Raw genomic sequence first — 139997 nt, 5'->3', positions numbered from 1 at the left:
GATTCAACCGCACAGGTTATCTATCATCCAATAATAACTTCCCATCCTTCAGATAACTTCTCTGACCACGCTTACTGGTGTGGAAGAGACAGAAATGAAATGACTGCTCCTATTGTCCTGTTTGTTTGTGTTGTCCTAATGTTGCATGGAGCAGCTGGGACTGACGAGAGAGAAATTACAAGCGTTCCTCTTCCTCTCCTTCAGCTCTTTCCTCACAGCTCCTGTCAGAGCTCCCAGATCGGCAGCTCCTGCAGCCGTTGCTTTTGAACACAATGCCAGCGTCTCTCCTCTGACAGGAGCCTTCTTAACCATGTGAGTGTGAAAGGGTAGAAATAGGGTTTCTTTAGAGAACATGGAGACAATAAGCATCAATGCAAGCAGAGGAACTGCCTTCCATGAATGCAAATAAAAGAAAGCAGCTGTAAAATAGTGTTTAGTCTAAATCTGACACATGTGCACTGTCGTGGAATAAGATCCTAGCAATTGGTATTTCAGTATACACACATGTATTTAGATGTACAAAAACCAATTAAGTTGTAGCTACTGTGTTAATTAATAGTTACATTACTTGAAACAAACAATTGACTCGCAAATGCAACAAAAACGTTTTTTTTTAAAAGCAAATGCCTTCTGCACATGACACCTCGCATCGACATATAATTTAACCTAATGACAAAAAACAAAGGATTCTAATAAAGTACGTTACTTCCTTTGCAAATTTGGAAGTAAAAGCATCCATACATTTAACTAGACCATTTTAAACAGTTCATGAATTGCACATGATAAATACATAAAACATAAAACTTCCACTAAACACATTTCCGTACTGTATGTTTAACACTGAAATGAATGAGTCATCAAATAAATAAATATGGCATCAAAACTTGGTTCACCATTTGATTTTTAAGTGGTCCAGTAAAATAGACTTGACTTGCTTATAATTAGAGTGCATGATCATTGGTAGACATCTCCCTACAGAAAGCTCAACAGGGCCATGACATTTGAGACAAGACATTTCAAGAAATTGAAAAGTAAAATATTCATCAGTTGTGTTAAAGTTCCTGGGAGTCTATCCATATGAAATTGCAAAGACTTGCCTTGCAGTCAAACCGGCAGCCTCTCACATTCTCTCAACCTCTTTTACTCCACATACTTGATATTGCTTTTTCCAGCACAAGCCTTTTGACTTCCTTGTAATTGCATTCACCATCTATTTCATCATATTTTTCAGCCAGAAGCCAGGAAAACCCATGCAGGCACGCTGAGCGATTAGGATGCCTCGAGGTGCTTTACAGCACGGAAGTTTGATTTCGTCAGAGGGAGTTTTAGAGGAGTGTTAGTGGCTGGACGAAGATCAGCATTCGCCACATGCACCATAGTTTAGAGTAATACATAATGGAGATGTACCAGACGCTGTTTCCTGCAACTTCATGTCTGGTTCCTTTTAAAGGCTCTCCAGCATATCACAGAGACGAAATAGCAATGTTTGAGTCGTTCTGTAAAACCAATGTTGAATTTGAATTCATAAGATTGTTGCTGTGAACCCATGGAAAAAAAGTTTGCCACCTTCAACGTTTCCAATGAATGTCAATGAGAAACTGTTATGAAGTGGTAATTCAAGGCTGCGGGATGGCAGACGGTGTTTACCCGATGCACAAAAAAACCCTAAACACTACAGAATCACCGAAACAGCATAATCATTCTGTGAACACTTCTCCCTGAGTTGCAGCCCCTGACTGTGGTGAACAATACTGTAAATGCCTCTCAACATGAACATGACTAGAATATGGATTTAGCATGAATCAGGCAGAAAGATTGACAGGTTTTCATCAGATTGTTTTGTTACAGAGTTTATAATTAATACTTCTGAGATCTCTGCTGACTATCCTCTTGATCGACGGAGTAATAAAGTATACAGACTGAATGCAGATACAATAATCATAATGCTGTTGCAGAGCATGGCCTGGCACAGAGGATTGCTGTTGACGTTGTACTCAGGCCCGATTCTAGACTGCTTTGATTGGAGGGGGCAGTAAGAGATGTTGGTTGGTCACGAAGGACTGGTTTTAATATGAATGTTCTTTAAGACTGTTCATCAGCATTTTTGCATGAAGGGCCCGTGGGGCTCTGCCTCACCAGAGGGTGCTGCTGTACATAGGACGTTATAAGCTTTTCTCTATTTCAGATACAATAATGGCAAACTTCGTCTACTTCATGACATTTTTGCAATCTTTCATCATCACTACATATTGCTTTGTAATGTGTGTAACTTTGTCTTTGTGCCTGAAGCTGCTTGCCCGTTTCTGCTTCGTGGGGCACGGCAGAACTGACCTTACCGCACTTTTGGCTCTGGACCGACAAACCATATGTGTATGTGTGCAGGCGTTTAACCTGAACTTTCCGGTCGTGAGGTGGGCCTGATGGCTAGGGCCCCTATAAGCATCCCATTGGTTGATTTTAATGGTGCAAGGGTGTACACTTCGTGCTAGCTAGCTAAGATGTTGAAAAGTATTATTCCTTTTAGTTCTTGTAAAGTTTTTAACTCTCACAGCACTTGAAATTTAAAAAAACTAAAACAAGGTGGGTGGCCAGTAATAAACACAGACAACTGACTCTTGTTAATGGATATTAAAACAGTAAACCTCCAAAGCGTCATGAATTGCCTTCTGTTAAAAAGTAGGTTCAGGACAAAGTTATTACAACATTCAGTGGAAAGATTGTGGAGGGTTTCTATTTCTTCTATCTTCATTTTTTTCAAAAACTGTTGAATGACAGGAGTTCTGAGGAGCTGCGTTAAGTGCAGCACTCAAAACGACTGGCCCATTCAGGTGTAGGACAGGTGTGACACTTCCTATTAGAGTGTCCAGGATTCAGGACATGAATGAAATAAGACCCTCAGATCAAATGAATTCATCCAGAAAAGGGCTGTTCAGCAGGAACCTGCCCCCATCTCCCCTCCAGTTGGAGGATCGTCTGTCTCAGGTCTACATATCCAACCGCAGCCATGAATTCTGTTTAAGGGCTTAAGTAGTGTCTTTGTAGCCTTTGTCTCATTCCCTCTTTCTTATCTTTCTGACACAAAACCAAACAGGATGCAGGGTAAAAATGCTGTTGTGACAGAATAAGTGCTGATACTGTAGATGTGAAAGGTCAGCAGTAAGGAGATGCAAAGGAGGGTCGCTCGGAGGATTTCAACGCTGTCTGCCTGTCAAAGTGATTTCCTTTGACATGGGATCTTATTCTTTTGGGAGACAAAGACAGACTTATGGGCAGACATGCAAACAGAGCAGAAGACAGGCAGGAAACCATCAAGACAGTATGCAGAATGACGGAAAGACAGACCAACAAAATAGAGACATACATGTAAAAGCAAAGACAGACAGCAGCAAGAGAGAAACTGATACGCAAGCAGACCATCAAATTGGCTCATTCATCAAAAAGACAGTGAAACTCTGGACAGCTTTTTGGATGACGTTGACAATATTTCGCTCTATCTGTGCCTTTGTGCAGGAGGTAACAGATTATGACGAATGGACCATCACTTTGAGGAAAGAGAAGACTCTAATATAAGAAAATCCAGAAAAATAGGTCCGTACTTTTTATCGCTTTAATGCAGTGTCTAATCAATTTGAACATGTTTAATGATTGTCCTCTCTAAGGAAACAGCAGCATTGGATGTGTGTTTGAATTAGCATGTTGTTTTACTGCCATGCAAGTCCTATCTGGGTGTGACATGATGTAGCATGACTCCGGCACTGTTCCAAAGCCCACTAAAAGTGTTTTAGTTGTATTTTGCGTTTAACAAGTAAAACAAGTTTTGAAAAAAAAACATTTGGCTTTACGTTACTTGTTTTAATTAGTGTACACATCCTGTCTTATCTTTCCTAAATATCAGCAGGAGGAAAACCAAATCATTCCTTATCCTGGATCAATGACTTCAGAGAAGATAAATAAAATCAAACAAGAAAACTAGTTTTTATGTAACTACATATAGATAAAGTCAATAATTACTCATTAAATAGCAAATTCATATTCAAGTGAGTGTAATGCTTTAGAGATGCAAGCTGCTCCAGCAAAAATCAGACCACAATGTTCATGTGAGCCCTGATTGAGACCCTTGCTTCACCAGCTGTGGTGGCAGTGGATCATCTTCAGCAGGTGCGAAGGAGACAAAAGTTCACACTCCATGTCCTTCCAACACTCATAGTTGTTTTCCTCAGGTTGTTCTCACACGGCGTTCGCAGCTAAACCTACGTAAATAAAGATGCTGTAATTTGTAGACATCTAACGAAACCAATTCATATGTAATATACACCGCAAAACCCCCTCAGGGCGGGTGGGACGCGAGGCAGATAGGTCAAACAAAAACCAGCCTCTCGTTCGTGCCCTGTGGGAAACAAGAAGTCAATGTTGACTTTTCCTAAACCCAACTAAGTACTTTTGTTGACTAAACCTTACTCATTAGTTTCCTATGAAGAGTGAAGTTTCTTTTAAAAAGACTGTATGAATGTTACAAATGGAAATTGCCTCGTGTTGCTGGACTTTCGTAAGAAAATGCATGAAAAACAAGGAGTTGTTTTTAATTCTGTCATATGGGTAGTTTTGGATGTATAGCACGTTAAAGGCGTTTAATTTACTACACAGTCACGGCAAAAGATCCCACTGTTGCTATGTCAGCCCTGCTTGCAGAGGCCCACGATGACTGTCAGGATGGCAAGGATCACATTTTGCTGCCTTAAGGTTTGCTCCCCTCCTCACCCCAGAGCCCCAGCTCTTTGTGCCTCCAACTGATGAGACTAGACTAATACCTGCTAAACCCACTGCCTGCGTGGGAGATAATAAACTCCCTTTATTCTTACCTCTGCTTGGTGCAATGGAAAATGGAATCTAGCCACGAGTCCATTGTTATTCTGAAAAGAAAACCCATTGAAGGTAAGGCTGTGTAATAGCAGAGCAATACTGTAGCTGTGTGATCTATAGGTACCTGGCATGGAGGGGAAGCTGAAGAATAAAAGAGCAAAATAATACGCAGAACCTTGGAAGGAAAATCACTTCTGTCTGATGCATCGTTCGGCCATTCCTCATACTGTAATTACACAGATCTTTGGATTCCCAGCCTATCTGGAATCAGACCGCAGCTTGCAGGAACATGAATAATGGAAGTCCTAAAGGAGTCTCAATTATGTTTTTATATTGGGGGGAAATGAATGATTCACATCTTAATATCTTCAGTGCTAAAGAGGCTTTTGTAGATCTCTGACAGATATTATGTTGTATTAGTATTCAGTTATTTCCACCCATTCAGCTGCAGCAGCTCAGCCCTCAACCAATGAGGATTCACTGTAGGAGACAAAGTCAGAGAGGCATGCTATTGTAATCCCACCACATCCATTTATGTTTCATTAGACAGCTTCATAATATACAGTGCAGGCCAACGATGGATGGGGGGATATGAAGAGCATCAATAATAAAGGAGCAGACATTGATAGTCAGATGAATGTGTGTGTGTGTGTGTGTGTGTGGTCTCTAGCCACCCCAGGAAAACCTGATTCTTGCGATCAGCTTTGCATGATGATTACATCCTCTACAGTGATTTACGTGCCACTCACCATCACACCTCACTGCTCTTAACCCAGTGGGAAATGCCAATATCCAGATGTGTTGAATGTGTTGACATGCAGGTAAGTCCACCAGGTGGGTTCATTATGGAGACAAGCACGGAACAGACGGGCGTTAAGTTATTGCCAGCTATGGCTTACCTTCAAACATCACAGCGCTTCCTCCTCATGTCAACAGGGCTGCTTTTAGATGTACAGTGCAGCATAGATGTTGGAACTTTGCTTAAATCTTGCCATACATTTCCTGTCTGAAGAGAAAACTATAAATCTGGTTTGTCTAATCTCTCAGACCGATTATGGGAACTGGGTCTCTTACAGTACATGACATCACATTACGTCTAGACACCACACATTGATTTTCAGTAGGCTCAGAATAATACAAGGTAACATTTAGAACTATTTATTCTTCGGATTACTCTGAATACCTGTATGTTTTGTGTTTTATTATATTAAGTATTCAGAATGTTGCTATTTGCTTTGCATTAAAAGTTGAATCACATAATTGAGAGTTTATTCAAGCACAAACGGAGATCTCTATTAAGATACTGCAGTTTAGAGTCACTGCAGCTCATAATGCTGAGCTACCGCTCTCTGATGATTATGGGAACCATTTAAAACAGCCTGAAACAACGATGAGCACAGCATATTAATAAACCTCCAAAGAAAATTAAAAAAATGTTCAGACTGCTGTTTTGTGATCTAAAGAACTTATATACTGCCCATTAGAGTCAGACAACTGGATTAAACACGAGTTTGACTTGTTCATGTACTCTGCTTCCAACTGTGATTTTCATTACCCTGAATGCAGCTCTAAATACCTGTTGATTATTGCTGTGCTGCATCTGATATATGCTACTGCACAGGGCGTTTAACTCTAAATCCAAACATGAATGTTGTAAACATGTTAAAATCAGCTGCACCATTATGTAAAAACTGCATTTTACATAATATGTGACAGGATCTGTTTGTTTTAGCCATCGGTCGATTGACTCAATTTGCAGATGTGAATCAAATCAGACTGAATAAACTGTAAAAGGATCAGACTCTGAGGTAGTCTGGGTTTTAAAACATAAACTCTGCTCACTGTTTACAGTATTCAGCAAGATCGATACAAATTGTCACTGCGGAGTGGCCACAAACATCTGTAGGTTTTCAACTTGCTGGGCTACTGTTCTGTGGTAAAAACAGTTTGCCTTAATGTAACCAATGCTTAAGCAAACTGCTTTATAGAATCAAGATGGATGAAGTGGAGAAACTTGAAGCTTTCTAACTTTTCTGCTTTATGTTCCTCTCATTTTTAAACCCTTTTTTTGGATATAAAGAATGTGTTGAAGTAGCTAATGTTTTTCATGCACTTTGAAACTGCCTCATACATGAAGTGTGAATAATGTGGGTATAATACACATAAAATAAAATACAATTCATATTTGTTTAAAAGACTGTGGGCATATTTAATTTTTCAGACACACTAGCATTATCACCACTGGTGTGAGACAGAGGTGTGATGTGATCTGATGTGATGTGGTGTGAGACTGGTGTGAGACTATCTTCACCACGTTTTTTTATAGTAATTATGCCTGGATATCACCATCAATTTGACAGGGATCTTTTGATACTGAAAATGCTAGAACTACCTCTAATTAAAGAACATGATCTGCTTAAAAAACAATCACCACTTATGCTGTGTTTCTTAAAGTAAGAAAGTGTTCAGCCTCGGGGATTGAGCATGCACGTCGAGGCGAACAAGGAGTGAATGTTAAACTCCTGCTCCACCTTTGTGTCTGGTCTATAAATGTTTGATCACACCATTTAAATTCCCTCTGCATCGGGAGGGGGCAAAGGTGCCAATTTTCTCTGATATTCCGGCGTGGTGAGTGACAGCGAATGGGTGTCTCACTGAGTTAATGAGAGCGATCCAGAAAGTCCATTTTACTGATCCACAATGAAACCACTGACATGTTTTCACATTCAGCTCGAACATTGACAGCTAAAAACAGTGAGACACTGGCATTAACGTTAGAACTTGATAGACATGTAACCACAATTTCTTCACGAGCTATGCTTCGTGTGTGCATGTGTGTGTGCAACCAATTCACACTCCCAACTCGTCAAATAGCAGTTGGTCAGTGCCCATTGGCGTCTGAAACAGACACACCGTGCTTTCAACTAACTCCAATGTAAACCCACCCCCATCATGATTAGATGATCAGAGGAACTCACTTAGTATAAAGAGCAAGATAGTCCACAAACACAGGACTTTCATCTAGGAGACCCATGTTTGTGTCCTGTATGAAACTAAAAGTAAACATTGACATTTTGTCACTTTGTCGTTAGTCACACAACTAATTTGTCACGTGACTCACGAGAGTCATTAGTCAAGTTAACATCAACCTTGCTGTAAGATCGCTGTAACGTTCACACTGCACAACTTGTTGTCTTTTAATCGGGAGTGTTGAAGTCGTGGTTTTCAGACTACATGGCTGACCGTCGACAGGGGGTCAAACACTTGAAGAAGATGTTTCACCAGGAGGAGTCCCAGAGAGGTCTCCAAACTATGTTTTGTCACAAAAACACAAGCATGAAGTGACACTGGCGTAGTCATGCTTGTTGTTGTTGATGTTGTCATTGGCATGTTCACATAGTAGTCTGTTTCTACACTACGTTTTAGTATTTTCCTTATCAGTCATTGTGTTATGTGTTATGTTTATTCATGCAAACATCCAACAACCTATGGGGAACCACAACACACGACAACTGTAAATGCAACATAAAGTTGCGAGTGGAAAAGCAGGGGTAGAAACGTGTAGAACTAAGTAGTAAAACTGCTTTTATAGGAAACAGTATCAATCCGATGAACTACACTGACATACAAAGAACCTGACATATGTTGAGACATCATCCCCTACCAATCAGAGCTGTATTCACCAAAGTCATAAAACAGTAAACAATACTGCAATAAGTTAGCTTTAATGTGAGTCAAGAAATGCATCAGAAAATATTTTTACATTGTGTTTGCTTTAGTGTTGTGTTTTAGAATAAAACTAAATCAAAAGTCATTTTGGCAGGTCCCATTTTTGTTCTCTAAGACAAAAAAGACGAAAAGCAAATACAGAGATTTGTAGATTAAATGAACTTCTCTATTATTCACTACAATCCTCTAGTATAGATTTTCTTGAGTCAAGGACAACCCTAAAAAACGACAATAGCTTTTTAATCAAAGAAGAGCCTTGAGGGATGAACCAAGGACACAAGGAGAAGGCTGTGATTTCCAAAGGAGGAGTGTTTTCTTTCAGGCTTTTAAACCACAAATCATTGCGGAAAGTTACAGAGTTTCAGGTTGTTTTTGTTTTAGGGAAATACAAGCCTGTTGTCATTATGTAATGTTTACAGGGTTCAACACTGTAGTTCAAAAGTGACGAGCGATGGTTTCAGCATAAATGGTTTGTGTCTTCATTGGAGTTTGGTTAGGCCTATTTAATCCTAAATAAAAGTAGGTCAATTCAATCACATTTCCATTCTACACTAAAGATTTAGTTGGTTTATGCTTCTGATAAACCTTTAAATTTACCTTTAGAAGGCTTGAAAGCTTCAGCAGAGTGAAGCAACATAGTACGGTAAGTATTTCTCTGTACTGTATCTCACCACCACCTCAGCTGCAAAAGAATTGAAATGTTTAATTAATTAATTAATAAAAAAGACAAGGTGATAAATGAAAACGACCATTTAGTATCAAATATCTCTGCTTGGCTGCTCTATTTGGGCTAAAAAACTATTTTAAAACAGATTCACCAACCCGATGTAAAGACAAAATATCTTCTTAAAACCCACAAAGACTCTGACATTCACCAACGTTTCTTATTTGGGATTTGATCTTAGGTGACAACAGAATCAACGCACACTCAAAAGCACACTTGCGTACATTTGAGTGCTGACACGTTTGTGCAAAATGTTGCGCTTTCTATAATTCTGCACTTAAATAAGATATAAATTACAATAATATTTTCATCAGTTATAATATTTGTAGACTTTATTTCCATCTTTGGTGGTGGAGTACAGTCAACATGTGGTTAATGGAAACTTTAGGAGTATCTAGCTCATGGTGGTGATGGGGAGGTCCAATAGTAACAGAATCTAAATGATATTCAAAGAGGGCCATGTGTGGGAAAGTTGGATTTCCAAAGAAATGTGAAAGTAAATGGACTGTACTTGTACAGCGCTTTTCTAGTCTTCCGACTACTCAAAGCGCTTTAACACTACATGTCACCATTCACCCATTTATACACTGATGACAGGGGATACCCTGCAAGATGCCATCTGCCCATCAGAAGTACCTAACATTAATACCCACACAGCAATTTGGGGATAAGTGTCTTGCCCAAGGACACATGGACTAGCGGAGCCGGGGATCGAACCACCGATCCTCTGATTGAAGGACGTCCCTGCTCTGCCACTGAGCCACAGTATGTTTTAGCTTGAAACCTAACGCTGCAGGGACTCTCTGACAAATTGAGGCTGATATAATGTCTTTAGCTACTTACAATTAGGTGGTTGAGGATGTTGATGGACATGCAATCTATGGGGGAAATCAGTTATGAGGCAGTTTTTCTATCCGACGTGCCGCTCTGACACCCACACAGTCTGTACCTCCAGTCTGACCAAATCAGCTCTATAGACATTTCCTCAGTTCATTGTTCTTTCAATCCTTTTTAATCACTGGATTTAAAGACAGAAATCCTCTGCACTAAATAGTTTCCATTCAGTTTGATCAGGCCTAGTGCGGAGGACAGAAATGATTTATGACTTTGTGACTTTAAGCTGATCACAACAATGAGTTCATAATTACTTTTAAGGTGGGCTGAAAGGTTATCTGAAACAAAGGGACCATTCCTTGAGAAACTGTCTGATTCTGATGGGGAGTAGAGTGGATATAAGGTGGTGCTTATGCCAAGCAGAGCCTATAATAAAAACGGCCAATTAAACATGCACTTAGTCAAAATTGATAGCTGCTAATGAAGCCGGTGCATTTCAAAATGGCTGAACAATATACAACATGTGTAGCCTTTTAGAGGAAAGACAGACGGAACATCTGACAGCAGTAGATGTTGATGTCCTCCGGGGAGTTTAATCTGCTGTTGCTAAATGTTGCTGAAAAACTTGAGTCTTAAGAATCAAAGTCCCCAGATTCCCCAGTATATTGTTTCAGAGTTTGACAGCAACAAACAAACCCAAGGTCACTCAATCACACAGGTGTTTTTCTCAGTTTTTCTGTTACCAGGAGAGTTGACTACAGACAATAGAAGCTTCAGAGCTTATAGATGTCCTTGGCTAAACTCCACTCGAACGGTCTTATTTTAGACAAGATGACCAGCTGACACTTAAAAAAAGAAGAAAGGGAAAAGACAAGCTTTTGAATTCCAGCTGGATTTCAAATTCCCCCGACTGTCACTTTTCCTTTCCTTTTTTGTTGAGTGTTTTGGGTAACAAGATTGAATTCTAACAGGGAGACCGCTTCAATCAATATTTGGAGCACTTTTAAGATGTCGTCTCATGGTAATGACATGGCACCAACTACTGTAAAAGTAAAACTCATCTCTCCACTGTATGTGCAGATGTTTGTTGCTATTAGTTTTGCTCTTGTCTTTATCTAAAAGGAAATCTTTTAATTACACTGGTTTGAATACATCTGCAACAATCTGCTTCACAGTCATGGTGTGTGGCTAACAGAGAGAGGAATTACTCTCATAGATGACCTGTAATCATCTTTCAGTTATCAAAGCACTCTGAACAGAAATGTAGAAAGTATGTGGAGATTTGAGCAAGGTAAATACCAAACATTACATCGATAGGTGATTAGGATCCTAAAAATAATAACTGAACAACTAATTTGAACCAGGAAATACATCTTGAAAGAAACATAATGCCTATTTTATTAGATTTTGGCAACTAAAGCATGATTCATGTTTTAATGAAGCTTAGCAGGAGTTCAGTCAGGGAGACTCTTAGTCATTCACAAATCTCTCCAACCAGATGTTCCTGAAGCCACTCATATCATTGCCGTAAAACTTTAAATAAAAGACTGTTCTCTTCTCTGCTGTCAGTTGTCATTGAAGTGCGAACGGACGCAACCCTCCTCCACCTCATTCACCAACAGTCTTCATCACGTCAGTAGCCAAAGTTCCTTCCACTGAGCTCATCACAAGTCCTGCTCCACATCCCATCATCCAGATCTTCCACCACCACCACCATCGGTGTCTGATTTCCAAATGGAAATGGGTATTTAACAAACTCAAAGTTGCTTATAGTTAGGCAAGGATTTTATTCCTTGATGAATACTTTAGAAAGTCAACACTTGTTTTTTTATATTGAACTAAAACCATCTGTTTCCAAGGTCAAGAATAAACCCTCAAGCTATTTTAAACAAAACCATGATAATGAAGGACGCTAACCCCAGTCCCATGTGCTCTGTGCTTTTTTTAATCTCAACAAATACCTCCCACAACAACTGTGCAGAGCTCATCATCCTCCTGCTGCTGCTTCTGCTGCTGCTGCTGCTGTGGTGTATGGATTTACTCGTGGACTTCCCAAACTTATACCTGGGCTTACTCTGAGAGGATACTATTTATTTTGCTGACAGGTGGCTGTTTGGTGTTTTTCAACAAAGCAAGGCAGTAATGTGGTGTGTTTCACAGGGTTTATATATTCAGCGTGAGAGCCTCGGGGATCACACATGCTGTCCCCTGACACCCGACCTGCTCTGTTTCCATAGAAACAAGTGCATGAATATGTTTTCTTCCAGCCTGGCCGGAGGAAACAGCATCTTTTATTCCTCTGTGGTGCAAAATGGCAACAACGATTTTGTTTTTTGGGTGGGTTTTGTTTGAAGCAGGAAGGCTATTCAGAAGTGAATCATCATCATGATGGTTTTCTCACTTGGTCTCTGACACTGAAACTGTAAAATTTGGGGGTGTTTTGTTTGAAGTTTTGAAGTTTAGTAGTGCACCTATACTGCGCATACTGTAATATGTTGGTGATTTATCTTCTGATTTTAATCTTGTTTATGTTTTTAACTTTATTTTAACTTCAAAGATTCTTAAAATGTAAGAGGTATACAATTTTATATATTTCTCTATAACATCACATATTCATCACTATATCAGCAAAAGTTAAGTTAATTTAAATTATTCATAATTTTAACACTCAAACTATGTTGTTTGATTGATAAGACCTCTAATCAGCTGATGGATCAGCTGATTTTCGTCAATGCATTCAATGGGCAAATCTCCAACAGGGCGTCTTATTTAAGATGGTTTAGCCTTACTGCTTCCTCTGCAAGCCGCTTGCAACCAGCCTCTACCCCAGCTCCTCCTATCATACTATGTCTGACTTAATCAATGTAATTTATGTCATTGATGCCGGATCTGTTCAGTACCCATGGGGGGGGGGGGGTCTTTGCTGCTGCTCTCACTCGCTCATATGCACTTGGACGGGACGGGTGCTCCCAGAACAGCAGAACAGAGCCATACTGCCAGATGTACTGAACATGGAAATAAAGTGATCCTGACTGAACTCTGATTGGTGCACAGAAATACCTGACATCACATTTTTCCCAATGAGCTCTTCCCACTTCAAATCAGTGAGAAAAATACAAAATACAAAAAGAATGTCTCGACTAACAAAGTCCAAACTACTGAAATCATCCAAATCGACTTGCACATCTAACACATGAGTGACTACATCTAAATTTCAGAACAACCGGCGGCTCCCTGCAGTGCGAAAGCTCAAAGGGAGCACAGCTTTCAGAAAACATCTGCTTTGTTTAGTTCTTAGATCTGCAACTTATTTCATGCACTCAGCATGCTGGAGAGCTCACACTGGGCCGATTTGAGTAAGTGTGAGGGATAGAGAGAGCATGTGGCAAAGCATGTGGTAAGAAATCCCTCCACATCGCACAAGCCATTTTAGCTCTTACATTTGGAATTCACGCTGGTCTCCATGCTCCTTTTAACGCCTCTGCAGTTATCAAATCATTAATTAAGCTTATGTCGAATCTGCCCAGAGAGCCTGGTGTGGGAGAGAGATACGACTGCAGGCATCACCAGCCATCTGCTTCCAACACGCTGATGTCACAGGGTATCAGTCCTAATAGGCCCTCTGTCCAGGCAGAGTCAGAACAAGTAGTTGTTTCAGCAGCACACTAACAGGGCTTTTTCAGGTCCTTATACTGGCAGGCTGCATCAGAAATCATCCCACTATAAAATACCTTATAGAGACACCTCCATGAAATGTAACTACACACACAAAAACAGAAGCACAGATGACATGCACTTGCACAGATGTACCATAGCATGCACATAATGAGCCCTCATGGGAGCTGATTGCATCACGCATTCTGTTCCTTCAGAATCTTCTTGCCCAGATTCCGAGTGACAGGCAAATCTGGCGGTCAACCAGAATTCATGGAACTATAGTTACATTCAGAACTCTTGTTCTATTTAATTCTTCCTAAAAAAAAATGCACTGGATGACTTATACCACTAGTGTGATGGGAGAACAATTTAGGGTTTAACCAGCACTTCTGGAGCTCTTCAATACAGGGCTTAGAAGGAGGGACTGAAAAGGCATAAGGCTGTGGCGTCTGCCTGAAAGAAGCACTTAAAGGAGCCGCTCCTACAGGAGCTTTATCCCCAGCCATGCTAAAGTCATCCTAATAGCTGGCTTCCTTGTGGCATGGCCAGCCTCTGATCCATATAAAGACCCACCATCAGACCCCTGAGAAAAAGCATCAGATGCCCTGTATCTCAATTATCGCTCTGCCCCTCATCACACAAACTGCAGGAGGCTGCAGTTGACAGTACATCATCCTCTAAACAAGGTGAGTCCCTTGTGGCGGAGTCACCACGAGGAGCTGGCCCCCCTATTATCAGGCTGGAGATTGAGCAGGAGCTCTTTAATCTGAGCAAACTCTGATGAAAGATTGCCAACATTGAGAGCCAAAGCTTCCACTTTTCTTACTTTTTTTGGTGGACCATGTGAGACACAGGCAGCAGCCCAAAATCCCCACCTATCTCTGCAAGTCTTGCCATTTTTACTGACAGTGGCATGCAACTACAGTTCATACAAGGGTCGTCGGATACGCCCGGCCTGAGGTGTTCGATTCCCAGACAGGCCGGGCACTGATCGTGGCCATCCTCCGTGTGGAAGGGGGCCAAACATGAGTTACAGACATGCAAGTTCAACATGTCCTGAAGTGGGTCAGTCCCAAAAAATAAACACTGACTAGATGAGTAACACAAATACATTACACAGCCAATACTAAGCAGTTACTTTTAAGAAACTACGTTCAAAACACAAATTCACAAATGTCTACAATGCAAGACAGCCATTGCGAAAGCACAGTGCCGCTGTCCTATACTCAAATTAGGCTAATCTACCGCGGCCGCCCCGGAAAGTTCATCTGTGATATCTTGTTTACTTTGCTTTCTAAATGTTTTTTGACATTTCAAGGTCCACTTCCTTTCATGAACACTTGCACATGAACTCCCTGTCCTCTCTACCAGCAGTGTTGACAATCTTGACATGGGATTAGAGGGGTGAAGGAAGCCATGGATTTTTCTTATTTTGTGTTTTGTTATTTATTTTTCCTGTGAGCCCGAGCAAGACCAACTCTGGCTTGAATATGGTGTTCTTGATTCATCGTACAGCTAAATGAAAATCTGATCTTTATGTAACTTGACTGCTTAAATTGTTTGCCTTTTCTCACCCGCCTAAAGTTAGTTTGCATCAGGTATTTAAAGCTGCCTTTAGATTCATGCACCTGTTTTGCCTGTAGGACAGTGCAGTCTGTATGTTTGTGAACATATGTTACCATTGCTACCGTAAAGATGTTAAACCTGTTTTATTTGGGTAACATTTGTCTGAAAGTCACAGCCTTGCATGTTGCTAGCATTACTTTCATACTTATTATTTTGTTCTTTTCAAATCTGAATTGCAGCTTTAAATTGTCTCCATCAATCAGACAGCTGTGTCTCCTTCAGCAGGCTTAAACAGCAACATATTATGGCTCGGGTAAAGTCACCATAGCTGAGTGAGAGCGAGTATCGGGCAAAGTTTTACCAGTTGAATATGACAGAACTGTTTGCACATCATTGAGATGCAGTACAGGTTTAGATCAGAGCTGGCATTATTGGCCACATTTCATGGTCTGAATCTTTTCAATTCCATTTCCTAGTCAGCTAATGGAGCACTGCAGGTGGCTGCTAAGACACTGATCTGCACTCAGTTCAGTGAGTGTGTGAGCTTCTACGTTTTTTTTGGTATGTGTGCGTTTGGTGATGATAGCTAATCCTCACAATATCAGATCCCTTTGAACAATGAAAAAGGGGCGAAGTCAGAATAAAGTGGCTCCTCACAAGCCTGTCAAACTGCATATTTATTTGAATATATTTGAGGCTTTTATCTGAGTCTGGGACATGCTAAAATGATTCATAGCATCTTCTATTTTGGGATTAACTTCCAGGATTCTAGACTGCCTTGTCGAGCACTTTCATTGTGACACTAGACTCCAGGAATCATAGACACTGCTCACAGGATTTGTAGGACACGTGGCACACAGATGTGTATGAGCGATTGGAGCCATTCAATTTCTCATCAGTACTTGCGGACCAAGTGCTCCTAATGGATCCCCTCTCAAAGGTTCCTCTGTGGGACACTGACAAGCTCAAAGGCTTATAGTTGCATCATCTTGAAAAGTCAGAGGTGGATCCAAACTTCCTAGTTCGCAGTGACATCAGCTGGATGAAAAGAGGAACTGTCAGTTCCTTTTCTAAATTGCTTCCTTAGTTTCATCTAAAACATATTGGTCAAGTCAAGCCGAACATGTGTTACTCCTGCATCCCTCCAGTGCACTTAAAGTGTTATTGTGTATAATGTTTGTAGAAAGTCAGATGATCACACTGCATCAAAAAGACATAGCCCAGCAGTTACAGACAGACACATGTGTCAGCGACATCTGAGCTGCTTCACACTGGTCTGTAGCTGTAGAGATGCAGCCTTGCAGGTCGTAGACTGCTAATGTTGCTAAATATGCATTAAAGTGATATTACTGCAATCCACTGGTGGCTCAGACTGAACCCTTGCTTGTGTCAAAGTATGAACAACTTGATATCCTGATTGCAGGTTTCCGGTGACTTTCATGTACATGCTTGTGAAACCTAACTGTGACTGTTGTCGTTAGGCTAACATTTGTTTCAGTCCTAAGTTTTCTCTTTTAACCCTCCAAGCATGAAACCTCTAGAGAACATGTACTGCATGCGTTTTCAGTAAATGTTGTTCAGCCCACTAGGGTTTTTGAGTTATAATGTTGGAATGAAAGAAAATCTAAATTTTTACAAATACTATTTTGATGCTATTATTACAAAAAATCCCACAACAACATAACTAGCCTATTAAATAGTATTTGCTGGGTTGCCAATTACCCTAATAGCTAATGAATAGTGTCAGTTACTCCCATCTTAAATTCATTAGGGAAAGTTGGAAAGACTATTCAGGTATTTAGGGAATAACCTACAACATCATTTTAAAACATAAAAATGTTCTTTTAAGTGTAGCTCTGAAAGACATAAAGCTGAGCAGTTTCTGTGTGAGTGTATGAACACAATGATTGGATGCAATGGGCACCAGCTAAAATCATGCCCAAGGCATCAAATTGTTGAGGGAACACTACATCCCTACCTCACAGTAATCACTCAAAAGGTTCTTCCAAAGGATACATGTTTCCCCTGCTGATGTGTTATGTGAGTTACATCGCTGAAGACAACAATGTTCACTTGTGTTACAAATGATTTTAGTTTCCGCACACAGTGCAACTCTAAGGCTACAGTGCTCCCTGCTGCCCGACTGCTGTCATTACATGCCACACATAACAGTTATATAGAACTGTTCATTCATTTTACATTTTTCTTTATTTTTTTTCAGTATTCTTAGTCTTCAGTGTCATTTGGGAAAATATCAAAGCATAGATCATTTTAAAAATGCACATTTTATTATTTATGAATTGTGATGTCTATTCTGAGATGTAATTATCTGCACAAGTAACCGTTCACATTAAGATGATTTTATGAAGAGCGTTTAATGAATTGGGTCCTGAAATAAAATGTAAGCTCATCTCGGCTGTCTTCTATCCTTTTTTCTCAACTGTTCAGCCAAAGATTCCCTTCTTCTTTGCTGTTGACGAGAAACAAACATGTCACTCTTTGCACAGCATACTCATTATCTCGCATTTGTATTTCTCCGAGCCTGAATGCATGTCCCTGCCCAATTAGTGTTCTTACCTTTCTCAGTGACAGTATACATCGCCTCCATGCCACCTTTAATGTGGTCAGTGACGTGACAGTGGAGCAGCCAGGAACCAGGATACTGAGGATGCATCTTTACAGTCTGAACAGGGAAAGGATGGAAACGGTAGGATTGGCAAAGGAACACTTATATCACAAATGCAGCAGCACAATTATAACAATACTTTTACCTGATTTCCTTTTTTAAAAGTGAGCAAAAAATATTTTAAGTTAATCTGTATTCCTTATTTGGTGTGTCGATATGAATTTTGTAACCTGTTTTAAGAAAATATATTTCAATATATTTTACAATCCAGTGGATGATGAATAATAACTTTTTACGACACTGATCCCTTGAAGTTTCACTAAAGTGTGAATATAATAAGACAAATAAAATCAGTTGATGCCACGTCAGGATGTTTTGAGGTTTTACCTGAAAGGTTGCTGGAAACAGCTCATAGACATCCGTACGATGAGGACCTCCACCCAGCTGGAGAGAGAGAGCAAAAAATAGTTGGAATTTGTGTGTATTAGTTTGCGTGATGTGTGATTGCGTAGGCATGTCTTGCAGGTTTGTTTGTCTTGTATACCTTATATTCCACACTGTGTCCATGCCAGTGTGCGGTGTGTATGTCCACGTCATTGCCCATTCCCATCAGGTACCAGTACACCTTATCACCCACCTCCATGTTTAGACCATTCAGATTTCCATACATATTACCATTAATGGCTGCATACACAGAAAAACACACAAACAAACATATTGGAAAGACATGAAGGACATTTCGTTAGACATCTAAAGTAAAAAGAAATACCATTGGTCAAAATGATGCCGTTTATTTTGATAAAGATTATCTTTATCTCACCGTGCATCTTGTTGCTCTCTATAAAGGTTTCATCATCCTTCAAGTTTGTGCGAGGATTCCTGATGTGGGTCCTGATATTTTCATCCAGATACCTGGAATAATAATAATAATAACAATAATAATAAAAGGATATGAGGTGGTACCCAGTAAAATTGCCTATAAACTTTACTGTTGAACCATCTACTGATGAAATTCTCAAAAACGGAAAATGTTGACATTAAAGTGTGTGGATTATCCTGATTATCTGTGAGAGGGTTTACAGAAAGTAAGTATTTCAAATTGACAGTGTTATTTACCACAATTAAAATTCCAATCAACTCCATTGTATGGCGGTGGCGGCATACATTTCAGACAATTTCAAAACCTCAGAATATAAAAACAAAACAACATTTTTTTAGATACCATGAAGTAAAGGGACAAAATCTGTTTTGCATTTAAATTAGACACCTTAACTACTAAAGGTCTAAACAGTTCATATTTAGTTTTAAGGTTAGACTCCACTTACCAACTTTCATTCTCATCAAAAACCAGGAAAAGCAGCGCAAACTCTTCTACTTCCCTTTTCACACCAAGACTCCTGAAAGAAACACAGTTTATGAAGCTGTAAATTAGCACTCTATAAAATACTTTATAATATTGTTTTGTGATGCAGAACAGAAATTCATTCCTGCCTCGTCATACCTTGAAAACACACAAGCACACAGTACATGCTGCATGAAATGATGCAGAGACACTCACCTGCCCCAGCTACGGCGACAGATCACCAACGGACCAATCAGACCGCTGTACAGGTCCTGTTAAGCAGGGAGACGAGGTAAGTGTGTGAATGCTTGTGCGTTTGTTTGTGTGTGTGTGTGTGTGTGTGTGTGTGTGTGTGTGTGTGTGTGTGTGTGTAGCGTACCTTGGTAACATCAGCAGTGGAGTAGTATGCTGACACAGAGCACTCCTCCTGCTCTGTGGTTGGTCCTGTATTCTTTGTAACGTACCACTGGTAGGAGTAAGTCTCATCTAGGAAAGACATTTTTCTAGGTATTGAATCCCATACTATGTGAAAAAAGTTACACAGTCTATTAGAGCTAAGTGAAGGACCTTTGCAGAGTCCTTCTGGTATTCTCAGAAAATTAAAGCCATAGGCGCTTTAAACTTTGTTACACAATAATAATGAAATAAATCTACAATAAAAATGATGCATTCTGGGATTAATTCCAATATTTCTTGATGGTCTGCAAGCAGGTAGAGACACTACCTGGTTGGGTGAGATGAACTGCCGGGATTTCTGTCTTGACTCCATGGGCGTGGATGGAATAAGGCCTGGACGCCATGTTTTTAAAAACCACCGTCACCTTGTCTCCCACATCAGCGTGAATCATTGGACCTGGAAGACGGGAAAGTGTTAAGACCAACCAAGCTGGAACATAAATCCATAATGTTTCATACATAGCATTTGTGGCTTTTATATTACAATCACAGTTTGTGCATTTCTGCTGCCCTGGCTGAGAGCCTACCCATAATGCCGAGGTGTTCTGTATCAGCTGTTCTTTCCACTTGCTTGGTGAATTTGTTATTGGTGAACTGGCGGTAGACCACCTTCTTGTAACGGGAGCCTATAAACCCACCCTGCTGGTCCAGGAAGACAGAAGCAGGGCTGCGGAGGGAGAGAGACGGGCTTATTTTGCAGAGGATTAAATGTTGTGTGTGTTTATGGTACAATCACCTCATGTGGATGTGTTTAAGCATTCACTGCCATTTGCATGTAAATGTGTTTGTGCATGAATCTGTGTTTTACTGTTTGGTTATCAAAAGATACAAAACACTGAAGACAACAAAAATCATTAGGTGCAATATTATTTCATCTTGACATAAATAACTGAGCAGAGTTAAATGAAATAGTAAGGAGAGAAGTTTTAAAAAAGTGCAAAGTTAGATTTAAAGGATAAGACTGGTGGTATTCTACTGTACATTTTTCTTATTGTCAAAAAAGCCCATGAAAACACCAAAACCAACAATGTGTTAGTCCATCTCTCAGCCCCTTTGGTTCCTTGGCAAGACCTTTAATAAACATGTCTCCAATAAATAATCTCATTTTCAAAAGGCTCCATTTTCTAAAACAGCTGGGAATTTTAAGAAAACTTTACTCAAACAGGAGTAGACAGAACTTGTTGGGCACTATTTTTATACGGATTACTCCATGTCTGGTGCTCAGCTGCATGCCGGTGTGTGGGATTGACTCAAAAATAATGTGTGTGTTTGTACTGAAGTAACATCTCACCAACAGCAACAATTTGGCTCATTGATGGGTTTTTTAATAGTTTTGGGGCAAAAATTTAGGTCTAAGATGCATCAAGCTTAACAGGCAATACCTCTTAGTCAGATCAATTGTATTGCTGGTTTTGGTCTTTTCCTGACATTTGTGGACAATAAGAAATAGTCAGAGAATCAACATTTATCTTATCCTTCAAGTTGTATACAATGTTTGTATAATAAAATAAACTGCATGCATGTTAATATAGGTAGTGCATGGTTTCCGCTGTCATCAATCTTTGGAGGCTAATTTTGCCGCCAACTGTCCGCAGAAGTCCAGATATTTTTTAAGCACCTGTTTTCATGCTGTACATGTGCAGGGGGCGATATTTTTTTCCTATGATGGCGAAGGCATGACCCGCCCTACTCTGCCTCTGATTGGCTTACCCTGATATTATTACCCTAACCCCAACCAAGCTATCTCCTCATACACAGGCAGAGTAGGTCGGGTCATGACTTTGACATCTTAGGGGGAAAAAAATTGGTGTGCAGGTGGAACTGTACCTCTCCTGACCGCGGAACATCTCAGCCTCCCAGGTACGGTTTGGAGAGTAGTCCCAGTCCATCTCCATGGCAGCGATGTAGTAGGTTTTTGAGTGCAACATAGTCTCACCCTGACGCTGAAATATGCTGCACTTCGCTACCGTGTAGTTGGCTCTCATCCCACCACGGTAATGGTTCACTGTGGCTGACACCACTTCAAACTGACCTGAAACAAACACAATCATCATATGTACAGAAATACACAATGTACACGTTAGGCTCAATAATTATCCCAGACACCTAATGTTTGAAATCATTGGGTCTCTCACACACACACACGTTATATTCTCATTCTGTTTGAATTGTGTGATCAAAACAAAACTTTTCCCAGTTGTAACAATGTCACTGAAGGTTCTCACAAGTAAGAAGTACAATCATGTGTACGTGAGAGAGAGAGAGAGAGAGAGAGAGAGAGAGAGAGAGAGAGAGAGACAGAGAGAGACAGAGAGATGTATACCCATGCTGTCTGGCTCCATAGTGACAGTGTGTGAGATGTGAGGGAAGACGCTGATGGTGTCTCGTCTGTTCTGGCGGTAGATGAAGCGGTTTCCCTGGAAGTAAAGGCTGATGATGTCCGTCTCTGAACCCAGTCCTGACACGTGCCATGTTACCGTATCCCCCTTACACATGGTCAGGCCTGGGAGGTTCCTATACACAAAGCCATTGATTGCTAAAAGAGAAAGACACGGAAACAAAAACTACAGTGATTAGCTCAAAAATGATAAAATCATTAAGGGAAAAAGCTAAGATGAGCTGCCAGTGATCAGTGTGTGAGTGTGCGTCTCCTCACCGTGCATCTTGTTGCTTTCAATAAAGCCCTCGTCCTCCTTGTTAAAAGCAGGCTTTATGGGAGCAGTGGTTAGGGACCTAATGTTCTCATCCAGATACCAGCTCAGGTTCTCATCAAACATAGTGGCCATGAGGTGGAACTCTTTTTTATAGTTTTTCTACATGAGGAGAAGAGAGAAGGAAGAGGAGGAAAGGTGTCTAATTGTGATTTCATTGATACATTTCAGTCATTTCAGTGTTCTGTGTCCCTCTATGGCAGACCTCTATTGAAGCTGTTCTCCAGCCTTCTTGCCACAAGCCAGATATGTATCAGATTTAGGTCCACACATACTGCAAATATCCCCCAAATCAGAACTGGAAACACCAGATTTAATGGGATGTGACCTGATCAAACGTAAGTTTAGTGATGCTCTCTTCTTACTTGTATTCCTTTTTTCAGTGATCCAGGACGACAGATAAGGAGCGGTCCAACCAGTCCAGAGTGGGTGTCTTTAACAGGGTCCACTCCAGAGTAGTACAGATAGGTCAGACAGTCAGCCTCCCCTTGGACTGGACCAGCACCCAATGGCACCGTCCATTCATAGCTGTGCAACGTTCCAGGTCTGACCAGAGCAGCTGGGGGAGGGGTCACCACTCCTAAATTTATTAAAAGAAAGAGGAATATTATAATGATGATATTGTTAACTAACTTAGACTGGCACTGTAATAATCCAGGTTTTAGCTCACTTGGTTCCCTCTTCAACTCCCGCAGTGTCTTTGCTGTATGGGACTCTGAGGAGGAGAAGAAGTGTAGGGCAGGAAAGACGGAGACATAAAACAAGATAAGAAGGTGTCTAATGTATAATCCAGTACATCGATAACAGTGTGAGTGTATGTGCTTGTATTAACCTTCCAGTTCATTGTGATAGAGCGTCCCATCCTGTTCTATACTGTACTGAACACCATGAGGCTGTATACTGTAAGGCCGGCTGGCTTTGTTCTTAAACACCACCTTGATAGTGTCCTTCTCTTCAGCTCGCAGCACAGGACCTGGAGACATGGATGGACACAAATGGACACACAAGCACAAATGTAGGACAAAGGACCATTAGATGACACTATGTTGGGAGATGTCTCATCATGTTAACAAAATCCTGCCGACATATTTCAAACATTAGTGTTGAAACTGGCAAACTGTTGTTGAAGTGATCTGATGAAGTCTGTCCAAAATATGAACAAAGACCTTTAATGCCTTCACCAATAACAAGGCTAGAAGGTCAGAAGATTTGTTTTTTTAAAAGCTGTTTTCAGTTGTTAGCCAAATATCTTTGTTTGTTTGGGACAGTTGGTTGGACTAAACGAGCAATTTGAAAATGTTTAGGAAGTTGTGATGAATAAAAAATGAAAAAGTAATCTGCAGGTTAGTCAATGATGAAAATAACTGTTAGTTACAGTCCAGTGGCAAGTTTTAACCGGAAAGGGGAGCAAGACATATAATAATATATTTAGTTACATACCATACTATCAATATATAGCATTTTTCATTTAGTAACAAGCGTGTTTGGCTGTACTTGTTTGAGTCTATTTGTGCCTCCAGAGCATCTCTGACTCTGGAAAACAAAGTGCAACCAACCCCTGCCCAGCCTGGATTACCCAGAATTCCAAGGTGTAGCCCCCCTGGGCTGCGTAGCATCTTTGTTGTGAAGGTAATGTCCGTGTATTCCACATAGCGAACCTTCTTATAGCGGCTTCCAATACGGTTTTGACTTCTAGTTACAAACATATCTGCTTCACTACACACACACACACACACACACAAACACAAACACAGACACACAGTACAAATTATTAACAGGTCTCTTACAGAATCATGAAGATTAGCCTGGACAATTTCTGTGAGAGTGTGTGTGTGTGTGTGTGTGTGTCTGTGTGTGCGTGCGTGCGTGTGTGTGTGTGTGTGTGTGTGTGTGTGTGTGTGTGTGTGTGTGTACAGTAACCAACCCATCAGTAGGCGGCGTAGGAGCGTAGTCCCAGACTTCCTCTTCAGCAGCAATGAAGAACGGTCTGAGCTCACCGTGTGGCCGGGGCTTGTGGACGTTGGGGAAACACTTCTTGATCTCAAACAGAGCCTGCATTCCAGCTGGACAAAACCACAAAACAAAAACTCACAAAGAAATACTAAACAAATTCATTAATTATCCAACTGGGTGACAAAATGACTTGCTTGAATCAAATTAAGAATTAAGGAAGTCGGCTCACCCATCAAATGGTCATTGACAGTGCACGTCAGCAGCCAGTGTCCAGGGTTGTCAGCTACCATTTCAGCTGTAGAGCTGGAGCCGGGGAAAAGACTGATTGTGTCTGTGTGGTGGGTCTGAGTGGTCAGGATCTGGCCATGGAAATGAACTGAATGCATGTCCACCTGTTGCAGATAAAATACATTTAAACTGGGTTAAGACCAGGTGCTTGCTGCTAACACCAAGACATGATGTGGGCTATTGTGAGTCCAGTTTAGCAGCCCTGCAAAAAAGTAACACATGTTCACAAATTTAGTTTTTTCAACAAACTGTCAACAGAGGCCAGATGCAATTGTAAATGTGACAGTTACTGTTCAGACTTTCAGCAACAAAATGAGAACTAGAACTGCATGGACTCAATTTGGCAATAAATGTGAGTCCTATTACAGGTACTTGGTATTGTTAGTATACGTTAACATATTGTCAATATAGGCCCACTCACACTGAGAAAGCTTTCCAAATACACTTAGCTTCTTCTAAATGTACTCAAAAAGACAAAACAGACAAGAACTACAAAAGGTTCACTCAGTAGAAAGCAGATCTCTGCAAGGTGGGTCTGCTACGACCACTGCTGTATTGTGTGATTGAATGAAAACACCCAAAAATGGTTGAGAGCAGTGAGTGACGAGCCAGCAGGCAGTCAATGGCAGTATGAAATAGTTGTGAAAGTTGTTTGGAGACAGCGTGAGTCATCGCAACCACGAGAGGCTCTTGAGCATGCAGCCATGGGCACCCAAAAATATTACTATGTTTGCTGCAGCAGAATGCGAGATTAGCCGAGGGGAGACACAGAGGTGCACACTCACTCACTCACTCACTCACTCACTCACTCACTCAAGGGTGTACACACATGCGCGCACACACGCGACCGATCGCATGATCTTCGTGGCAAATATGATAATGAAAAATTAAAGGATTAAAGGGCTAGTTGCATATTTTGAACTTTGGTTGGTTATGTGCCTCAATTACGACTCTTTTTTGTAAATATGACACATGCAACTAGAACAATATTCTGATTCGTGGTAGTAATAATAATAATAACAATACCATTAATAATAGTAATAATAATCCAACTATTAACAACAGTAATAATAATGATGATGATGATGATATTAAAAATACAATATTTACCTCATTGCCTAAGCCAATCATATGCCAGTGGATCTTGTTGCCTTGGCACATGCTCAGTCCAGGCAGGTTACCATACAGAAAACCATTTATACCTGCAATTAAATCAGAGTTAACGGTATTTGTATGTGTATGTATATGGGTATGTGTACCTGGATACTACCACTCACCGTGCATTTTGTTGCTCTCAATGAAATCTTCATCCTCCTTCAGGCCACTGGCAGGATTTGTAATGTGCGTCCTGATGTTGTCGTCCAGGTACCAGCTGAAGTTCTCATCTGACACCATGAAGAGCAGAGCATACAGATAGTCTCCTGAGCTGTCTCCATGTAGGTCCAGAGTTCCTACAGAGGAGTGGAGAGAGGACATTTTAGGATAACATGCATTAATGTACTGAAAGGGAAACCTACAGTATGTAGTGCCCCTACAAAACTATTTTCTCAATTAACTTCTTACTATTTTGGATGCTGTTTTTTGGTATTGCCACAGCTGATCTCACAGATTTGACAAGAATCCAGCAATATTTTTGATAGTTTAATTTGTGGTGAAACGATTAGCTCAAAAGTTGATAGTAAGAAGTTAAATGAGGAAAAAGTTGTTTGGGCCTTAAAGTAGGTTTCCCCTTCAGAATATACAACAGAAAGTACAGAAAGTACAACATTTCCCTCTGAAATGTAATGAGTGGAATTAGCCGATATAGTAGCAGAAAATGAAAACTAAAGCAGAAGTACCTGAAAATATTACAGCACTTAAATAAATGTACTTAAGTTCCATCACCAGATACTATAAGTTTAAAAAGGTTCCAGTACCTCTCTTACAGATAATGAGGGGTCCCATCAGTCCTGAGTTGATGTCTTTTGGTGTGTTAATGTGGGAGTGGTAGAATCTGGTCAGGCAGTTGCTGTCCTCTAATGTTGGGCTGTGGCTCTCTGGGAGGGTCCACTCAAATGTTACTGTTGTACCAGGAGCCACTGAGTCGTCACGCTTCAGCTCTGGACCGGTACCGTCTGGGTAAAGGGCTCCTGAAGAGACAGATACAAGCACACAGAGTCACACATATATCAGCCTGTTAAGCCTGCCCATCAATTCATTAATGCCTCACCCTCATTGCCCTTGCTGTAGTTCAGTCCATGTGAGTGGATGCTGTAAGGTCTGTTTGCCGTGTTCTTCAGGTGGACGATCACTGTGTCTCCCTCCTCTGCCATCAACAGGGGTCCCAGGTAGCCCAGCCACTCCGCCTTCACCACCTCTGTCCTGTAGGTGGCGTCGCTGTACTGCTTATACGTAGCCTTCTTGTAGATGGGGCCAATGCGCTGGGGGCCTTTCTTTAAAAAGACGGAGGCTTCTCTACAGAGAGAGAGAGAACGAGGATTATTATGGGTTGCAGTTAAAATATTACAAAAACCTGTGATTGGCTAAAGCTACTGAAAAAACTTTCAGTAGCTAAAAATAGTAGGGCCTTTTCACATCAGACATTTTGATTTGTGATTTTAGGGAGAGCAGAGGTGTAACTCATAACATTAACGATGGCTCTGATCTAATCAAGTTTCCCAGTAAGTCGTGACAGTATGACAGTGAGTCAGCATGTACAATAGACCTTTTTTACCCACAAACACTGCTTATGATCGGACATGATTTTAACCACAAACGGTCTTCCTAGATTATTTAGATAAATGTATTACTTGTGGTACACAATTTATTACTGCAATTAATTATAATTATGATTTTGTATTTGTCAAAAACGCAATATTGTGTTGTGTTTTGCTTTGTAACCAATATTTGGCCAGTTCTTGTACCTGCTGAATTCTGCATGTATATAAAATAAAGGAATATATCAATTTATACAGTACAGTTGTTTTTTTTTTTCTTGGTACGAATGAGGAGTCTTGCTGCTGTATTTTGGACCATCTTTCGAAAGGCTGACTGGACTGACTCCAACATAATCAAAACAATGTACTAAGTATGTACTCACTCATCCTCTTGCAGTGTGCGGTTTTGAATGATGTTCATCCCACTTGGGGCGTAGTTCCAAGACACTTCCTCTATCCTGAGGAAGTACTCTCTCCTCATCCCAGACACACATACTGCTGCACAACACAGCAGCAACACTCCCCTTAACCCCAGTCGCTGCATTTTGAAGATATAGCGCTGGAACTACCACTGATAACCTGCCCAAGGAGGACGATGAGTCTTTAATTCTGTTGAGCGATCCAGAGGATGATAATGATGAAGACAAGCAGTGCAGACAACTGACAGCTGTACGTCAGTCTGTCTGAGAGACTTTAGACCCTCTGTGTGTCTTTATACTAAGCTGACTGGTGGGAACAGCCAAGCAGGGCAGAGGGGTCACTGACCAACAGACAGGGTTTGAGCCAACCTATCACAGAGGTAAGGGAGGGAGTTCCCTGACAGACTTTTTGATCAAAAGGCCACAGTTGCATAAGAACAGAACATGTTCTTCTTTGCAATGTCCACATTTGATGGTCCAACCACGAAGAGATCAGATTTAACTTACATTTACATCAGACATTATGCAGAATATCTCATATTTGTCAGAATATAGAAAGCCAGATCTGTACCACAGTCAGTTATATTTTCCGGTATTTGTGGAAATGCAGCCAAAAATCGTGCTTAGTCATGTGTAGCCAGTGATGAAAACACAGACTTTTGATCCAGTCAATACTGCTGTCCAATATTAACTGCAAGGTTGAAAATGACACAGAAAAATCTGATTCCTTTGCTTAGATTTGCTTTTGTCCTAATCCACAAAATCAGTCTAACCAAGCTAAGTAATTTAATTAAAACTCATTTTAAGTACTTTCATCTACCCCTAAAGACAAATAAGGTCAATGAATTCTGCTACCAAAACTGGTTTTAAGGTTTAAAACGCAGTCGTTTTTTCCCAATGTAACATGGACATTAAAAAAAATACTCTCCCCACAGCCACCTTGTGATAAAGAATTGAAAAATGACTTGTGATGGACTTCACTGCAGGGTCTGAGATCAAATTTACTCAGACTGTGTCCTGACATCGATCAATAACGGGCAACTCTGGAAACTCCAGGACACTTTAAACACACACACACACACACACACACACACACACACACAAACACACACAAACACACACAAACACAAACCTACATGTTGACCTAGTAAGCTAATATTGCATTTGTGTCAAAGGCCCCTTCTCCAGATAAGTTAATGGAAACATTTTGTTTACAGTGTTTGGTGGAGGTGCAGCAGGGGAGTCAAGCATGCGTACACATATAAACACACAGGAGTATGTGCTAATTATGGAAAGAGAACCTGTTTTTGTGGACAAAGATCAGCCTCAACTTAATGACTCACTGGATACTGACAATGGAAATAGACATTTTTTATTAAAGGCGGCACAAACAAACGAACATTATAAAAATATGTCATTAAAATATATATAAAATGTCTGTTTACACTGATCTAGCTTCTGAAAGACGTAAAGAAAACAATTTACAACAAAATGCTCTGAAAATTAAAACAAATGTACAAACACAAAAATCTGCTCGTAATCCTTAAGTGATCCAACAGTGTATAAATGTTGGAACAACAACAACAACCAGATAATCATGTCAGCCAAGATGCGGATAAACAACCAAATAATGTAAATGTGCATCTCTCCTTGCAACACCAAGCTTCTGTCTTTTCCAACATTATCAAACAATATGTGGCTGCCATCTTAAGTACACTAGTTTAATATCATTGGTTTGAAGTGTAATATCATCTGTTTTAGTAATAAAAACGGTAATGTAGTTGTTGGGTTTCTGAAGGTACAGAAAGTATACCGCCAATAATGATAACAAAGAAAGTGAGCAACCTTGAAATTAAGAATGTAAATGTCATGAAGTGAACAGTTGTCACTCAAGTTTGAGAACAGTTGTTTTTTTATCTTCTTCTTTGAAAAAGCAAATGAAAGTTTCACACACTGCTACTTACTTCAGTGAAACCTATCCCATATAGGATAGGACAATATACTAAATAATATTATTAATATTATTGTCATTATCATTATCTACTTTGTCTTTATTATTTTAGTTTACTATATTTTCTATGGAGTATTCAGGACACACGCTCACACACATATCTACATTATTATGTTCTAATAACCTGTTGCCTTTGAAATGTTGAGACTACTGCACCAGAAAAGCTCATCATCATAATCATAATCATCATCAATGACTGCCTGGTGATTTTTGCCACTCTAAATGGGCAAATCAAAAGCTTGAAAATATAGTGATTACACTGACGTGGCTGTCAGAAGTCCATGATACTGTAGGTGTGTCTAAGTAAGGTTGAATTGTACTCGCACACATGGTGCTGTGTGTGCAGACTTCCGCTTCCACGTGTGTCCATTAATGTCCTGTATCTGTGCATACATATTGAGTGTGTGATTTGTTTATGTGTGCACAGGCACTTGTGTCTCAGCAGGTGAGTCTACATACATGTGTGTGTTGATCTACGCGTTCAGACTATACTCCTGCTTGTAGCAACAGGGCCGGCAGACGGCGTTGACTAAACCGTTGCCCAGCTGTAACAGACAGATGATGAACTCAAGCACAGCCAGGCCCAGTAACACACACAGCAGAGCCACGTTCCACTCCACGATGTGAACCGGCTGAAGACACCGTGACCACGTCTCTGGTTGTAAGAGATACCTGGGACACAGAGAGAGAAAGATCAATCACAGACCAGCAGTTACATTTATATTATATATATTTTTTGCATTGGTTACAACTCATTGTGAGTGCTGCACCACATTCTTAAAATACTGAAGTACTAATGGGGAGAGTTGTCTCTCTAAGTACACATTGATGACATAAGTCGACACATGACAAGGTGTCCTGATTTACAAAATTAACAAAAAAAGTGGAGGCAAAGTCCATTGTTTTCCAGATAAGGGCACCTAGTCACATTTACCACAGGCAACGGGTAAAACTGTCCATTTTTACAGTTGTTTGTAGTCAGTTCGTTCTGTTTACCAGTGAAATATAAAGTTGAGGACATGTATGCACACATTCTTCTCTGTTTATAAACCCCCATGCCCCAACACACACACACACACACACAGCATCTCTCTACCTGCCCCCCTTGTCTACAAATGGGTACGTCCATCCATAAGAAGTGAAGCACTGGGGACCCTGCACCAAGGCAAATCCTGACACGACGAAACAGTAACCAGACCCCACCAGGCCGACCACAGCTGCCAACACTGACCCGCACATCTGGAGAGCAACACAGACACACAAAGTGATTATATAGAAGAACATGAACGTGTTGGTATGCCTTTGTGACTGTATGTGTGAATGCCTGTCTGTATAAATGTTAACGGTTTCATTTATGTGTTTAATAGATCAGATACAGAGACTGCTATAGACACACACACACACACACACACACACACACACACACACACACACACACATAAACACACACACACACATAACAGCAGCTGTGCATGTGGCTTGAATGGTGTGAGCCAAGCTTACTTTGTTGAGATTTGAGTAACAATGGGACCCTTGTTGAATTATTATAGCTGATTAGCATTAACATTCCACCTCATAAGGACACAGTGTTGTCTGGCTTAATGACAACTGTTCAGTATTATTCTTGGTGAGAAAGAAACAACAAAATGGCAGTAAAATGGGGACACTAAGAGTTACAATTCGTGAAAGACCAAACAACCAAATATTTTGATTTTGATCTGTGTGCAGCAAACAAAAATGTATTTTTACATGTTTAGAGAGCAGCATGGGAAATGAGGATGATGCTAAGCATCAGCTTAGCATCAGTGTCATTACTCCTGGAGTTTTTGATGCAGACTTAGCTTAGCATAGAGTACCTCCTGTAGATTTTGAGTGTGATGGTTTAATAAGTCCCTTACCATTAAGCTCTCATTCCAACAACAGTTACATTTCCCCAGAGTGATGAAGACCACCGCTGGAACCAGCATCTGGAGACACAGAGTTCAATTTCTGAACAGCAGCATTTTTTTTTGTCATTTGAAATGGCAGGAAGTGATACACATTCAATCGTTATAGTAGTAGGCCTATATATATATATATACATAGATGCTAAAGCTATGTAAGCTAGGCTAATAATCATATTCTACTACAAGAAAAGATTATTAATCCTGCTTCTCTTAGCTAGCAGTTACTGGAAGCATATTATTATCACCACCCATACTGTATTATTACAGCCCTACAAGTCATGTACATTTCTTTATACCGTACATACATACAGTAAACATACAGCACCTTAGCCTCGACACATGTTTTGTCCCACCTGTCAATCACCATCCTTGTTAAAAGCAGTATTGTTTGGACACCTAAAAGACAAATCGCCTAGGACGTAAACAAATGTGCAACATGAGGCTGTGTTGCTCATTTCACACTAATCGAATGTTTGCAGGCCATTTAAGACTCAGTCGGGTTCAACTTGTCAGATCTGGCTCAACTCTCAACGGTCTAAGAGGCACTTTGTCAACATCGGTCTTCTTAGGCCTTTCCGTGCTTTAAACTGAATGCTAGCACATGCTAGCATAGCATTATGTAGCATGTCAAATAACATGGCAGAGGGAAAATATGGTGCAGTATACAGTGACCAGGGAGTCATTTTGTCTAAAGTGTTGCATTAAGGGACCTGTTGTTGGTGCTACATAAAAATCATTAGGATTTATCCTCTTAGGACCATACACATCTATACAAATTGAATGACAATGCATTTGATTGTTGTGACAATACAATTGTTCAAACAAGAGCATTGGGCACTCATATAGTTGTGTGGGGGGCCTTACTGCAAGGTAACTACAGGATAGAGAAAGACATATAATTTCAATCCTACATCTGTTTGTTTCAGGGTACACTTTTACTATCCCTCCCTCCCTTTTTCCTCTCCTCCTCTTTCCTGTGCTGTCTCTCTCCCAGGGGTCAAGGACTTTAAATCACATCCTAACAGAGGGAGGGAAGTTCCCAAGGTTCTACACACACAGACACACACACACGCACACAAAGTTCATAGGCATCGTTACATACACATCCTGAATGTCCCCCTAAAGCACTGTCCTTGGGTTGAGGCAGAGTGGTACTAACAATACAGAGGGAAGTGCACAGCGAGAAAGGAAGAGGGAGAGAGAGAGAAGGAAAATGAGTGAAGAAGAGGGAGGGAGAGGAAAGGAGGGAGCTAAAGATAGATTTCTCTCAGAGGAGATCAATCTGCTCTTTGACTCTTTAGCTTTCTGTCATTTCTACAAAAAAAAGGAAAAGCTCAAAGGGGAAAAAAACAAAGGACAGTACGGCAAAAGTAATCTCAGACTAACAAAGAAAACATAAATGAAGATAAAGTTGTATCTTCTAAAAACAGATGCAACGATACTAGCTATTCCTAAAATAGTGAGTAAGGCTTCTTAGAGGGCCTATATTTCTAAATTCCCCTGATTTAAATGTATCCTCTTGTTTTAGTCAGAACCCTGTTTTGTGGTCCATTCCCATTTTCTGCTGTTTGATGTTAATACAAACTTCCTTCATAGTTCACATTAAGAACCAATCAGCAGTTCAGGGGGCCTAATCCCCTCACTTTTATTGTGAAACGCTTGCATAAAGTGGCATTAACAGCATGTTAAAAGAACATTTTAAGGTTAAGACCTTTCGCTATCATAACTTGACAGGACTTCATTCATTGATCATTGTTCTGCATCGTCTTCCGGTTCTTAAACGATTGGTCTCCAATGTGCTGATTCAGCACAGTAATTCTGCAATAAATTCTATAAAGAAAGTTTTCTAATAATGAGGCACTGCAGTACCAAAAGTGCTTTGCACTAAACGTCTGCATACATGTGCAGTTAAATCACAATCCTTCTGCATTAGAAAGTCAGATATGAGCAGCTGAGAAATGCCTTCTTTTAAATGGCAGAAACACACTTTAACACCTTCTGTTAAAGTGGAAATGTGTACCCTTGTCTTTGCAGTCTGTTGTTCAGTAGATTACGGTTTGTTACAGTTACATGTTGAGATGTTTTGAGTAATTTTTTTTTATACTAAAAGAATAACCAAAAATCGAAATGATTTAAAGAGTAAAGCTTTGTGTACCCAACACAAGGGCTCTGTTGGTCAACAAGGTTAATCTTGTTTGAGTAATTACAATCTCTCCTCTGTTCCTCCTTAAAACCAAACTAAAAGAACAGCTCCTTTCAGCTCAGTTGGAGCATGAACCCATTAGATCAGCAGCATGTAGCAGACAGATTAACTGTGAATTCAAACAAAACTCCATTGTTCTCAATGAGCAACTGCAAACACACTCAGACTGAATGGTACTGAAGGGGAAACATTGACATTTAATCATATTTTGGTAAAAAAATGTCATGTTTTCTTCTTTTTTTTCCTCAATGTGAAACTAAGAGGGATGAGTTACACCACGTGGTACCAGTGACCTCAGTTAAACTTACATCCATATTGTTTAGCCACCTTTGCCAGGCAAAATAATCCAATCTGACACATTATATACTTCATGACCTGTTCAGAAAATACATACAGAAGTCATAGTCGGATTAAACGGTCACGTGACCTCTGAAGTTTCACAGCTTTCAGTAACAGCTCAATTTTCAACAGTCATACCATGTAAAAATGAATGACATAAACTTGCCAAAAATACAGATTCTAGTAGAAATAATATATACATCTCTGTCAAAGGCCCGGTCTGTACGCCAAGCTCACACGGCTGCAACTGCAATCCAATCCTATTTGAGCGGCAGAGAATGAAAGGACATGCACACCGTGGAGAACAGGTATCATGTTTAAAATCTTTTATGATAAATCAGTGATTGGTCTAAAGTCTGGTTACACAGAAAGAAGAGAAAACATTTTTAGATTTTCTTGATTATTGATTGGCATAAAAAAGTAAACAATTCAACAGTCAACTGCATTTTTGTAAGCTGGTATAACACATTTTTAACTAAATATAAAGCAAAACTATAAAAGTAACTTTGGACTGCATTACGTTTAAGGAAAGTTATCCAATGACACTAAAGTTGAGCTTTTAAAAAAAACAATACATATATATATAAAAATATTGAGACCGTAATGTGTGGTTGTCCTTTCTTCAAAATATGTCACTGCCTCATGACCAGCACCTGAAGTTTGGTGTATGTTCACCAGACCACTAAAGGTGACCTCCAGTAATCTGATGATCTGACCAAAGATGACAAAGTTGGGATCAGAATATTCTGACTTTATCAAAACCTTCAGTGTAATCCTAGAAATATAACTAGAGACTAACCAGAAGGTTTCATAATCTAATATAAATGCATGTCTTTAACTCACCAGTGCTCCCCCTCCTCCAAGTCCACCAAAGTACAAGACGTAGTTGGCCAGATGTTTCTGCTGGATGTAGGTGATCTCTCCCATGGGAAACAGCAGCAGCAGGTTGGCCAGGATGCAGCAGAGGGCCAGAGGCAGCAGGGCCAGACCCAGAGACCTGGCGAAACCCACCGAACAACACATCGCTCACCCGAAAAGTACACTCACAACCGCAGGGAGGAGAGAACTGGAATGGACCGAGGAGAGCAAGAGAAAGAGAGAAAGACGGGAGGGAAGGGTCGGACCAGCTGGGGAGCAAGGAAACAAAAACAAGTAACGAGAGCCTGCTGTGTGTGTTTGTGTGTGTGTTTGTGTGTTCAACAGATTCTCCTTCCTTACAGAGGGAGTTCTGCCATGAAACAACGTGCTCCAGGAAACACACTCACAGGAAGGGGGCTGACCAATGGTTCCACAGAGCTCAGCCAAAGATATGAGAAATCCCTCAAGTATGTGTGTTGTTTGTGTGCGTGTGTTTCCCACAGCCTCTTAGTCAGCCAGACCTCACAAAATACATTTCCTTCAGAATGACTGAGTCCATACAGCAGTGAGTTTTTTTTTACTAAACCCCTATTTTCACATGGTTTACAGATTTGTACAGTATATATACCCTATTAAGTATGAATACTATATATTTACAAGGGCTCACATTATAGATTATTGATCATTTTGTCAATAAGATTTTTCACCACTTCTCAGAGCCACGGGTGAATGTGCTTGTTTCATCCGACAGTCCCAAGACCAAATGTTAAGTCGTGATATGAAAGAAGACAAAAGAATCTTGTTTTATGTTAATCTTGATAGATGACTTCAATGACTGATCAATTATAAAGGGTACATTTTCTGGTGATAAACTAATGGACTGATTGTTAAACTTGATTGCGATACTCTATTACAATTGAAAGTCCTGAATTCAAAATGTTACTGAAAGTACAGAAGTATTAGCAACAAAATGAACGTCAAAGTATCAAAAGTATTTGTTATACAGCAAAATGGAATGTTATATTACTGGATCATTATTAATGATGTCGAGTTGGAGCTCATTTTAATAGTTCAATCTGTCACAATGCATCATATTGTATAAACGGATTATATGTTTTGCATTTTTACAATAAACCAAAATAGCTGTCAGATAAATGTAGTGGAGCAAAAAGGACAATATGTCTCTCTGACCTGTAGTGGAGTATAAAAGGTAGCAGAACATTTAAAAACGAATGTAAAGAAAAGTAAAGGCACTTTCCAACACTTGCGAAAACTTTGTTGACAGATAAATAAGACGGTGATAAACCTAAACATATTGTCAAGTGTATTGAATCTAGATAAAAGGATATTGACAAAAAGATTCAAGATATTTTTCTCAATCCCCAACATTTCATTTTAAAACACTATAGAAGATGAAACATGAAAAAATGGTAAAGTAGAGGTTTTTACATGTCCAATCCAAAATGTCTCACGGGTGTTCCCATATTCTTGATAGTGCCCACAGGCAAAGGCTGCCTTTTTCTAGGTCCGAATGATAAAACAGCTCAGCAGGTCTATGTGGGGCAATAGGGCACAGCACGACTCTTAATAGTGCTGTGTCAGAAAGCCACAACGACTGTGTATGTGTATTAGGAGTGTTTCAGGAGCCCAGCATGTTGTGTACTTTGAATGTTTTAGGGGCCCAACATGTTGTGTACTTTGAATGTTTTAGGGGCCCAACATGTTGTGTACTTTGAATGTTTTAGGGGCCCAACATGTTGTGTACTTTGAATGTTTTAGGGGCCCAACATGTTGTGTACTTTGAATGTTTTAGGGGCCCAACATGTTGTGTACTTTGAGTGTTTTAGGGGCCCAACATGTTGTGTACTTTGAGTGTTTTAGGGGCCCAACATGCTGTGAGCTACTTTATAATCCAGCTGGAATGCAAAACATCCAGATAAACTGTGCTGAAAGCTGTAACTGGCCACTAACGACCTGCTTTAACAAGCTGTTTCAACCAGTGTTAATTAAGAGAGATTATGTAAAGCGGAGGGTGTTTGGGTGACACAACACATGGGTTGTTATAAGAGTGAACATTTGGTACCAGGTGCTGTTGGTAGCTGTAAGGAGATCAACAATGAAACAAAGTTCAACATCATGTTTCTACATCAAGAGGTTTGTGTTGAAGTAGAATCATGCTCGGGCTGCCTGCTCCAGGGTGCAAGCTGTTTTCCAACTCACTTATTTTTTTAACATCCTTTTTCACACAACCCAAGCCACTGCATATACTGTAATTTAATGTATCCCGTCTGTCTGTCTCTCTGTCTGCCTACCTCTGTATTTATCCAGTCTGTGTGGTATGTTGAGGGGCAACAGGGCGTTTCCCCGACAGCTGAAGTTCAGTCAAGGATAAAGCTCATACACATACACAAAGGCAAAACACCAACTCCATCTAGCCTGCTTGAAAACATGCACATGCCATGTACCAGATGATGATCATATGTCCTGAGAGTTGTGACAGTGGAAAAGGCCAGAAAAACAATTGACTCAGCAAATGTCATGGTAATCTGCATAAGAGTCTGTGATATATCTTTTTGTTTGAAAGTGTCCAAAACAGCAATGGTTTGTCCTTGATGGCAATGTGCCCATTAGACCCTGATTTTTGTCGGTGGTGCAGGAGAAAAGGTCAGAGAGTAATAAGCAAATAACGTTAAATATTCACACTGGGAATATACAGAGCAAACAAATAATATCAGACCAAATGTTTTGTACGAATTGTACAATTTTACGTTACAGTAGACTTTAGAAATCATCTTTTTGAGACCCTGAATATCCACACATACAGGTTTTTTCTGAGAGATCTTGCTCTCTAGACCAAAGTGTTGGACGTACCAACTGATCATATGATCAAAATCTCCATTAGGACCTGTTAGATACACACACACATCTATCTTATGTAGGTGCTGAATTAAAAAAACTGTAACTGAATTATAATTCCCTAATGACTCCCAACTGTATTAACTACTGCTGTTAAAACATCGTACTTTTCTTATAAGACATATTGGACCAAAATCAGCTCTTCATCAGGTACAGAAAATATTGATTTATTTGTCATTTGTAAAAATGCATAAAATTGTAAAAATGTCCATCATATTTCACAGATCATTTCAATACAGACTGTTAAATCAGTACATTTACTTCACTTTATTAAGGTGTAGGAAAACGATGCAAAACAAATCTGAACGGAGATACACTGATTGACTTGATTCACATCACATAATTACATTATCTAAACTCAATTTGGGAGGGTTATATATGTAATTATATTGTTTCTACACCAACAGCATCTAAGTAAAGACATTGAAACAGATAATTATCTCAACCAAAAGGCAGGGTTGAGGAAGAGCATCTTTTGTATGTGATGTCACACAAAGACGTATTTTACGATTGGTTGTTCTACATTTAAGAGCGAACAAAACAGCGTCCTATCTTATAAATGTGGCTTGAATATAAGAGGTTGTGGGGAGACGTGATGAAAAAGACACTTTATAAAGGTTTAATGTGTTGTGCTGTGATGCTTGTGCTACGATTGTGTTGATTACCTGAGTTGTCGTCAAGTTATTACGTGGAAATAAAAATGGTTTCATAAAAGAAGCCAAAGAAAAAACGTTGGCGATAATTGTGAATTATGTCACCGGCAAATATTCAAAGTAACTCTGTTCTACAGTTCATGTGTAGGAATTTACTTCAGAATACTTTGTGATCAATGTATTTGAATACAACACCTATAGGGAAGAAGAGAGGAGGTCACTTATGTCTAGTATCCCTGAGCACATCCATCTGCTCTGGGGTCTGATCCCGCCCACAGCACCCTGGATGGATGATCAGCTTGATTGACAGATGGGTTCCACCAATCCCCCACTGTGATGATCTGTCCCCGCCCAAACTGTGACCTCATGTGGCCTGTGTGTTTGAGCAAAAAGATAAATGGGGGAAAAACTTCTATGACTGAATGAATTCATGAAGAATGAAGCATTTTACAGACAGCAGCAGCTAACTCAGACCCAGAATGCTTCACCAGTTAACCATTAACGAAACACATTACCTTTTCCTACATGTAGCACCTATTTGTAATAAAATACGTATCAATGAGACAAATGGAGCAAAAAAAACTTGACTTGAGTGCAAAAACTCTTACAAATAACCGCTTCGTTGACATCCTGCACAACGGCCTTTTTTCCTCTGTTTTTGTTAGTTTTGTGTTTTATGATGAACGAATGAGAAACTGGTCTACTGTCTGGAACCGTAGCATACTTATCATGTAAAAAACAAAATACCACGCAGACACTGCCAACAGTAATTGTGTAAATAACAAAAGGTACCTGTGATTGGCCAGCTGACTTTGTGGCCCCGTCTTCTCAGCTCCTCAGCTACCTCCTGGCCGACCCCTTCCTCCAAATGAACCGACCACTGATCAGCTAGACACAGAATGTTTAATCACAGTATGATTATCATTCCAAAAAGTGCTTTACACAAGCATGGGACACACTGTCTTCTTTCACAAAATTACCATAAATCTCATGTGAATTCAGTAGAAAAACACCATCCTACTACCTACATAACGGCTGATAAATGGCTGGTGTTTAATCCCAGGATTAGAGCGGCAGACAGCTGGATTGTAATTAGAAAGAGCTGTTGTACGTGATTATAAAATGATGTTTATGCTATCACACTGTTCTCTATATGTGACAGAGTCTGCATGTGTGATTGTGTGTGTGTGTGTGTGTGTGTGTGTGTTTTGAGAGGACATGACATACTTTTGTGGTGATACTGTACATAGACTCTTGGTGCGTCCAGAGCTTGTTGAGGATTCATCCCAAACTCCAACATATTCAACAACACCTAAACACAAGGGCAACGTCAGTCAGTAGCTCATTAACACATTCATCTCATAAGACTGAACCACAATTAAAGCGAGGTGTGTTCAAGTCACTTAATGTAATGAAGTCACCCTAGCCTGCTGCACACAATGGTTTGTGTTTCCAATTTTTGATTTCTCAAATGCCAGCTCTAGTCTGACTATTAAATAACATATTGCAACTTATTTGCAAACGGACAAATCAAAAGATAATGTTCACAAACAACAGAGAGACAACTGATTAATAACCGTGTAAGGGACATATCTTTAATACTTATTATACTTTATCTCAAAGCTAATTTTCTGCAATTCATTTTCCACCTCAGTCTGCTCTTGATCACAGCGTACCTGCACGTGTCCCTGTGGTTGCATCAATGCCCCCATCACTCCCAGTGCAGCAAGGAGTCGTGGTTTTTGTGACGTGGTTGCAGAGTCAGTGAGAAGTGCAGGTATTATGGTGTGAAACGGCCGCTTCCCCCCAGCGACACAGTTAACGTGGTTACGATGCAGACAAAAGTTGGCACCGCGATTCTGTGAGCGGGAAAAAGGGATTTCATGAAAACACTATAATGATAAACTTCATAATAATCAACTTTATCAATCTCCTTTTTCAAGTTTTATTGTCTCTATTTTCAGATTGAATAACTTCTGTGGAAATGAAGTTTATTCCATGTTACCATGTAAGTAGTGCAATATGTCTTCATAGGTCTGGTCCATGATTTCTTTATTTCTATTCATCAAATCCCCTGATGTTGCCACTCAGTGTTACACCCCCTTCTCAACCTCACATGCACACAATGGCATACCCTCTTTCTGACCCCTCACACCTGTAGTGAGAATCCACAATCCTTAGGGACCAGCCCACTTCCAAAGCCCATATAGGTGCTGTTGACAAATGAGCAGGCGTTGCCCTGACTGTCAATCACACAGAAATAGACTGTGTCACTTCCTGCTGTCAGGCCAGGCTCCACTTCTTCCATGGCCCTACAGATAAACACACATCAGACATTGTGGTTGTTACTTTTTTTTCATCTGCTGGCACCAGCAGCATGATTTAGCATACACACAACTCTCTGCAAATAAGCAAATAAATGGATTTCCCTCTATTCCTTTAAGTGTTTTCAATTGCTTAGCATGTTCATGCAGTTTTAAAATGCACTGAAAGATAAATAATAAGACAATGTGCTACTACTTAATGATAATTTATTTTCACAAGGAATACAAATATAGTATTTTTATCAAATATATCTGATAGGAAAATAAAGGTCCTAAGTAACTGTCAACCTTGCACATTGGAAGCTCCGGCTATTGCTTAGATAATCTTTATAATTGTGTGCTTTCTCACTACCTGTTTTCTCAGCGTGTCAGTCCTAATGTTCTTATCAGAGCAAAAAAAAAAAAACATATGACAGCCTTGGTTCAAATATATCGTCGGGTGTCGGCTGAGGAGTCTGATTGCCGGGTGCATGTAAACACAGGTTTAACAGTAACCAGGTGATTGCAGCGCATGTAAACATGATCTATAATTTCCTGCTTTCACTTGATTTCTCCCAATTCCCTGTTTTATTATGTGAACATGACTGTGAAGACAATACGTTTCTTACTGTTTGTATTAATGAGAGACAATGGGTCTGATTCACATTCAATTTAGGGTTGGTTGAATCATAAAGGTTGAGTTAAGGTGATACTAAATAAAGTCCAGGTGTGAGGGGTGTACGTGCGGGATGCAGCCCTCTGCATGCAGTCTAATGCGTTATATGATACGAGTATATATGGTGACTCATAAGTACATATTAGCATATGTGAGACATAAATGGACTCAAGACACACCTTCAGAGTCAAACCAAGTCCAGCTAAGCCAGCCCATGTGTATGGAAAAGGCCTATTTCAAGCCCCTCCCGAGGGGAGAAGCTGGTACACCTCATGCAGGACATGAGAAGGGTCCAGTGTGGCTTGTGCACTGTCTACGTGCACGCCCAGGTATTTCAATTATGGTGTTTTTTTTATGGGTTGAATAATACGTGTGTACATGTGTGCATGTTAAGAGATCGTTAAGAGATTATGAACGGTATAAAAATAATTTTATAGTCTGTTTGTTTTAGACCTGAGGTCAAAGTCTACAGTACTCACCAATAAATACATATTGTTGCCAAAACATACACCCAACACAGGAGACGGAGCAGTGCAGGAGGGGAGGAAGGGCCGAGGCATGAAGGGATTAACATTTATGTCGGGTGAGGGGAAGTAAAAATCTACGGCCCTATCTAAAGTCAACAGAGCACGACGGGTACACACTGGTACTAACGGACACACGCAGAAACACACACCTATCCATGCGGATGCGCTGCGCTCGCTGGTGGCTGTAGCTCTTGTCCAGTAAGGTTTCGAGAGGGACGCTCACATGATCTGGGTCACCCAGGTAACGCAGAGCGTCTGTCAGCGCCAAGCGCACAGCCTCCGCCAGTACATGGATGTAGTCAGAGCTGTTATGGCCTGCAGCCCCACCCAGACACACACACACACAACAGATTAGTGCAAATCTAATTCTATGATGACTTTTGGTTTTGTCCCCTTGAAGGAGTAGAGGAGAGTTTTTTTTCACTGAAGATATTATCCCGTCAACAGTTCAAGTGGAAAGCTACAAGAAGCATCCAACCATCATTACCTGAACCTACACCCCCTTAGGGGTGCAGAGGCAGGGAACACCCTGGACAGGTCGCTAGGAATTCCATTCACCTCCTTTGTAATGTTGTGGAGGCAGAGATTTAAGAGGGGAATATCTAATCCCAGCCAAATAAAACCAAGATAATATGAATAATAATGTGAGTATGCTAAAGGTTTATTTTTTGTTTATGAAGTGAATTTTGATTCATCCACATCGCCAGACTGATATCTATACGTGAGATTCTCTCGTATGGAGTCCTAATGCATCTCTGCTACATCAGCATGCCAGTGAATACCTTTGAGAGGGAAGTTCTCCAGGATGTTGAGCAGCAGTAGGGCAGTCAACCCCTGACTGTTAGGAGGCGGCTCCCACAGACGCACACCCTGAACACACAATGGAGATCATTCCCTCTGCTGACCACGTTTTCAAAAATGCAGACAGATGCTCGCTGACCTCACCTTGTACTCTGTGCTTATGGGGGTGATGACCTCACTGTCATGGCTACTGAGATCATCCAGGGTCATGACTCCTCCATTTTGGGTGATGATTTCGACGATGGCTTGGGCAACTCTGCCCTGGTAGAAAGCTGGTTTGCCACGCTCACCCAGCTCCTGTCGATACATCAGTCCACCAATCAATCAACTGTTCAATCAATCAGCCTATTCTGCCTGTCCATGTGCATGTTTTAAAACCACAGCACAAAACACAGCCATTCAAATATCATGTAATGCAACATGAAAGATATGTGGGTGACGTGTCCGCTATTGTGAGTATCTACAGGTCAAATCAATGTTAGCAAATGAACAGGATGGTGTGTGTGTGTGTGTGTGTGTGTGTGTGTGTGAATGAAAAAAAAAAATGTATCACACACTGTCATCACTGAGGAATCACCGTTATGATGCAATGGAAAAAATCCATCAATGGGGCTGAGGTCACTGCTATTGTTTTAACTGCCTCAGTAACGTGTGTGTGTGGTTATGTGTGGTTATGTGTGTGTGTGTGTGTGTGTGTGTGTGTGTGTGTGGACTTATAAAGGGCGTATTTGGCAGTGTTCCTGCATTATTGAATTAGTAAAGACTGATTGACCGTTTGATGCTGTAACACAGAAGAGCATTGAGCAGTGCATGCTTTACTGGTGACGCACAAGCAGTCAAACACATATAAATACACAAACTGTGAGATCAGTCATCGTTCTAGTGAAGTCACACCGACAGGAAACTACTAATTGAGCGTGGTTTTATGAATGTTACATTGTCCCCGCACATCCAAAAATGCACCACCTCACTTAAAATGGTTTAAGGGGCGAGTTGTAGCGTCTCATCACGACATCTAAATTATGTTTCAAAGAATTTTCCCTTTCTCTGGGGGCCATTTCTCTACAAAAATGTAATAGCGATCCCTCCAATAGTTGTTGAGATATTTCAGCCTGGATCAAAGTGGTGGATCGACCGACAGACACAGACAGACAGACCAATAAGCCTACTTTAATTGGATATTTGTTTGCCGTAGATATAAGCGGCTAACAGTACAAGGTACAAACAGAGGCATTGCTTTCTACTTTTTCCACCTTGAAAGCGTGCCAATATTTTAATAAACTTTAACTTAGATCTGCTGGAAACTACTTTTAAGTGCATTGAGCTATGAAGGATTCTGTTGATGGCCAGGTATACAGGCTCCCTCCATCCTCCCCTTGCAATTTGCCATGTCCTTCCTATTTTGACCAGCCCTGTATTCCTTCCTCCATCAACCTTGTTTCCCATCCATATTGAGTCCAACACACTAATGGGTTCAGAGTTAATTATCCATGCTGCCCCTGGGTTCATTCAAGGTCTTCCTATATAGAAGGCTAAGTCAAGTTTAGAAAAGAATAAAACCTCTGGGAAGACGAGGCAACAGCAAACAAGTATTCTGTTTCCTTCTGTTCTAAATAACCAGAGTTCAGAAAAGAATGGCCCAGTGCTCCTCACATGACCTATTAACATGCGTTGTGTGTTTGTTAGTTTCAATGATTTACCTTCAGGGTCTGGGCCAGGGTTGGGTTTCTGAATACTTGTCCACATTTGGGGGCCTGACCATCGATCAGCAGGTCTCCACCTAGTTCCTTCCCATCATCTCTCAGAGCAGCGACCCATTTTGCCCAGTGGTGAGCCGTTACCTCTGCAACAGGATACCCCACTTCTGCAAGCTCCACTGCCCCGCTCAGCACCTCCTGCAAGGACAGCTAGGGAAACAGGGAAACAGGAAAACAGGGAGAGGAAGCATGCGCTTATGACCTCACAGGAAACCTCGCTGAGCAGGAAGTGTGAGTCATTGTTTTGAGGAGAAATATTTGGAGACCAACTGGTTTGTAATTTCCTCTGAGGGTTTTCAGCCCGTGCAAATGAGGAAACCCTTCACGGTTACTTTATTATGATGTGCTATTTACTTTTCTGATGTCCCAAAATTCCCTTAATGTTAACAATACTCACTTCCATTACATTAATAATATATTTAATTTCCTAAGACACATTTTGATAGCATAAAACAAACAGTTGTGAACGTGTTGCATGTATCTCGTAACTGTTCTCAAAATCCAATTATAGCTGCACTGACATTATCTACAATTCATCGTATGTTTTCTCCTTAAGCCCCACTTCCCAAAAAGCACAGTCTGCTCTAATTGGCTTGCGAGAAAAATATGGCGCACCTTTTTAAAGGCAGTTCTCAAGTCGTGGGGGGAGATACTCAGATGGAGGGAGGTATATTCTTATGAGCCCGCATGTGACATAGGAAGGGGAGCCAAATCTGAATGGTTTACGGAATCACATGTTTTCTAATCTAGGTAGCCCAGAAAAACTGACTGGTTGTCTTATTTCACAGTTTGTGGTTTGGTAGGGACTCCAGATAGCCAAATGTATGTGCACACAAAAAGTTGGTTTTTCATAATATGTCCCCTTTAAGCATTCATTCTGCTAGGACAAATGAAGTTTGAGTGGACATACAATGCAAAAATACACACAACTTAAGACCACGTAACTGCTTTATATCCATTTTAAAACAGGAGCTCTAAAACTACGGGCACGGGTACCAAGTCCAGCCTGTGAGGACAATGTCAATTTTGAGTTTTATTGTGAAGTCCTGCCCACAAATAAAATTTGTTTACACATTTACATTTTTCACCAGTCTTTTATTTTGGAGTTTTATTTTTTTTTATTTTTAACAAGACTGCAAAATTAGGTTGACCTGAGAGATAAGACAGTTCCAAGAGACATGGACTGATTGTATATTTGTGAAGTGCAGTGTGACTGCTCTCATCTGCCAGGAGTACAATTTAAAGCAGACGAGTCTTCAGCTTTCAAATGATTATTGCTGAAGTATATTGTTTACACGGGAGTTTTTGTCTGCTGAGTTCAAGTCCCAACCCCCCAGGAGAGAAAAAACAGATCAGTGGCTCCAATTAATTCAAGTTTAGGAGCCATAGTTCAAAAGCTTGCCCACATTTTATTAGACCTGTAAAAAAACATACCTACCTACCTACCATAAAAGGCTAAGTAACCCCTGTTTGACCAAAAAAGGGAATATCCATAGAGCCAGTTTGTATCTTCTTGACCCACCTTCAACACCACTGTTGACACAAGTGTCAAAAGTCCTACTTCCAAGTGTGTTTGTTAGTGGTGTTCCAATAAGGCTCCCTTTGCAGTGTTTACATGTAGGTTGTTTACGTCATGTGAATGATTATGTTCGATGGGCTTTTGGCTACCTGGGTGTTGCATAAAACACAGCACACACAGATGAATACACAAACACACCAAACCTTGTGACTGCCAAACAGCTGCACGGTATCGCACCAACATGCAGGGGCCCCTGGTACTGTGACATTCAAGGCATCAGCAGGTGAGGGAGGTGCCTCCGCAGTGTAACCACGTCCTTCCAGGAAGTCCAGAGTCTGAGCTCTGGGCGAACGACCACTGAGGACACAGAGGGAGGCTCAGTTAATCATTCTGTACTATGAAGACAACAGCAGCGAAAGAAGAGTTTCCACCTGCCGTTAATTCCTCTGATCTCTCCGGTGTTTCCGTTGTAGAACAAGCAGAAGGCGTCTCCACCAGGACCGGTGCTGCACGGCTCTGTTACCACCAGCGCTGCTGCTATAGCAATCGCAGCATCTGCTGCATTACCACCACGCTTCAAGATATCTGGACACAAACACACGACCATGTGTGATTAATACAACCCTAGACCCTAAAAGGTCCTTATCAGTGTATGGTTCAGGTACAATTTACTACCACTTTGAGTATCTCACATGTGGAGTAACTTTACATATTACAAACATAACGTATCTTCTCAATTTCTCCTGTTCAGATGTCCCACGTACCATCTTAGCTTTGTGAGCAGTACAAATAAAATGCCCTTCACCTTCATTGGTATCTCAAATCTCAGAGGCACTCTGACAGAAATAAACAAAAACATAGATGGATGGTTGCCAGTAATAGGATATTTGTAGTTTTGGCAAGAGGTGAAATGATTAGACAATCAGTAGATTGTCTCAAGCTAAATTGTCAAAACGTTCTTCAGTTCCAGGATCTCCAGTATGAGGACTTGCTGCTTTAATTTATCTTATATGACGGTCTACTGAATATGTTTGTTTGGGCATTTTGTAGGAAAGAAATCAGCAAAATGTCACTTTGGGCTCACAGAGATTGTTTCAGTTACCATATTATTTTATATTTTACAGACAAAATTAATCAAGAACATAATTGGTAATGGACTTTGGCTAAATGCTTATAAACTGACGTTACCGTGTCACATACAGTGTGGGGTCTGAATGAAAACCATATCTTCTCGTCAGTGAGGTTTGACTCAGAATAGCACTTGTTGTGCTAACAGTTTTGTAGCTAATTCGCTAGCATTAGGTTTAGGTTAGCGTTTAATTAACCAGGGTTAACTGACGTTACATTAACTGCCTGCATGTCCTTATGTGGAGCAAATTCTTGGTAGATTTTTCCAAGTTTAAGTGAAAATTATGTTTTTTGTTCTTAGTTTCCTTCCTGATTTTATTAACTAGTTATTATGGGGAAAAACCGAAACGTATTCAGGAGATTGTCACTTTGTTGCCTACTTTAGATCATCGTGGCGAATTGTTTTCCACTCACCGAGTCCTATACTGGTAGCTAGCGGCTGGCTGGATGCCACACAGCCGTGTAAACACACAACAGGTGACCGGCGAGAGGAGAAAGACAAGTCGCTATCCATCCCGCTTTAACTACCAGCGACTGCTGGCAGAAACAAGGCAACACAACAGGGACAATTAAACCGTACTGGACTGGTTACTGACAGGACTCGCAACTTCTAATCGGTTACTCGGGTATCAATTGAGTTTGGCTCGACTGGGACGGGGACAGTACAGGGACGGCAGCAGAGAAACGGATGACCGATTACATCGATGGATGCTGAAACCTGTTGTTTTTTTTTGTACTTAACTGATATTCACATTTTATCTTCAGGCCATTATTCAAGAGAAATCATGATGGAATAACAAGCTAGTTAGAGGCATTAGAGGTTATATGTGTCATGTGTCGGGACCCACCAGACGCATCTAGCAGTTTTTCATCTATTTATCATTTGTTTTGCCTGTAAAACACTTACAACAACAAGTATTAAAAGCATTCTTAGTATGATTAATGGCACCCCTAATGGTGAATATAAAATGTCACAATATATTAAATGTCACAATATATTAAATGTCACAATATATTTACTTATGGAATGTATTATATGTTTACAATATGTTTACTTATAGAGGATATTATATGTTACAGCATATTTACTTATAGAAGTGCTAAACCATAAAAGCATAATCATTGAATGTATTAAACTAAAAAGTATAATCACTCACTGTATGTATTAAACACGGTAAAGAATAGTCGTGAGAGCCAGAAAGGGATATTTGAGTGAGGCTTTTCAGAAGATGATCGTATGAGGCAAGCTGAGCATGCAGAGACACCGTCAACAGGAAGTGGTCAGACGAAGGTGGCCGACTGATGGTGGCCGATTTGAATGTGGGTGAATCTATCGATATGCATATTGTTGTTGCTGGCAGAGAATCTTCTTTTTTTGAACAAAGAAAGAATAAAATAATAATAATATTGGACAATGCAGTCTCTTGGCTGAAGTTTAGGTTTCTATCCAATTGAGTCAGGAGATTAAAAGGTTGTAGGTGTGTGTGTGTGTGTGTGTGCGTGTGTGTGTGTATGTGTGTGTGTGTGCTGGTACTTCCTTTACTTTCATTACTGAAACCAGACAGAAGTCGGGCTCAGCAACACTGGCAGCATCAGTACACATCTTCAATTATTGGATTTATATCTACCACAGTTAGTACTGCATGCTATACTAGTACACATTAAGGTTTTACAGCAGCAACAGTAACCCTTTAACAGAGCAGCTACGGTTCGACTGTCTCAAGATGTCCTCGGATATTTACGCTAAACCAGATCTATCAAAGAAGGTGAGATACGACAGAAAGGTGCAGGAAGTAGATTGGGAGGAAAGGGAGGTGGACATCTACGAGAGGGCCGACGCTATCGGAGACCATCGCGCTGATACTCAGCCACCCGGAGGAGGTGAGAAATCATAAAGAAATCATCGTATGTTTGTTGTTATCTTTGAATCGTGTTTGAATGAAATAAGAAACATTTACATTCTGACCTCAGTTTTAAAGCTCTGAGTATAGGACTCATTATCTGGTGTTGTGCTGCTGTTTTGGTGCCACTTTAGTTCAAACTACTGGAAAAAAGAAAAGCAAACTGGATCTAAAATGTAATTGTTTTGGGCATCATTCTTTCTGAGATCTGAGGAAGCATCAACTCTTGTCATGACAGTGTTACAACAGAGTGGAAAGATCAACCACGTGACAGGAAGAAAGTAAAGTCTGTAGATTATCATCATCAATGCAGAGTCAGCGGAGTCAGTCGGAGCGGGAGATCGACAGACGGATCGGTGCAGCTGCAGCAGTAAAGCAGGCGCTGCACCGGACCGTCTTGGTGAAGAGGGAGCTGAGCCGGAAGGCAAAGCTCTCAATTTACCAGTCGGTCTACGTTCCTACCCTCACCTATGGTCACGAACTCTGGGTCGTGACCGAAAGGACAAGGTCGCGGCTACAAGCGGCCGAAATGAGCTTCCTCCGTAGGGTGGCCGGGCTCAGCCTTAGAGATAGGGTAAGGAGCTCGGTCATCAGGAGGGAGCTTGGAGTCGAGCCGCTACTCCTTCGCGTCGAAAGGAGTCAGCTGAGGTGGTTCGGGCATCTAATTAGGATGCCTCCTGGACGCCTCCCACTGGAGGTTTTCCAAGCACGTCCAACTGGGAAGAGACCCCGGGGAAGACCCAGAACACGCTGGAGGGATTACACCTCCCAGCTGGCCTGGGAACGCCTCGGGATCCCCCAGAATGAGCTGGAACATGTTGCCGGTGAGAGGGAGGTCTGGGTCAGCCTGCTTGGCCTGTTGCCACCGCGACCCGACCCCGGATAAGCGGAGGAAAATGGATGGATGGATGTTTAAGGGTGTTGAAATGATTCATCGTAACAGAATGTTAGAAACTAATGAAGCTGCTCTCTGTGCCTCTTTAGGACCGCGTACTGAGAAGTATCCTCCGGCCGTCCGAAGCAGACCTTTAAGGGTTGCTGCGTTCTGTCTAGGACTGCTGTGTTTTCTGTTGATCACTGGAATCATCCTCTTATCCATACGCTGTAAGATAAAGTACAGCACCTTCATCAGAAATCCTCCATCAAAAGATTAAATGACTACAGGCCTGTCGCCCTGACGTCTGTGGTCATGAAATCCTTTGAGAAACTGGTGTTGACCCATCTGAAGGACATCACAGGGCCCCTGCTGGACCCCCTGCAGTTTGCCTACTGTTGGAGCTATTTATTTGATATTGTATTTTGTTATTTCATTTATAAGTATTGTTTAATTATTGTAGATGTTTTATATATTAAGATTATTTTTCTCTTTAATAGTAATTTGTTTAGTTATATTGTTTTTTGGGTAATTACTGTGGGCACCTGTTGCTATATATATGAGTAGAAGGATAGGACCAGCATGCACCGGGGTGGGCGTATAGTTTTTACCAGCATATCACATCACAGGAGAGACAGCACGACAGGAGTTTTGTTAGTTCGTTTGTTTGTTCGTTTATTTGCTTTATTCAATAAACACAAAAATCGGAATCCTGCATGGACAATCCACTCTCTTCTGGCTGCGTAAAAATACCGACCACGGTGCATCAGTGGCGTTTGAGTATTGTTTGTTTAAGTTGGATGAAGTTGACAAATGGCCACTACACCTACCGTGCAAACAGGTCAGTGGATGATGCAGTCAACATGGGACTGCACTACATGCTGCAACACCTCGACTCCCCAGGGACATATGCAAGGGTTCTGTTCGTCGACTTCAGCTCAGCGTTCAACACCATCATCCCAGCAATACTCCAAACCAAACTCTCCCAGCTCACTGTGCCAGCCTCCACCTGTCAGTGGATCACAAACTTCCTGACTGACAGGACGCAGCAGGTGAGGCTGGGAAAAATCATATCCAGCACCCGGACTATCAGCACTGGCGCCCCCCAGGGGTGTGTGCTCTCCCCACTGCTCTTCTCCCTCTCTACACCAACGACTGCACCTCAGAGAACCCGTCTGTTAAACTCCTGAAGTTCGCAGATGACACAACGGTCATCGGCCTCATCAGGGACGGTGATGAGTCTGCGTACAGACGGGAGGTTGAACAGCTGGTCCTCTGGTGCGGTCAGAACAACCTGGAGCTTAACAGGCTCAAAACTGTGGAGATGACAGTGGACTTCAGGAGGAGCCCCCCAACACTGCCCCCCCTCACCATACTCAACAGCACGGTGTCTGCTGTGGAGACCTTCAAGTTTCTGGGATCCACAATCTCCCAGGACCTGAAGTGGGCCCCCAACATCAACACCATCAGAAAAAAGGCCCAGCAGAGGTTGTACTTTCTGCGCCAGCTCAGGAAGTTCAACCTGCCTCAGGAGCTGCTGATCCTGTTCTACTCCACCATCATCCAGTCTGTTCTCTGCTCCTCTATCACTGTGTGGTTTGGATCGGCCACCAAACAGGACAGGAACAGACTCCAACGGATTGTCAGGTCTGCAGAGAGGATCATTGGTTCCAGCCTGCCCTCCATCCCGGACTTGTTCACCTCCAGAGTCAGGAAATGGGCTGGAAAGATCACTGCAGACCCTTCACACCCTGGACACTAGCTGTTCCAACTCCTCCCCTCTGGTAGGCGCTACAGGGCTCTGTACGCCAAAACCACCAGACACAGGAACAGCTTCTTTCCACTGGCCGTCACTCTCATGAACAATAAATAAGTCATACTGCACTACCTCTGTTTGCACTGTTACCACCACTTGCACTATCACAATTCCATTGCCATTGTTTATAGGTTTATGTTCACATGTGTGTCTGTATATATATATATATATATATATATATATATATATATATATGTACACTTTTTCTTTTGGATATATATTTATACTTATATTGTATATACTGTAGCTGTTAAATGTTTATACCTACATCTGTTCTACTTTTTTTGCTGCCCTTTTTTATTCTTTATATATATTTTTTTGTTGTTTATTGTAAATTTGTGTTTGTACATTGAGAGCGGAGTGGAAACCGGAGTCAAATTCCATGTATGCGTAAGCATACATGGCCAATAAAGCTGATTCTGATTCTGATTCTGATTCTGATTCTGAGGAGGACTGACCATCGGAGCAGAGGGCAGGCGGAGTCCGAAGGAGGCGGAGCCCGAAGCCAGGAGGGGGCTATTGGATTTCAGCCAATCACTGAAGCTGATACTGGACATTTGAACTTTCGGACTTAGAGACATTGTTTCACAGAACAAATAATTAGATCACTCGGAGCCGTCGGACAGCTAACCAGCTCGGCTGGTCTGTGCGGGGAATTCGTTTGGTCTCTGCTTCATGAAAGATATTTCTATCGATAGAGTAATTCAGTTTGTAACTGTCTTATCTTCTGTTAATTATTAAATACTTTTTTGATTATAAACCGGATCCAGCTGATTTTTGGCACGACTCTGCTGACGAAAGATATCAGGAGTGAGAGTGAGACGTGCGGGCTTCCATAGTTCTGGGGAGAGGTTCTGAACTCAACACAACCACAGTGAAATGTTAGGAATAAACCAGGCCATAAGTATGTCAAACAGACACAACTACAAGTATTGATGCGTTTGCACTTAATGCCCATTTCCCCCCTAAAGCTAAAATCCAAGTTCTGAGAACAAGAATTCAATAATTAAGTTTAGGATGGAGAGCAGAAATTCTTGGACAAATTGTCAGCCAAAATATTAGAGCATCAAGAATAAGGAGAGAATAGAAGCTGTAGGTCATTCAGGTGATGTTGGACTTATTAATGGGCTATCCTGCCACACAGTAAGGTTTTAAACAGTCAGGCTTTTTTGAATTTGCATGACGTCAGAGCCCACTTTTTGAACATTGTTTTTACTTTTAAAAAGTAAATAAAAAACATGATCATCACCAATTAAATCATTGAGACCTGAAAAAGTGAGACCAGAGGCCAGGATCCTTTCGAATGTTATCAGCTAATAAATGACCAAGTCCAAAGTTGTGAAAATGTCCACAGATTAATGACATGTGTTTGTCTTTTCACTCCACAAATAGCAATTCGAATTATAAAACTCTGAAAATAAATGATTTTATGATAGATATTTTTAATCAACGTTAATTCAAGTTTACAGGATGCACAGGTGAAACCTATGACCTGATTAGTTAGTTACAGCTGTTAAAAAAAAGTGATTACCAGGCAGGTTTGTGGTCAGATGATCGTCAATTTGTCCTTATTATTGGCATTTTGTGGGGTTTTAATGTGATAATTTCTCAGAATCATAATGTTTCACTAATAGATTTCTCACATACTGTAACACGTGATGAAACATTACTTATGAGAAATGATTACGTTGTTATAGAACTTTACAGATTAGACAGTTCTAATGAGGAACTCTGTCTTGTTCCCACTAAACCAGTTGTGCAGATTAGCCATGAGGGCTCCACTGTATCGACCAACTGTCTGTCTCTTCCTCTTCTGTCTCCATGAGCACAAAACACATGGTAGAACATTAACCACTGTGTCTTCAGCGGTGTGTCAGTGTGCACACAGGGGTGCTCCCACAGTGTGTGTTTGCATGCAGTCACAAGCGTGTGCACGTGTGTTTGTACATGCGTGTATGTGATCCTGCCATATTACAGCTGACTGCTATAAAAGTGAAGCAGTGAGGCGGGGTGTGGGCTATAAAGGCTCAAATATAGCATAAACCAAATAAGAAACAGGACACGTGAGGCAGACAGGTTCACTGAGAAGATTCAGTAAGGCGGACAGAGCTTTTTGAAGGGACAACCAAGCTTTAGCAGAACTGGTGGTGTTGGAAAGCTGCAGTTTTAATTTTTTTATTCTATAACCAAGACGTCCTTGCTTTGTCAGATTGAGATTCAATTGAAAGACCACCATTAGTGGGGGTTTGAGACACTTTAGGGGCCGTTACTTGTCGTGGAGGTTGAAGCATCAGTGTCAAAATGTGTTCAGGCGGCTTTGCCAAGTGTTTGGGGATCAGTCTGATGCCTCTGTCGATTGTATGCGTGCTGTGTAACATCCTGCTCTTCTTCCCCGGGGGAAAAGTTGTGGAGAGCGAACACATCACAGACGAAGCCTTGTACTGTGGAGGCATTCTGGGATCCGGAGTGTTGGTGAGTACGTTGAAATTACGACACTTGACAGTAATAGCCGGTAAAATTCAGAATAGAGTACACTGCGTGATATCAGCATGATTTTGTCACAACTGATTTCTTTTGATGTTTTTGTAAAGTTTTAAAAATGTAATAAATTGCAACTTAAGCACATGATACGGAATGCATTTTGTCATCCCGATGCTATCTCTGTGTCTGTAGACTCATGAACACAGTATAGATTATAAATAACAAAAAATGAATTTAATGCCGCAACTAACAATTATTTTTAATCATAGATTAATCTGCCAATTATTTTTATTTTTATTTCCATCCTAAATCCATTCATTATATAAAATGTCAGAAATGAGCACAAAAATAATAAGTTTTAGTATTCCAGATCTAACGGTGATGGCTTGATCTTGCTCTCGATTTTGCTTGCTTGCTCAGCAGTTCAGAACCTAAATATATTTAGTTTGCTATAATAAAGAAGAAGAAAAAGGCAAATCCTCATTTAAGAATGGAATTGAATGTTTTGCATTTTGAAAAAAATGATTTAGTAACAGATCCAATTAGCTCTAAAATGTAGGCCTACACATAGGCAAGTACGGTACAAGTCATGTATCTCGTACCGTACTGCTAGTTCACATGAGAGATATTGAGAAAACAGAATATTATCGAATGCATTTTAAAGAATCTAGGACCCAGTTTAAAACCACTACGTGTGATTTTAGAACCTTTCAAATTATTCTATTGGCATCAATCCTGATGAAAATTGGTGCAGAGTTAATAAATGGCAAGTTTAGGAACTAGTTACTTCATATCTTAATGATTATGGTGGGCAGTTCAATTTCCTCCTGGACCTGCATACAGCAGAGGAACAAATAATTCATCATCTTCTTGACTGTTTTATATCTGTGTGTGTGTGTGTGTGTGTGTGTGTGTGTGTGTGTGTGTGTGTGTGTGTGTGTGTGTGTGTGTGTGTGTGTGTGTGTGTGTGTGTGTGTGTGTGTGTGTGTGTGTATGTGTGTGTGTACTTGGGGTGTGTTTGGGCAACAGATGATCTTCCCGGCTCTGGTCTTCTTGGGTCTGAAGAACAATGACTGCTGCGGTTGCTGTGGCAATGAAAGCTGTGGGCGGAGATTTGCGGTGAGGAGATATTTCACAGTTTAACTTCTCACCATCATGAAATTATTATTCACTGCTCTGGCTTGTCAAAGTTATGCGAGGATCCAAATTAGACTCACAAGACGGGATGAAATTTAATTTCTGCAAAATAATTTTGCAGAAACTGGTGTTTTGTTTTAGTTTGGGAGGAAAAATCTTGTGAAAAAATGACGCACACACATATTTACATGAAGGTCAATAAAACACTGAGGATTAGGAAGTAAGCCAACATCATAAATTCAAACATGTTAGCCTAACAGCTTAACAACTGCAATTGTTATCATGTACAATATCACAACGCTGGAACTGAAGCAGCTAAGTGGAATTCAGCCATCATTAATTTCATAATTCTGCTTTCCTCAGTAGAAAAGGTCTATTAAACCGGCCTGTTGTTGGTGTAGTGGCCGCAATCGCAAGTGCAAATCATGTGACACCCAAGGACCCAGAAAGTAATTTTTCTATATAGACCCTGTACAAAAGCCATCCATTTAAACAGCCAGTCAAGTATACAGTCAGCCAGAGAATGACGCCTGCAGCAGGAAGAAGAACTACTGTTTTTCCCAACTGTGTTGCTGAAACAGATTTTGTTGGAGTGACCAGACTGCCTATTTGTCCTCCTACTTGTTTCAAAGTGCTATTGGATATTTTCAACCTATGTGAATGGCAATAACTTGTTAATTTAGGTCCTTACCATTAATTGGAGTTCAATTCGAATAAATAAATAAATAAAAAATTATGAAATATTATTTGCGGCACAAAAACTTCAGCACAACATTTTGTGGCAGTTTATGGTTTATTCAGCTTATTTTTTATGTGAGGGATTTTTATGAATGATCAACTTTTTTGAATTTGCTCCACATTTACGTCTTTGTATTATATACATAATATTATGAGCTGTGCTCGCCACAAGAGGACCTCGATTAGTAACTTCTCCAGAAAGAAAAACATTTTCACCACAAACAACTTTTATAGACTATGTGCCTTTTTATTTTATTTTTGGTAGGAATAGGTACAAAGAAACATATGAACCTCATGAATGGCCCAGCAAAAAATGAATGAATGAATTCATTAAAGAGAGATAATAGGGCATTAAGGCTTACAGGGTGTTGCTTGATTTCATTCTACCAGGATCTACAGTATCTCACCTGTTAACTAAAGTTTAATAATTTGTAAAATAAACACAATGGCACTATGTAAACACCATCCATGATTTATACCGCAATAAAAGCAAAAACACACATTCACACCCAAATTGTGAAGAAATTCCTGTGTCACATGACTTTATCACACATAGCTGCTATTGTTGCGGTTCAGACACACATACTGATCGATACTTCAGGAATGTGTAGGTGTGTTTGTGTGTGTGCGGTCCAGGAAAGAATCAGCAAACAAAATTCTGTCAGATTACCACACACACACACACACACACACACATACAAACCTCAGTAGGTTCGTGACCCTCAGCCTGGTCTCTGCACACTGAGATAACAACTTCAATGGAGTGACAGAAGTTAAACGCGAGATTGCTAAAATATTGATTTCCATTAACTTCTTCTTTTCTCTCTAGATGCTGACCTCCATACTGTTTGCAGCTGTGGGTGTTGTGGGGGCTGGTTACTCAGTTATAGTTTCTGCTGTGGCCATAAACCACGGACCTGAGTGTCTGGTTAACATCACAGGCAAGCAATGGGACTATCCCTTCTCAAACGGGTGAGACACACACTACTCAAATTAAGTATTAAAATGGTTAAATCTTATTCTAAATTACCTGCATAATCACTAAAGATGTGCATGTGGTTTCTTTCATTGAAAGATAGATAGATTTTTCTTTTCATAATTACGACTAGCATTTTGTGAAAGAATAGCTTGACATTTGGGAAATAAGCTTATTTGCTTTTTGCTGATAGTTAGTGGTGTTGATCCTCTCGTGTCACTCATGGCAATAAAAGTGAACAAGCATATATCCCAAAATGTCAAACTATTTCTTTAATTAACTGATTCGTCGTGGGTATAAAAGGAGAAAAAAAGAAGGAGAATAGCATTTTAACATCCAAATAAGTACACATTTTAGGGGTCACCTCCAGGTTTGGTTTGGTCTCAGACTGCTGTTCATTAAGTCTTTTGTCGGTTCTTGCCATTTCCCCAATCTAGTGTTGCATGTGATGTCTTGCAACACAGTAGAACAAGAACAAAAAGCTTGATAAACCAAACTTCATTCAATGTAGCTCACTTTAAGAATCAAACATATTTTCATTGGTGCCACCTCTGCTGCAGTTCACTCTTTTAACGTAAAATATCATTAACACCAGGCTAGGTAAAACATTGAACTCACTCACTAATTAATCTGTTCTTCATAAATTTAAACTGTCTACAGATAAAAACCTGCTGTCTCTTCTTCCCCCTCCCTCTCCAGTGACTACCTGTCCAACAAAACTGTCTGGACGACGGCTTGTTTGGAGCCGCCCGGCGTGGTGTCCTGGCATCTCTCTCTGTTCTCTGTGCTGCTGGTCATGGGTTTAATCCAGATGGCACTGTGTGCTGTGCAGGTGGTGAACGGCCTGCTGGGATGTCTGTGTGGCGACTGCTGTGGCGGGGTCAGTATCTAGTCTGAGATAAGACGGGTTCAGCTGAGTCAATTTGTGAGAAGAATTGGATGAATTTGAAGCGAAATCTACAAACATTTATTTTTATTATTATGGTGATTATGATTATTGGTATTCTTGTTACTAATTATCTATTTTTCTTTCTGTAAAACTGTAGCAATAAAAAGAACTGTACTGTTGTGTAGTAACTCCAGAATCGGATAACTAAGTATCTAACAAATGGTGACAAAAGGGAAAATAAAGAAAACAATTCAGTCACTGAAAAGCACTAAAATCACAGACACGAAAGAAACACAGAAGACATAATAGATAGTTTTCTCTTTGTAACATAAATTTTGTGTAAAGAGAGAGTATTGAAAATGTTCATGTTTGTCTTTCAGGGTGATTGAGCCGTCTGAGCACTTCCTACAGCTGTGAGAGCCAGCAGACGGCTGCTTCTTGTATTTATTCTGTTTTTAGAGGATGACAGTAGTTTCTTGCTTCATCTTGCTTCAGCTCTACGTTTTTGCATAAGAGTTCCTCGATTACACTGTGTGTATCAACAACACTGGTGAAATGACAGAGCTCTAATTTAAAGGGTTTTCCATTTACTCTCTAGCAAACATTAATGACAGTTTATTTTTATTATTAAATCTGAATGTGCATTTCTGGCTCTAATTAATTTCTAACACTACTGTATTTAATGATTTTCGTCGTGCTATATATTTTTGAATCAGTGTTTGCCCCTTCAGCTAAGTCAGTAAATAAAGATCATACTGTTGAAGCAGATGGGAGCATAAGACAGGATGAAACCAAGCTATTGTTTTAAATGTTATTTTTTTTCTTATCCAGTCAAACCTAAACAAAGGCAGCAACTTATTAGAAAACAACCTTTTAGAAAAATAGATGTTGCATGACTGCACCCTGCTGGGCATTTTGGTGTTGTAAGCACGAGTCTGATAGGGGTTAAAAGGTCATAGAGATGAACCTACGAGTATCTACAGCATCAATAAAACTTACATCTTACTTCTCACTGACAAATATATGCCGGGGTCCAGGCCTTTGAATCCACCCACTCCACCGGGTTTGAGTCAACTGAAACGGAGTGTAATGAGTTGTCAGTTCTGTCTGATATCAGGCAAAACAATTATTACAATGCTTTTATCCCAAAAATGCTTCTGCAACATACTTCAGTACGGCTGTTATCAATGATGAAAAACAATTGTGCTATGGAGGTGTTTTTTTGTAGGTGTGCCACAGGCCAAATATATTATACTGATTAGTCCGTGTAGGAATGGATGTAACTGCCATTGGGCTTTTTTCACTACTCTTGTGTACAGACTTAAATATATATGTTGTTTCATGAGGCACTAACTTGTCTGGGGTTTAGTAAAGTATATCTTTCTGTAAGTCTGTGAATGACATAGCAGACAAAACTAATTATGGGCCTAACCTGGAGCCAATTTGACGACCTCTACATCATTTGACATAGCACAGTGAAATTTGAAACTTTCTTACCTACAGTTATCCAGACCTGGCCTTAAATGATGACAGCCAGCATGTCACTGTATGATGATGTTCAAAGTATCACTGTGTTAAGGCAGCCTATCAATAGTGCTGCAGCACTTCCAGCATTACACCACCTGCAAGTAAACACACACAAATATTACGGTCCTTACTTGGATGTAAGTAAGAGGCTGATTACATACAACAGTTTATTTGCATTGTGCCAAAATGAAAAGGGCCAACAGTCCGAACATCAATGTTTGCTTCTTATGTGCGTCGGTGTCAAAGTGGCAGCAGGCTGAGCAAGAAAACCCAAATGTCCTTCTCCCCAGCCACGTCTTCCCTGCCTGTTTCCAGATATTTGAATCCAAAAACTGCAGACCTCCTACCTGAGAAAGATGGTATTGTTAAAGACAGGACAGGCCTACGACTCCTTTTCAAACTTTTATGTCATGATGGTTGGATTGATATAATAAAAGAAAAAATATAGTCAGCTCTTCCTCAGGAAAATAGATCAAAAGGAGAGAGAGAGATAATTTACACTGTTAAGTGACCTGCAGGAGAATAAGGGACTCTGGGTTTCCACCAGCGACTTCTTTGCCTAACGATATTTGAAGGAGCAGTGGTTCTCCTCTGAGCTCCCTCCGTATGTCTGAGCTCCTCACGCTGGTCCTGAGGGTGAGCACAGACACACTGTGAAGAGCTGTCATTTTGACTGCTTGAAGCTTAAAGCTCATTATCGCTGCAGGGAACTAAATTACAGATGGAACGTAGGTTGACTAGTTAATTGGGGGCCTTGACTTTAGGCTCAAAGGCTTGGTGGGAAAATAGTGAAGCTCCACTCCGTTAATATTCACATTAAGCAACTATAGGTGTAAATGAAGTGACGTAAATATTTCCCTCCAAACTGTAGTGGAGTGTAGTGGAATTATAATGTACAAAATGATAAAACACAAAGTACCTCACTTAAGAACAGCACTAGCTAAGTATTTCATTTTTCTGTACAATTAAGTTTTTAGCTCTGTCATGTCTGACTCAACAGAGTTGGTAATGCAAAGAAGGCTGAAAGATATTCATCGAACAGGTAACAGTTTTCCTTTCAAAAATTAAACAGCTTAAATGATGTGTGAAATAATTCTACATAAATGATGTGCTTGCAGAACTACACCGTCCACTGTCCAAACAGAGCTGTGTTATTTGTATGTTTGTGTGACAGACAGCGTTGCCCAGAGAGACAAACTGCAACTGTGAAAACATGACAAGGTGTGAAAAAACTTACTTTTCCCTCGCTGGGAAGCGACAGAAGGGTGGAGACACAGAGGGATCAAGACAAAACCATTTTTTTCATGTATTCAAACCACAAGCTCAGAATTGAATTGATGTTGTTTTTTTTTATATGTCTTTTATGTTAAGCTTTACTTTCTATCCCATATAATATTAATTTTATAAACATTATTTTCTTGTATTTAAATTGAGTGAATTGGCCTTCAGACGTATTGGTGATTTTGCTGCATATTTAGGTAAAGTAAAATAATTATAACAATTTGGACTGATTAATTGGGCATGTTAATTGATGAACTAATGTGTCCAGTTCGCCACTATTTTCTTCGAAACAGTCCATGGAAACAAGTAACGTTTTTCATTTATTTTTCTTCACTGTGTTCTCGTGGAACCATAGATTCTCGTGGAACCATAGATTCAGGACGCCTCTTGGCGAACACGGAAGAAATAAACCGCGTACCGACGTGTTTCGCCCGTTTCTCCGCTACTAGCTGGGTGACCCCTGGGAACTGCTAAACACCGTTTGAAGTATGATGTCTCCATCCTGAGACGGAGGTAAATATGGTTCCCGTGTTTCAGGGCTGTGAGTTCACATTGCCAGCCACGTGCTAAGAAGGCTTCAGCGGTGTAACGTTAGCCGGTAACGGTGTCGTTCTGTCGGTTATCTTTATAAAGCAGCGCTTGTGTTCAGTCGTTACATTTGTATTTGTTTATGTATTGCTGTAGCTGTTCTGTGTATCTGTCTGAGCTGTAGTTGCAGTTAGCTGCCACCGGTACTTTAACATAAACATAAGCAGTGAAGGTAAACACAGTGATGACGGACTGGTTTGACTGGTTCCTGTTCCAGCTTCATGTGTTAGATTTGACAGAAAAACAAAGACTGTCTGTAAAAGTATTACATTCAAATTTTGACTGACATGTTTTTAGTATTTTTTTTTATAAAGTAAAATAACCATTAGTTGCAGCCCTAATCTATTTTAAATGTTATGGTTTTTACTCGTAATTTAATTTGCTAATTTTTTCTTAATTTTGAGTGAAATCTTTAATGTGTTTCTTAATTTTCTTTCATTTTTGTTTTCAGATGATGATCTCTGTTGTATTAAGAAGCAGCCTTTCAGCCCAGAAGGTAACACACTATTTGTGATTTAGTTTCTCATTTTAAAACTGAAACGTATTTTATGTGCTGATATGAATGTCTTGTCTGTAGGCGTGGCATTGGGCAGGTCCTTCACAGAGATGCTGGACATCAGCGCTGAGCGCAAGGCTGCTGTTCTCAGAAAGGGCCGACGGACGAGTCGGACCTCCTGCTCGCCTCAGTTCCACGAGCGCCGAGGTCTTCCAGAGGAACCGGATGAGTGCGGCTCCGTTTTTAGTGAGGAATCAACATTTCCACTCCTCTGCTGTGAAGCTGAAGAAGCGACCGCAGCTTGAAGCTCCCAGAGAGCTGCATCTGTTGCGCTACGACATGAAGGACTTGTGGAAAAGTCCCAAACCGGCTCTGTACCTCGGGTTTGCAGGACTAATCCCCTTCATCGCCCCCACGCTGCTCATGGCTGTGACAGAGAGCTACTTCCCAGAGTTGGCCTACGCTCAGTTAGCTTACGCCGCCTCGATCGTTTCCTTCCTGGGTGGAGCTCGCTGGGGATTTGCTCTTCCTGAGAGCAGCCCAGCCAAACCCGACTGGATCAATCTGGCCAACAGTGTGGTTCCCCCCCTGTTAGCCTGGGTGGCCATGCTGATGAGCGACAACATTGTTCCCGCAGCCACCATGGTTATTATGGGACTAGGAATCTCGCTGCATTACGATCTGTCTCTGCTGCCCACTTACCCCAGCTGGTTCAAAGCCCTTCGCTCCATCCTGACCGCCGTGGCGTTTTTTTCTCTCATTGGTACGCTCATAATTAATGGAATATACCCAGAAAAAAAGCTGTTGTCGGATTAAATAGTATGTATATAAAATGATAAAGCCACAATGTTTTTATGTTGGTGATCTTATTTCTTGGTATTGGATGTTTCCTCCTCTCTTCTGTCTCAATCACAGGTCTGTCTGGTCATAATCTGAACAGGAAGCAATAACATAATCCTGTCCTCAGACGGCTGTACAGCACGTTTCCTCATCGGGGCCTCACTTTGAAGCCTCTGTGTAGAAGTTGTCTATGTTAGTCCATCTTTCAAATTATTCTGATGAAATTGTTTTTGGTCAGTTAGTTGCCAGAATCAGAATTATGAATGCCGCACTTTAGAAGACCTGACGAAAAAGAGGAAGTTCTTGCTCAATGAATATCAAATAAATGCATTTCTCATCAACATAAGTACTTTGGACACTTACATTGGTGATTATTCAGAAATCAAAGTCATTATCAAAAAGTATGTTTCAAATTATTAAGCAGGTGAAGAGCAATTTTCTTTCAGTCCGTCCTTTTTAGTTTAATGCTACAAATTAGCGGAGCCACGTTGTCCTTTTACACGGCCGGGATCAGACGGATAAAGTCAGGAAGTAAAGTGGAGTAATCTGTGCTTAAAGCCTCGGGTCAAACGCACACCATCACATTACACAACACACAAGGCTCCAGTGAACTCTTGTACTCCGTTCAGAATACGTCTGGGTTTGCAGTACAAGTTTTCAGATTGAACAGCTTTTGAGATCACAACCGATTCATTACTTGCCTCGATATGTTGGACCAAACATTCATGACGGACATCGAAGGTATTCAGTCAAATGCAAACATTACATTTCAATCACTGTAGGCTGAAAACGTCTCACTTTTGTATTCAAATGTCTTTATTACTGTAAACACCAGCATCTAATGAACCAAGTATTGGATAGAAAGGCAAATAGAGGGTGAGGTCCATAGATAAGGCACATGAGTCCCATTCACCAGACTTGAACAAATGGACACACCTGTCTCAAACATACCAGAACGTCAACCACCAAAGTATTGCACTTTAAAAGTTTCCTCAGATTCCTTGGTGAAACCGCTCCCCACTCGCACAATATCACACAATATTTTTGGGAAACCGTAAACAAAGCTGAACGAGTGTTTGTGAGCGAATGGAAGATGTCGATTTTAGATATAAAGAAAGCAAAACAAGTATGGAACTTAGAGGAACATGTGACATAACAGGACCCATACTTAAAATAACCATTTTGACCCAAATCAACAATTAAACGACACAAAACAGAATGTTTTGAAATCAGAATGAACCTCCAAGTGTTTTTTCGTTTTTCAGATTCTTAATATCTACTTCTTTGGTTGATTAAAGTGAAAGTCGGTCGATCCAAACTGGGCCCCAAGACTGATCGTGCAGAACTGTGGGTGCAACACAATTTACACAAAGTCTTACAAATCCTTACAAGCCCTTTGTGAATACTGAAGACTTTTCAAAACTATTCTTTTATAATGGCTCAACAGTTTACTCAAAGTCCTGCAACGACTCCATCTGCAGTGCTTCGAGTCTTTGGTGACCGACAGGTAAACAAGCTCTTTACACGACAGTTTCCCTAATAAGTTAGTAAGTGACGTGTTTTTGAAACAATAAAAAGAAACCCTGCTCATCACCGCTGCCTACTTCTGGATACCCAAACTATCCCTCATGTTCTCATACACCACGTAGCTGATGCTGACAGCCGGTATGACCTTCATGAAATTGGGCAGGATGCCGCGGTAAAGTCCAAAGAAGCCTTCCTTTTGCAGAATCTTCTTCACCATCAGATTCATGGGTAGCTGCTCTGAGCCCTCGAGAGACGCTGAGAAACAAAGAGAGACATACCAGTGTCAGATAATGATGTCAGTGCTTTAATTGAATGTACAAGTATGTATTAGACCTCGAGTAACCACCCAGGGAATGCCAAAGGTATATTTCCATTTATTAATCACAGTCAATCTCTCAAAGTTTGTGAGCCATCTTTGAACCCATTATGAATCCGTCCCCACACTGCTGTCCCAAAAAACTGTGGGAAGGAAAATCTTTATGAACCTTTGGATATAACCAGTCATTTTTGGCCACTTGGGAGCAGCAGAAACAAGCTGTAAGCTGAACGTAAGTCTACTTTTCACCTTCCTTCTAGCCCTGCTTTTAGTCTCCACTAACTCCTGAAGGAAATATCAGGCTCTTTAGCCGCCAAATGCCTCACAATGCTCATCAAATCTTTGCTAATTTAGTCTGAGTGTTGTTTGGTGCTGGGCAGGTATACGTGCACAGTGTGTTTTTGCATCTTTATTTGCTGAAACAAGCTGCTTGCAAAACAGTAAAGCTGCAGGAAAACCAACACAATGACGTTATGTTTCACGCAATGTTAACTCAGTCTTTACTTTAGCTACGGTAGTGCAGTGCCTTTCAGTGGTCATTTCTCTATTCATTCACTACACTTTGTGTAAATCCTTCTGGGTAAGATCATGGGAGCAATGCGCTAAATCACAAGTTGACAGAATTTGAAATGGATTTCGGTTCTCTGTACCTTGAGCCTGCATCCTGGTGCGGATCAGAGCTAGAGGGTAGCTGGTCAGCTGGCCACACGTGCTGGAGAGAGTACCACAGCCAAGCAGCACCAGAATGCCAGGGTTAGCGGTGTCTTTAGCGTAGCGGGACAACCAGAGGTTCTTCAAGCTCTGGTGAGGACAAGGAAGTGTTTGTGCGTGAGAAAGGAGTATAAGTTGTATTTCACAGAATCAAAACGTGACATCTACAGTAAAACATACCAAGTGGAAATCCCTCACTGCTTCCAATGACAGAGGATGTTGCATATGGAAGTGGAGCTTTGTATGCACATTTTCCACGTACCTCGTACACTGCCAGATCGATGCCAGCGTAGGGGATGATGCCCAGAAGATTGGGAACGTAGCCCTTGTAAAACGCCTTCAGTCCCTCCTTCCTCAGGATTTGCTTGGCACAGTCAAACATTCCCGAGTACTGTCCGGTCTTCCTCAGGGTCAGGCGGGTTTTCATCACCTGCAGGGGTCCAAAGAGTTTAAGCGAAGCTGTTCTTCACCTGACAACACTTCTACTGACGCTTTGTAGCAGTCAGCAGCTTCACAATAAGAAGCAAGCGTCATTATTGATAGATTATGTTATCATTTTAAAAAAATCAAGGGGAAAAAGGAACCTGCATGACGTCGCTCACATTTTTTTTACTTTGCTCTTTATTTTCAGGTAAGACTGAAATAAGGAAGGATTTATTTAAGGTGAAAAATAATGTTCACAGGACAATTAATATAGAGCAGACAACCTTTGTCATCAAAAGGTATATGAAAATACATGTTCTCTAACCTGATGCCACTCTTAACACTCAGCTATCAAACAAACACAGATAGACCTGTACGTGCCTCCACCTCCGCTCACCTCCATGGGGTAGATGACAGTTTGTGCCGAGGCTCCAGCCAGCGATCCGGCCATGAACCTCTCGTGGATCTTGACCTTCCCTGGTTCACTGGACAGCAGCTTCTTAAACTAATGAAACACAGCGATAAGGGAGCATTGCATCACAACTCCATGACTCTTGAGGACCGTTTCAGTAGTGATAAACTTCGGCTGAAATTGCATCTTGTGTACTGTAATCATTTACCTGCTCATAGGCCATAAATTTAATGGCCGTCTCGGGGGCAATCTTCAGTACGTTGATACCGTTTCCTCTCCACAGAGACGCCACGCCTCCTTCTTTTACCATCTGCTTAAAACCACCAACCAGGCTGATTTTGTTGCTCTTGGAGGAATGCACCTGTGCGTGAAAAACACCTGCATTGTAAATCATTACTTTAAAAAGTAAGTGCATTTATACAGTATTAAAGGCAGCATTTAAGCTCCATTAAATACAATTACAAACAGGTTAACCCCCTTTAAATATTTTCCCTTTTGCCAGATTATCTACTGTAACAGCGTCTCCACATTCTATTGTAATTCTGTAGTATGTATGATCATATGTGAGATTATACTTTTTTGATGCCACATAATACAGCATATTACTATACACATACGACCAGTGTTAACTTTGCACCCTGCTTTAACTACACCATGTTTTTGATTGGTCTGAACGTTGCCTTTGAGTAAATTTCATGACCACTGTAAATAAAAAAAAACATATAACATATAATAAAATATATATTATTAAATATGTGATTTATTTAGAACATATGACAGACAACTAATAAAACCTTTTTTGAAGCGTTTCACACACCTGCATGAACACCTTCATCCTGTCCAGCGGGGCAGTTCCTGTACGGGACACGGCGCCGGCCATGGCCCCCGCTGACAGCTGCTTCCACCACATGCCCGTTGTCTTCTCCTCCTCTGTGAACTCATCTGGGATGGAGAGGCTGTCCCCAATGTCCAGCACCTACACACAACACAATATATACAAATCACAGTCAGAGACATGTTTCAAATACTGTGTGAATTGTGTCTAGTTTCTAAACAAGGAGCTGAGATTCTTCAAAACCTTCTCAGGGCCCTGCTGACTCTCACACTGATAGATGCTGACTTACTGCAGAGCCAAAATAGACCTGTGTGACTTTCACTAGAGCTTTGTATCGTTTCAAATATCATTTCAAGCCCATGGAAGTCTGCATTTTATATATTATATTTAAGTTAATTACAAAGCTCCGTAACTGAGCGATTAGCAGCCTCGCTGCCCTCAACTTAATTGCCTTGCAGGACTGAACAGAATGTCCTTATCCAAAGTCTTACATAACTACACGTTCATGCTGTGAGATCAATTGTATAACTGCACGGCACAAACCGGTTGTTTCATACGACAATGTGAAATTAAATGTAGTTCTGTCTCACTTCCTACTGCAATGTCATTTATACAGAGTTCAGTTAGATAAAAGAAAGCTGTGGATGAATCGTAATGTGATGTGAAGGCTTGCATTGATGATTCATTTAGAGCAACATATTGTCTTGTGCTCAGACTACTCCAGACTACTGGTGCTACAGAACTTTCTGTCAAACCAGAAATTTGAGATTTTGAGGCAGCATCGACATCACTTTACTCTTGAGCTGAGACTGCAAATGGAGTGAAATCTGTCTTCCTATAGATGCAGTGCAAACCAACATGCACATCTGTACAATGTAATAAAACAGTTCACAATATTACAGCAAGGAACACAAGCTTTTTGAAACTTACCTTATGTATAATCGAGATGTGGCGACTTAACGGAGGGACAAAATATGAATGATCACCTTAAAATATAGTTGAATTCAATGCAACTGGTCCTGAACACCTTGGTCTCCCAGTCTCAACAGAAACTGAACATTACATGTTGTTGTATTGGAGTGAATCAGAATAGCTCATTTAAAAATGAAACAATATACAAGCTAAAGGACTAAGGAAGGATATAACATAATATAAGTAAAGACACCCCTTACATTTTGTTAATATAGAATTGTGTCAAGGATATGTAGTGAATGGGACATTTTACAGTGGAAAAAAAGACAGCGCTCTCTAGTGGACAACGTGAATAATGGCAAGACTATTTCTTAATTACCATAAGCACATAATTTCTGCAATTTCTTGAAATTTATGGGCCAACTGACAAAATCGACCACGCAGATGTATAAAACCAAGTTTACACAACAACCTGGAATGTGAAGCTAAAAAGCCAAACCCACCATGTCCACCTCATAGATCCCCCCGTCATCGATGACAAACCAGTTGCCCTGTTGCTGCTGCTGCTGCTGCTGAGGGTGCAGCAGAGCCATGGCCATCTCAAGCCTTTGATCACGCCGCCGATCCAGTGCAATACAGTCCCAGTGTTGTACGAGCTCCCTCCTAAACTCTTATTTCCCAGACAGATCAGGATCCTTAACATAAAATGGCCAGTGAGACGTCAAGGGTCGGCAGATCCAATCCACAGCACGAGTGGAGAAACACCGAATCCAGAGTGGCCAGTAACCATCGACGTGAATCCTGGAGATGGTGGGAAGCTCTCCTGTCCTGAACTCTAGATGCACGTCCTCCCTCAGTGACCTGTCCACTTCCCACTGACAAACTAATCCACCTGAAATTAGCTCAAGTCCGGCTCAGTTTAGCAGCCACAGGTTTATTTGACCTTACCAGTGAATGGAGGCAGCTAACGTCAGAGATTAGCCATTGACTGGAGTGTCTCTGGCATGCAACCATAGTAAAGTATATGAAGCCAACTGTCTACATGTGAAATGTCAGTTAAAACACTAGGGTTTGAATATTATTTGTTGCAAACCGTTTAAGGGTGATACATTGTGTTTGATATTTATGTTCATAAACTATTTTGACTAAATTTCTAAAACGGGACCAGGAGGATCTCACTTGGTGTGATGAATAAATTGACTTGAGAAATATTGTTTTGGTGCCACTTCTAGACGACCTCTTGTTCCAAGCAAAGGTAATCATGAACAGGTTGAGACAAGCTTCTTTCTCCTCCTCCTTTTCTCACCTCTTCTCTGGAAATGAATGAGTCCAACCTGTTGACGGGGAGGTACTGATCTGTTGCCAAAGTTCTCATCCAAATCTAACACCAGCTGACAACAGCCTAAAACAACTTTCCCTTAAAGCACAATGGTTCTTAAAGCGACGTTTGGGACAGTCAAAGGACATGAAGGTTAACTGTTTGGCCTCTAAGTCTCTTCTCTTGAATTTCTAACGAGTGCTTTATTTTTCTATGTGAGAGCATCCAAAACAAATACCTTTAAAGTATTCACCAGCTCCATTCATTCAAACCAAAAGAGACATTAACAATAAGCTGAAGATATTTTAAAGCTTTAAAGTTTGGTCCACGACATGACAACAGATCGTATCTTACTAATATCCTTTAATATTCTCAGTTGAACTTATTTTCTTTTGTCTCCATCTTTGGTTGTAAGTGGCAACCCCCCCCCCCCCCCCCCCCCCCCTTACCGTAGAGTGCTTCCAGTAGTGGACAATCTCCTGCAGGTTGGTGGCTGGGTTGAACAGGAAATGCTCCCTCCATTCATTCCAGTCTAAAGTCATGGTGCCGTCCACATCGATACTGTACAAGGAAAGACAGAGGATAAATAATAATAATAATAATAATAAACGGTCCAATTAAGACTCAAGTAACTGGGCCCACGTATTGGCTTATATGTGCAAGAGTGACTTATGTTTTTTGTATTTCAGTGTTGGAGGGAGAAACCGCCAACTAGGGTTGGACACTAAATTATCGAATTTTAGGAAATGTGTATGTTTTACTGACCTAAACTTACAGATTTAGCATTTTTTTCTAAATTAGTTTGGCCTTTTTCATTAGAAGAGAGCTGACAGCAACTGATAGATAGAGAGAGATAGATAGATAGATAGATAGAGATAGAGATAGATAGATAGATAGAGATAGAGATAGAGAGAGAGAGAGGTGTGGGATGACATTAAACAAGGGCCTTCAACCAGGGTCTTTGTGATTACACGGTCAGCGACTTAAACTGCAACGCACCAAGACTAATTTTGCAATTTTCAATGAACACTGAATACCGAACAAAATAAGAACGGACAGTGACATCTAACCAGAAGTTGAAGCAACCGATCAATCTGCTGTCCAGAATCTTTAACGGGTCATAGTTGATCGGGACAAACAAAGAACACATGGAATGAAATATCAGGCACTAATACATATTTTGATATTTCATATTTGAGAAGATTAGATAAAAGTCACAGTTTATCTTCACGTCTCATGATCAAGCTCTCCACCAAAGAAAAGGTCCCACTGTACTAGGAACAATGCTGATACTCTATTCCAGATCCCGTTCACTTTCTAGACTGATTAAGCTCCTCCTTACTCCTGTTCAGTCAGACAGAGACAGAGAGAGAGAGACAGAGACAGAGACAGAGAGAGAGAGAGAGAGGACTAATGTCAACAGATAGTGGTGGTGAGGGAGCATGCAAACCAGAAGTAGATCACAAGTTACATCATTCAAACCGCCGCCAAATTAATATAACAGTGAAAAACTTTTAGCCTACATTAGGTGAATTTCTAAATAAGTTAGCAAACACAAATGGAGTAACTGAAATATTTCTGAGCTTATTTTTAGTACACGAAAATAAGGAAACCAAGTGTCTCCCGCTTGGTCTCTGTTACGGTCCATCTCTGTCCTCGTCTGCTCTGAATGTGCATCTTCCAATTCATTTCCTTCCTCCATGTCAGTGCGGCTGGCTGACACACTCATCAATTACTCTCTGTGGCTTTCAAACAAATCTGATTCACAGTCATGCACATCCTGCTTTACTTCTTTCTAGGTCTCTCTATAATGCGTGCTCCTGTACTTCTGCTGCTTCTCACTTTGACTATGCAAATACAGAACATGCAGTAGAGCTCACTGCGTCAACCTGGTCTGACGAGCAGAGCAAAGAACAGCAAAGACGTGTTGAACAGGATCCAATTCAGTGTAATGTGTTGATGTCAAACAGGCTCCTTCATTGGTGGTGAAATAGTATTTTCAAACGTCAGTCAGACGTCTCGCCAGCTCTTCATCATGTGGCTCCGTCAGCACCAGGCCAGGTCTCAGGCTGATCTGCTTATCAGTCCCTCACACTCGTCCCCTCCTTTAACATCTTTCTTTCACTTCTAGTTAAAGGTTCGTGAGGGTTATGCTTGGATCCAGGAACAAGACTTTTAACTCTCACCTAACTCTTTACAGCACACCAAGTACTGCAGAGAGGCCTTCCTATATTGTTAGCAGCTACAAAATAAGCAGACATACCTATGAAGGATCTTCTGCGCCTCCTCTTTGCTGATGTCCATTCCCAGATCGGCAAGTGACTGCTTTATCTCCATAAAGTCCACACGACCTGGTGAAAATATGAATACACAGTACAATCCCCAGCATTTAGTTTGACTCTTAAGGTAAATCTTCAGCATTGATAAACTTAAAATGTTGCCTAGATAAAATAATTACGGCATACCATCATTGTTTTTGTCCAAGCTCTTGAAGGTAAGTCGTAACTTCTTCTCGTGTTCCTTTAGGTACTTGGAGAACTCGTTGAAGTCGAGCCCGTCATCTTTGTCTTGGTCTCCAGAGGAAATGATTTTCTAAAGAAAACACAGAAACATTAGAAATCCAGTTACTTCACATCATAGCGTATGATAGTCTGTTGGCTGTCTGACCCCCTCACTGAGTGGTGGGAGAGGTTTTGGTCAATTCTGCCATATCTTCATCTTTTCACACAGCGGCTGCTTGATTCTGCCAGTTTGTGGCCGACTGTTTCTATATTTCCTGCTTTAATTTTATTCAGTTACATCTGAATTTAATCACGTTGTACTCATTTGCAATGTGCTATTTAAATAAAGACTGTTCTTGTTTGCAGAGGGATCATCTAAGATAAAGAGAGAATTTACACTACTGAAAGTGCACACAACAATGTGCTGATTCAGGATCAGTTCCTCGGAGGATAAACTGAAACCTGGACCTCGGTGGTGCTATTGAACGGTCTCAAGAGTCAGGAGCCATGTGGGTGCACTCCACATGGAAATGATTCAATGGAAAGAAAAAAAGCATCAAGAGCTGAATTATAGACACAACTAACCGAACGAGGCGTTTGGAAAAGCAGCCAGTGCGCATGTTTATTATATATATATATATATATATCATTATCACATAATTGCACAGATATGGAAAGCGCCTGTTTTACAGCACCTGGAATCAATGACCTCTCCTAAGCTTCTTTTCCTGACTCATACTTTTACAGCCATCACACTCACTGATGAGCGTGAGGAATGTAAGAGTATTTGATTGGCAAAAGGTGGGACCTTCCTCTTCGAGTCACAGCCCACAATAAAAGCTCACCTGCACCTACGGTTTGAATTGAGACAGTTTCAGACATTCTGGTGCACCTGCTCTTCATCTGCTCTGTACCAGCCTTAGACTGCTGTTATTTTGTGTAGAGAAACCAGATATGATTTCTTTTTTTTTAGTGCTGGGCAAATTAACGCGTTAATTTCGCGTTAACGCGTTAATTAATTAACGCCGACAATTATTTTATCGGCGTTAACGCATTTTTTAATTTTTATTTTATTTTGAAAGTCCGTTGCTCACTGGCCGCAGTGGAGGAAGTCTGATGCAGCGTGTGGGAGAAGTATAGTTAGATAAACAAAAGCAAGACAAGCTCACAAAAGCCACAGAGAAGTGGATACCAACTGCAGCAGATTAGTATTGATTAGTATTCGCGTCGCGTTTGGTGTGAACGCACCTTTAGGATCGCAACGAATGACGGCATGTATGAGCCTCAAGAATGAGCTCAGAAAGTTAGCGGAAAGATTAATGTGAGACAACATCCGGTTTCTTCAGACGAACATCCGGTTTTCAGAATATGATATTTCAGAATAAGATAAAGTATGAATTATATTCACATTAAGTATAAAACATGCTGCATATCGTGAGTTAAAGGGAAAATACACCTAAATTGTGGGTAAAGTGTCTTTACTCTTTGATCGCTGGGTAACCATCATCACCTCTGAGTTACAGCATTATATTGATGAACAGTAGAGCTGCATTCACATGCTCCGACTGTCATGAAGACAGACATTTTTGCTGAAACGTGCTGAAACATGTTATTCGTGTCGCACAGCAGTGGAACGTTTCACATACAGTCACACACTGAGCACAGATAGTGAAGAGATAGAACTGCTACTGTGTAAAGAGAATACTGCTGTTAAAAATAACCTTGTTTGTTTAAAGTGTTTACAAACCAAATGTTATTGCCCTTTTGTTCATACAGCAGTACTTTTAAAATAAGTGCGCAATACACTACTTTTGAATTCATTATTGAACTTTGCCATAACAATGCGATTAATCAATCAAAATTAATTAAAAATTTGAATCGTTGCCCGGCACTACTTTTTTTACTATCAGGGGGAAAACATGTAAGAAAATCCTGAGGCAAATGAGACTCAAATTGAGGTTCTGAAACTCTCTTGTGGGAAGTTCAACATGTGTATTTAGATTTAAATCAGATTATAAAAACTTCATCCAATATTTGATTTAATCCCTTATAAAAAAAACTAAAGCATAATCAAAAGATTAACTATAAAGAAAATATGTTTTAGCTGCAGACCTGAAGTGAAACACACAATAAAGTACCATGTATATAAAAACGTTACTCTGGGACAGTAAATGAGTCACTTCCTCTGAGGCCTGTACTTTATTGTTAGGGTTACTCCGGTGTGAAAGCAGACTAATTGCAATTTGCAGCCTGGCCAGTTCCTTCAGGAATGCAGTACTACATCCAGCAGGCAACACAAGTCTCTCTATGCGGCCTGTATGAGACTGGTTACTGTGTCCGTGGCTCTTCCTACCTGAGCTGCTCCTTTCCCGGTTTTGATGCCCATCGCAGCCAGGCCCGCCTTCAGCTCGGACACGTCCACTTTGCCATCCTTGTTGGTGTCCAGCTTGGCGAACAGATCATCGTACACTTTCGACGCATCGTCGGCGCACCGGCAGTCCGTAAAAAACAGCTTCCTTGCGACTTGATACATTGTTGAAGTGAGAACGAAAAACCACTCCTGCACACAAGAGACCAAATCGGGCAATTAAATTGCTGTGGAAACACACTCGCACAAACCCGATGCCTGTGGCTGGCACTTCTGGTTTGGAGCAGCAGGATTTCAGAGAGGTTTCCGCAGTGCAGCTTGGAGACGAAGTCGCAGCAGAGCCCTCATAAATTAACGCGGTAAAGAATCCGGTAAATTAGGCTTCACGTAGATTTAAAGAGGGCTGTTTGCGGATGAGGTAGGTTGACCGCGTTGAGCAGAAGGGTGGGGACACTTGGTTTAGTTCGCCCGAAGACATCCTCTTTTACTACGCACACACGCACAGAGACACACCCTTCAGCAGGATCAACATAGGCTGAGGCTAGCATTTCATACTGTATTTACATATAAGAGCCTACACTGTTATTCATGAGCAAGATTTTACTTCCTGCTTTTTCCAATTTATCCCAAGTTATCCTTTCTTGTGGGTTTGCGGTGTAACATCCCTCTAACACACACACACACACATGCACGCATATATGCATACATGTAGTAGTCTACCCGGAATAGCCTTTCGTCCCAATCCGAGCGGGCTCCAGCGGTCTGATTCAGTTTAGTGAGTCATACCCACAGGAATCTGGCAGCAGGAATCCAGGCAAAACATGTCCCCCAAACTTTTTTTAATGAGGCTTCATTGCTTTGAAGACGAAAGAGGCAGAGAGAGCGATATGGAGAGGAGGGGGGGAGACGATGGTTGTTCCGCGGCTACTTTAGGAAGACTTTGCACCTGGTATGCTGCAGACCTCATGAGCTTTACGTCAGGTTAACCTCTTAAATCCTCGGTTTGCATCGATGGTCTTTACAAACTCATGTTGTGCACAAAATAACTTCTAATAAAAATACCAAATAGTCTTTCTTGTGAATATTCAAGGTTCAGCTCTATTTTCATAATAATACAATACAGCATAGCCCCCTCCACACTACACACACATAAACGCATTAACAAATATTTAAATAAAACAGAATACTCAATAAATTAGAACAATGTATACATCTGCACTAATGTGTGTAATACCAGTGTAATTGTGATTTATATAAATTATAGTGCAAATTGAAAACTTTGGATATTGTGGGGGTAGTGAAAGAAAATGGCTTGAAAAATGTCAAGTTTAATAAGATTGTCATGGCACTGCCTTGATTGTACCACGAGATGGCGACAAATATTACATAACAGCAGCTGGTTTTACTTCGTTGTTGTAATCTGTCCAATCGGTGCTGCTGTTGCTTTCATTGACCGCAAGGGGGCGACGGAGGGAGGAGGCGGGCTTTAATAAACCCCCATTAAGTAATTTGTCAATACTGCACATCCGTTTAATCCTGATCTATTTCAAAATAAAAAGAGGGACACGTTTCAATTTAAATGACATGAATCCAGTTTTAGAAAGTATCTAAGTACATTTTCTCAAGTACTGCACTTAAGTACAATTTTGAGATACTTGTACTTCACTTGAGTATTCAATTTTATACCACGTCATACTTCTGCTCCAATACATTTGAAATATTGTACCTTTTAATCCACTACATTTATTTGTTAACTTTAGTTATTGCTACTTTGCAGATTGAGAATAATGATACGAAATATAATCAACAAAAAAAAAGTATTATTAACGAAAGTTCAGTTTGTGAACACAAGCTACTCTAAAAGCCAGAAACCAGGTTAGACTCAAACGTTTGATGTCATTCAGTATAACGTATGGAGCTACTCCATAGACAATATATAGGAGACTGATTTTGTGGACCCACAGAACATTTCTTTTCTTTTCTATACCCAAATGAACTTAAATCTATTGCAGTGTTCGCAGTTCTGACACTGAAAATGTCCCATAAACTTAGTATTCCTCTGGGTGCTCTCATACAACATCTTTCCCAATTCAGTTTCAGATTTTATTCTCGATGACTTCAAAAAATTGAGTTTTAGCACTCTGGTTTTGGGATTCATTGTTTACTAAAGTTTTTGAACTGTCGTAGATCATACAGTATATAGGAATAACGTTTTGTTGTGTTGTGTATCATTTTGAGGTACTTATACTGTACTTAAGTATTTACATTGTATGCCTCTTTCTACCTCTACTCCTCTACATTTCAGAGGTAAACGTTGAACATTTCATTACACTACATTTATTTTATAGCTTTAGCCACGAGTTAAATTAAAGATTGTTATTATTAATCCCAAATATCAATCAACTCATGAATCATGATGTATAAGTATAGCTTAAACTACCCAGCAGTATATAAGGTAATTAAAATAAACTCAAGCGTTACCAGTTGCAACATTAAGTGATGTACACATGAATCCATCAGTAACTATTACCCATATATGAATTATTCTGAGTTGTGCCATTCGGCATGATGAGTAACGTTTGATGCTAATACTTAAGTCCATACTTAGTAGTGTTACTATTTTTACTCAAGTAAAATATCTGAATACTTCCTCCACCACTGGTATTTTCTTTAAAGTATTAAAGTTTCAAAGCATACACTTTTATTTAGAAAATCCCCAAGAGGAAGTAGCTCTTCTTCGTCGCCTCGGTTCGTCTTCGTCTCTGATTTGACTGTTGTCACCAGCATCTTCACCATCCTCCCACAGCACAACAACACAATGGGGCCGTAATGACAGCGACGAGCGAGATAAGAGCGTCTTCTTGAGAGTACTGAACCGGTGTATGGATTTAATGATGATGAAGAAGAAGAAATTCAAGTTTAAGGTGGATTTTGAGCTGGACGAGCTCTCGTCTGTCCCCTTTGTCAACGGTGTCCTCTTCTGTAAAGTCAGGCTACTGGACGGCGGCTTCTCCGAGGAGTCTTCACGGTGAGGCTTGTCTGCTGTTTATACAGTCATAAACACACCGAGTGTGCAACGTTAATGGCTGTCTTTAGCGTGTATATGTCTTCTAGCTGAGCAACTTTAGCCACAAGCTAACCAGCAAACGTGCTACATGATAGAAACTAGTCCACGTCAGTCACTTGTATGCCGCTTTAACGGCGCTTTCGCTTGTTCACATTCATCGTCACCTTCCAGTCAAAGCTAGTGACTGAGGCTGAATAGTACCCGACATGTTAAAACCTGGTGAGAACAAACTTAAGCACGAGTGACAAGACAGTGCTCCTAAATATCCTCTAACGTTAGCTGAGTAGTTAGGCATTCTCTTCGTGGTGCACGCGACATCGCTTTACATTTCACAAGGTGTGTAACTTTAACTTCCTCGTGGGATTGATTACTGTGCTATAAGGAGCCAGCTGACCTGTTACATACAACTGTCTATTGTTTAATCAATAGAGTCATTGATATGTCTGGCCCCTGTTATCACTGAAGTAGGTGTTTGATTGACTCCATGTTTGTGTCCCACGAGGGCAACTGAAACTGTAAATTAGTTGCCCACTCTATAGGTTTTTTTGACATCTATGTTTGGCAAGACAGGAAACTACTCTATACCCATTATTGACCCTGGAGTCCACAGAAGTGTCACACTAATGCAATTATTGCTGTTAGCAAATACAGTCATCCCCTCTGTAGTTTGGTGCTTTTTAGTTAAAGTGGCTTCTATCACTCGGTGCCCTTTTCCATTATTATTTTCATCATTTATTAATGCAGAATTATTATTTTGATTAGTCATTTGATCTAAAATATGTCAGAAAATGCCCATGAATGTCCTTTTTTTTTTTTCCCAAACAACAATCTAAAACCCATAGATATTTATATTAAATGAACTATAACGCATAAAGACGGTGATATCCTCTGTCTGTGTCTTGTCTTCGGTTCACACTGATACGTGGACTGGCTTCTAGTATTGGAGAAAGGGAGGGGAAAGCATTTTAATGGAGTGAAACTAGGGATTAGAGGGCTTCACCCAGATTACGTAACACGCCCTCTGTTTGCTCCACGGTGAGTAGCTCTTATGGCTTGATGGATGTGTTGGACTGTGTTAATCAGGATATGCTTCTACGGTCGTGACATTTAGGTAATTTTAATATAGCTGCACTTTTCTGTGAGCAGCCACTGTAGCTAAATTAAATGGAAGCAATGCTGTAAAATGGTTCCTTAATCTCACAAACCCAAACAATGGATTTCAAAGGGTTGAGATTCTAATTAAAACATCCTGCTCTGGCTCTGAAATGTTTTAGCTCGGAAGAATTTGTAGTCACGAGTCTCTGCAGCAGTTGTGTTTGTTGGACCTGCAAACTTCAATGTTTCCTCTGGCGTCTCTTTTGCGTCCTCCCCACTGTGAGTGTAGGGGGAAATGAGGCTTGTTGTTTTATGAGCCTCTCTTTTCCTTTTGCTGTGGCTTGTCATCACGACTGCACCCTTGTTCCTGCCCATAACACGTTGTCCTTGTTACGGGCAATCTCTATTGCTCGAGATAGGAAAACCCTGCACCAAAGTCATGTCTAAGTCATTGGTTTTCTGTGTGTTTCATGAGAGAGGTTACGCCTGAAGCCTGACCACATCTGTCTTTTAAAAAGGAGAGCAGCTGTAGTTCAGCGAGATATCGGACCCATCTATAGAGACAAGAGAGACGACCTCTGCGTGTGCTTAGAACCGGACTTACTCGCACTCACTAATGGGATTTCGCTGCGCTGAGAAGTGCTGTGAGTTACAGTACATGCAGTCAAGCCGGGATTCTCAAAGCATGCAGGAGTCCAGCTGGCTGGAAGTTCCCTCGCTGGGAGTTCACTCTCTAAAGTGTATCAAGCCCAGGATGAAGTCAGCGTTTGTGAAACATTAGTTACGCATCTGGTGCTTTGTATTGCCAGTGAGGCCGGGGTGCGGTGCACGACTCAGGGCCTGATTATTCAGACAGTCTTAACCGTCTTAACCGGGATCTGCACACCCTGCTAATCGTCTTATGTCGTCAACACAGTCGATGACATTTCCGTTCTTGTTTCTTTTTGTCCCTATTTCCCATGCAAACTGTTGGACTTGTTGCATTGTTGTAATTGGTACGGTATGTGAGAAAACCATCAGCTCTGCTTGTATTTAAATCCAGCGAGGCTGATCTAAATGAATGGCACGTGGGCTGTCTTGACAGACGGGAGTTGGTTGGGTGAGTGGGAGAGGAGAGGATGCCAGTGAGAGAGAGGCCATCTGGGGTATCGAGATGCGGCCCACGCATACTTCTCTGTTTCTCTTCATCTCATGTTCTCACTGAGAGTCGGCTACACCTCACTCTCATTGGTTTTACCGGTTATTGGCGGCGGGTGTGTGCGCGTGCTGTCTTTATTACTCTCGTGCCATAACGAGTTACACCTGCCAGTGTGGCTCGTTTGACCAGTTTGACCAGTCAAACGAGCCACAGGTGAAAACATGACTGTAATTAGTGAGCTTGTTTATTCAGTGTCCAGAAAAAAAATCTGAGGCTAAACACAAAAACTTTAGTGACGTTGGTAATTTAGCTTTAAACTGGGAAGAGATGAGAGGATTGTTAATCCAGTAGTCATTCAACCAGAGTGGCTTTCATTGTTATTTAATAATGAAATTAAAATGAATGAAATGAAGTTGTGCTTTCACAGCTTAGGAATGTTATCAGGGCTGCAAAAACAAGTGGCAATGATACTTATCCCAAAAAATGTGATCTATATCAGAAACAAATCTTTGATGAAAGTCATTGTATTCTCCGTTTGTACTATCGCCAATACAATATCTTTGTTTTGGTAGGAACATAAAACACTGTCTTAACAATTTGCTTTTTTTCTTCCACAAAAACAAAACCGCTTAAAACTGGCAAAGTTTTAGATTTTAAATCTGAAAACCATTTGATCGAAGAAGAAGTGCTACGGCTACGAAACAGTTCAGCTCATCAATTTAACATTATTTTTTGTTATATTGTCGTAAACATTCTTTCCCATGTATAATATATGATGCATTATAATTCTGGTACAGAGCCAGGCCGTTCATCAGAGGTTATAAAGTGAGTTTTCCAACACCACGAAAAGGAAATGAGCCGTTTTTTTCAGCTGTACAGAGACTCGTTCAAACGATTGAGCTTCATGTGCAATGAAATCCCAAACCCTGCCAGTTTTTTGCACCAATCTCGACTCAAGATGTCTAACATCCAATTGTAAATTATCCTTTTAGACCCCCCCAACATGCAACCCATGCAGAACAAATTCATGATATCTGACCTAACAGAGAGCCTAACGATGGTCTACGTTTGCGTGATCTGCCCTCACAGGGAGCCGGTGCAGGCCAACTGTGTTCGATGGAGGAAACGGTTCTCGTTCCCCTGCAAGATGAGCGCCAATGCAGGGACGGGGGTGCTGGACCCCTGTGTGTGCCGGGTGTCCGTCAGAAAGGTACCGTATGAAGCCACTGTGTTCCACATGTCACACTTCAGATGCACCTCCATAGTGTTGTTGATCCATTAGGACAGAATTGCTGTACCTGGGTTTAAATTCCGGTGTTGGTTACGTTCACTTTTAATGCAGCAAATTGAAACCGGAGAGTGAAATATGAACTCTAAAACGCAAGCACAGCAATCTGGAGAAAACACACTCATCACAGTGAAATCTTTGTCCTTTTCTGTCCTCTAACATTTCACCTTAAACACGAGTGTTCTCTGGTTGTTTCATCATGTCATGTTATACGTTTTAGGATATAAGGTAGAAAAAACAAGCCTGAATAAGCCTTCCTGGTGAAAAGGCCTCTTGTGTTTCCTGTTCCTGGTGTGCCCTGCCCTCCAAGTCCCCAGAACCCTGTGTTATTTTACTCTACCAGTATTTTGGTTTTGAACTTTAAAATGTCAAGCAGCAACCTGTTGCTACCATTTGGACCCAACATCAAAATTGTACAGTGTTGCTGTGATTTCTCCTCTGATGGAAAGTAGCATATTTGTAATATTGTTATAGTTTACCAGACCAGTAATAAATGAGTACGTTTTTAAGTCTTAAAAGGTCAATAACGTGTGTACGGACACACACCGTTTATAGTGCCGGGACTGGAGAGTGTGAATCAATCTCTTGATTTGTACGGAGCTAAAACATTTAATCAAACTTTGTTATTTTATTTTTTTTAAACCTAATCCTGCTTGAATGAAGCATGAATTCCGATGTTTCATTTCGATGTTTCTGCTTCTCTTTTCCAGGAGCTGAAAGGTGGGAAGGCATATGCAAAGGTGATTCCTCACACACTTGCTTCATCCAACCCCCATCTCCCAACCCAAACCTCCAGGTCACCTAGATTTACAGTAATCAGCCGTATTTATGTAGAAAGCCATGTGAGCCCGTAGCGCACAGATGGCCCTCACTGCCTGCAGGTTGGCTCATCATGTCAGTCGGTCTCGCTTTCACTGTTTGCAAGTAATTATTTACTGAGCATGCTCAATTTGTTCTTTCTCGACAAGATAAAAGCCCTTTCCCCCTTACTATTGAAATTGTAGAATGTTACATATTTAGTTTTAAAATGTGCTCATTTTGTTGCGTTTCATGTCCTCACTGCTGTCATGTCACATCCAGAGATTGTCATAGTGCTGACTGGTCAAAACATCGGCCTCCTTAGAGAAAAAACAAAAGTTCACTCGGTGTCATTTTTCTCCTTCAGCTTGGTTTTGCGGATTTGAATTTAGCAGAGTTTGCCGGCTCAGGGAATACAACTCGCAGATGTCTGCTGGAAGGCTACGATACCAAAAATACCCGCCAGGATAACTCCATTCTCAAGGTAACATTCTGATCTGACTTCTTTAGGAGGAAATGCAAGCCTGGTGTTTTACCAAGTAGGCAGGAAAATGTTTTTTGCACAAACATTTAGGATTGCTTGGAACAACAACGGCTAGGTTGCCAGTTAGTCCATTAGATCGTAGCCAGAAATGATTGTATTCTTATATATTATCTGCTTTATATTGTGTATAACGGTTTCTAATTTCTGACAAAGCTAAAGAACAAAAAGGCACAAAAACAAAGATCATTATCCCAAAAAGATGAGATGTAATGGACAGTTCTCCAGTGACCTTTGGATCCGGGCTAATGGAAACCTTTGATGCAAAGCAAACCTGAATAAATGAACAATTGTCTCTTTTTCTATCCGTAGGTCATCATCAGTACACAGCTCATGTCAGGGGATCCCTGTTTTAAAACGTAAGTGATAGTTTTCCTCTTGAGTATGGTGCAAAATCTGCTTTGGTCTGCAGTTCATAGTCTTCCTGACACACCTAGTGTATTAGGTGTGTCAGGAAGTGTGTCAGCTGATTGTAGTTCAGTCGTTTGGGACTCTTAACCATACAATTTCAATAGTAAAGCCATTTAGCTTGAGAATTAAACTATTCTCCACTCGGCCTGTGCTCGACTCTGAGCGTGCCAAAATGTCGATATAACTGACCTGGACCGGACTAACTTAAAGCAGCGTCCTCTCTTTCCCCACATGTCCTGTCTGCATCTCTACTACCACTATCGAACAATGCCAACGTCTTAGAATAGAAGTATTAGTATTCTGTGCCAAAGTTATGACGTCAAGACAGATATACGCTGACTAAAGAACTGCTGGCTCATCAGACTTTCACATGTCAAAAGGCCTGATTCAGTTATCCTGCGTGTGACAAACTGTAAGTTGTCACACCAGTTATTCTCGTATAAGTACGATTTCAGGGAAAGTGTGTCAGCACAGAGAGGGAAATGCTGCTTCACCCAAGGGCAATATTTGACCTAAAAATTATTCAGTCGCCTGTATGTTGATGCCAAAAGCTGCATCTTCTTTTATTGCAGCATGTATTTAAATATTGAGTGTCGACAGTATATATTCACGTTTTAGCCTTAGCTTTTATACCTAACTTAATGGTATTTTCCTTTTGTTTAATCTTAATGTTTTCCCATTGCTCCTCTGTTCATGTCTTCCTCACCTTGCTTTGTATTTATGTGTCACCAGGCCTCCCTCCACAGCCATGGTGATCGGGATCCAGGGGGATGGAGAGAGCCTGCTGGAGGAGAGGAGGGGAGGAGACTCCCAGAAGGGTTGTTCAGGTGAGTCACGCCACGTTACACTCCTCTGGCCTGCTTAGTCATCCCATTGGCTTCCCCAAACATTTTCCTGATGGAGCACACTCCCCATGGGGTGCTACAGGGATGACGTATTTTTTTAGGCTGACCCGGAAGTTGGCATCGCACTGGTTCCCCTCGACAAAAAGCCTTCGGGATTTTCCATTGGACAAACACGGGTTTAAGATACTTAAACTAAAATATTCCTCCTAACATCTCGACCACGCTGAAACCTCTTTTCAGTTTGGTTAGATCCCATCTGCTTATCTGTGTAAACTCACTGTTGTTCAACAGCGCCTCCTTGTAGTGTCAGTTTCTATTATATGTGGCTACCAGATCTAACCAACAACGGTGAAAACAATTTGGTTACATATTTTTAGAGCGGTTATAATCCAAATGTACTGGCCAAATTCAGATTAGGGGAGGGAATAACCTATTGTCAGTAAGAGCCCTCTGTTATATTTAATAAATAACATTGCTTACATGTTTAACTATAGCGTAACCTTTGATCCCTCACTCGTGTCGCTCTACATTAACAGCTTTGAAATCACTACCTAACTGCCGCTAATGCAAGCCAACCACTGCGTGCTGCTCGCGTTACTAAAAGGTTCCGCGCTGGTGAATGAATGGCTTTTATTGTGAAGGAGCTACGAGAGGGAAAGCCTTATTTATCACAGAGTTTAGCAGTAAAAATGCAGACCAATTGAGTTTAGTATGTGTGTGCTCTGCAGCAGGATGCACTCGTGCTTTATGTAACTGCTATTCATCTGCCATCCAGCACTATGAAGACATTCCTTCTCCAGCTGCTACACTTCTCTGCCGTGTTTCACCCCCCCCCCCCCCGGCTCTCTTGCTCTGTGTGTGTTTCTCCATGTGTGAACACATCGCAGTGTTGTTCCTCCTGGAAGCTTCAGAATGTAGCGCAGCTCTTTCGTGTATAATTTAAACTAGTTCTCTCTTAGATCAGCTGCAATCTGCTCTGTCCTGTAGGCTCTTGCATGGTTAAAAATAGGAGTGTGTGCAAGCGAGTCTGTCTAGGGGGGGGGGGGGTGTAATTTGCATGCGCACAAATGGGTTTTTTCATGTAATACATTCCTGTATGCTTATCCTCTCAGACATGTTGGAGTGTGACAAACAATACATTGAGAGTCACTGGAACCTACAAGTGGGTCAAAAATGACCTGCAATCAGAGTTAGAATCAATAGTTCTTCTTCGTAATAATAAACATCGTCTTCGTCTTTGCACAAAACAATGAATTCTACACAATAATTCTACAGATTAGTAATGTTTATTTGTCATTTTTAACTCATTTTAAGATAAAATGACAAGAAGCTTTTGCATACCACCTGTTTCTGTCCGTGATCACTGAACACCGGTTTATTTACTGTTTACTTTTCACTTGCAGTTATCAAAACAAGATTTTTTTTTTTTTTTTAGGAACATGCCAATGCTGAAATATTGGGGGATAAAAGCCAGCTATGCATCTCAGAGTTAATGTCTCTTGACATTTCTGTTGTGTTGCTGAGGCGCACACCTTTTCTTCCTGCAGACATTTGAACTCGACATTTGAACAGACACTCTTAGCGCTTTCATGCCGTCGTCATCCCGTTTGTCTCTTCTTCTGCTCTTTCTAATGCAGCAGAGAGTCGAGAAGGGAAGTGTCCTGTTGTTTCTGATGATCTCGGGGGGTGCGGCCACTCCCGAACATCCAGCTACGCCAGCCAACAGTCCAAACTCTCAGGTACGGGTTTTTATTTTAGATTCACTGTTGTGGACCTGACGTTGATGGCAGGCAATCATTGAGACCGTACATGGATGTTTATGTAATATGATGTATGCGGCTGTCAAAGCTGGATTGGTGAGTGACGGAGTTAAAACAGCCTCAACTGCATATTGCACACAAAGCTTTTGACGAAAGAGGAGCAAAGTGGTACAATCATTTTCCATCGACACTCCACCAGAGCAGTTTAAAGCTGAGGCTCGTGTTTCCATTACAGACGGATCACATGACTGCAATAGCAGAGCAGAGGAAGTAGAGAGATGCACTGAGAGCAGCTCTAATGGCCATTTCCTGCCTGATATTAGTTTGTGGGAAGTATGCCCTTCCATGGCTGTAATGAACTGTTGCCCAGATAATAATAATGATGATAATAATAACAACTAACCTGCAGAAAAGGTAGCAATTGAATGCTTAAATGAATTGCAAAGCATTGCTGTAAATACAGAACTCTTGAAGCACTTCTGAAAAACTGCAATTTAAAAACGGGCAGAGTCAAAAGCTGAACAGCAATACATAAAGAAGGTAACAGCTGATACACACTGCTGAAAAAGATAGACGCTAAACTGTAATTCTGTCAAAGGTGGAAGATGAAATGAATTCTCTCGTTAGGAAGAAAGTAGTATTTGGCTGGAATAGACCGTTAAAATGATATGTACAAATATTTAAAAGAAAGCAGTATTTTGGTGGAAGTCGTTAGACAGAAAATATTATTTGGGTAGAATTATCTTTAAAACTAAGTACTTGGACAGAAAGTAGTATTTCAGTGGTTCCCCCTGCGACAGCATTACAGTTTAGCTTCCAGCTTTTCCAGCGATGTCGTTCAGCTCTCAGCTTCTTTATGTAATGCAGTTCAGTTGTTCAGTGCGATGCATTCGTGCTTTAAGATTTCTGTATTTTTATCAGTGCTTTGTAATTATTTCCAGCTGCCAGCGTTCACACACACACCTTCTGCAAGGAATGCATTTTCTAGTCACAAAGTGATTTACATGGTTGAACCCGGATTAAAACATTCCACGACAGCAATGAGGCAAATAAAATCTGACAGTTAAAATACAAAAATAAAATACCCAAACAATACAATAACAACAATAATGATAAAACAGTGTGTTAGCTTTACTAAAATGCATTTTTCAAAAGCTTAGTTTAATGAAGCTGTGTTTGGGTGTCACTGCAGCTCTACTGACGGACTAAATCCTTTAAAACACTGCAAGTTGCAAATCTGGTCGACAGAAACACCACGCGTATAACGCCTCTTATGAATAACAGATCATTGATTAATCATTTGTTTTAATTCAGATATTAGGCAGTAAATCTTTTCTTCTTCTACAGTTATTCACAGCAATGTTTGGACTTTTACTGCAGAAGCTATTACTACATACAATGCATCATTTAATGTATAGCTGGTGTTTGTATTTTGAATACTACGATACACGTTTGCAGGATTGCCTCAGGGCATACAGTTACTTAACATTACTGTCAAATCAGGTGCATGGACCCTGTGAAATGGCTGCTCGTATAACGCGCTTTTATCCTAAGTGCTTTACAATTTGCGTCTCATTCTATCCGATTTAAAGAGCTGCGGGTCATATTTAGATCATATTCTAAAATATGATCAAATCTTTGCCATCTATCTCAGGATACAGCACAGGTCACTCCCGCTCCTCCAGCATGTCAGAGTTCAGCCACCGGAGAAACCACTCGGTTGGCAGCGCCTCGACGGGCATCGGCAGCATCCCGGAGCCCAGCGAGGACCGGGACCGAGAGTCCAGACCCTGTCCCGCTCTACCCGAACACCCGGTCCCCGACGCCACCGCTAGCAACCCGGCGGGTACACCAGTAAGGAGCGCGTCGTCCTGTGAACGACTCAACAGGTGAGTCTCTTTAGGTCATTGGTCAAGTAAAGAAATGTATTTGGTGAAAAGTACGTCCAGATAATAATCATAGTTCTGTTTAATGAAGAGGAAGCAGCAAGTCGGGGTGATCTCCTGTTATTGTAGGTGATGAGCACAACACAGAGGAGCAGTTCTTTTCAGGAAGTTGTGTTTGTGGAATCTAAAAATGCGCAACCACGACTCAGAGTAGCTTCTCAAACCCAAGACTGGGGAGGCTTTTAGGGACTTCTTTGGTTGAAGGTGCACTTCATATTCAGCTGACCAGTCGTGTATTTCTTACACACTGTGGCATGTTTTTACTTTAGCAGAGTGTAAGATGAGAAAATCCATACCACGCTCATAAATTGTACTTGTAAATACGAAGCTACCACTTGCAGCTCGAGTCTCCGCTGACAAACCTCACGCTTATAGGCCGCGCCCATCAGCCACAATGAGACATCTCTTCTACTAAAAACATGGTGGAATCCCTCGGCTCACTGGTTGACCACATCCCTGCTTCGCACTAAATGTAGATTTCGTTCATGATAAAAGAGCATTTTCATTTGGCAGTGGAAGCCGTCATTGGTGACGCAGACACGGGATGACTCTCTTTATGTCCTCTCCTAAGACACCCTGTGAAGCAGGACTCCATGGAGTCTCAGCTGAAGAGGATGGACGACACGCGGGTGGATGCTGACGATGTCATAGAAAAGATTCTCCAGAGTCAAGACTTTACACCCAGCCTGCTGGACTCCAGCGCTGAAGGTGAGCTACACGTCCAGAGAAATAATCAGCTGTTTGTATGGGAATCGCCATATCTGCAGGTTTTAATTATTTTGAGTGTTAAGTGTGTTCCCTCCTTCTTGTATCGACTCTTCAAGGAAAGTTACAAAACGCAACCATATTCTCAAACTCCGTAGCAGAAACAATCGGTTATTTGATTGACCGTACATTAAGTCATTTATGAAGTAAAAAAAGCCCAAAATGTGCTGGTTCCAGCCTCTCCAATTTTAAAGATTTGCTGCTTTTCTGTGTTTTAAATAATTGTGGATTCATTACTGTCAAGTTCTGGACTGTTGAAGATGTTACTCTGTGCTCTGGTTATTTATAATTTGCATTTTTTTTACCCTTAATATACTACAAATTCTACTCAATTATTGCCTTACTTATTAATCTATTCATTATTTTGTTTATAAAATGTCTTAATTGGAAAAAGAAAGAAAAACAGAAAATATTTATATTTATGAAGCATCAGCAAATGTTTGGATTTTTGCTTGAAAATGGACTCAAACCCTAAATCAATTATCAAAATAGTTGCTGACCAATTGTTAATGCTATAATAACCACAAACATTCATCATTAGCTGCAGCTGTGTTGAAGTCACCAGTATTGCGTTACCTCCGTGAGTCAGTCTGTGTGCTCCGAGGAGCTCGGTGTTGTTTTTCTTTCCAAGGTCTCATGCAGCTCAAATGTAGGAAAAGAAAGCCGCTATCGATACATGATTATTTTTAGATTGCCTAGCAACTGGCTGCTCCTCATGACAGGAATGATACAGGATGTGGATGCTCGCTGTACTGACCAAAATGTTACTGCAACTCTTGTCTGCTCCAGAGGAAGGCTTGCGTCTGTTTGTCGGCCCCGGGGGAAGCACGGCCCTCGGAAGCCATCACCTTCCCACCAGGTGAGCATGTCCAGCGTACTCGTACTAAAGGATTTGTTTCTCATAGAAGATGGAGAGGGTGGGGGGGCAGTTGATTAAGTCTTTTGTTAAAGATTCAACAATTATCGGTGCAAAAACTGCTGTCTGGGAGATGTTTTACTTCCAAATGGGAATAAGGACGGCAATATAAGTCTCAGGGTTGATCCACCACTTTGGTTTATAACAAACCTTTCCTCTAGCACCACCATGAGGTAGACATTTTTGGTTTAAGTCAAACATCTCACAATGTAGATATGAAGCCGTGTCATGCCGCAGAGTATCTGCCGTGTGCTTGGGTAAGAAACGGATTCAAGGCCACTTTAAGAGGTGGACTAGGTCGGAGAGGAGTGTGAAACCGATATACAACAAGTAACTATCTGTAAGACAAGTGGAGCTAGATAAGTAGGGATAACTGAAACCCTTGAAAGAGGGAATGATTGATTCGACTCTACTGTGCGGTACGTGTGCCAGGTACTAAGGTGAGTTGCTAATATGGTCTTTTCTCGTTGTCCCAGGGTGGGAGCTGGAGCGTACGAGCAGGTGGTGATAAAGCGTTAAGACCTGCAGCCTCTCACAGGTGGACCGACACCGCTTGCATCTAAAGAACACTGGAGGCAAGGCTGTGTCAATTTCAATCTGCATTCCTACAGCACACACACACGACCTGCTCAGCACCCTGTCTGACCTCACAACAGTGCCCTCCTGTGTTCAAGAGTCCTGCAGGACACAGTAGCTCGCCGGTAGAGAGGTGAACCGTTATTGTCTCGGGCTAAACAAACACACGTGAAGGGAAGAGACAAAAGAAAATATTACCACGTATGTAACAAACTCATTTTCTGGGTGTAGATTAGCCTCATCTGTTTGAGGCCAGCATCCGAACCGACTCGATTTAAACTGTGAGGAACCGAAAGAAAAATGGTGAATCTCTCTTTCTAATGGAGGACACTGGGACAGGCACACAGCCTGTCCCAGTGTCCTCCATGTGTGTGTGTGTGTGTGCATCATCATCAGAAGAGTATGCAATGCGCTTTCAATACATTCCTTTAGGCTCTCAGTGTTTGTTTTAGACCTTCCTCTTCAAATAAGATGTTCTTTTTAATATTCGCCTATAAGCTGCTAAAAAAAACATTGTTGTAGTTGGCGCTCTGACAACCGTCGCTGTTTGAAGTTGAGAATGTTTTACTACAAAGACGAGGCCTCAGACTCGAGGTGTGTGTGTGTGTGTGTGTGTGTGTGTGTGTGTGTGTGTGTGTGTGTGTGTGTGTGTGTGTGTGTGTGTGTGTGTGTGTGTGTGTGTGTGTGTGTGTGTGTGTGTGTGTGTGTGTGTGTGTGTGTGTGTGTGTGTGTGTGTGTGTGTGTGTGTGTGTGTGTGTGTGTGGCAAAGACCACTTTAGGTAGGAACCGTTCTCCTGTTATCCTGGATGAGTGGAGGGATGTGATGTGTTCTCGTGGAAAGCACGAACAATTTGCTTAATCGTAAACATAAGATGATCTCATTTGTTTGCCAAGCGGTGTAGAAAACCCGACAGTACTATTCTGCCTTACAAAGGTTACAACATATTAGTTCAAATCTTTTTAACATGAACTGACATCTTGGTGATCCAGTGACCTTAACAGATGTCGGTGACCTCCATCTCTTCTTTTGACTCTCGTGACATTAATGTGCTTTGGTGTGTTTAAGCTACCTTCAAATCACAAATGTATTCATTTATATATTATATTGACTTTACTATAAATATATATCAATAGATAGACACCCAGAAAAACAGATACATTTAATTCCTGTAATCTAAAGACAATAAATAATCAAAATAAAGTTTATTTTTGTAAACAAGGACAAGAAGGCTGAAAGAACACATTTAGTGGGTACATACACACGCTATCCCGTCAAACTCACCAAAGATTATCCAAACGCAGTATCGGCTTCTTTATGACAATTCTGTTTTTGGGGTTAAGAACTCAGCCAAAATTAGAGAAACAAACGTAGTACTGTCTGCCTTTGTGGAGCAGTAAACACGGAGTATGAAAGAGGCTTCTGTGCTGAATCTCACTGTAGAAGGGCAAATATCTCGTGTATCTATCGTGCACCTCTACGTCTGTCTGAGCAGGAAGCTTCCATCAGTGAACACATGAAGGACCCTGTGACCTACCAACAATTGTGTTTGTGTGACTGTTGCATAATGTAATGTGTTTCACTTAATGATTGTACAGAGAAGGACTAGTTAAGTAATCCACTGCCATGAAGAAAATACTCAACAGCACTTAAAAAAACAAAAGAGTGATAGTTCTATGTTTGTGTCTGTACCTCCTAACACCTTAAAACCACTTTAATGATCCAACACAATCAATACATGAACGATCAGTCAATCTAATCTCAAACAAAATAAATGTGAGGAGAGTTTTTGCCTTTCCAGTCTAATTTATTCAGATTATTAGAGAACTTGCCAAAGTGCACAACACACTGTTATTACCCGGGACCCCGTCCGGCCTATGCATACTCAGACAATATTAAGACTCATAACTATTGAAAGCAGACTGTACAGTATCTGTAATCTCCTGTCATAAGCCATAGTAGAGGCAGGATACTTCCTCTTCTAGATAAACTATATCTGTGTTCTATCAAAGTGTCATCAGTGTATGGTGTTTTAACTATACGTCACTGTTCTGTGTCTGTACGTTCGGCATGATGAAGACGTCCTTCTGTTAAGCTTTTTCCTCATTTGATATGGTGCCATCTTTTAATCTGAATATTACCACATCGAAGGAACGACTCCGCTTGCCTCTTTAGCGCGTAGGAAAACATTTTGCTCTCATCACTTCCATGTTAAAGCAGATGTACGACGTAACTGTAAATCAGTGTTTTTTTTATTTTCGGCATGGTTTAAACGTCTCTAAAAAGATATCATCGTCTGTTTTTGAATCTGTCAGTGCTGATATTGTGCCATATTTTTGCTAAATATTTTATTGTTAAGAAAAAAAGTGTCACTACATAGTTAAGACGGTGTTAAGTGTATGATTCATGGCCAACATATATCAACTATTGGAGTTTTGTGTGTGTTTGTTTTTGGATAAAAATCATTTGTTTTACCTGTGTGACACAGGTGTGATTATCTCGGTACCTAACATGTTGTTACAAACATGGTCTCTTCTTCTCTTCTGTGAAGCTCTTATAAGACTGTAAAACGTATTCTCCTGTAAAGTGATCTGTTGTGACGCTGTCCAGTGGTTCCCGTCACAGACTTGTCCTCTCGGCCAACGTTTTCTTCCTGAACGAGTGTGCTGGATGCTTCAAATGTGTACCTTGCACTGTTGAATAAAACCATCTAAAACCTTGAGCATGTGTGAGATTATGCTTTAATGCACAGCAATCACAATGTGAACATCTTTTATTGTACCATTTACATTAAGTGGCCTCAGCAAGTGTACTCCTGTTTAAGAGGCCAGTGGATATTTACACAGAACACAAAGTCCAAACGAGCCATCTAATAAACCCAAGAGCCACAGTTTCAGCAATGCTTTTGGGAATCGTCAGCACAACACTAACCACGTGCTGACTCAACAAGTCACCTACTTGTCCCCCGGCGCCAAAGCATCTGCATCCCAGTCTTCCTCCGGCTCACAACTGTGGGAGCACCGTCTGGCCTCTGCGAACCCGCTGTCCTCCAAATCATCACGATCCTCTTCTTCTTCAGTTATTATATTCATAGAATAAGAAGCAGAGCAGGGAACAAAGTCAGCTGATGATGATTTCATAAGTGCAATGGGCTAACTTGTAGAGAGGGAAACTAAGCTCTGTGAAGCATTGTGCAAATAGTTTGGTTTGACACACTGAGTACAGTAAGAATGGGGACATCTGCTGGGCAACCCGTGGTGTTGCATTTCTATTGGTCCCCTTTTAAACAAAGTCTGCAGCTCTGCTTGTGGCAGGTTGACGCGCACATTCCATATTCAGAACTAGCGTGACATGTCGGATGACGGCCTCGCTTGTGATGATTTTTCCAGCGATATGTCTCGTAGCGACGCCTCTGCTTTGAAAAGTCAACACTGTCAAGTAGTCCGCTTTAAGTGGAACATCGTCGCTAGAGATGCGTCGGTCCCCTTCTCATTAGAAATGTTTACGCACAAATAACATGACGGACGTAGAAGTGTTGGAACGTTAACGGTACCTTGTTCCTGGTCATTTAGGAGCACAGCAGAGCCGTCCTGGCTCAGTTTAACGTCGGGGTGATCCATCAGGAGCCGCCTGAGGTTACCGAGGCTTCCACTCAGGGCACCGACTTTGGGGCAGCGGGACCACAGCACAGACAGAGGTACAGACACACACCTGCCAGCACACACACACACAAGATGACATCATGACATGAAACCCGTGAGAGGCCAAACCTTTGGAAATATTTGTTCAAAAATAAAAAGCTCAGTAATGAGACTGGTGGCCGTTGCTTTTTAGTAGCAGCTCAAGAAAATAGAAATGTGTGCAAATATAGAAATGTATGAATACAGCAGTTTGGAAGAGAACAGCTCACCGTCTACTGTGGTATGTTGATAACACGGTAAAGTATAATGAGTACAGATGACACACAAACATGGCCCGTCTTCGTGATCTGCACGCCACAAACTGCCTTTTAACACGTCGCGGCAAAACTCTTCCTCCTCATCTTCCTCAAGGAAACAAACCTGCGCAATCTGCCAGACTCCTGTTGTCCTTGGCCATCTGTCCAAAACAGCTCTCCATCCTCAACGTCCTGATGCTCCACCAGATTCTTCATCGCTGCTGCTGTGAGGTATGTTTTTTTTAAAAACAGGAAACATACTGTATGCTTTTTATGCATTTAATTTGCCAGGAACATTTAACCATAAAAAAAACCTGGCAGTATATAAAATACAATGCCATCGTGGAGAAACCTTTAATTTACACACAAATGGCATTTTGCTGGCTCTATTACTTCCAATAAGCGCATCCTCCTCCAGCAAATATACACCCTGGTTCTTATGAACTGTTCACCTGGCTGCTTCTCTTCCATCTCCAGGTGTTGCTCTGACGCTCTGTGGCATTCCTCCCCGTCCCCCTCAGCCGGTGTATCGGCGTCATCCCCTTGGCCGGTCTCCTCCTCCACCCATCTCCTCCTCAGCTGTTCTGCCCAGTACAACACCTCCGTCACCAGGACCCTCTGCAAGATGTTGTTGTCATGCAGGCTGGGGTAGTTCTTACTATACAGCTAATACAGAAACAGGTTATAAACAAATACAACAACTATTTCTAGTTGTAGAAATATCTGGCTTTACAAACTTACTTTTAGAAACTCCAGACTCTGACAAGCTAGTTTACTCATCTATAGTTAAAAGTAGTTTTTGTCTTTGTGTTTATTGCAGGTTTCTATTTTTAAGAGGGCAGTGGGCGTGGCTTACAGTAGGCTCCATATGCAGACGACCAAGACTCCCCATGTTGTAGCTGCTGGTGGTCACCAGCAGAGGCCGACAAATATAACCTTTTAAAACTCACTGGTTCTGGGGCTCATGGATTAGTGTTACCGCCCCACGTCCAGAAAAGCGTCACTTTTTTCTATAAATCTTTATTGTCACATCGATATTGCACATTGAATACTGAATGAATTAAGTTAATTAACGAATACAAACTAAAACACTGCATGAAATGATTAAATCTGTTTCCTGTTCACATCTTCACTCTCAGAATAATCTGATCTTGTAGGAGGGGATCTGTCCACTTGTTTATCAATAAATGGTTTTAAAAAGTTATGACTACTGTGTTTTGAAAGAGTACAAAACTTGTTTGTATTGGAAAAAGACTATTTGCTAAGTCATTTTATGAAAATATTGTTTTGATTTTAAATGTTGCGTATTTAGGATCATTGATATAACATTTTTTGTATCTAGTTAGAGTAAATATATTATGCTATAAACGTGTGGACTTAGCATCCATGGTGATCTAAACATTATAGCTGACAGAATATAAGGAAACTATAAACAACCTCAGACACATGAAAACATTCGGTGAATAAAGCGGGGAACCAAAAATCCCCACATTCATATTCTCTGAAGACTCAGAAGTCACTGGTCTATAAACAAGGTCTCTCACCAGTGTGTATGAAAGCGCATTGTCAGCATCATCACAAAACACGTTGCAGACCTCTCTTCCCCCGAGCCGGTGAAACACACCGATCTGGGAGCAGAAGCCGACTCTCTCCTGCTGGCCCGGAGGTGGCCGTCCAACGCCGGTGAACTCCACCTCGTAACCGTGATCCACGCACACCTTCAGAGCCCTGAGGAGGGACGCAACGTCAGCAAAGTTCAGTTTAAATCTTCATAAAGTGCTGATGTATTTTAGGGTGGATTTATCCATTAAGATTCTCTGTCATATGCATCGTCAGCGAGCATACCAGGACTTGAACTCGGCTCTGGTCCACTCAAACTTGTGGTCGCTGTGCCTAAAACCCGTAAGTCGAGGGAACAGCGGGTTGAACTCGTAGTTTGGGGTGCTGACGATAACTGCCGCTGGAGTCATGTAACCGAAGACCACCTCAGAGAAGCGCTCCACGTCAGCAAGAGTGAGGTGCTCTATGCTGCAGAAAGCCAGGGGAGCGTGGTGAGGATGAATGGCACAGAGGGACAGAAAGATGAAAAACCAAACCGATAGAGAGAACCTGCCCTGATAAACAAAAGAAAGAGGCAATAATCAGCCTCTTACAGCTCTATACTGGTCGCCAGGTCAAACCCTCTGAGGCGGGCGTCCCTTTGTGTGACTGAGCCCTGGTACATCTCAACGAGCAGCTGATCATTACGAGGTTGCAGGTAGTCCGTTGACATCGGAGCTAATCCATGCCTGAAGGAACATACAAGCACAGTGCACAGAGTCAAAAGACAATTTTTTTTTTCTTCTAAATTCACGTTTATAAAGCTACAACCAGCGGAAATATTTGCAATTTTTACCCGATCAAACAACTGGCACGATATATTGATCACCAACAGAGTTGCCGATTATGTTTCTGTTGATGAACTCGGTTGATTGTTTCGACTCTGTATTCACCTGCCATCAAACTCTCTGTGATCTCAACCATGAGCCCAGCCCTGTATGATGAAGTATTCACTCACGCCTCTGATTTTTACAAACATACGTACATCTTCTTTTTCACTTTGGCACCGTCGATGTCCACTCCGGCCAGCAGTTCGATTTCACAGTGAAACTTCAGTTGTTTGAGAAGGCTGCACTCGCTGCAGCCCAAGTCCACCACCTGAGGAGAAGAGAGAAGTAACGATGTACGCCGAGTAACTCCCGGCTAGAGGGAGTAGTCTAATCCTATGTTAAGCTTACTACACATGGGTCAAAAATATATATTTAAATTCAGGTATATTGTGTATACAGTATATAATTTAATTAAATTAAATGTATCAGACTCATTGTCACCAATATTCGATTCAGCTATTTGAGTCGATATCAGCCTGATATCGGTATCGGTGCGTCCTTATTCTGAACTTTACGGTAAATGCTTTGAAAAGGCCCACAGCTGGTCTCCGAGGACAAATACGTCTGCAGATGTTCAGGCCTGACTTTTCTTTACGTGTGCTGCTCGTCGTTTACAGGGCGGTTAGCAACTTGAGATGCGAAACTGGAGTTGGAGTTGAGAGCCGACGTGTACGACCGGATTGATTCACAAGTAGCCAGTTTACGAGCTACTTTTAAACCAATAAAAAGCAAAATCATCCTCAGAATAGAGCATTGTTGTCGAGGGAAGTTCCATTTGACCAACATTCCCTAAACAGGGATCAGGGAGTAAGGATGTTGTACGTCAGGAGTAACAGCCGATCATCACTGAATCTGTGCCACAGAGAGACAGGGGAACGCATACTGGAGCTGTGTCGAACCAGCAGATATTGCTGAAAATGCAATAAATTTGTTCTGCAGATGTAAATATTGGCCCATCTTTGTCTGTGATTAGCAATAATTTATATCGGTATCGGCCCTGAAAAAAACATGTCAACTCCAATGCTCTGTAGTCAAAGATGTTGTGAACTCAAATTTATCAAATTGTCAGAAATGATGGAGCAATGTGTTTTTACAGAAAAGAAGGCCTTTCAAAGTACATAATGAAATACTTTAACTTTGACTATTCACCATATCTATATCAAAATGCTTGATTTTGAGACTGTATGTAGTCAGAGTTCAATATAGATCAGTCAAAATCAAAGAATAAAGTAATTTCCATCACAACGTAGTAGGATTTGATAAGGGACACAGGTAATATGCTTTATAAATCCTGTGATATTATCCAACTGATCTTATTTACATATATGTATTTTGTATACTGTGTTAACACTTTACTTTGAAAACCGGAAATACCGTTAGTTGTCACACGCGTGTCTTTGCGCTTACTTCGCCAATCCGTCGCATGGCCTCCATTCATTTACCGTAAACGTCAGAATCAAAACACAAGTGCACTTTCCAACGCACGCTTAATAATAGTTAATTAACGTTAGATCATGAAGAGGTTAGCTAGCGGCTACTGTGGTTCAGTTAGTAAACAAACGTTGACTTCCAAGTTTAAGAGATAAACCTGTTTCCAATTAGCAAGGATAGTTTGGAGTTTGTTACTTTACAATGTTAAACATTTAATGCAAAAACCTGATTTAGGTTTTGCGACTGAAGCTAAAGTTAGCTATAGTTAGCTCTATGACGTTAGCTAGAGTTACGTTAGCTTTTGAATTATCGTTAGCAAACGTTACACAAACAAACGTTTGCTTTAAGCTAAAGTGTAAAGTGTGTGTCTCATTGAGACAGTAACGTTACCTTTTTGGGTTTATTCTTCTTGATAAAATCGATGACGAATTGATGTCTCTGCCTGTGCAGCGCCGGACTGAACGTTATATCCATGTTGACGATATTCAGCTCAGGTTAACCGTTACGTCAGTAGCCCCACCGGACACCAGAAGGCGCTGTTATGAGTGTGCACGCGGGACTTTTTTTTTAAATTTTAATGATAATCTTTTTTTTTTTTTTAACGAGGGCTGTGTCTGCAAAATCCAGATAGATTTGTGCATTTAAAACCATTTTCTTTAAGTCAAAAACTCTGATTTATTTTCTTGAGTAATCTATTAAAATAAAAAACAAAACCCATAATCTCCTAAAACCCAAGCTGACCATTCGAGGCCCTGTTTTGTCTTATGAACAGGCAGAAAAAATATCTCCAGTTTGTCATCACACAGCACAAAGACAAGAAATGTTCACCATGACATTTATGCTTAAATAATTACAGATAATCCCAGCACCAATGGTCAATTATGAAGTGACTAATCGTATCAGCTCTAGAGCTTTGTGCTTAGAACGACACTGAGATAGTTAACGTGGTGATATAAACATCAGTGTTAATGTTCATTGTGAATATGTTAGTGTTTAGCAACGCTAATGAGACAACAGTGAGGTTGTGGGCTGTGACATCAAAACAATGCATTAGAAGACCCGTCCGTTCACATGACACATAGTCATTTGATCCATTGTTTATGTACCAATACTGGTCAGAGAAGCTTAAATCTAAGTGTATCCAGCCACATCGTTGTGGCAGACAGTTTTGTTTTTCTGTTCAGATCCTCAATCACTGTCTCTGATGGTGGTGGAGACATTGGGAGCAGCTGAGCTCTGTATCGCTTCCCTCAACACCTCCTTCAGGTCAACATCTGTTACTCCCCAGGCAGTGCTCATCCTCCTCTCCCTAGCTGTGTCTGATTGGGCGTTGGAGTGACGCCAGCTGCAACCATCGCCCTGCAGTCCTGAGGGTTTCTGGGTAAGATCACATGTGCTCTCTCGTACCCTCTTGGTAGGATTGTGCTCAAATCAGTGGACCGCTAATTGTGACCTTCTGCGCTATTTGTCTCATTACAGCGATCAAGAATGTGTTTAGTTCTCATAAACTACATTTAATGCAGTTGACTTACTTCTGACCTTTTTTGCCCCTCTTTACTTTTATCATAGTTTACTCTATATGTAAGTGTTTGAGGTGGCGGGGCCTCTTTGTCTCTGTCCATACTACACCAAGCCATCCAGCAGCACAGGACACCACAGGGGGTGTTTCACCCGTTCAACTTTGGCCCTTCTTTAGTTTTAATCCTCTGATATATACCTTTTTCTGTCTAATCTTGACGGTGAAGTCAATTTGAACACAGTAAAAGTACAATGTTGTGACTTACAGATGTATTTTCTTTCACCGCAAAAATAAACATTTAGTAAGTAAAGCACGATGTTTTTGAGGCTACCTTTGCCAGTGGAGTTTTAACACCCTTAGTTTAGAAAAGCTATTGACTTATTTCCTTAAGGTATCCATCCTGTCAGAGGGTTTAACATTATAGTTCTTTAAAACTTAACAGTCTCCCATAAAATTGAGGTTCAGGTGAAGCCTTGACATTGCAAAGAAAGAATAGAAAAAACAAACTACATCATGAGGTATGAATCGATTAAATGGCCAAACGGAGTGAATACCAACATTAAAGTAACAAAACGTTTTCAACACCAATGTTCATACAGAGGGATGTTTTAATGTTTCAAAGATTTGTTTTTTTATTCTCTCATTTCTGTGATTGTTAAAAGCGATCTGTCAAAGTGTTCACAAAATGAGAAGTCACATAGTACATCATTTAGAAAATATACTGCATGGTTTCAAAAATATTGCTTGAAAATATATCAGCTTATGTTTACACTACGATCATCCAGAGAGTTTAATAACCTTCTTGAAAATAAAACCATTTTTGATAAATAGAATTTCAGCAATACTTTGTTAGACGGCATTAATGTCATAATGCTGCTATGATACCAGCCATAATTATTAAAATGTATACATATACGCTATTGCTAACAAAGATTCATAAGCATTGAAATCTAAAAGGTTCTCCTCAGGTTCGATCATAATTTATCTGTGACATGCAAGAAGTACCCCAAACAGAAGAACGTTGTGGCTTTGTAGTTGTAATTACTTTATTTTTACACGTTTTCTTCTAAAGTTCTTAGAGATTGAACAGTTAACAATCGTGTTATGGATGCTACAGAGAGAAGAACACAAAGACATGGTGGTGGTTCTGCTGAGTCCAGTGTCTATTTAAGTGTATCTGTGGTGCTTCGTGAGGAGGCACCGGTGGTTCTACACACTGGCTTGGTGTAGTTGCTTTGGTCGATGGCGTTTTTGGCTGCAATCCTGATGCAGTAGGTGGTCCACGGCTTGAGGTCAGTCTCGATGTAAATATTACCTTCCACGGTTCTCCTTCTCGGTGGCCGATTGGTCTGCTGCTTCTCCACAATTTCGACTGTGTACTCGGCCGCATTCTCTACCGTCATCCACTTCACATACAAGGAAACTCCACTTACTGTTACATTCAGCACTTTTGGGAGTTCAAGATCTGAGAGAGAGAGAGAGACGGGTGAGAAATTAACACAATGTACGGGCCTATGATGATTTCAGATTCATTACTATGCATCTCTAGGTGATGTAATAACACGACACTTACTGTTATCTAAATGAACATTTCTTCTTCTGCGAGCTACTGGACCTGAGGAAGGTGAGAAATAATGGTGACAAATGTCAGAAACTGGATTTTAAAGTGGCAATATAGAGGGAATATTGATTGCGCTGTAGATGTTTTCACCGTGCGTCTGACCTGTAATATCTCGGGTAGGGATGCTTTCTCCCGCCGCATTGCTGGCTGTCACTTCAGTGGTGTTCGGATCAAAGTTGGTCAGCTGGCAGGAGAGTCCGGTGGTGTTGCAAAGCTCGACACGGGCGGCCCCCGACCCACTGTAGACGGTGTACCGTGTGGCAAGCACCGATGCATCCCAGGACAGCACAGCAGACGCTCTGCCACCAGTGTATCTCACATTCTGGGGAGCACAGGGGACTGGGAAAGAAAACAGTGAGAATGCAGTTAACAGAAGGACTGGGGGATGTTGTATTTAAAACATGCATCATCATTTTTAGGTTGGACAAGTAATCGAAATTTTATCAAAATCGCAATATGGCCTACTCCAATCTTCAAATAAAAGAATATTTATTACAGGCAAAATGTGGGTCAAAATAGTGTTTTATCCTAAATATTGTCACACCATAATCATTTACTTTCACTACAGAAATAAGAATAATGTTGTAAAAATGGTCATTCCCTCTAATATTGCTAGTCACATAGCTCTATTCTTAAGTCCCCCTATTTCTCATTTATAAACCTTAAATACATGGTTTACAACACATGTAGTTGAAAGCAAAATAAGGACACACGTATTTATTGATTTCCAGTATTTGTCAACAATTATAACATCCTATGAAGACATTTACAACAGTTTTTTACCATATTGTCGTTTATTTTCTGTTTATACACCAGACTCCACTTAAGGTATGAATGTTTCCTCTTACTTTTAGTGCAATTTAGATTGTTTTGGTGTGAGTTGCCTAGTTGTAGAGATAAAATCACTCCTCACATTCTGTATACAGTCCGGGTGCAGTGTGAGTGCAGTGTAAACCTACCTGAGACTCCAGTAAAGGCACTGGATGGCTCGCTGGCCCCGCCTGAGTTTCTGGAGCGTACGGTGAAGTTATACGGCGTGCTGCAAGGTATTGGGAACTCAAAGTATGTCCTTGGCAACCAGTAAGAAGAGACCTGCATCAGGGTCTGTGGGTCGTTTTGGATTGGACCGGTTACCTCCATAAGGTACTCATCAGAACAATTGACATTGTCCCATGACGTCATGGCCCAGTGAGCTTTGCCTATTCTTTGCATTCGGACATTCAGAGCAGTCGGAGCGCATGGGGCTGAGGAGGAAAGGGATTAGAGATTAAATTAGTATTTTACTCATGGAATTGTAAAAGTCAGTCCTTTGAAAACACATTTTAAAGAATAAAAAAACGTCCCCTCTGGACTTTTTGGTAGGATATACAGGTTTTTACAATATCTTTACCACTTGACTAACTGTACTACATTGCAAGTATTAAAGCAAATGGGAAAGACATAACATCAGTTTATTGATTGGTTGTTATTGTATGTTACCTGAGAAAGACGAAAGATTTTTAATATCTACCTACTATATTTAACAAACAAAGGAAGTTTTTCAGTAAAATAAATATAATTCTTGCAAATACGTAGGACTAGAGGTAACACTTTTTCTCCATATTTTATTCTCTATGTAAAAATGAATTTGTGCTCAATTATCTAATTGGAGCATTGATATTTATGGTGAACTGCAGTAGTTATATCTTTTAGTTTAAAATAATTACCTGCTCCCGCCCGCAGAGGTGCACTAAACGAGCTGTTGCAGACGCCGTTTGAGGCTTCAACAGAGAAATTGTAAACGTCACCACATCCCAGGCCGTCGATTGTGCAGAAGGCGACCGTGCTGTCGCAGTAGAGCGCATCTCCATCCATAGGTTGGGCACAGCCAAAATACTCCACGGCGCCCTCACTGGCACCCCAAGACAGGACGGCAGAGTTGGTCTCACAATCGATATCCACAGCGAGACCAGAGGGCTGACAGGGCACTGCGACGACGGAGAGAAGATAACTCGAGAGATTCAAGCAGGAGGCAAATAATAAGGTAATGTAGAAACCAAATTTAGAAAGTAGCAGCTAGATTGTGCATATTAGAAGAATCGGAAAAGCTACTTTTTCAACACCAGAAATTGATTTTTAATAAACTATAGCATGAAAAGAAAAAATATTGCAGTATCATAATAGAAGAAGTCTTTGCACGAGAGCTCACAGCTTCCTATTCAGGTATGAAAATATGACTTTATTTAGGGCTGCAAGTAACAATTAGAATATTTTTTTGATTATTTGTATCTTCTATACATACCTGTTCTGAAGGATGAAGTTCTGGGCTTGCTGGTGCAGTTGTCTCCACTGGCGGTGATGCTTAAGTTATACGTCTGTCCGCAGTGCAGATCAGCCAGGGTGCAGTTGTTCACAGAGGTGTTGCAGCTCGCTTCATGTCCATCCCGCCCTGTGGCTGTCAGTAGGTAGGATGTAGCCACAGGGGAGTGTCCCCACGTCACTGCGGCTCCATTCTCCTCACAGGATGCTGCCACTGTCACATTGTCTGGGACACAGGGCGCTAGAGAGAACAACATCACCTTGAATATGTTTGTTTGTTTGTATATTTATACAGTTTGTATAGTAATGAATACATGAATCTGTTCCAGTGAACCGGACTATACTGGTGTGCTGAAAACTACCTGTTGTGATCTTCTTTGGTGGGCTTCTGAGGCTGCTGCACTTATCAGAAGAGGTTGATACTATGATGCTGTAATGCATGCCACAGCTGATATCCGGGAGCACACACGAGTGGGAGGAGCTGTTACAGGAAACGAAGGTTTGGTCGTGGCCCTCAGCGGTCACCACGTAGAGCGGTGTGTTCTCCGTCATCTCCCATTCAACCAGGATGGTGTCGCTGTCGCATTGTGTCACTACAGTAATGGCTGTTAGAGCGCAAGGACCTACAGAGCAGGACAGGAAGAAAGCAATAGCTTCAGAAAACACTACTAGTATGAAATATAAAAGTTAGTATATTTAGGAAAACATAAGCATTTTATGCTTCTCATTTCTTATTCTACTTAATCTTTCAGAGAACCTGTCTTGTCAAAAGACTTCATTGGTGCTTTATAGAATCAAACCCTTTAAAAACAATTAGATAAGACACGATGGCATTCCTTTGAATATCCATGATTCTGGGGAGGTAGCATCAGAAGTTAAAATTAAACTGTACGCAGTTTTTTAACTAGCTCAAAATAGAAGCAGAGTAAATCCTGGTTTGCTGATGAATAACCTAGTTGTAACTCTGTGCCCAACCTAAGGATCAGGACCCCTCCAAATGGATCACAAGATGAATTTAAGGGGTCACAATTGATGATTATCTGCGATGGAAAAAAAGAAGAAAACATTGTTTTGCTACAACAATTGAGAAAGAAAATGTAGTTATTACTCAAAGCTTTGCTTCTTACATCAAATAGTTTTACCAGTAGCAATCAAATGGAAAGAAAACTCACTGTTTGATGAACAAGTGTTCATTTTAAGGGGTCACAAGCCGAAAATGTTTGGAACCACTGACCCATAGATGTCGGCGTAACAGCACTTTTGTGCCAGACAAGAACGTCATAGCGTTTCATTTAGATAATTTTCCTTTCATAGACAACATTTCAGCACTTCACTTCAAAATTGGTGTACTGAGAGTAGAGATTCTTTTTAAATACCTGTCTCAAGCTCAAAGCTGCTGTGATTACTGCGGCAGTGTTTGTTGACAGCAGTGACATAGAAGGTGTAAAGGGTCCCGCATTTCAGATCTGGGATAGTATAGGGAGAGGAGGCGGATGTGCCGCTAATGTTGTGACCTCCGACCTCTTGGGCCATCACATAGTAGCTGAGGGCTCCTTCTGAGACGTCCCACGTCACCCAGGCATCGTTTGACACGCAGTCCAGATTGCCCCGAGCATTCCTGGGCACACATGGAGCTGTGGAGGGAAATCAGAAATTGATATCTTAATTTTGTCCTCTGTTTGAAGACGTTCTCCAGAAGCACAGGGATGGTAGGAGTTACATTATGTCGGACACGCATGGCAACAGCAGCAGATAAACTCACAAACACACTATATTAAAATCTGCTGTTGAAGCACTCGTTGCCTGCAGTTGATGCGAGCGTTAAATTTGTAGCAGCTATTTCTTTTCTTTACCGACAGGTGACACAGGTTGTTACGTTTAGAACTGGACGGATCCTTGTGGAGCATCTGGAACCTGCGTCAATTAAGCATTTGAACGAATGGATATTGAAGTATTGAAGTATACCTGTGGAAGTCTCTACCACAGCGCTGGGCATACTCTCACAGCCATCTCTCACAGACAGCACAGTAAAGTTGTAGTGCTGTCCACACGGTAGATCGCTGATGGTGCATACAGCGCCGCTGGAGTTACAGTACAGTCTCGCCCTGGTGTTGCTTACTGCCGCCACATGGAAGTACTGGGCATCTGGGTTGGGGGACCAGGACACGGCCATGGCGCCATCATCACACTGTGCAGCAATAGCCACATCCTGGGGTGCACAGGGGGCTGAGGGGGGACAGACGAAGCAAAGAGGGCAGGTTGATGTAATATTGTTCAACTACTATTATAAGTTGAGGCGGAAAGTACTTTTGGACCCGGCAACTCCCCCCACCACCATAATAATAAATAGTACTATCATAATACCCCCCCTATGTTTACAGTACCTGTCCACACGTATGCTGTGTCACTCTCCACACTGGAACAGGACTCATCCTGGCCGAACACGCTCACATTGTAGGTCTTTCCACACTGCAGGTCGCTCAGATCACAGTGGGTCATGGTGTTGTTACATTCAGTCGTGTGGCTTCCATCTGCTGTAACACCCACCGCACGATAGGAGAGCGCTCCGCTCGCTCGCTCCCATGTCACGGTGGCAGAGTTTGAGTGGCACCGGAGGGAAGCCTTGACGTTGGTTGGCCTGCAAGGCACTAGGAGAGAGAAAGAGGACGGACGAGCATTGAGACAATATAGTTCCTGTGGCTTAGATCAGAAAGTTCACATATCGGCAAGTAGGAATGTCTCCATCAGTTTTAGCGATATTGAGCTATAATAAGCCCAATCCGATGCTTCATTTGTTTGTCAGCTGTCACAGAGGTGTTTTCACTCCAAGCTTTCATACACAGCAACGCAACAAACACTGGAGAGCACTTAAAGAAAGAGAGACATTCCCTCGGGACGGCGACAAGGCCAAAAAGATTACAGAGAGGGTTTGTTATTTTATACTTTGATTGTGTTTTTAAAAAAAACAGCTTGGATGCAGGTGATTTTTTTTTTTTAATGCAATACAGAGCTATTCATATAAATTGAATTGATGTACTTGCAGTGTGCCTCTGTATTGTATAGGAAAATATAAGTTTCATCTCTTCTTTTTTATTAGGTAATATGCATTATATGTTGTAAGTTATTAATGACAATTTGTTGAAAATGAAATCTAAATTCGTTTAATAAGGGATTTTGAAAGGATACGACATTAAGTAAATGCAATACAGGACTGAGGAAAAAAATTTGATGAAACTCAAACCCTTAATGTCTCTGATATTTAGTTCCATTTCAGATTTTTGAGACAATGCCAGTGGTTACTGTGGTGCCCACATATGGCATTTTAATTTCCCCTTTTTTATGTTTTGTTTATGTTTGACGTTAAAATAAAAAGATTCAGAACTCAGAATATTTGGCTGCTCTACCAACCTGGAACCTGATCCAAATGGACCCGTCGATGGAAATCCTAACTATTTAGGCTGCCCTTTCCAGATGTTTAATGTGACATTCCTTAACTTCTAACAGCAACATTATCCCAGAAAAGTCTTATTAGATTATCAACTGTCACTCAAACCGGAGCATTGAACTCATGGAAAATGACACCCGACATACTGAAAAACGTACCTGACTGCAGGTTGAGGTAGGCGTGGCTGTTGTCACATTGTCCATCCTTAGCTGTCAGTGTCAGGTTGTAGAGCTGGCCGCAATGCATGTTGGGTAGCTGGCAACTGGTCGCGGTGCTGTTGCACTGAATCTTGTGACCATCAGGCCCAAGAGCTCGCACCATGTAGGAGGACACGCCCTCCTCCTCTTCCCACGACACAACTCCTGTGTCATTACTGCATACCATCTCTGCTGTTACTTTCTGTGGTGTGCACGGCACTACAGACCGACAGACAGACAGACAGGTATGGATGAAGACAGGTATAAATAGAGCTTTAAATATGACATTCAATATGCCTTACAAGTGAGTCTACCTGTGTTGAGCTCCACAGCAGAGCTTCCAGCGCTGCTACACGTCTCATCTGAAGCACTAACGGTGATGGAGTAGTTGAGGCCGCACAGCAAGTCATCGAACAGGCACGTCGTATCGTTGCTGTTGCACATAGACGCGTAGCCGCCGCTGCCCTGGGCCACTGCGGTGTAAGACGAGGCCCCTTTGCTGGGCTCCCAGGAGACCGCCACAGCGCCAGACTCACAAACTACCCGGGCCTCCACCTGCTGTGGCACACAGGGCACTGCAAAGGCACAGACAGAATCATGATTCAGGATCAATGTAGGTCCAATAACTAGCCAATATTAGCAATATCATAGAAAACCCAACACTATTTTGCCTAAATTAGGTTTGTGGAAATATTGTATTGTTTAGTAGTACGTAAAATCACAAAGAGCACATACATGCATAATTTTCATAACAGAAACATCACGATATATCCACAAAAATGTCCAAATATTACTAGAAAATCACAGTTGACATAATTAAATTAGCCCAATCTGTAATGAATACTATCTATCACGCTGGCAAGGCCTGAGCATGTTAATTCTCTGTGATCATTCTCACCTGCTTGCAGCTGCATCATGTTACTCTGCGACACATTGCACACGCTGTTGACAGCAATCACGCCGATGTTGTAGGTGAAGCCACACATGAGGTCTGTGAGGACGCAGGACAGCGAGTCCGTCTCGCAGTGAGATTGATCTTCTTCCACGCCAAAGGCTTGGACAACGTAGGAATCGGCCCCTCTGCCGGCCTGCCACTCCACGCGGGCCGTGTTAGTGGAGCAGTTCACTACAGGAACAACATTTCCTGGAGGACAAGGCACTGGAAGAGGAAAGTGAGAAAAAAAGAAGTGAGCCCAATCATAGGTTTTACTTCCTCCATGTTTACCTCCTCAACTGTAGAATTCTGGTCTTAATCATATCTAACAACAAACACCTTTCAAAATCAGATGGAGGTCCCTGAAGTATAATCTTAACAAATGGGGGTCTGTTACGGTCTGACGTTTGCATGTGTATGCTAGGCATTTTTACAAACAGATTTTCACCAATTGTGTTTATTTTTTATCACTGTTTTAATATTTGTACAAATTTTGGGTGGAAATTCGAAGTGGAAAATAATGACCCGTAGCTACTTTGCACCTGTAACCAAAAAAAAAATAATGATGCCACTACAGATCAGATAAACTAGATTTCATTTGGTGTTAAATTCCCCAAAAACTGTATTTAAAATCCTTACCCCCTATAACTCTAATTTAAAGTTACTGAGTGTAGATGCTTTTCTTTCTTTTCTTTTTTTTTTTTTTTTTAGAGCTCACCTGATTCCACCTGCAGCTGGGTGCTTGGCGGGCTGCTGCACTGCTCATTTGAGGCCACAGTGAACACGTTATAGGTCTGACCACACTGCAGGTCTTCCAGCTCGCAGTTGGTGAAGTTGGTTGTGCAGGTGGACACACGGCCGCTAGAGGACCGAGCTGTTGCGGTGTAGTTCAGGGCGCCCTCGGCATAGGCCCAGTCCAAGAGGGCAGAGTCGGTGAAGCAGTCGAGAACCACAGAGCCAATGTTAGGTGTGCAGGGAACTGAGAGAGGGGAGGGAAGAAAGGGAGGACTGGAGTAACACTTGTACACGTTAACAGCAACAAGTCAGTGACACACGTTCACATGTAAACATCCAAAGGCGATTCATGTCCATCCAGTTGTTCTACCTGATTTGAACGTTGTAGCTGGGCTTGGTAAACTTGAGCAAATATCATCCTGCGCCACCACCTGGACAGAGAAGACCTGGCCGCAGGTCAGGTTGGTCAGGGTGCACATTAGGTTTGTCGTCTCGCAGGAGGACATGGCTCCCTGTGTGCTCTGAGCCGTCACTTTGTAAGACAAAGCCCCCGCGCTGGCACTCCAGGACACGAGAACCTGATCTTTAGAGCAGTCTATCGTCATGTCCACATCTGTAGGAACACAAGGCTCTGGAGAAAGGCAGGAGGAGGAGATTGTCATCAAGTGAAGTGAGCATAAAAACAAACCCAGTTAAGGCAACAATTGGATATCACATTTTATATACATTTTCTTCCCTGAGAACCTTGACCAAATGTATTTACACGCCAGAAAATGGATCAAAAACATTTAGAGGATAAAATAGTCTCACCTGACTGCAGCGTGTCAGCCTCACTGGGGTCAGAGTCGCACTTCTCGTTCGAGGCGACGACCGTCACGGTGTAGTTCTGTCCACATTGGACGCCGGGCATCCCACACTGTGTGCTGTCAGACCAGCAGCTTCGTGATTGGCCGTCTTCTTGCGTCACCGTGGCGGTGTAGAACTCGGCCCCAGCCGATCCGGTCCACGAGACTACCGCAATGTTAGCGATGCAGTTCATAAAGCTGGTGACGCCGGTGGGCGGGCAGGGCTCTGGGGGAAGGGAGAATAGACAGTTAGTGAGAGCTGACTTTGGAATAAGCAAAAGAGCCCTTGTTTATGGAACTACAGTTAAACATCAGTGCTGCAGAGTTTATTTTTTTTTTGATGTTCTCCCTGAAAAATAGAGGGTGTTGTAGGTTGTACTGATTTCAAATCCCTCTGTGACAAATTTGTGATTTTGTGATTTATGAATAATGTGTATATATATATATATATATATATACAAAAATGTTAATTCATTGTTGTCAACTACAGTTTCCCAGTAAAATATCCCCCAAATTTAGTGGTTTAAAAGAACAAGTTTAAAAGAAAACAATAAATAATTAAAATAGTAATCTACCTGACTGGAGCATTAACTGCTGACTGGGGATGCTTGTGCACACAGAGTCCACCGCCTGAACAGACAGGAGGTACTTCTGGCCACAGAGGAACTCAGAGATGAAGGTCCAGGTGTCGTTGGTGCTGAGCTGCACTTTGTGGCCGCTGTTGGTCTCTGCGGCCACAATGTAAAACTCAGCAGCGTCACTGGCATTCCAGGTCAGCGATCCCACCTTAGAAACAGATTACAATATGGTTTTATGTTGAGTTTGTTAAAAAGCCTCTATCAAAACAAAAGCGCCTCACAGAGCAGAAAGATGCAATAGTTTAATAATGCCTGAGGAGGAACTTTTTGTAAAAGTCAAATATTCACCTTCGTAGTGCAGTTCAGAGATGAATTCAAGTTCTCAGGGATACAGGGTGCTAAAAACAGAAGACAAACGTTTAGTTGTGAATAATTCTCGATTATTCTGCTTATCATTTTCTTAGGTGATGTCATCATACGTCTTGTTTTGTCTTACAAACAGTTCAAAACCTACAGATAATACATTTTACAATCATATCAAACATAGAGAAACAGCAAATAATCACTTTGGAGACGCTACAACTGGGGAACGTGCCAGATTTATTCCTCAATTCTTGTTGGACTTCTCTAACCTTTCATTTCCCACGTTCAGGTTTCTTTTTCTATTCCTCACTTTTTTTTATTCATTTTCATGTGTGCCCTATAAATATCCCCCTCGTAACTTCCTGGTTTTGACACGACGTTCAAAGGTAGTGAGACTTCTCGCTGTGCACAGTACAGAAGCATGTTTACCCATTCGTATGGACGTGCTGTTGCTCGGCATGCTGCTGCACAGGTAGTCGTTGGCAATGACGTGAACGGTGTACTGCTCGCCACAGTGCAGGTCGTCCCAGGTGCAGCTGGTGGCGTTTGTGGTGCACATGTGGGTGTGGCTGTCCTGTCCCATTGCGATGGCCAAGTAGGACTCCGCCCCGTCGCTCATGGCCCAGCTGACCGAGGCCAGACTGTTCTCACACTGTACGAAGCTCTGCACATGCTCGGGCACGCAGGGACCTGAGGTGAGGGTGAATTGTGGCATCATGATAAACTTATTATTCTGTGCACCACACAAGGCAGAACTATAAATAGAAACACATACCTGTCTTGAATGATTCAGGCATGCTCACAGCGCTGTCACATCGATCATCCTGAGCTTTCACAGTGAAGGTAAACAGCTGTCCGCAGAGCAGCTCAGCCTCCACTGTCGTCTCCTCGGTTTGGAAAGACGTGACATACCCCAGGTCTCCCGTGGCCGACACCACGTAGACTGATGCCCCTTCAGCTGCCGACCAATCCAACACTACGGTCTCATTGTCACACGACCCACTGATTGTGAGGCCAGTTGGCTGGCAGGGCTCTGGAAAAGGAGACAATGTCCTTAGTGGAAATTTATTTTAGTTCAGATGTGATCTTTGCTGGTCCCACTTCTGACGCGCGTGTTCCAATACCGCTACAGTGTCGGGCTCCAAATAACAATTTCTTTTGATCTTTTGAATTAGTAATTTCTTCCAGAAGCTAAAAGCCCAATCAATCCATCAATCAATCACCTAACTAGTTAATTAGTTGACAATGAGCGCTACCTGTCTGAACCTCCACAGTGCTGCTGTTTTCACTGTAGCACATGCCGCTGAATGCAGTTACAGAGAAGTCGTAGGTTTCCCCGCAGTACAAGTTGGAGAACTGGCAGGTGGAGTTGGTGGAGTTGCACTGCAGAGTCATTCCCATGCTGCAGGTGGCAGTGGCCATGTAGAGCTCCACTCCCTCTCTTTGCTCCCAGTACATGTCGGCCGTTCTCGTCCCACACTGCAGGTCCACTCCAACACGCAGAGGTTTACAGGGACCTGGACAACATGTTGAGTTGAGATAAGTTTCAGTGGTTCCCATTCACTCGAATCCCAACTACTCTGTGATGAGATGCTGCTCGACTCACGTGTGCCGAAGGTGACATTAGCGGGTGTCTCAGTCTGGCAGTGGTCGCTGATGGTTGCGAGACTGACGTTATACGTCTGACCACACTGCAGCTCAGTCAAATCACACTGCTGCTCATCGCTCTCACATGAAGCCCGGTGGCCATCCTCTCCTACTGCAGTCACCGTGTACGAGTTTCCTCCATTGGCTGGGCTCCATGAGACCTCGGCCGTGTTGTTGTAGCAATCCAAATCCGCGGCCACGTTTCCAGCTGCACAGGGAGCTTGAGACAAAAGGGACAGAAAGACATAGAGGAAATACAATGCATTTTTCTTGATCACACTTTAAAGCTGCAGGCTCTCTAGGTCTTAAAATTGCCAAATCTAGTAAGAAAGTTGTTTTGTTGGCGACATTAAATACCACTAGCGGTAAACTATACGCTGATGTAAACACAAGCACGGATTATCATTAGTTGCTTCATATTAAATGCAAGCCAAAGGCACTAGAGAGGCTAAACACAAGTTGTCTGGCGTTAGCTTTCTTTGCTCACTGCTGTTTAATATACTGTGTTTTGCTTCTAAGGTTTATTTCCTAATTTCTCGGGGGGTGTAGACATATCCATACACCATGTAATCATTTAAAAAAAGATACCCTGTGGAGTTTTCCTTTCAACAAACAAAGTTATGTTTACATTCACTTTTTCTCACCAAAAAGCATTATGTGTATCCTTGAGGCCACACAGTTGAGTGCATTTGCGAAGCCAATTTTTAATACCTTTTTGAAAACCTTCATTGTTTATATTCTTGTTTGCTGCATCTTGCAAGCACATTACTAAATTTCTTGGAGCATTACCGCCATCTGTTCATCAGTGGAATATCATTAAACTCATTAAAACATTATACTCAGAAGCCATGAGTACGCCATACCTGAGACCAGAAGGACAGTATCGGAGTCTGTACTGTTGAGGTTTTCTCCGATGGCGAAGACGTTTGTGTGGTAGACGATGCCACAGTGGAGGCCTTCTACGTTACAGACAGTGTTGTTGGTGTAACAGGACAGGGAGTGGCCATTACGCCCGGCGAGTACGGCCTTATAGCCCACTGCACCAAAACTGGCCTCCCACGACACGATGCCCATGTTGTTGTGACACTGCACATTGGTCTGCACGTTGTTGGGCGGGCAAGGTTCTAAAGGCAGAAAAAGAAGCATACAGATGATATGTTTCATCTATAAACACCAATACGCTACTTTATCTATGAATCTTCATATGTTTAACACTTTTAATTGTAATATTTACATCAACAGATACTGAAAATATCGAAAGTGTCACGTTAAGCCTAAATTACATACATGTTCTCTGTCCTAGGGCTGCAACTATTTAATATTTTGCTTATCAATTAATCTGCTGATTATTTCTTTGATAAATTAAATTGTTTTGTCTGATCAACACTCCAAAACTTATCGATATTTAGTTTATTATCATACAAGACAAGAAATAAAACAGCAAATCCTCACAGTTGAGAAGGTGAAATAATGGAAGGTTTTGTATTTTTACTTGATGAGTAACGTTCAAAAAGGAATCAACACTATCACCGTGCTGACATCACAGAAAGTCCACTGACTGTTTAGAACCTAGCAAGTACAAAGATGCATCTTCTATCAAGTTCTGCGCATTTTCTCACCTGTCGTAATTGCAGCCGATTCGGTCGAGGTGGACACGCCTTGACACGCAGGATTGTTTGCAGTGACATTAACGGTGTACGTCTGGCCACAGCTCATGTTGTACAAGACACAGTAGGTCTCAGTGGTGTTGCAGGAGACCGTCAGGCCCTGCTCTGTTACCGCTTCAACTGTATAGTAATCGGCACCTGAGGTCACGTCCCACAGCACCTGGCCGATGGTCAGGCTGTACAGGGTGTACACGGGGACGATGTGCTCAGGGATGCACGGCCCTGGAGGAGAGGAAAAGCGTTGATGAGCGAGAATAAGACTAATTTTGCGCGGTGACGGTCCAACATCCAAGTGAAGTGACAATAATTAAGAACATTATTAAATGGTAGGGGACTAAGCATGCAGCTTTGTTAAGCTCGTGTGCCTTGGCTCACCAGTGAGCAGCTGTCCTGTCATGTGAGCGATGCTGCTGCAGGTCTGTCCCACAGCTTTCACCGAGACGGAGTAGCTCTGGTCACAAAGCAGCCCTTCTAGATCACAGTGGGTGGTGTTGGCCTCACAGGTGACGCTCAGGCCCGACGCCGGGGTGGCCGTGACCATGTATGACAAAGCCCCATCACTTGGGTACCACCACACCATGGCTATCTGCATATAGCAGTCCATCACTGCCTCAACATGTCTCGCCTCACAGGGAACTGAGAGGACAGGTAAAACCGTTATGACAGTCTTGACTTTAGTTTGCTTTAAATGTGTTACCGCATTGATGTCTAAAAAGAACTAGAAGAGAAAGTCAAGACAGACCAGTTCCCCTTTAAGCGTCTGTCACTTGACTCCCTGTACCTGAAGGTGCGTCAACCACAGGAGTGGACGGGCTGTTGCAGTATCCATCCGAGGACACCACGGAGACGTGGTAGATCTGACCGCAGCCGAGTCCTGTCACATTGCAGGAGCCCTCGGTCGTGCCCTGGCAGGTTGTGCTCTGACCGTTGCTGTCCTGCACTGTGGCGATGTAGGAGTCGGCTCCTGAGCTCTCAGACCAGGACGTAGTCAGAGTATTGCCCTCACAGTCCACCACAGAGGAGACGTTTGCAGGTGTGCACGGCACTAGTGAGAAGAGATAAGGAAGATTAGGTGTGGGGCTTTAAGTCTTCTAACTGTGTACTTGGTGTTTTTAACCAAAAAAAGATGAATAGCATGAGCTGTACCAGGTTACCCTAGATGAAAAGAAACAAATGCACAAACGTTATTTGTTGTATGCAGCTCCGGATAACGTCCGTGTGAAAGTCTTTACGTACCAGTCTTGATTGTATCACTGTCGCTCCATTTGCTCTTGCAGTCTTGGTCCTCTGCCATCACAGTAGCTGTGTAATACTGTCCACAGCGCAGACCTGTCAGATCACACTGGTTCGTGTTGGAGCTGCACTCGTCCACGTGGCCATCGGTACCCACAGCCCTCACTCTGTAAAACTGTCCTCCCCTGCTGCGGTTCCACGACATGGAGGCCACATTGTCGCTGCAGCTCAGACTGGCTTTGAGGTTCTGAGGAACGCATGGCACTGAGGGGCGAGAGGTCAACACAGACATTTATTTATCCTTTTTTGTTAATGGACTATTCACAAAGCCTGGACGCTGTAGTCATTTTATTCTCTGAATTCTTTCCATGATGCGTGTATGCATTTTGGTGACATGTACAGTATATATATCACACCTGTCCTGGTGATGTCCCCTTCGCTCTGGGAGCTGTTGCATGTTCGTCCCTCGGCCACGACAACCAAAATGTACATTTCCCCACACGGCAGATCGGTGATGTCACAGCCGGTGTCCGACGTGCTGCAGCAGAATCTGCCTCCGCGTATCTGCTCCAGCGTGGCCGTGTACGTTACCGCACCGGGAATGGCTGACCAGGCGATGCTGATCGTGCGATTGTCGCAGCCCACTGAGTTGTTTACATTCTCAGGAGGACAGGGAGCTGTGGAAGGAGAAGCGCTGTGAGGTACAATTTAAAAACAACCTCCTGATTATTGCCAATGTACGGCATGAACCTGGGATCTATACTTACACTACAAAAACAAGATTCTCAGTACGTCACCTTACAGCCAAGGTACAGGAATTGCTTTTGCTGCTTTTAGAGGCTAGTTGTTCTAAAGAGTGTTAACTACTGTGTAAAAAATAGCACATTTCACTTGAAAACCCTCAGAGCTACATTAGATTGAAAACTTCACTCAAAATATCTTATTTTAGTGATTTCTTCAGACCAGCCATTGCCCCTCAAGAGTATATCTTCATTTCTACCACTAAAGTTATTTTTATTGAATGTAGCATCTTTCAAGATATTCTAATTAGCTTTTCTTTGGAGAAAATTGAATTGGTGCTTTCATTTTCATTCCCGGGTCTCTTGGGCAGATATGGACATTTTCAAATTCTACCCAAAGTGATTTTAATTATATTTTATCATTTCAAGAGGTAGAAAAGGAGTTGAAAATCTTGGTCTGGAGATCTGAATCATCATGTTTTAAAGAAATACAAATAGAGCAAATCAGCCATATTTTATCACAGAGCCGATTCTGCATCTCCTCTTTCCCTAGCTGTCTTTCTAGCTTTTTGAGTGCAAACCCTTTAAATCTATTATTGAAAAATGTAAACAAAACAAAAGCCAACAGTTATAGCTCAATAGCTCTGTGTAATAAAACAGTTTTTTAAAGTGACTTCTTGTTTTTAAATTATAAATACTGTTTTAAATATTTATTTATGTATATAGTTTAATTTTATTTTCAATCTACCAGTCTCAGTCGTGACAGCATTGCTTGGTGCACTGGGACACTGCTGGTCGTGGGCCGCCATGGTGAAGGTGAGGTTTTGGCTGCACATCAGCGGCGGCAGAGCGCACATCCCGTCTGACGTGGAGTTACACGCAAATGTCTGGACGGCGCCCTGGCTGTCCGCCGCCATGATGACGTACTCCTCAGCCCCTGCAGACTCCTCGTACATCACCCAGACTGAGTTTACCAGGCAGTCGATCTCCACATCAGACAGGCGAGGTACGCAGGGAACTGAAGGTAACCAGGAACAGGTCAGAGAATGCGTTGTCATTTTTATCATATCCTAAAATAATTTTCTTAAAAGAAACAAAGACACAAATATGATTTAAAAAGAGTAAATAAAATAGAAGACAAAATAAGCTAAAAATAACAGTAGTTTACATCTGCCTCTTTATTCAAGCAAAGCTAAAATATTGATCCTTACCTGTCTTGATCAATTTTGTTGGGCTGTCTCTGCCCACACATCCGTTTCTGGATGGTGTGATGGTGACGTTGTACTTTGTCCCGCACTCCAGCATGGTAAGATTACAGCCGGCGTTTGTGCCGCTGCAGTTGTGTCGGCGACCTGTGGCGTCAACCGCAGACACGACCCCCGCCACACTGCTGTTCCAGGTCACAGATACAACACCGGTGGCACAGTTGACAGTGGGGAAGAAGGTCGGGAGAGGACAAGGAGCTGAGAGGAAGAGGAGAAGATGAGGTGAGGATGAACAAAGACACAAAAATTAACATCTCATTTAAAAAATGGACTTTTTTCTTAAAAAAAAAATAAGAACACAGTTCATAGAAGTAAAAAAAAAAAAGACCTTTTTTCGAAATTGAAAAGCATCATGAATCAACAAGTTTTGCTTTTTTATGTCCTTTAGTCTTTTGAATCACTCACTGATTGGATAAATAAAAAAATGCACTGTGGTCGAGAAACATGGACAAATGCATTATTCTAGATTTTCACACAGTAGCAACATTCAAATAGCACGGAGAAACAGATCTGCTAAACAGATGTGCTGTAACAATCACCTGCAGCTTTACCCACCTGCAAGGACCTGCTTTTTGGGGCTATGGGAGCTGTTGCAGGCCTCATCTTGGGCCACCACTGTAACGTTGTAGGTCAGACCGCACTGCATGTTGCGTACTACGCAGTGAAGCTCATTTGTCTGGCAGATGCTGACGTGACCGTTGCTGCTGCTCACCACGGAGACGCGGAACTGGGAAACGTCACCCGTCGACTGCCAGGTAACGTTAAGGACACCGGACACACAGTCGAGGTCGTTCTGTATGTCCTGTGGCACACACGGAGCTGAACAGAGAAAGACAAAACATCTGTCACATCTGTATGGTCACAGGTTTGATCCCGCCTCAGGTATGCGTGTGGTTGAGGGAGACACTGAACTGCTCGTCATTGGTTCTGAGCTGCTTGGATGAACCTGAAATATTCTTGAGGTTTGCAACCACGGATAGTAAGGAAACAGACAATTTGAATTAAACAAATTAACAATCAGCATAAAAATAGAAAATAAAATAGTGAAGAAATAGAGGTGGAATTGTAAAAAGAAAAACATAATCCTGGTCTGATGAGAGATGATGTAGTTCAGTGGCTCTACAATAAATGTTGAAACCTTGAAAATGTGAAATCATTCTGAATAAAATGTTGAATCAGTCACAATTCACACAGTAAATATCGAGTTTCAAGTGACCTAAGACGAACCAAACATGACTTTGGTTTAAATACCTGTATGAATCACTTTGACATCACTCATGGCACCAATGCACGTGGCATCAACACCAACAACGTAGACCTGGTACTGCTGTCCACAGAGCAGACCGGATATCTGGCAGGTGGTGCTGCTGGTGTTACAGGACCACCGGCGGCCCTGTGCATCCTTAGCCACGGCCATGTAGGAGGCGGAGCCCTGCGAGGCCTGCCACGACACCGAGATGTTGTTTGATTCACATGAAGAGTCGACCATCAGCTGGGTTGGAGGACAGGGAGCTGGGGGAATGAAAGATAATTTATATCATGCATCACTACATGTGTGTATGTATGTGTGTGTATATATATATATATATATATATATATATATGTGTATATGTATATATATATAGATTAGATAATAAGTTATTTATCAGGATAAACAGTAGTAAAAGGATGCTAAAAGTCATATGGTAATATAGCATACATAGCTAAAAGTAGTTGATATGGAGTTTAAATAATTAGCTGAAAGCAATGGATAAATTGTTGAAAATATTGAAAATATAAGCTCAGAGTAGTAGCAGTTAAACTCTACGAAGTATAAGAAGTTACCGGTGTTGATTCGGTGCCAGTTCTGTGCCGGACTGGAGCAGTTCTGTCCCTGTCCACTGACGTTCACCCTGTAGCTCTCTCCGCAGAGCAGAGAGCTGATGTTGCAGGAGGAGCCGTTGGTGGAGCAGGTCTGCATGTCTACGTTGCTAAAAGCAACTGCTGAGGCGTTGTAGTAGCGGATGCCACTGCCGGGCGTCCAAGACACCAGAGCCGTGTTGGTGTCACAGTCCAGGGTAGTCTGCAGACCGCTGTGGGGACAAGGACCTAGACAGAGAGGTATGTAGAGAGGGAAAAGTGAATACATAGAGAGAGGGTCATGTGGGTATGTACTGTGTGAACTAAAACTGTAATTTCTGTAAATTAATGATTTTTTTGGAAAAACCTGTCTGTCAAGTGCATTTGCTTCTGTTGATTTGTAGTTGGATTCTGAATGGGTTTTTGTGAACTTTTCACGCAAGAAGACACTTCCCATGAAACACTGCTCTTCTATTAACACATTGTAGCGACCATAGGACACAACAACAAAGACAAATGTGTCTCTTTGCACAACCCTTAAAGTTTTAAGTTTGCTAAAGCTTATTATGGGTAATTAGATATAAAACAGCAATAAAATGAAAGTGTGTATATCTACCTATTGTGTTTGTATGCTGTAGAAAGTACAAATTATCGGATAAAGTGGTGCCAAATGTGACGACCCCTCCCTCCCACTAGGGGTCTGTGTCCTGGTTGCTGCCTTCTGTCTTTCAGGATGTTGATCAGCAGCTAATGAGCCACACCTGAGCCTGATGGATATATAAATCCACAGCTCAACAAGGATCGGCCCCCCCTCTCTCCTCTCTGACTCTTGTCTGGATGACACAGCTGCTTATTTGTCTTGAGTAATTCTTTGTTCTTAAATAAATGTCTATTTGATTACTTTTATCGCTCGTCTTGTCTCCCTTTTGTTCCAACCTTTGAGCCGGGTCGTGACACAAACCACTCGTACAGTAACAGGAATACAAATGGCTACAGTGGATCATAGACTACTTCCCTTTCCACGAAATGCGATGCCAACTCTCAACTCAACGGCTTCAGGTTTATCAAGGTTCCTTCCACAGCGCTGCGAAGTTCACTCAGGTTTTTAGATAGGGCTGCTTTCCAAGCCACATATTTTTACTTTTAGAACATATTGCAGCTTCCATTACAAAGTATTTATTGTTGCATGCAGTATTGGGACATACTACTTCGTCAATACATTGCGCCTTGAACTTTGACCCTCTTGCTCATATAGCAGGCAGCTTCCGTCATTGAATCATCGGCAGCTCAGCGTGTGACGTACTGTATCCCCCGCTGTGCATAGGATTGTGGGTTAGAATAGCCAGAAAAGCATGCTGGCTTGCATACTGCAAAATGCAACCGGATGCAGCAGGACATACTGCATTTGTATTGTGACATACTAAATCTTTTTCAAGGCATACTAAAAGGTATGGGTATTGAAACGCACCCTATGTCAAGTGCATTCGGCAGCTTCTGATGCGTAGTTCAAGGGGGTTGTAAATCTGCATACTCGTACTCGGCTGATCTGCTTTTACCTGAGGTGGCGTTGATGGACTCGCTGACCAAACTGATGCAGGAGTCATGGCGAGCCACCACTGTAATGGCATAGTCCTGCCCACACGCCAGGTTAGGGAAGTCACAGTTGGTGTCAGTGCTGTTGCATTCAGCATTGTGGCCGAGATCGCCCCGAGCATAGACGGTGTAAGATTTGGCACCACGTGCTGAGTCCCATGTGACCACGGTGATACCAGTCTGGCAGTCCACTTCTGCCGTGAGGTGGGTGGGAACACATGGAGCTGGTGGGAAGAAAGAGGTAGATATGTGGAAGAGTCACTTTCAGTTTAGTCTTCTGTAGCATTTGATTTCAATTATTCCAGCAAGCTTGTAGTATATTGCCTGTTTTTATATTACAGCTTTGTTAAGTACGAGTGGTGGAAACTAACTAAGAACATGTACTGTACTTAAGTTCAGTAGGCCTTTTGCACAGCAGCTATTCTTATTAATTCTTAATAATCAATGTTCCTACGGTTTCAGTCCTGCTTTAGTGTGTAGACCATGTAATGCTCGCTGTACATTATTATTTACTAAATACCTGCGTTGAGCATTTCTGCAACAGCTGGTTCACTGCTGCATGTGTCTGTGTGGCCGACCACACTGATAACGTAGCTCTCCCCGCAGGTCAGCTGGTCGAAGGTGCAGTTGGAGCTGCTGGAGCTGCAGGTGGTGTTCATTCCTCCGCTGTCCACAGCTGACACCACCTGGGTCTGGTCTGGCCCCGAGTTTCCCCAGGTCACCGACGCCATGTTAGTGCTGCACCGCAGATCCACCAACACCCCTTCTGGTTTACAAGGGGCTGAAAGGGTGAAGAGGTGGATGAATAAGAGAGGTAGGGTGTAAGAATACAGTGAGTCGTGATAAGAAAGGATGCGGAGATATGAGTTTTTACTAAGATTAAGAGTCGTGATCTTTTGCTACCTGACTGCATCGCGTAGTCGGATCCCTCGATGGTGCCACAGTCGACTGATGATGTAGTGACCACAATGCTGTAGTTGAAGCCACATTTTAGGTTCTGGATGTCGCAGTTTGTGTTAAGGGAGTCACAGGTTGCACGGGAGCCGTCACTGCCAATGGCGATCGCAGTATAGGAGCCGACGTCGCCGATGTTCGCCCTCCACCCAACCGCAAAGGAGTTGACATTGCAGTCCAGGTCTGCTTCCACCCTGTCAGGCAGACAGTAGGCTGTGGGAAGGGACAAGAGGGGAGGACGATTGATTTAATCATACAATTGTTGGTTTTAAGCTTTAAAACAGTGAAAGTGCAACCCAGACATCTGCATGTGTCATTTACCTGAGTCAAAAGTTACGGATGCTCCCGTACTGCTGTTGCATGTCTCACTGGAAGCAACCACAACCGCCGAGTACTGTCGTCCGCAATCCAACTTCACTGAGCAGTTTGTTGTTGTGTTGGATGAACAGGAAACTAGATGGCCGTGGGTACCAATCACTGTAGCTGTGTAGGAGATGCCGTGGATACTTGGCGCCCAGGTCAGCTTTCCCAAGTTGGTACCACACTCGGCTCTGGCCGTCAGGTTGGTCAGAGGACACGGAGCTGGCAGGAAAGAGATTCAGGAAGGAATTATTCTGTGCTCCTCAACTGCATTTACAGACTGAGCTGGGAGTGAAAATTAAACTCTTTAGCTTTTGTTAGCGTAGAGAAATGGATGTTTACTGATTAATGGCACTGTGAAAATTACTTTTTCTCACTGGAACAGCTCTGCATTATTGTAAGTAAGCAACCAAGTTATCAAAATATTAACCTGTTTCACTTAGTATAGGCTTGCTGAGGACACTGGTGCACTCATTGTCCCTGGCAGCGACTGTCAGTGAATACAACTCGCCACACTGCAGCCCGGTGAGCACATGGGACGTCTGGGTTGTGGAGAAGTTGGCGCTGGTCCCGCCATATTCTTCAGAGTGGACGACGTAGGTAACGCCACTTTCTGGGCTCGGGTTCCAGCTTACTGTGATGTCATTGTCGCTACAAGTTGTCACTCCAGCCACACTAGTCGGTGGGCAAATGACTGAGAACAAGAAAACAGACGAAGAAAGAGAAAATCTTATAAATTAACTGATTCAAATATACATTTTTGCAAACTAAAACCAATAATATAATAGTTCATATGATTGTGACACTTATAGATTATATCATTTATGATTGTTAAATACTTAAAATTTAATATATATAAATATGTGGAATAAGAATCATGAAGCTGATTCATTATATTATATCAACAATGTGAAACTATTCCTCTAATATCTATGCACACATTCTCTGACCTGACTGGAAAGTAAAAGGCAGGCTGGGCTCGCTCGTGCAGCCCCTCTCTATGGTGACCACTGTGACGACGGCCGTCTCGCCACAGTTGAGGTTTGTGAGGGAGCAGCTTGTTCCGTTGGAGGTGCAGGTGTGGTTCTGTTCATCCACAGCAGACGGTAGTGCTGTGGCCACATAGAGATCTGCTTGTGGGGCAGCGGTCCAGGTCACATGGCCCACATTACTAACACACTGCAGGGACACATGAACATCGGTGGGAGGGCAGGGGCCTGAAAGAAAGAGAAGAAGGGAAGAGGGAAGTTAAAGTGGAGTAAGCATGAGGCAAAAACATGTTTGATATTTAGAAAATATCAAACAAAGAACTGTGGCATGTAGCAAACATACTTAATATGTTGTATAACAATTAGATAAAATAGGTAATTACCCTATATTCAATATAATGATTGTCACAATCACCAAGACACACATTAGACAATAAGAAGTGAAATTAACAATTGAGATCCAGTAGTCAATATTTGTCTGAAAGCCAGCATCTGGGAGTGGTGAAAGAAATACTCAGATCTTCTGCTTAAGTAAAAGTAGTAATACCCCAGAGAAGAAATATTTTAGTTCAGTAAAAGTCGTGCATTAAAAGTTTTACTGAAGGAAAAATATTTGCATCCAAAGTACCACGTACCAAAATAACTCATTATGCAGAGTGGTCCATTTTAGAGTCATAATTATTATTGAAATCGAATTATTTGTTAATTCACATAATACATTTGTCAATAAATTTGCATTTTAACTGATAACAATACACAATTTGTGTAGTATTAATCTGAAAATGAAAGGTAATTCATTGATGTTGTAATGAAAATGTAGTAGTATAAAGTAGCATAAAATAGAAATAAAGTACAAGTACCTCTAAATTGTACTAAAGTACAGTAATTGAGTAAATGTACTTAGTTAATTTCCACCACTGACATCTGGTGGCATCTAGAAGAACTGCATCAGCCCAGTATAAACGATCATTTTTCCCCCTTTGTTTTAGTCTTAACAGAATTATAACGTAAAATATTTTTGTATACAATATTTTTTGAATATGTTTGAACGAAGACAAACTCAATGTTGATATCACATCAAAGTGTGTCAAAGTGCTTTTTTCCACCTCACCTGCAATATAACTGTGTGGGGAGCTGTCGAAGCCCTCGCAGCGTTCAGAGAAGGGGGTGACAGTGATCACGTAGGTCTGGGCGCAGTGCATGTCGGGTAGGAGACAACTTGTGTCGTTAGTAGTGCATTGTTTGACATCACCGTCTCTGCCCTGTGCCATCACTTCGTAGGAAACAGCACTGGGGCTCTGTTGCCAGCTCACCACCGCTGTGTTGTTGTCACACACCAGGGAGGCACTGATATTTTTGGGAGCACAGGGGGCTGATGGGGGAAAAACAAGAGGAGAAACACAACTGAGTCTTTATGCAAAAGCACTAATCACTTACTTCATTTTAGGGAAAAGTTTGCCTTCTGCATTTTTTTCTAGAGTTCAACTGGGAAGACAGGAGCTATAATATCTGTGCCCATGGGAGTCTTTCTGAAAATATGCCAAAACCCAGTCTCGTTTTTAAACAGATGAACATGCAAGCACTGTGGTCAGCTACAATGCTAATTACCCACCTACCTTTGCTAGCTTGAATCATACACTGTGTCTGTAAGGTGTTAATCACATATAATGTCGTTGTAGCCCTCCATAGTAACTATAATCCAATTTTTAGCTAAATCTATGTTTTAGCTAATAGTTGCACCTTTGAATTCTTTGATTGTGAAGGCCCTTGGCCCCATGAGAGCCTCTGGACTGCCTCTGCTTCCTCCTCACAGGTCCTCCCTGATTGCCTGGCCCCTCCCACCTCATTAAGGGATTAATCTCACCAGCTGGGATCCTACATGACCTGGTTGGTTCCAAGATGGCTCTCGCCAACCTAGTTTTGTTTAGTTTTTATCCTTTATTTATGTCTGCAGGTAGTTTAGGTTAGCGCCTACAGTATTATATAACCTAACACTTTCAAAAGTGCATTGCTGACATTCAAGAAAAGGTCCACAAAAATGTCAAGTTTACATGCTTTGTAGTAAAGAAAGATTACGTGCAAACACACTGGTTTAGATTAGAGTGGAGTGGAGATTACACCCACAGAAACTCTGGTTACCGGTCATTTTAAATCATCTCCATACACACACACACACACCCTGTAGATGTCCCATCACCCAATCCTTGCTCTCTTACCTGTCTGTATTTGCGCTACACCTGGCACGCTGCTGTTGCAGTGGTCAGCCACAGCTATCACGGTCACATCGTACATGCGACCACAGAGTAGTGAGGGCAGGGAGCAGTTGGTCTGGCTGGTGCTGCAGGAGGCCATGTGGTCTCCAGAATAGACGTAGGCGTAGAAACTCTTTCTTCCCACAGTCTCGTCCCAGCTCAGGAAGGCGATGCCAGTCTCACAGGAGTATGTGTACTCCACATTTGCAGGGGTACAGGGGGCTGGGTGAGAGTGGCGTAAACAGTCAGTTCCTAAACACCTCATACTTGAATACTTCCTGAATACTTTATAAGACTCCGCCAACATCAAGTGGCCCCAACTGCAACAGCCTTAACACAAGTCTTAAGGTATAACTTACCTGTGACGATCTGAAAAGAAGAGCTGGGTTTGCTCCAACACTGGACTCCTCGTGCCACAGCCTGGACGGTGTAGGTGTGTCCGCACTGCAGTTCATCCAGGACACAGCTGCTGTTGGTGGAGGAGCTGCAGGACGTCGAGTGTCCCAGGCTGGAGGTTGCGTTGACCGTGATGTTCATGGCATTCTCGTCCTCAACCCAGGTGAGCACAGCGTGGTTGGAGACACAGTCCAGGGAGTGATCCTGGATCACTGGAGCGCAGGGGGCTGGGCAAGGGATTGTCATACATTTCAAATTTGCCTTTTAGAGGAATCTTTTGGTTGTTCATTGTTTGTTTTATATCTAATCTCTGTAATTTCCCTTTTTTTCTGTCCACTTTCAATCAAGTGTTTAGTTTAAAGAAGCTTCAAAATTAAATTAGGAAAGATTTTGCATTGACGATGCAGTTATTAAGTTATCAGATCATCAAACCTAAGACCTTCATCAGAATACTTTCTCAAAAGGACAAAGATAGGACTATATCTCATATGTAGGGTCTTGATTCCCATTGAAAACATTAAAGGGATAGTTCAGGTGTTTTGAAGTGGGGTAGTATGGATATTTCTAGTTTCTGAAAGTGATAAGGGCTGCGATTGGGGGGCACTTGTGACATCAGTATTTCTAATTTCCTGGCTAAGGCCCTGCTCATAAGCACCAGCTTTGCACAGCTGAATTCACTGATAGCTGTCGCGGTGAAGTCAATGATTGCAATGAGAATACAATCTGTGATTTCAAAGCAGGATAAAAAGCCATACATTCAATAAAAAAAACACAACTTATAATAGCAATATTAAAATTGGTTAATCAATATATTCAAAAGCATCAGCAACAATGGTTCCAACAAACAACGGCTCCTCACTCTTATTGTGTCTTTCTTTACCTGTTGTCACATTGGTTTTGGCGAGTATGGAGCTGTTGCAGTTCCCGTCCCCTGCCAGCACAGTCACAGCGTAGTCCTTCCCACAATGCAGCTGGGTCAGCTCGCAGGAAGTGCCGTTTGAGTTACAGTAGTCGATGTGTCCGTTGGCCTTGGCGAGGACTGTGTAATGTTTTGCTCCAGCGCTGGGCCCCCAAGTCACCGTCACCACACCAGAGAGGCAGTGCAAAGCAGAGGCCACATTTGTAGGATCGCAAGGTGCTGGAGGAGGGAGGGGAAGATGACTATTATGACTGTATTTATACTATGACTTGAATTGTTTCACTTAAATGATGGAATTCAACTGTCAGTATATTTTGATAGCTCTGGTGCGACTGCGGCATCTGCATTACTTTGATAGCTATGCTTTGAGCCAAATCCTAATTAATTGTCATTAAAAATATAGCAAGTACATCAAATGTTTTGCTCCAAGTCATATGTCATACAGTAATAGCTTTCACGCTGTTTGCCTGAAATGAAAGGCTCAGATTTCTTTGTAATCAAAACTCTGCAGTTACCAGTTCTCGCTGAGATATTGGCACTGTTGGAACTGGTACACCTGTCATTCATGGCCACCACACTGAGCTTGTACGTCTGAGCGCACTGCAGGTCAGAGAAGAGGCAACTTGTGTCAGCTGTAGGGCAGGAAGACGAGGAACCTTCTGCTCCGTTCAATGCGGAGATGTAGGACGCTGCGCCGGCAGCTGCATCCCAGGACGCCTCCACTGTGTTAGTGGAGCACTCCACAACGCCTTGGACGTTCACAGGAACACAAGGAACTAAGAGAGAAATGATGTTGATGGAAAAATAGGCACGTGAGGAGGGAACAATTTTCCTACCAAGAGACCATGTCCTTTAGCTTTCTGCGCTTTCTGTATTTCCATAGAGCCTACTGCTCTGGTGGCTCGACTGACAAAACTTACCAGAATTGACTATTTCGGGGACGCTGCTGTGTCCTTCACATGTGCTGCTGACGGCTCTGATCGTCACATTGTAGCTCTGTCCACACTGTAAGTTAGTCAGCGTACAACTTGAATCCTCTGTTAAGCAGCGAAGTACAGTGCCGTCTCCAGCCAGGGCGGTGGCACTGTAGTTTAATGGCATGGATCCAGGCGCCCAGCTGATGGTCAGCATGTTGGTGCTACAGTTCAGGGCATTGAGCACACTCTTCACAACACATGGGGCTGAGAGGAGGCAAAGAGTGGCAAAGAGTGAGATCATGTAGTAGTCGCTGAATCACTTAAAATTGCATTCATATATTTTGTTTTTTGGCTACTTCTCTCATCTCTTTCAGTTTTCCAACAGCACAGAAAACACAGTGGATAAAGAGCTTTTTTTTTGGTACAGATAGAGAATATATTCTTGACCTTGAAAACAGTAGCTTGCAAACTAATTTTACAAAAAAGCCCATTTAGGAGCTGTTCTGGAGCTTTCGGTCGTATCCTCAATTGTATTCCTCAGCAGATGGACTTTGCCAAGCTGTCATTGAGCTCCAGAACCGCTACTAAATGGATCTTTTTGGTGAAGTTGCCTGTTTTGGGGATTTGCAGTGTTTGTAGAAAGGAGGAGGTAGGGAAGGAAAAGGGTGATTTTTCACAGAGCCATCCAGAAGAAGGAAAAAAAAGAGAGAATAATAAGGATAAGCAAGGAAAATGAAGCGGTATTGAGGATTTGTAAGAAAGGGTTTATGAAGGGAGAAAGAAGACACAGGAAGAAAGCAGCGATGCCACTCATTCTCACCAGTTGCTTGGACGACAGGCTCGCTGTCAGGACTTTGACAGTCGCCATCTGACGCTGACACAGTGAAGGTGTACTTCTTGCCACAGTGCAGACCATCCATTTGGCAACCGAGCTTCATTCCTGCGTCGCAGGCCACATTGTGTCCGCTTGCGCTCACTGCTTTGCCAGTGTAGGACACTGCATTGGGGCTGCTGCTCCAGCTTAACATGGCAGAGCTATTGGCACAGTTGACAGAGACGTTGAGCTGAGAGGGAGGGCAGGGCTCTGTAGAGGAAGGGCACAGAACATATGGATGGCATGGAGTTGGGACCGTGAGAAGGATCTACACATTTCAGAGATTGAATCGTGCTCGTTTCTACCTGCCCGTAGTGTCTTTGCAGAGCTCTCATTGCTGGAGCAGGTGTCGTCCATGGCAGACACCCCGACACTGTAAACCTGGCTGCACACGAGGCCCGTCAACATGCACCATGTCTCATTGGAGGAGCACAGCAGGCGTTCGCCGTCTTTGTCTATTGCAGCTGCTTGGTAGCGTAGGGCGCCGCGGCTTGCATTCCAAGTCACTTGCACAAAACTCTGGCCACAGTTTCTTGTAACCATCATGTTAGTGGGCACACATGGTGCTGAGGGAGAAAAACCTCAGATCAGCACTTTGCATTTTAAGGAATTGTCTTCAAATTAGAGTACTAGAAAGCTGCTTACATGTCAGTAGACATATTTTCTCGATACTAAGTCACATTTATGTCAGGTAACACTTACTAATGCATAATTTACTCGTATTTTAAAAGTTTTTTCTATCACATTTGTCACCGTGTTCTCTTACTTTCCCTGATAGACAACACTGAGGGTTGGCTGACACAGGTGCTGTTGAAGGACATCACTGTCAGTGTGTAATTAAGTCCACACTCCAGTGTGGTGATCGTCACCCCAGGCTTCGTGGTGATGTAAGACGTTGCGTTGTTGCTGTTTGAGACCACAGTTTTGTAACCTTCTGCGTTACTCATCGCGTTCCAGCTGAGGGTCAGTACTTGTGACCGGCAGTCTAAGCTCGCTGTCACGTTGGGCCCGCAAGGAACTGGAGAGAAGAAAGAAAGGTGAAGTATGTTCCTCTCAGAGCTTCTACATGCAGGTTGATCTAGACACTGTGTTTAGGAAAAAGGGATGCTAATGTGCAGGGGGTTAAATTGAGACCAAGACTACATGCCAGGCTGTAATGCACATAACACACCAGAAAACAATAAATGAAAATGACAGCTTTGCTATTCTTACCGTAGATCCTTACTGCTAGTGGGGCAAATAGTTCAAAGTTTGGCTTGATGGTGGCACCAGAGTCATGTTTCTAAAGGGTTTATCCTCAGTACAGTGGCCATTTTAGGACTTCTCAGACTATAGAGACCGAAGGTTCTCAATTTTTATTCAGCCAAGAACACTTTACAAATGAGAGAATATAGACTACTGGGGACCTGCTAACATATGTTTCTTAGAATGTTTTTTTTTACACTTCTTTAGTCTTAGTTATGTGGAAGAACAAGACAAGAGAAATCTATTGTTGACAATATATTAAACATATTTGCGAATTCTAAAAGCTACAGATTGTTTAGATGAAAAAGTAATCTATGAACTATTAGAGATTTTAAAAATTTAAATATTTGTTGAACTTTGAAAACATGTTTAACATTTTTTTTAATATCTGATAACTTTCCACGGACCTCACTTTGAGAATCACTGATATAGGCAATATAAGAAGTCAGCCTCTGCTGTACTTAAACATGGATTCATTGATTTTGTTTTTGGGCCACTTGGGGTCAGCACTCCACGCTGTAAACACAACATCTGACATATTGTCACCTTACAGTGGAGTTGACATTGGGAAAGTGTTGCCTATTTACACATCCACAGCAGCACGGAGCAACGTGGCATTCAACTGGAGTCATATTTCTGGCCATCTGACAAATTAAGTCCAATTTGACCACCCTTTTGTTCTGATCCAACTGTTGAGGGAAATATCTGGCTCTTTAGGTGCCGAGCGTTCCACTGTGTTCACCAGCTGGTCACTAACTTTATCTGTCTGCTGTTAAGAGCTGAGCACGAAGCTTATACGTAGCCAAGACAAATTTCCTTCGGGACATTAAAGTCTATCTTATCTTATCTTACCAGATGTTTTTGCTGTAAACAACGCTGATGAGAGGCAAAACGAAAAAACTACAGTTGTGTGAATCCAAAACAATGAGCTGAAAGACGCTGAAACACTCTGTAGCTGAAGGGAACTTCAGAGACGTTAATATAAAGTTAACATAGAATAACCTATTGGTGCAGCTTTGAGCTCTCAAAGCTTTACTGAGGAGATTAGAGATATAGTGACATGAAGTTGTAATATATACAAATTGTTGTTCCTTTACCAGACTCCATGTAGATTTCCTGAGAGGGCATGCTGGGGCACATGCCATCGTGGCTTTTGACAGTGGCTGTGTAGAGCTGGCCACATTTCAGGTTGGGTACCCTGCAGCTGGTATTAGTGGAGCTGCAGCTGAGAAGTCCCTGATCTTCATCCTTGATGGTGGCGGTGTAGGAGTTTATTTTGGGTTGGTCACGCCATGAAATCAGAGCCTCATTGGCTACACAGTCCAGTGAGGCAGTAACGTGATGCGGTGGGCAAGCACCTGAAATGAGGCAAAGGGACAGTTAAGTAGACAACATTTTGAAATTAAACTTAATTTAATTTAATTAAAATCAGCAGCTTAAGATTCTTAAAAATCGCTTTCCAGAAATGGGACTAAGCCATTAAATATATCTTAGCTAGAAGTTTGTTTGTTGTTGTGCAGCTTTACAGTATAATAACCCAGAAGAAGAAGAACGAGCAGCCCCACAGTACCTGTCTCTATGGTGAGCATCTCGCTCTCAGAGCTGTTGCACATGAAGTTGGTGGCGATGACGTACGCTGTGTAGTTGGTGCCGCACTGTAAGCCCTCGATCTTACACGTCAGATCTATGGCGTTGCAGCTGTGAATGACGCCATTACTGTCCTTCGCTATGGCGACGTAGAATATTGCACTGCCGGCCATTAACCAGGTCATTGTGATGGAGTCGGATCCACAGTCCCTCTCTGCTGACACGTTCTGAGGAACGCATGGGACTAGAGGAAAGGGGACACATTTACATAAGAATGAATTCCACTTTTCTTTTACCTTTGCAGGCGATCACAATCGAGGTTGCCAATCAAGAGATTATTTTTATTATTGATTTATTATATTCTCAATTATTGGATTACTGGTTTGGTCTGTAAAGCCATCAGAAAATAATAACAAATGGCAATCGTATTTTCCAGACCCCAGAGTGAGGTCTTCAAAGTGCTCGTTTTATCCAACACAGGCCAAAACCAAAAGATAATTTATAATGATATTAATGTTAAATCGTGTAATGTAAATCATGAAAAATAGCAAACTTTCACATTTGAGAAACTATAATATAACAATAATAATCAATTATCAAAATAGTTGCTGATTAATTGTCTGTTTAATTGACTATTTGATGAATTGACTAATTGATTCAGCTATAAAGAAATCCCATGCAAATGCTGAGTGAATAGGCAGTTTCTGTGATGTTTGTGAAGTGATGGAGAAAATATTTTGTGGTGAAATGTAACTAATAAGTAGTGTACATTGTCTGTAGGTACAGGCTAATATTTTACTTAAAATAGCATCTGGTCAGTTTATTTTAAAGGACAGGTAGCTATAGATGCAACAATCTAACAGTATATATTACAGTTAAAATTCCTCCTTATCAAAATGCTGCTTACACATTAATGTATCAGCCATAATAATTCAATGTATAATAATATGACAGAAGTCATTGCAATGTGTACTGAGTACATTTTGCTGATAATACAATGCCTCCTTAAGTAAGATGTTGTATACAGAACTTTTACTTGTTTTGGATATTTTTTTATGGAGCAAGTAAATAATCTCAATACTTCTTCCACCACTGCTGGCATCTAATAAACAGGCACTAACAGCTCCTCCTCACTTGTCTCAGCCACAGGCCCCAGCACCCTCGGGCTGGCACATTCTTCGTCAAAAGCTGTGATGTAGATGGTGAAGTACTCTCCACACTCGACGCCCGGCATAGCGCAGCTGTTGGACAGGGAGCTGCAGTTGTAGTAGCGTTTGTTTTCCCTGTTGCCGAAGGCCTCCACGGTGTAACGAAGAGCCCCCTCGGCGAGATCCCACTTGCTGAGCAGAACGTCTGAGTTGCAGTCGGCTAAGGTTTGCAGATTCTGGGGAATACAGGGTGCTGGAGACAGGTAAAGTTTAATTTATATTTGCAATTTATAAAAGATTATAACACTTCAAGCTAAAAAGAGCTAAAATAATATTGTCATTTTGAAATAGGACAGCAGTTGGATCATGTTTTAAGAGAATCCACCGGAGGGCGATCACATGAGAATGGATCACAGTTCAGCTACCCACTAATGTTTGAAATTGAGTTGTACCAAAGTTGCTGCAACTTCAAATTATGGATATTCAATTGCTATATACATTAAAAATCTTCATCACTGGTTCACAAAGTTATGTTTTGTTATACAAAATATGTGTATGTGTGCATTTACTGCTGTAGAGATGTCATACCTGTACGAATGTCAACAGTAGAGCTAATCTGGCTTCTGCACTGCCCTGCGATGGAGAGGACTGAGAACTCATAGTGTCGTCCACACACCGTGTGTGTGAAATAACAGGAGTTGTCTTCAGTCAAACACTGCTGGACCACTCCCTACAGAGAAATCACAAAGCATTTACATGATGTGTACACTAAATTACAGACTCTGGTCATTACCTCTTTAAAGGTATAGTTCAACATTTTGGAACATATGCTTATTTGCTTTCTTGCAAACAGTTGGATGAGAAGGTTGATGCCACTCTCACATCTACATCCTAAATATGAAGCTACAGCTATCAGCTGGTTAGCTTAGTTAAGCACAAAGACCAAAGCTGGGGGGATTGTCTTGCCAGAGCCAGGCTAGCTATGGTGCTAAGCTAAGCTAACTAGCTGCTGGCTGTAGCGTAATATGCAACATAAGAAGGCAAATTATCGGTTTCTTTCCGAAAATGTTGAACTTTTTCTTTTAATTCAAAATAATCTTCTTACATATACATTCATTTTACATAAAAAATTGCTGCTGCAAATATTCTTTTGTCCAGAATGCGGTACCTGAGAGTCCACTGCCTGGGCCAAGTAGTGGTCTGTACTGTTTGTGTGTTCCCAGGAAAAGACAACGACTTCGCTGGAACAATCTCGCAACAACTCCAGGTTCTTGGGAGGACAGGGAACTTAAAGGAAATGCATATTATATAATTATTTAAACTGTGAAATTCAGCTTATTCATCAATCCCATTCCCATCAGATGGAGGGATGGATGGATAGATATCATTATAAAGGACAAATTACGTAACGAAAATTGAAGTAAATGGTGTTGTATCAACATCAAAGGCGAGCATCTCAGATCCCTTTTCAGGTCAAAACGCCCTGATACTGAAGATTACACTCCAGTGTTGCTTTTCACTGTATGAGGTTTCAGGTTTAACACAAACACAGGCTCATTCTTAGCAGCCTGAACACAACACAATATAATATAGACAGTGCAGCTCAATGGGAGACCCAGTTTTCAAAGGAGACACCCAGTGATGCACTCAAATAAACTCATGAATGTAGACATCAAACAAAGGGGGGGTAGTAAACAGCTTATTCCCAAATGACCCCTGCCTGATATGACCTCAGCAAACCTTATTCTGAAGTAAAAACAACCAGGTGTATTATGTTAAAATCAAAGGACAATTTATAATCTATGTATCTTATACCTGACAAAATCTGTAATTTTTTTGTTGTCATTTTAACGGCAGGATTCCGATGTGGATCCTTATATCAAATCTTATGAATCAAAATAGTGTAAAAAAGTCTTCATCCAAGGCTATGAGCTGTATTATTAATAAAACAAAGTCAAAATGATCCCAAGATGATGCTGTTTCCTTTTGCCCGTGCCTTTAGGCTTTTCCAAAAAAGGTATTATGTCACCAGATTGAGTTATTAAAGTATTATTGGAAGAAACAATTACTTGTCATAAAATCATGTACAGCATCATCCAAGTCACGACAGTTTAGCGGTGCACAATGTGGCACCACGGGTTGGGTTGGACAGAATATCTCGACCCGGCTCTCTAATAGTATAGACTGATATGTGAGATGAAAGGATTAAGTGCCTGCTACAAAATAGATGGAAGGGTGGGGCCGTAAGAATGTTCGTCAGACTAACATTGTATGGCCACAGAGCCATTGAGTCAGTTAACTGGTATTGATGGGCTATAATTACCAAATCCAGAGCTGGGTTTCCAGTTTGGTTTTCTTGGCCTTTATGTCAAATGTAGCATGCTGTTTGACCACATTCCCTCACTGTTTTGACCAGAATTCGGGCTTGTAGTGTGCCAACCTCATATTCAAAGGGCCACTCCACTGATTTTACATATGGAGTAGAGATAACTTGTAATGGGGAGTTTCACTCGGCCTGTGAAAACGGTTGTATTTTGTGTTTCCCCCACCGCTTTTCACTTTTTCTTTTGTGCACTTGTTTTATTTCAGCTCAGTATACTGTGTTTTGCGGCCATTTACTGTCCCGCTAGTTTGTCTTTCTCTAATCTCCTTTGGTGTCTCACTAAAATAGAGGCTCACACTGAGTCACGGGAGACCTCATTCAAACACCCACAGTTTCTCTCACGACCAATAGTTGCTCTGTTTCAACAATGTTGAAATGGCTGAAAAAACTAAAATCAAAATGCTGCAGCAATGACTCTAGGTGGGTGGTTATGTCAAAAAGGACTTTGAAGAAGATGTCAGTATGTGTGTTTTCTTTTTCTTTTGTGTTAGATAGTTCGCCTAAGTTAAGTGATCCTTTTTTCTTTGTGATTATTGCGTCTCACCGGTCTGAAAAGTTGCTGAGGTGGTGTTCCTCATGTGCTTGCAGTTCTCTGACATTGGCGTTACATGCACCACGTAGCTCTGGCCGCAGCTCAGTCCGGTGATCTGACAGCTGATGCTCTGGCTGGTGCACGTCAGCTGCGTGCCATTTTTGCCCATCGCCGTGGCATTGTAGGAGTCGGCCCCAAACACGGGCGACCAGGCAACCATGGCAGAGTGGGTGGCGCAGGTGTAGTCCACCGAAACTGATGAAACTGGTCTGAGCTCTGCAAGTAACACAGGATTAGTGTTTTGTTTTTATTGTACGTGACAAAAAAACTTGGTGAAAAAGAACGGTGTAAGTGGATTGACATTCTATATACATTTTATATCATAAACTGTAAGAGGTAGTGATTGCTTTATAAGTATGCCATAATTAAATTGTTTTATGAGTACAATTCTTAATTTGTTCTGTTTCAAACTATCACATTATCTCTGATCGGTGCAAACTGACCATATAGTGTTAAAGCTGTATATTCCATAATTAATATAAAGTAAAAAGACAAACAATCACTTCAGTTTCAGTTTTTTCTTAGGTTCATGTTAACATGACAACCTCAACAACAAATAGGTTGTCAGGGCATCTGAATCCCTTTTCCCCTGAGGATCATATTCTGAATGTTTGAAAGGAACGGCTCAGAGAGAATAGCTGACCTAGATCAAAATCAACCGGTTATTGATATCGGTATGACTGTGCCGACTCACTGTTGGTGGTGTAGGTGTAGTCTGTGGGCTCGCTGGGCACCAGAAACGTGTTGAATGAGGACACTGATATCACATAGGTGGAACATGGGAAGATGCCTTGAACATCCAGCTTAATGTCTGTGATGTTGTACACAGACGGCGGGCTGGTGGGTTCATCAATGTCCTGGATGGAGACTTTGTATAGCAGGACGCCCTCCACCGGCTGCCACATCAACCTCGCCGTGTCCCGGTCAATCTGTGTCGCTGTGATGTTCACCGGAGGCTGAGCCACTAGAAACATAAGCACTTAGTTAGAAGGGATATCAATCTATATGAGTTATTTTTGATACATTAGTTTGAAACAGTCTCTTTGATTTCAAGAACTAAAAAGCTTCACTGTTACCTTTCAATTTAGGAATTCATAGTCTGCAATTACAGCCAAGACAAGTTCAGCCACGTTAAATCAACTGATATTATATCACCCATCCTTCCTAAAAAAAAAAACTTCTCATGGCTCCAAAAGGAACTGATCACTTACAGGTCGTGATGGTCCGCACTTTGCTTTTGGGTCCCAAGCCGGCGTGGTTAGCTGTGACGATGTAGACGTCGTAGTTAGTGGAGGGCTGCAGATTTACCAACACAGCGGAGGAGTTGGTGGAGGTCAGGTTTGTCATCTGCCCGGTGGCCTGAGAGTACATCAGCAGGAAGTAGTGCTCCGCCGAGGTTACCTCGGTCCACTTTACCACGGCTGAAGTACTCGACAGAACTCTGCTGTCTACTATCTGCGATGTAGCGGGCACTGAGAGGAAAGAGCAGGGGAGACAGCGTCATTTAGATGCTGCATAATTTGCATCTGTGCGTAATGGCGCGTTTTCGACGCAGTCTGAGTTGACTAATTTGATACAGCACATTCTACATTTCTTTTCAAGTAACTCCTTTTGGAGCTTGTTTGGTATGCATTCGTATACTGAAATATGTACAGTTCGCTATTTATAACTGTATGTCACAATTTGACCCCTGAGGGCGAATGGCATGACGATGCTGCTCAAACAAATGTAACCAAATCAATCTAATTTTAGATGTTACAACCATTCGATGTAAATGTTGTATTAACTGTCTTCTTCTTTACCTGTGGTCGCCACAGCTTGAGCCGTACAGTTCACTTTGAAGAATTGAAATACTTTGAGAGTCACAATATATTCGGTTCCTGGTCTCAGACCCCACACATTCCTTTCTGTCAAGGTCGCTGGCAGGCTCACCACAATCGGTGCAAGTTGTGTATCGTTTTTCACCCGAAGGTCCAAAAAATAGTTTGTTGCCCCAGTATATTTCTCCCATGTTACCAGAATCGATGAGGGCTTTGAAGACTTTGCTGACAAGAAGATGCACCCTGTAAGAGATGGAAAGACATGGCACTGAAAACACGAGCTGGGTTACAGAACATAAAGTGTGTAATTGAAGGTATATCACAAATATACAAAAATATCATAAATGTTGTATGTGTTTCTTTTTTTAATCCAAGTTATGCCAACACAAATATTTCAAATAGTATTCACACTAAACGTCTTGGTTTGCTTACCTGCTGCACTATAAGGTATCTGTAAAAAAATATATATATATAATTGAATCAACAGCATGCTATAAATATTTTAACACTAAATAATATCCATATTGTTGAGTTTGACAGGTTTTAACATAAAGAAATATATATTTACCTGAGTTAGAGATACCAATGCTAAAGAAAAGCTTATAGCTCCCAACAATCCCATTTTTGACATCGAGTGCTGGATTCCAATTAGTTCAGTGTTGAAGGTGGTCAAATACAAAAGGTGCTCTGGATTCTTTTGAGCTTCAGCCCAGCGTGTGTGGGAACCAATCAGATGGCCCCAAACAGGACAGGCTGTCCCACCAACAGCCTCAGGCAGTCGGGAGGGAGGGATGGAAGGCTGGATGGATGGATGAGGGTTTGGTGAAGTTACCTGAAGTCAAGGAGGAGGAGAATGTCTCTCTCTTTTCTCTCTCTCTCTCTCTCTCTCTCTCTCTCCCTGCATTTTTTCTATATATTGGATTTAAGAAGACCCCAAATATTGAGTAAAGCCAATGTCGATCCAATTCTCTCTTTGCATTTGCAGGGTTGCAGTTTAACGTCTGCTGTTATAAACATTCATCATTCTGATCCGTAAATATTGTTGACATGACATGTTTTCCTTTGATTTCTAATACTACAGTTGTGTAGGATACAAATTTTACTGGTCATTTACTTGTCGGGTTACAATTTGAGACGGACCACAACACTTCTAACATAATTTCCTCACAGAGAAAATAGAAAAACTCATGCGACATATCAATCCAGACTCCAGTTCTATCACCAAACTGTGAACTGAACTTGAGCTTTATTGCTCAATAAATGTAACAGCACTGACGACGACAGACAACAAGGGGTCCAAAGGAAACAAGTAATGTGGCGATCTACTTTAAACTGCAGCGATTCAGTTCAAACTGATGATCTTATCGAAGCAAAGTCCTAACGTTTGTATTCAGAGGCCACAGTTTACATGCAGCTCTAACTTTCCTGACCTACTAACACAACATAGCCCCTTTGTATAGAAACAAGCTATCACTCATAGCATAGACCCAAGCAAGAGAATGTTGTATAAAAACTTTCAAAACATTATATATGTCATCATAGTCAGAGGTCCACATTTAGTTTCTGGCTCTTTCCATCCTCCTCCCCCATCCATCCGATTTATTGTAAATATCACTAATCTGAAGGCATGCTGTGACTTCACATGCCATGTTTCTGTTTTAACTGTGTTTTTTTCATCCTTGTAACAATACATGAGAACACAGTGAATGACCTGAAGTGAAGAGATAAAGGCTTGGGAGTTGCCGCCTGCGCAAGTGCCACTGAAACCGAAGTCAAGAATGCAAACTTGGGAATTGGGACTCCATCTAAATGGGATGTACTTACAAAACACACAATGCTTGGAACTGTTAATAAGTTGTGTCTTTCTTAACCTGTTAGCCTTTAAAGGTTTGAAGATGTTCAGTGATATATTTCAATTCAATGAAGTTAATTTGCTCCAAGATAGACTAATCCCAAAGCTGGCTTCCAGTAGGCTACGTGCTGGGCTGAAAAGGATCTTTTATCATACGACAATAAAGGGCTATCACCTCCTAGCTCCTCATCACGTATTAGAAAAAAGGAAGTCAACATGAAAGAGGATACGGGCCATAAACATGCCAAGGAACTTTAGCTGCCCCGAATAAACAAAAGAGCAATTTTGTAGCGCGGTGAAAAAGGACTCGTGATGTGAACACCTTGATATTTCATTGTATTTTTACGTGGCGGAGATATTGTTCTGAAGTAGACACTGTTACAGGTCACAGATATTGAGCATCCTATGACGCAGCTTCCTGCACATTTCTCAAGTAATTAAAGTCACAGAGCTGGTTAGGTTGTTTTTTGCTGCCGCCTCCTCTGAAGCGTTATTAGAATACAAATAGAGTAGGCCAGCTGTTCAATCAGTTTCACATACAATACATTAACTGATGTGGTGTTCTGCATGTCAAAAGATGTCTAGATGTCTTTGAGTTAAAACAACTCAATAATACATAATCATTGACATTCAGTGTGAAGCAAAGCCTAACCACACATTGAAGTACAATATTTTAAATGCTGTTTAAACAGCGGTTATGTTACCTAGACATTTATAAAACTTCTATAAAAAGGCATTCATGTGTACATATATATGTGTGACTGTCTTGTAAAGAAATAAGATGCCCTGCTGTAACGTGACATCTGACAATGTCTGTTGTTGCCTGACTTTTAATTCCATGACAACTATATTTAGACCATTGTTATTTGGACACCTCATGTTTTGTAAAGGCAAAAGCCTTTAGGATGAGTGCAGTACCTTCATTCATCCACCAGCTGGAGTCACAGACTGTTTTCACATGGAAGGCTGAGGATAGCCTGTTCGATGCTGGAGGAAGGCAGACTACAAATTCTCCTCCATGCGATGCAAATCAATGCAGACGGCTGGAATCGACTCAGAAATTATCCGGAGACATTGGAGTAGCCATCGGCAGCGATGTTGTGATCACAAAAATGTAAAGCTGAGGTTCTGGTTGTGGCTGTATAAAGCAAAGTTATTTCTCTTCTTCGGCTGTAAATGACGTGAGTTTGGGTCGTAGAGTTATGAGACTCATACCGTTTGGAAGGAGTTTTTACCGTGCGGTCTCCTTTTGCTTTGTGTTTACCAGTTTACTCCTTCTGTCTTCCATGTCAATGGCATGTCTGTGTGTGTGTATGTGTGTGTGTGTGTGTGTGTGTGAGTCTATTCCATTCCTGCCATCAATCTGGGCCCACCTACACACCTGCCATTAATCAGCTCATTGCCTCTCCCTGCTCTTCACACACATGTCACATGCAGCAGCTCCGCAGTAAATCAACCCCTGGCTTTCCTCCCAAAAAAGATCCTCAATTCAAAATATTAAGGAATTTTCACTTCCAGAATATCATGTGTATTCACGTGATATGATATGGGCTGGCATTGAGCATGCTGGCTTGCTGGAATGGCTGTGATACACCAGATGGGACCATTATTCATTTGATCAATTACCCTGTGTGGGTTTACCCTGCTATGACATGTCAAAATGGCAGCTGTGAAAAGGACCTATAACAGCGGCCAATAGTAAACAAACATTTAACGCGGTTGTGACGTTTGCTGTTATGGCAAGAAACTTTAAACACTCACGTGATTTTTTTTTTTTACATTGGGGTGTTATGTAAGCTGCTAAAAGACCTCCAGATCTGTGCGTCTCAAAGAAATGCCACCTCTTTGGCTGAGTCATGTTCCACTCTGTGAAGGGCAACTATT

The 139997-nt window shown here is 41.6% G+C and overlaps 8 protein-coding genes across 9 annotated transcripts; 3 read left to right on the top strand and 5 right to left on the bottom strand.

Moving 5' to 3' along the window:
- Window positions 1-17814: 17814 nt before the first annotated feature.
- On the bottom strand, window positions 17815-27986 carry cp (ceruloplasmin). Its single transcript, XM_076088672.1, has 24 exons — window positions 27826-27986; window positions 26956-27200; window positions 26663-26875; window positions 26024-26197; window positions 25857-25948; window positions 24688-24850; window positions 24430-24568; window positions 24082-24221; window positions 23338-23478; window positions 23176-23220; window positions 22871-23085; window positions 22451-22607; window positions 22118-22330; window positions 21622-21826; window positions 20322-20461; window positions 20058-20191; window positions 19718-19819; window positions 19555-19610; window positions 19322-19393; window positions 18817-18908; window positions 18541-18680; window positions 18384-18440; window positions 17948-18053; window positions 17815-17840 (listed from the first exon to the last, which is right to left on the bottom strand). The coding sequence occupies exons 1-24, from the start codon at window positions 27984-27986 to the stop codon at window positions 17815-17817; spliced, it is 3228 nt and encodes a 1075-aa protein (XP_075944787.1).
- Window positions 27987-29217: 1231 nt separating this feature from the next.
- On the bottom strand, window positions 29218-35882 carry tm4sf18 (transmembrane 4 L six family member 18). The gene is made up of 4 exons (XM_076088673.1): window positions 35204-35882; window positions 31771-31839; window positions 30969-31111; window positions 29218-30544 (listed from the first exon to the last, which is right to left on the bottom strand). Exons 1-4 carry the CDS (start codon window positions 35381-35383, stop codon window positions 30346-30348), a joined length of 591 nt encoding a protein of 196 aa, XP_075944788.1. The 5' UTR covers window positions 35384-35882; the 3' UTR covers window positions 29218-30345.
- A 2398-nt stretch (window positions 35883-38280) lies between these two features.
- On the bottom strand, window positions 38281-48129 carry LOC142946825 (glutathione hydrolase-like YwrD proenzyme). The gene is made up of 12 exons (XM_076088384.1): window positions 47913-48129; window positions 46802-46955; window positions 46574-46727; window positions 44795-45001; window positions 43239-43391; window positions 43076-43163; window positions 42443-42608; window positions 40943-41099; window positions 40464-40646; window positions 40015-40099; window positions 39580-39675; window positions 38281-39160 (listed from the first exon to the last, which is right to left on the bottom strand). The coding sequence occupies exons 1-12, from the start codon at window positions 48010-48012 to the stop codon at window positions 39015-39017; spliced, it is 1689 nt and encodes a 562-aa protein (XP_075944499.1). The 5' UTR covers window positions 48013-48129; the 3' UTR covers window positions 38281-39014.
- A 6261-nt stretch (window positions 48130-54390) lies between these two features.
- Window positions 54391-58313, top strand: tm4sf4 (transmembrane 4 L six family member 4). Its single transcript, XM_076087878.1, has 4 exons — window positions 54391-54561; window positions 55600-55689; window positions 57275-57417; window positions 58121-58313. Exons 1-4 carry the CDS (start codon window positions 54391-54393, stop codon window positions 58311-58313), a joined length of 597 nt encoding a protein of 198 aa, XP_075943993.1.
- A 3203-nt stretch (window positions 58314-61516) lies between these two features.
- Window positions 61517-63049, top strand: LOC142946824 (transmembrane protein 69-like). The gene is made up of 3 exons (XM_076088383.1): window positions 61517-61631; window positions 62158-62202; window positions 62284-63049. Exons 2-3 carry the CDS (start codon window positions 62158-62160, stop codon window positions 63016-63018), a joined length of 780 nt encoding a protein of 259 aa, XP_075944498.1. The 5' UTR covers window positions 61517-61631; the 3' UTR covers window positions 63019-63049.
- A 787-nt stretch (window positions 63050-63836) lies between these two features.
- Window positions 63837-74826, bottom strand: LOC142946823 (mitochondrial adenyl nucleotide antiporter SLC25A24-like). The gene is made up of 10 exons (XM_076088382.1): window positions 74351-74826; window positions 71962-72088; window positions 71760-71847; window positions 69946-70057; window positions 67249-67407; window positions 66640-66792; window positions 66417-66524; window positions 65859-66026; window positions 65536-65686; window positions 63837-64824 (listed from the first exon to the last, which is right to left on the bottom strand). Exons 1-10 carry the CDS (start codon window positions 74528-74530, stop codon window positions 64643-64645), a joined length of 1428 nt encoding a protein of 475 aa, XP_075944497.1. The 5' UTR covers window positions 74531-74826; the 3' UTR covers window positions 63837-64642.
- A 2311-nt stretch (window positions 74827-77137) lies between these two features.
- On the top strand, window positions 77138-92231 carry fam102bb (family with sequence similarity 102 member Bb). 2 transcript variants are annotated; one of them, XM_076088381.1, is made up of 11 exons: window positions 77138-77393; window positions 80755-80875; window positions 81664-81693; window positions 82119-82235; window positions 82605-82651; window positions 83436-83530; window positions 85189-85287; window positions 86963-87197; window positions 87826-87962; window positions 88809-88878; window positions 89412-92231. In XM_076088381.1, exons 1-11 carry the CDS (start codon window positions 77248-77250, stop codon window positions 89452-89454), a joined length of 1140 nt encoding a protein of 379 aa, XP_075944496.1. In that variant the 5' UTR covers window positions 77138-77247; the 3' UTR covers window positions 89455-92231. The 2 variants fall into 2 exon arrangements, with proteins under 2 accessions (XP_075944496.1, XP_075944494.1); XM_076088379.1 differs by having other exon boundaries at window positions 85186-85287.
- A 232-nt stretch (window positions 92232-92463) lies between these two features.
- Window positions 92464-97780, bottom strand: henmt1 (HEN methyltransferase 1). Its single transcript, XM_076087866.1, has 9 exons — window positions 97697-97780; window positions 96031-96143; window positions 95600-95734; window positions 95292-95474; window positions 94991-95174; window positions 93899-94112; window positions 93571-93670; window positions 93063-93220; window positions 92464-92582 (listed from the first exon to the last, which is right to left on the bottom strand). The coding sequence occupies exons 1-9, from the start codon at window positions 97778-97780 to the stop codon at window positions 92464-92466; spliced, it is 1290 nt and encodes a 429-aa protein (XP_075943981.1).
- Window positions 97781-139997: the final 42217 nt, after the last annotated feature.

Source organism: Anarhichas minor, unplaced genomic scaffold (assembly GCF_050575085.1).
Source record: "Anarhichas minor isolate MPS153535 unplaced genomic scaffold, ASM5057508v1 ptg000010l, whole genome shotgun sequence".
NCBI lineage: Eukaryota > Metazoa > Chordata > Actinopteri > Perciformes > Anarhichadidae > Anarhichas > Anarhichas minor.
This window is presented reverse-complemented; position numbering and strand designations above follow the sequence as displayed.

Excerpts from the sequence above, each read along its gene's own strand:
- cp (XM_076088672.1), bottom strand. The coding sequence starts at position 27,986 with ATGCAGCGACTGGGGTTAAGGGGAGTGTTGCTGCTGTGTTGTGCAGCA. Across the intron at positions 23,086-23,175 it reads GGAGTTGAAGAGGGAACCAA|GAGTGGTGACCCCTCCCCCA; the intron begins GTGAGCTAAAAC and ends TAATAAATTTAG. Across the intron at positions 22,331-22,450 it reads TGAAAGCAACAAGATGCACG|CAATCAATGGCTTTGTGTAT; the intron begins GTGAGGAGACGC and ends TTTCTCTTTTAG.
- LOC142946824 (XM_076088383.1), top strand. The coding sequence starts at position 62,158 with ATGATGATCTCTGTTGTATTAAGAAGCAGCCTTTCAGCCCAGAAG. Across the intron at positions 62,203-62,283 it reads GCAGCCTTTCAGCCCAGAAG|GCGTGGCATTGGGCAGGTCC; the intron begins GTAACACACTAT and ends TCTTGTCTGTAG.
- henmt1 (XM_076087866.1), bottom strand. The coding sequence starts at position 97,780 with ATGGATATAACGTTCAGTCCGGCGCTGCACAGGCAGAGACATCAATTC. Across the intron at positions 94,113-94,990 it reads ATGCGCTTTCATACACACTG|CTGTATAGTAAGAACTACCC; the intron begins GTGAGAGACCTT and ends TTTCTGTATTAG. Across the intron at positions 93,671-93,898 it reads GATGGAAGAGAAGCAGCCAG|CAGCAGCGATGAAGAATCTG; the intron begins GTGAACAGTTCA and ends CATACCTCACAG.
- fam102bb (XM_076088379.1), top strand. The coding sequence starts at position 77,248 with ATGGATTTAATGATGATGAAGAAGAAGAAATTCAAGTTTAAGGTGGAT. Across the intron at positions 77,394-80,754 it reads TTCTCCGAGGAGTCTTCACG|GGAGCCGGTGCAGGCCAACT; the intron begins GTGAGGCTTGTC and ends CTGCCCTCACAG. Across the intron at positions 87,963-88,808 it reads GCTGGACTCCAGCGCTGAAG|AGGAAGGCTTGCGTCTGTTT; the intron begins GTGAGCTACACG and ends TGTCTGCTCCAG.
- LOC142946825 (XM_076088384.1), bottom strand. The coding sequence starts at position 48,012 with ATGGATAGCGACTTGTCTTTCTCCTCTCGCCGGTCACCTGTTGTGTGT. Across the intron at positions 43,392-44,794 it reads CCCTGGCCCAGACCCTGAAG|GAGCTGGGTGAGCGTGGCAA; the intron begins GTAAATCATTGA and ends ATGTATCGACAG. Across the intron at positions 42,609-43,075 it reads GGAGAACTTCCCTCTCAAAG|GCCATAACAGCTCTGACTAC; the intron begins GTATTCACTGGC and ends GTGGGGCTGCAG.
- tm4sf4 (XM_076087878.1), top strand. The coding sequence starts at position 54,391 with ATGTGTTCAGGCGGCTTTGCCAAGTGTTTGGGGATCAGTCTGATGCCT. Across the intron at positions 54,562-55,599 it reads TTCTGGGATCCGGAGTGTTG|ATGATCTTCCCGGCTCTGGT; the intron begins GTGAGTACGTTG and ends TTTGGGCAACAG. Across the intron at positions 57,418-58,120 it reads GACTATCCCTTCTCAAACGG|TGACTACCTGTCCAACAAAA; the intron begins GTGAGACACACA and ends CTCCCTCTCCAG.
- tm4sf18 (XM_076088673.1), bottom strand. The coding sequence starts at position 35,383 with ATGTGTTGTTCGGTGGGTTTCGCCAGGTCTCTGGGTCTGGCCCTGCTG. Across the intron at positions 31,840-35,203 it reads TTGGAGGAGGGGGAGCACTG|ATGCTGGTTCCAGCGGTGGT; the intron begins GTGAGTTAAAGA and ends CTGTGTCTCCAG. Across the intron at positions 31,112-31,770 it reads GTTGGAATGAGAGCTTAATG|ATGTGCGGGTCAGTGTTGGC; the intron begins GTAAGGGACTTA and ends GTTGCTCTCCAG.
- LOC142946823 (XM_076088382.1), bottom strand. The coding sequence starts at position 74,530 with ATGTATCAAGTCGCAAGGAAGCTGTTTTTTACGGACTGCCGGTGCGCC. Across the intron at positions 72,089-74,350 it reads CCGGGAAAGGAGCAGCTCAG|AAAATCATTTCCTCTGGAGA; the intron begins GTAGGAAGAGCC and ends TGTTTTCTTTAG. Across the intron at positions 67,408-69,945 it reads ACTACTGGAAGCACTCTACG|GTGCTGGACATTGGGGACAG; the intron begins GTAAGGGGGGGG and ends TGTTGTGTGTAG.